We start from the raw sequence: 140,313 nt of genomic DNA, 5'->3' as shown, positions 1-140,313 counted from the left end.
AGTTGTGATTATTCAAATAAGTCCAGATTGCATACACGATACTTGGTTAGTAAAGGGTTAAAACGGGACGAATTATGTTGATTTTCAGTGCTCTGTAAGTGCTCGGGAAAAATACTGGCACATCGGATCTTGATGAATAAAATCATGAAGCTAAAAATCTTCAGTGATGCACGTTGTGCAATTCATTGGAAACAAAACAACATAACAACAGTTAGTGGGGGGAAAAAAAGTCAGTCCTTTGAAGACTGGATTCAAAGTCACACCAAAAGTCCATGTTAACAAACAGCACTGAAGTTACAGCAGCACAGAAGTGTGTGTCACTTTGTAACAGGAAATCGTATGCATTCAGCTGGTGCTGCAGAAAACATTTTAATGATTTTATTTTTGGTTGTATTCTGCTGCAGAGTCTGCTTTACACTGCTGGTGTGTGATCAGTTAAATTTGTAGACCATTTATCAGCAAGGATATTGATCAATCAGTATAAGTTGAATAATAAAGTGAAGGGACTTTCACGTCTCCTGGAATCAATAAATGATGTTTGCCCCAAAGGCAATCTTTACCTTAGCTTGAATATGTGAAAGGACAACCACATATTCAGGATAAACACATGGAAATCACAAAAAATGCTCATGTTTATATTTTGCATGGCTTTCTCTTTAAAGGTTTTCACTAATTAGCTGATGATTTTATTTTTGTTTTCAATTTGCATAAAAAAAATTACATTTCTCCACCTTTTATCAACGGGGGCTGACAGCAGTGGGTGGGAATCAACAGACTTATATAACATTATATTTTTCCTGCTGTGTCAGGCACTGTACCTGCCCCACGGTAGACACTTGTAGGTGGCTTCCACTCTGCAATTTTTCTGTCACTTCAGGTCCACCTGTGAAGCAGGGTGCAGCTCTTCTTCTCGGCCTGTCCATCACTATCGCCACCTGCCACATCCACACACTCCACTCCCTGGTGACCGTGATCGGAACATGGATTATTATCAAGAGCAGTTGGAGGTGAGGAATGAACATCCATGCATTTCAGACTTATTTTACTTTGTATCACACAAACTGTTGTCTGTGAATTCACCTGTAAATTTCTCAAATATAGCAGCTGATCTAGAGTGTAGAAATGGTTAAAAAAATAAATAGAAATAAAAACCTGTAAGCTTTAATTTCAGCCAGAAAGTGAAGATTACAGCATGCAACAGGACTCCACGTACATGTAGTCTCACTCCTAACTATATATGTCTGTTTACAAGGCACGCCCCAGCGCTGAGCCTCAGCTGGACCTTTCTCTACCTCCTCTTCTTCCGCCTGGTCACTAAGTTTGGTCTGCCATCACCAACACCTTTCGCCAACGCCGTCCAGCTACTTCTCACACTCAAGGTATGGAAAGTTAAAAACACTCAAGTGGAGAAATCAGTTTAAAATTATACTGCAGTGTATTTCAAATTCATGCATCCTTATCTTACTGTTAATGTAGATGGTGAGTCTGGCCAATGAGGTGCGCAGCTTCCACGTGGAGAAGAAGAAGGACGTGAGCTCCTTTGCAAAGTCCCCCGTCGTTGGCGGTCTGTCGCAGGAGCCTTCCATCTACGACATTTTGTCATATAGTTACTGTTATGTCGGTATAATGACGGGTAAATAACTTGTCTTAAATGTTCAGAAAAAAGGAAATTCTGATCTTACATGAACTGTTTTTAGCTGTAAATTGTAATTAAGTGTTGGTGTTCATTTGCTTTTGCATGAATTTTAACTGTTGTCTCTCTTTGTCTCGCTTTCTGCTACTTGTCCAATATTGTGAGTCCATGCTTTTTTTTTAGTATTATTTCTATTTCTAACAGTTTTCATAAATCTCTACTCTATTTTTGTTCTCTCACTTCCTTTTCCTACTCAACTGCACCCTGTTTTTTTTTTTTTTTGAACCACACTGCCCTCTAATGTTCCTCTCTATACCTTGCATCATCCTGATTGCCCAATTTTTGTCTGTCACTGTCTTCTCAATCCTGCATTTATCCCTCTGTCTCATCCCTTCATGTCCTTAAAGGCCCTTTCTTCCGCTTCCAAACATACATTGACTGGGTGAGGCAGCCGAGCCCGCTGGCCCTCCCCGGTTTGACGCCATGCCTGCAGCGCTTGAAGCTGGTTCCTGTCTATGGCGCTCTGTTCCTGGCTGTCAACTCTGTCTTTCCGCTGGCCTACGTTCGTACCGAGGACTTCTTGGATCAAAATGTTTTCTATAGGTATTGTGACAAAGAATCAGCACAACAGCAATACGCTTTTGGAAATTAATAGGAGTTAAAGATTAATTTTATTTTGTCATATTATCACTGGAGAGTTGTTTTAGTTTTTTTTTTTTATCAGTGATTAAATGTAGACTAAAGTAAGACAACTGTAAACAAAGCAATTTTTAAAATTCTATTAGAAGAATTCATTAGAATGATTTTACTCAAAAATAACATTTATACTCAGTAGCCACTTTATTAGGTACATCTACAGTGTATCGTGAAGTCGTCATGTTCAAGACACCAGTTTCAGTTGATTTTAGCTTTTTGACGTGGTGGAAGCAGCCATCAGAAAATGGGTACACTGTGGTCATGAAGGGATACACATGGTCAGGAACAATACTCTGGTAGACGGTGATTTTTAAATGATGCTCTGTTGGTACTAAAGGGCCCAAAGTGTGCCACACCATTACACCACCCCTGCCAGTCTGAAACCAGTGGCACCCAGTGTGGGCTTCCACTGCTGTAGCCCATCTGCTTTGAAGTTAAATGTGTTGTGTGTTTAGCGATGCCCTTGTGCATACCTTGTTTGTAACAATGGTTATTTGAGTTACTGTTGACTTCCTATCAGCTCAAATTGAATTGGCCATTTTCACACAGAGAACTGATGCTCGCTTGATATTTTCTCTTCTTCAGACCATTCTCTGTAAACTCTGGAGAAGGGTGTGTGGAGAAAATGCCAACAGATCAGAAGTTTGTGAAGTTTGTCCAAGAGTCACTTGGACCACTGTTCTTCCTCATTCTGATGCTCTGTTTAAACTTGAGCAGGTCGTCTTGATCATGTCTACGGGTTTAAATGCAATGAGATGCCACCGTGTGATTGTCTGATTTGATATTAACAAGCAGCTGAACAGGTGTACTTAATAAAGTAACTGTATATATATCAAAACGTAATTAACTCTTCAGTAAAGGGCACTGAATAGATTTGTCACATCTTATTTGTTTCTTAAGACAAAGGTGCATGATACACTTCGTCTTTGCTTTCACCCTCAGGATGTTCTACATGGTAGCAATATTCTTCGTATTTAGAATGCGTTTCTATTCAGCGTGGTGCGGCGCTGAGGCTGGCTGTATCAGTGCTGGCCTGGGCTGCTATCCAGAAAAGGCTCTTTCTAAACCTGGAGGAGGACCTACTGTCGACTACAGGTACATAATCACAGGAATAGCAAGCATATAAAAAGAGGATGCATCTGTGTACATAAACGAATATTCTAAAAGTGTAGGGGTTTCATATTTTTGGTGTTAAATGCTGGTTTCTTTTCCTTCTTCTCTCCAGTCCTGATCCCACCACGGAGGAGAAATATGACTTCAAAACCATCCAGAACATCGACTGTTACAACACTGACTTCTGTGTGAAGGTCCGACATGGCATGCGTTACTGGAACATGACAGTGCAGTGGTGGCTGCATCACTACATCTACCCCAACGCCCCCTTCAAAGCCTACACACTCAGGTATGTGAAGCAGGTTCTGCTTATTCTACAGTAAGAGATCCCTGTGTGGTGTATATGGGACCTGTGCAATAAGTTCTAATGTTAGGAGGTACATGTGAGAGGTGGCAGCAGCCTTCTTTAATATTCTGTTTATATTCAGCAGGGATGCCAGTGAAGCTTCATATCTTATACAGAAGTAATAAGTCCTAAATGCAGTGCTGTTGTTGGCTAATAAACATTACAAGGCAACAGTAAAATTCCAAACTCAGTACGTGGGGAAAAAAGTAACCACCTGGATTTAAATAAGCACATAAGTAACAGCCATGCACTGAATAACTGCTTCAGGGTATTGAAACCTAACTGACGACATGAGTAGCTTCTCTCTCTCTCTCTCTCTCTCTCTCTCTCTCTCTCTCTCTCTCTCTCTCTCTCTCTCTCTCTCTCTCTCTCTCTCTCTCTCTCTCTCTCTCTCTCTCTCTCTCTCTCTCTCTCTCTCTCTCTTTCTTTTTTTTTTTTTTTTTAAACAACCACATCAGAAGACATATCTCATGCTGTGTAAATGATATTATTCATTTACAGAGGTGTCAAATTATTGGCCGGCATCAAGCAAAGAAAACTACTAAGGAGATTACTGAAACTATTAAAAACTGTCCAACGCATTAGAGAAACCTGGAAGGAAAGTGGTGTCTCATCTTCCTCAAAGAGGAAATGTGGTCAGAAACCACTTAAACTTTTTACCCAAAAGCTTTACCCACTGAAAACTGACTAGGGGTAACCCTCAAAGCTCAACTGAGTCGTAGGTCATATTTCAGACATGCTTATATAAAAAATAGCTGGGTGTACAGATTAGTAAAATCCCAGAACCAGTTTTAACTGGTGCCAAAACACATGTTTATTTATATGTACTGAGGTGTCAAAACCTGTCAATAAGTGTGCTAGGGAGACTGTCAAATGTTGTCTTTATGGGGGAAAGAATAAAAAAAAAAAAAAAACTGTTTTTTTTTTCCTCTTTTCATTTATGAGTGAGGCTAATTGGGAAGGAAATGTTTAGTAAGGAGCATCCAAAATTGGATTCTGGGGCGATGGAAAAAGATCATGTGGTCCAAGTGCAGATTTAACCTGCTCCAGAGTGATGAAAGCATCGGGGTGAGGTGAATGAAGTGATGCACCTATCATGCCTATTATGTACTGTGCAACCCCGTGAGGGCAGTGTTATGATCTGGGGTTGCTTCAGTAAGCCAGATCTAGGCTCAGCAACGTTAGGTAGCCAGAAACAATGAGGTCAGGTGACCCGATCAGGCTCAAATGTGAAAGAGTGTTTAAGGGAGCATGAGGCTTCATTTCCACTCACAGGAGTGAGTCTGAGTCTCTTATCATCAAAACAAGATGTTGGTGAAAAGTTGATGCAACTTTGTCTGGAAATCATAAATGTTATGACGTTACGTACATGCATGAAAATATGAAAGCTAAACGTCGTCCAAAAGATGATTGTCTCCCCCCCCCCATTTTATTATTAATAACAAATGTCCCATCTTTTCTCTTACTATCTTCTTTCTTAACTGGCTTATGTTTCCAAGTGTCTCTGTCGCTGCCGCACGGGTCATTTGCACAATGATGAAACATAACAGAAAAGAAAAGCTTGACACTTCAGTTTGTAGCAAACATGACTCACTCAGTAGTGGATTTTTTATTTATTTATTTATTTTTTTAATAGCCTCTTTTCAGCAAAGCGTTCTGTTCTCCAGGAGTGTGTGTGTGTGTGTGTGTGTGTGTGTGTGTGTGTGGGATTGAATCAAAAATAAACTACACTGCCTGCTACAAAGAGAGTACACAGTGTTCATTGTTATAAAAGAACATATCAGCCAGTGCCACGACACAGCTCACATGTTTTTGTGGAAGTTTATAGCACACAGAAACATGAATATACTGATACATATTAATAATGTGGGTAAAAAAAAAAGCAGGTTTGTGTTTTGTTTTCTTACAAATACATTTACCACAGACTTTAAATATCCCATTTATGTAAATGTGCGGGTCAAACCTTTTACAATTCTTCTTTTTTTGCACTTAAACCACCCTTATCCCGCCTCACGATGTTAACACCTCTAACAACTAAGGACAGAAACTCATCTCGTGTTTGGTGTGCCTCTCTCCTGTGTCTGTACCTCTCAGGGCTGGCTGGACCATGTTCATCAGTGCTTACTGGCACGGACTGCACCCTGGCTACTACCTCTCTTTCCTCACCATCCCCCTGTGCATCGCAGCAGAGTCTGCCATGGAGGCTTCGGTCCGAGCTAAACTGGGTCCACGTGGGCAGAACATCTTCGACTGGGTTCACTGGTTCTTGAAAATGAGGGCCTACGACTACATGTGCATGGGCTTCGTGTTGCTGAATGCCACTGACACAATCAACTACTGGATGTCCATCTACTTCATCATGCATGTCATTGCTGTTTGCTGTATACTAGTGGGCAGGGTCTTAAAGGGAGGGAAGAAGGAAGGGAGGAGAGGGGACAAAGAAGAGAAAAGAGAGGGCGAGAAGATAGATAATGATAAAAACAAAAGTGGAGAAAAAATAGACTGAAAGGAGGTGCAAGGAAATAAAAACTGGTTAGATCATTTTTGGGAGAGGAGGAGGAGGAGGTTGCTGCAAGAGCAGAATTTCAAACGCTGGTTTCACCAACACTTATCTTCCTAACAAGAAAGCTCAGACAGGTCCAAGAGAAAAGTTCAAATTTTGTTTAGTTAAAAAACAAAAATAAAAGTGCATTTCATATAAACATATTCATACAAATGCTGTGAACAGTGGAAGAGGAATCCTTGAGCTCCGTGAAGGCTTTTAGAGTGTGAGTGGCAGCTGGTCTGTAAACGGTTACAGTGCAGCAGATATCTTAACATTACTGAGGAATCTTTCACACGTGGATACAAACGCCAAAACTTCACAAACTCTTTCTGTTTCTCTTTTGATAAAGCCTGTTAGCAGTTTCAACATTATTTTTTGACATGAAATCAAACCGCGAAACCCTTTTTGCTGGCGTAGAAGTCGACTTTGAAAGTGCAGGATCCCAGTAGTAGTAGTAGTATCATATAAGGAAAGCTACTTTTGGCTACTCCCTTATTCGTGAGAGGTCACCACAGCAGGTGTCTGATTGGCGTTTTTTTTTTATACCGGATTGCCTTTCTGATGCAACCAAACCACAATTTGTACCATACATCCTCTGTTTTTCTTGTTCTTCAAAAATATTGTACCAACAGGTGTATAGGATTGCAGTAGTAGTAGAGGTAGATTCTGGGTGGACTCCTTGCACTCCTCACTTACACAACCACCATCTATGAGTCCACGACCCTGGCTGGGCCAGGTGTAAAGTAGGTCGTCTAGTATTAGAAATGTCTGGAGACTCAATCTCCAGCTCCTCCAGTCCACACGTTGACAAGATACTGAGCACAGATGCATCCATCTACGATTCCAGATCTAAACGTGAAATACTTGCAAGGTTACCTTTACCTATTGCAGTTAAACCTATTACTATAAGAGCAACAAGTACCTCGGACACTAACGTAGGTAAATATTCATACTTACCAACTGTGTCTGTAAGACATGGAAGTGGTTTCAGTCCCCTTAGTATCCATATGTTGTTGTTATAAGTGTGTTACTGCAATTATCTTTCAAGTAAAATGTTGAAAATCCGTGGTTTTAAAAAGAAAAAGAAAAAAAGACAGCTGTTTCCTCACCTGGAAGTGATGGATAATTCCAGTGGTGCAGTACCAGTGGGGTTTTTAAGTTAAGGGCACCAAAAGAAGCAAACACCCAGATTTCAGTGCTTGTATCCACATCTGAAAGATTACCATTACCTGCTGCACTAGTAATCCACTCCTGTCACCTGTATGGTGGTCTTGATAGTATTTCATGACAAGTCCAGGTATAAGCAGTCTTGAGTTGTATTTCTAATCAAACGAGGTGCATGTCATGTTGGCTACAGCCTGTATTAGAATGATGAATGACTAGTTTTATGATAGAGATAACCTAATGAGTGTGTCATTAGTTCAGCTATTTTGGTCTGTTTGATAAGAATTGACCTTTGTATTCCTGCCTAATTAAATTAGGACCTCATTAACTGTTTTAGGTAATATGTTATATGTGTATATATATGTTATATACACACATGCACACACTGTATGTTCTGTTATTTTTTGTATGCCAAACATTACTGTGTCCTAAATTTTAATCCTCTGAATTCCTTTTTTTTTCTTTTTTCTTTTTTGCATTAGTTCCCCTCACTGTTCTGCTCATAGCTGTAAGCAGTTTAGATCATATCAGGAGCATCTCCACTGCATGCTGTTGTATCCAGTGAAAGGTGTGCCATGTAAATGATAGCAACAGTCCGTTCACTGCCAAAATGTCTGTACTGCCATCGTGTAACATTCTGGGTAGGGACCAAACATTTAATGTGAAGACTTACAATTTTCTATAAGCTGCCAGTGTTTGTCATTGAAAACAGCACAGCTAGGATTGGGGGATATTGTCAATAAAGCTCCTAAAATAAATTCAGGAGCCAATCTCAGCTGACTGCAAGAGGTGGGGAACACCCTGAGCATGTCTCAACTGTTAATTCTCTTTAAGGCAGCGATGATGTTTTAGAGAGGCCATATTTTCATTTTTTGTGATACAAACATTTCTGTAACATTGATGTAAAACTGTTTGATCTCCTCAGTGCACTTCAGCAGAAAGTTAATACATGATGTTATTGAGTTATCGCCATTCCCTCACTGTTAGTTCGCACTGTATGGTCTTGAGGTTATGAGAGTTACAAATTCATTTTTGTGTTGTGCTTGGCGTGTGCCAAACTTTACCATTAGAGAAATGTTTCTGTTGTCACACGTCGATGACTGCGAATACAAGTCCTGCTCACCGCTTTTCTCCGGAGTATTTATTTTACTTCTTAGTCTGTTTTGTGGTTTTTTTGTTTTTGCGCCGGCTGTAACGTTCCCTGGTTTGTAACAGTGTTGAAAGTGCAATACATCTCAGCATTTCCTCTGTGAAGATTTAGTTTGTTATAAAGGTCATATTAAAGCCTCTGCAAAGCATTGGGACGCGGTGCTTTCTCTAGGTAAATGTTTGTTAACGACATCCTGTTATTAAAAACCTTTTGTTGCTTTTGTTGTACACAGCAGCGTGTTGTATTTCATTTCCTGGCATCCCTGTCCGCTGTTAAAATGCATTAATTTCCTCCCCTTTCCTGTAAAGTCAAAGACATTTATGATTTTAGCACTTCAAGACAAAATATCTGACATCCTTGTTTTCAGTGTGCTTTTCCCTTCTGGCTGGGTAAAGCTAACTCATTAGGTTGAAGCCAATAAGGAAGTGCATGTGCAGTCATTTACAAAGGGAGTAAAGTCCACGAAACGGGACAACAAGGAAGCAGCTCATGGATACGCAGATTATCCTCACAAGGAAGTGTTTCACTTATTTGTTTGAGTCTGGATTTGTTGCCGGTCAGCTATTAGATGTGATCGTAGAGGAAAACTGTTAACATTCGTCAGAGAGATGGCTGGTGAAATACAGACACAAAACTCTCATATTTACGATTACATTGGAGGTGATCAGATTTACCTGCTCGTATTTGTTGTTTTGTTTTAAACTCTTAGACGATGTCTGAATGTCTTTCGCTCACAGGAAATGGTTATGACGGTGAGCAGCAGTCACTCAGGCGTCGGCGGGTTTCGTCTCCAGCTCCTGATCAGAGTTATCCTCACTTCAACTGGGACTCAACCCCCGAGGATGAAGATGAAGACAGCGATGGTGGACCCAAACGGGACATCAGGTGTATTCCCCTGCCCATGCACCTGAGAAGAACTATAAGGTATGAAACTTTCTACTGAATGTTTGGTGGTGACGTTTCAGTAATTCAGTGGAAAAACGGAGAAATAAAGAGAAAGCTAATGGAGAGCCCAGATTTGAGGTCATGGACTAAATTAATGCGAGTAAATTAATGACTAGAGTTTAAAGGTCAGGGAGTCAGCAGTGTATTGCTCGTAAATGATAGCATGTTCCCAAATTTAAACGCTGTCTTAAAGAATGAGTATGTGGCCGATATGAAGCAGAACATTCATCCTCTTACAAATGAAAAACATAATCACTCTTCATCATACACTGTTACTTATCTCACTGTGTTCTGTTACAATAGTCTATATTGGACTTTATAACTTCACTTGTGCTTGGGTTTTAACTTTTAGCAGTATATGATAAAAACTTAAGTCATCTAAATAACATGAGTCTTGTAATGGAGCTGGGATAATGTGGATCTGCAAAACACACACAACATAATTTCCAAGTAGATTTCTGGAAGAAAAATCATTCAATGCATAGCTTCATTTAAACCCAATCAATTTCGTTAGCTAGTTGTTATAGACAGCTGGTTGTTCATGTATATTAAACTGTACGTGTCTGCCTACAGTTACATCTATAAACCTAAGGACATGGACACAGTTTGTGTAGGTTTCATAGGTTTCTACACCCTCACAGTGATTTCAAATCAAACAATCAAGACATGATTGAAGTGCAGACTTCCAGCTTTAATTAAGTGGACTTAACAAAAGAGTTGCACTAACTGTTTAGTAATTACAGCCATTTGTATACACAATCACAGTAATTGCACAGCTGATTGATGAGCAGTTTCATGGCCAGGTGAGGCCTGTTCACTCACTGTTTGATTACAAATTAAGCAGATGAATGATAGTTAGAGTTAATTTCCAGTGTTCACCTTGTATTCAGTAGTCTTTTAATTGAATTCCTAATATAATGTTCTAAGAGATGTTGATACAGGCGAAGGAGGCAATAATCAGGCTGAAAATTCAAAATAACCTTTCAGAAAAATGAAATATACTTTAGAAGTCAGTAAACTGGTTCATTCCTAAAAAGAAGGATTGCATTGAGCAGCTCAGTAAAACCAAAAAGGCCTGAAAGAAAATAAAAGCCAGCTTTTATTAATGTGGTTAAGAAGAAAACACCTTTATAACATCAGCTCTAGTAAAGACAACTTTTGAGGAGGTGTATCATTGTCAAAGTCCACAATCATGAAACTCCTTCATGAATGTAAATGCACAGGGTTTACAACAGGGTTCAGACCACTGGTCACAAGGAAGAAGAAGGTGGTGGCCATCTATGGGAAAAAACTGTTTGGACAGATGAAACTGAGACGTACCAGAATGATGGGAAGAAAAAGGTTTGGAGAAGGAGAAAAATAGATCATGTTTGGACACAAACCACATTATCTGTCACACATGGTGGAGGAAATGTAGCATGCACAGGTATGGCTGCCAGTGGAACCAGTTCACTGGTGTTTATTTATGATGGGACCTCAGATAGAAAGTAGCAGGACCAACTGTGAAGTGTACAAGACTGTACTCTCTGCTCAAATTCAACAAAGTACTGCAAAACTGATCAGACTGTGTTTCACAGAACAAAAGGATAATCATCCAAAGCAAACTGTAAAAGTACCCAAAAGTTTTCTCAAGGCAGAGAAATTGGATATCCTTCAATGGGCAAGTCAGTCACCTGATCTCAACCCAACAGATCAGCTTTTCAGATACTAAAGACAAAGTGGATTGAGGAAAAACCCCTCAAACCAGCAGCAGCTGGAGGAGGCTGCAGTAAAAGCCTGGCAATCAGAATCAGAATCATAATATTTTATTGATCCCTTGGGGAAATTATGTTGGTTACAGTGCTCCAGTACAAACAATAACAAAATCAGACAATACAAAAAGTAAGAAATAGCACAATATGTACAATATATACATATATATAAGTCACTTACTAATAAATATCTGAATAAGAAAGAAGAGCAGAAGAGCAAAAAGGGTGTAGCTATTGCAGCATACAGTGTATTAGGTGGATGAGTTGTACAGGGAGATGGCAACAGGCAGGAATGATTTCATGTGTCGTTCAGTGGTGCTTTTTGGTAATCTCAGTCTTTCGCTGAACGTGCTCCTGTGGCTAGCTAGCATGGAGTGGGTGGGAGGAGTTATCCAACATTGTCTTTATCCTGGACAACATTCGCCTCTCCATCACCACCCTAAGAGAGCCCAGCTCCATCCCCACAACATTACTGGCCTTGCGGATCAGTTTATTATTATATAGCATCAGCAACCCTCAACCTACTGCCCCAGCATGCAACCGCGTAGAGGATTGCACTGGCCACAACAGACTCATAGAAAATTCGGAGCATTGTCCGACAGATGTTGAAGGACCTCAGCCGCCTCAGAAAATAGAGTCGGCTCTGGCCTTTCCTGTAACGTGCTGTGGTGTTTTTAGCCCAGTTCAGTTTATTGTCAATGTGTACTCCGAGGTATTTACAGTCCTCGGTCTTTGCCACGTTGAGCCTCAGATGATTCTGCTCATACCACGTGACAAATCAGTTAACCACAGCCCAGTACTCTGTCTCATCATCCCTGCTGGTGCATCCAACCACCGCAGAGTCATCAGAAAACTTCTGAAGATGGCAGGTCTCTGTGCAGTGGCTGAAGTCTGTGGTGTAGAGGGTGAAGAGGAAGAGGGAGAAGACAGTTCCTTGTGGTGCCCCTGTATTGCTGATTACCTTGTGGTCTTCCTGTTAGGTAATCAACAATCCAGGACACCAGAGAAGCGTTCTCCTGCATCGCTGTTAGCTTATCACCCAGGAGGGTCGGCCTGATGGTGTTGAAAGCACTGGAAAAGTCAAAAAACATGACCCTCACAGTGCTCGCCGACTGGTCCAGGTGGGTGTAGACATGATTGAGCAGAGAGATGATGGCGTCATCAGTTCTGAGACGGGGCTGGTAAGCAAATTGAAGGGGATCCTGATGTGACTCCTCAAGGGAAGAAACACAGCATTTGGTGATGTCCAAATACACTTCACGCAGTCGTTGACTGTAAAGGATTTAAAGGAGAATTAAAAAGCGATACTTACATTTAAAATTATGATTATGCAATACGTCTCTGAAAATACGTCTCTATTTATCAAAATGGCTTTAAATTCACAAACTGTCAATGAAAACATTTTTGATAAAGCCCCTAAACTAAAGCTGAAAGCCTGCACTTCAGTCACATGTTGATTGATTTAAAATCCTCTGTGGTGATGTGCAGAGGCAGAATGACAAAAACTGCTTGTTAATGTATGTATATACTGTGTAAGTGCTATCTAATTCATGTTTATTTAATAATTCTCCTATATATAGTTTATTTTAAATTACTTGGTAATTGTGAGGGAATTTTGAGTTGTTGTAATATAATTTCTTTATTATATGTCCTTCACAGGGAAGTGCAGCAAATGCGGTCGCCCGCATTTTCCAGAGATGTGTCCTGGAGAGGGAGACAGATGCTGCGTAAACTCAGAAACAAATGCAAAGAATTTCTTTACTTTTTCTCATTGTGGAGGAAGTCAGTGCAAATGATTGGAGGTACACATGCAGTAAATTAATATAAAAGGACAATAAAGGAAGCAGCTCAGTCCCACGCGTTAAGTTTACATTTGAAACAAACCATGTTTCTTTGCCCTCACAGGGAACTTTGGAGGTGGTGTCCAGTCTTACTTCGTGTTCCTTCGCTTCTTGGTGGTTCTGAATTTTGTGTCCTTCTTTCTGATTGCTGGGTTTGTCCTCATTCCCAGTGTTGTCTTCAGATCCACCAACCACCACCAACCAACCACCAACAGCACAGATAACATCACTGTTAGCAATAACTCGGGTGGAACAAATCGCACCGGTGCGTCCTGTTTCTTCATTTCCTCCTTTTTTCCTTGTTACTCATCTTTTATCACATTTCTTCGTAATTACAACAGGAAGCCTTCTTGCAGTTTGCTGCAACAGTTTCCAGGCAACAGCCCTGCGTTTGTAGGAGTAAGAGTAGAGAGAGTGGTACCCCTTCTGGTATTCCCTTCAGAAATAAAATGTGGGCTGCTCACCTGTGGATGAGCAGAATATTTATACAAAATTCCACATCTGTGACATTCAAATATATACAAAAATGAGTTTATCCCTAATATCATTTATCATCTTCAGACCTGAAATAGCTTTACAGGATGATGTATGACTTTTCCAAATCCTTTGATTATTTTAAAGCCACATGAGAAACAGATCTTATTTAGACATTAAATAGTTTCCACTGCAGCTGCATTGAATCTCCCTGTCTCCTTCTGTGTATTTAATTTATTTACAAATATCATAGATTCTTGAGGCAACAGCATAACCTTTATGTTCAGAGGAATCTTTTTGTTTACTGTGTTTTATTTTTTCAAATCCAGATGAATGCAAGGTGTATGAAGTTAAGAGCACAACGGAGATCTATCAGTACCTGCTCGACTTCCTTTCGGGAACGGTGAGACGTTGAGAGACTTGCAGAATGTATATAGACCTGCACTTTAGTTACAGGCACTTTAGACTTTCATAGAAGTGTCATTCCAGTTTCATTCTGCAAAAAGGTGACACCGAGAACACATATAAGGTACAGCTGGAGTAATAATGTCTTTTTGTGTGTGGTGGTTTGAAAATAGAAAGTCACGGGTGTTACTGACACTATGTTGGCATGAGTATGAAAGTAAGGCAGCACACGCAGAACCACAACACTGAAACTAAAGCAGCTAGTTTGAATGAGCTGTGACTCATTTCAGGCTTTACACCTGTGCTTTTCTGCTGCACCTTGTCAAAGTGTTTTATGTGAATGACACTGGTTCATTTATGCTTTTAGGCTTCACGTTGGAGCTGAAGCCTACAATATAGGCCTAAATAATAAATCTAGCCCTATATTGTAGTGAAGAAATTGCACAATTCTCCTCCTTTTATTCTCAGCCGGCAAAATTGAATTGCATCTTGAGCTGGATAGTCTTCTCTCCTTTACAGGGTTTTATGGAGTATTCATACCTGTTTTATGGCTACTACAACATCACAGAGATGCCGAACAGGGACTTCTTCTACAACATTCCTCTTGCCTACATCCTCACTGCTGTCTTCTACTTTGCCTTTTGTCTCATCTGCATGATAACACGGTCAGTCCCACGACTGTAACGGCCAGGTTATTGATTAGACAGCAAAATTGGGTTTGTTTTACTGAATTCCTGGGGTCTGGAGACACTATAGTTTGTGTTAAACGGATGCATTATGTAAATAAAGGCTGTGTGTTTGCATGTTTAGCTTAGAGTCCTGAGTTCAGTCAGCCTGACTTCTGTCTGTATCCTTTTCACTGGCTGTTCACACACAGGATGGGGACTGCAGCTCGAGTTGCTGTGGCAACGGGAAGCAGCACTGAAGTGAGCAGTTACAGCATGATCGTGTTCACCGGATGGGACTATAGTTGCCTGGGAGACAGAGCTACCAAACTGAAGCAGAAAAACATCCTCTACCAGCTACAGGTCAGAAGGGATCTATCCTACTTAACAGGATGAAGTGCTGGAAAAGAGAAATGTGACCCACACATGGCAGCTTTGCTCCACAGTTTCATGTACATGATGTGCCTTCAGGTGACCCCTCATTTCTCTTCTCTCCCTCGGCCAGGTGGATCTGGAGGAGGAGAGTCGAAAGAGACACGAGGCTGATCTGTCAACATCAAAAAAAGTGATTTTATACTCTCTGCGTGTTTTAATGACTTTTCTTTCACTTGGGTTCATTGGAGGAGCTTTCTACGGCATCTATGAGGCCACACAGTTCAGCCAGGTAAACAATGTAAAAATAATGATGCCCACATGATCTTCTTGAAGCTCTGAGTGACCATCTCCCATTTCTGCTAAACAGAATAGGGCTGATGAGCAAGGGATCCTTGGCTTTATTATTCAGTATCTCCCGTCCATGGTCATCACTGCTGGAAACTTTGTGGTGCCTCTGCTGTGTGACAAGATCGCCTTAGTAGAGCAATACTCCCCCAGCACTACTATCATATTGGCTCTCTTAAGGTTTGTGAGAAAGGGATTATGTCACATGCATTTAATTTGTTTGTGTTTGTAATGCTTGAAAAAAAAAATCTGATCAGTCGCTCCAAGCCCATATCTTCTTATCATAAATACACAATGAGATATGACAAACTCCAGCAAATGTGGAAATTTTTATTGTAAATACGAGAGTAAATGCAGAATTATAACACTATAACAACTATTGATAATGATGCTGCTGGACCTATTTTAAAAATTGACCAGAATATTAAACACAATAAATAATTTTACTCACTTTAATCATAGTACTATAACTAGGCCCGTAATTATCAAGACTGCCTAGCTTGCCAGGTTCATCCTTAACGACTGGCTCTAACAGAGCAGACAATAATGGGTCTAGTCACAAGCCATGGATCAAACAAACAGCAAAATGATAAATGCCTGATAATAAATATAATCTAACCCAGATGTTTTATTATCTGGCCACTATGGCTATACACAAGCTGCTATAATGCTTTTGCCATGATTCTCCAATATAGTGTGCAATACGAAGGAAATTATGCTGCAATCACCACCTTACCTGTTCTACAAATTTCAGTTTCAGCTCAGGTTACTTTGTGTGGCACGTCCTTCAGTTTTTTTAAAAAAAATACTAGCTCACCCTGGCTCCCACACAACTTACATCAGCTAAAAACCTTGTTCATGGGGCCCTCAAGGTAAAATAAACACAAAAAACAGCTTAAAACCTTCCCTGCTTTAAACCTGGTCATTAATTTTATGTAACAAATTTTTAAATATGGTAGTGTATCCTTATCTGTGTTGAGTTATCAAGTAAGATTAGTGTGAAATTAAAATTAGATGAATGAAAATGACCCATTTCTCTTCCACACCCAGGGCAGTGTTTCTGCGTCTGGTGAGTCTGGGCGTCCTCCTCTACACCCTGTGGAGTCAGATCACCTGCTACCCTGGCGAGCTCAAAGGAAACTGTACACGGTGCGGGTACAACTACAATGAATTCCAAGTAATTATATTACTGATCTTCATTTTCAGAGTGTAACAGCACGGAGGGGGTCCTATAAGACAGACCTTCTGTTGTTTGTGTTTAAGTTGTCTGTCATGAGAAAAAGCAGTGCTTTCAGTTTGTTTCTGGATCAAGACTTTGCTAGGTAAAATAAACAGGATCCCTTGAAGGCTTTGACATGCAAAAGAAAAACTGACAGAATAATTGAACTGGAAACTCATTTACACTCCGTTTGTATTTTAAAAAGTCATAAACAATAATGGTAAAGCATGTCAGGTTTTTCAGTAAATATTTTTTGATCTCTTGGGGAGAACAGTAGCAGCTCTGCGCCTGCCTCGTTCTGCTGACGGAGGCTTGAGTAAAATACAAAACGCGCTCTTTAACAGCTGCTATAACAGCTGCTATAACAGCCTGTGTGTGCAGACAAAGAGGTTAACACAACAGTAACATCAGCTTTGAATATATTCAGCATGTCCACACTGAAAGACAATCTTATCTTTTGTTATTGGTAGTGCTGGGAAACACGTGTGGGGCAGGAAATGTACAAGCTCACAATGTTTGACCTCCTCATCACCGTTGCTGTTTTTCTGCTGGTTGAATTTCCACGCAGGTACTTTTTATGCTACTTTTTATAGCATAAAGATACGAGTCGTATTAATGCACATCATGCAAATGCATGCTGTATATTTGAATACTGGTCAATCAGTCTTGTGTTCAGCTATGTAGTGTTTTTTTGTGTATGTGGTAGGCTTGTGGTGGATAACTGTTCCTGTAAGCCTGTTCAGTGGGTGGGGCGGCAGGAGTTTGTGGTTCCCTCCAATGTGCTTGGTCTGGTTTATGGTCAGACTGTGGTCTGGGTGGGAGCTCTTTTTTGCCCTCTGCTGCCCGCCATCAACACCTTGAAGTTTGTCATCCTGTTTTACTGCAAGAAGGTGAGGCTCTAGCTTTAACACCGCCAACACGTCACACTTTGCTTGGTGATTGTGTCCCTAATCCAGTATTAAATTGCCACTTTTCCCCCCGCAGATAACACTCTTCCAAAACTGTCGGCCAGCGCTGAGGACGTTTCGTTCTACCACCTCCACCTTCTTTTTCCTGGTGGTGCTCCTGTTTGGGTGGGGTTTGGCAACAGTTGTCTTGATTTACAGTCTCTCTGAGTGAGTGTTTCATACTTACCTGTAACAGTTGCAACACAACTGCTTTTTCTGCATCACTGTAAGAAAACTCGCTGGATGCTGTCACTGCTATAAACTTTGCATGAAAACATTTTTTATGTTATTTAACATTGTGTGTCCCTCTTCCTCAAACAGGATCCGTCCCTCTTACGGTTGTGGTCCTTTCCATTCATCCAGTACCATGTGGTCAACTGTTCCAGACTCATTCAACAATCTCTCTAACGTCACACAGGAGTTTCTCTTCTTCGTCGGCTCCCAGGCGTTCTCCATCCCTCTTTTTGCATTATCAATGTGCGTGAACTCTCAGTATGCTATTTGTGTAATGATGACCTGCATATTAAATAGTCCTTACTGTGCATTTCATGGAGTAATATTATGTCTCTCTTCTCCCTGGCAGTGTGGTGATGTGCTATGTCGTAGCTTTAGCAACTGTCTATGGGAGAAGCATTGCACTGCTAAAAGCTCAGCTTAAACTGGTAAACTGCTTTATTATTATTATTATTATTATTATTAGATAAAGTCATGTACTTAAGGAAAAAGCCAAAGAAGGAAAGTAAATACACCCTCTTTCAATTGTTCAGGACATAGTAACAAAAAAAATCATCTGGTCCTTATCAGACTCTAACATGATGTATTACACCATGTGATTACTTAACAAAAATTATCAACCATTCAGTTGTAGATTTGCTGCTGTTCTTGGGATCACTGTCCTGCTGCATGACCCAAATTCAGCCAAGCTTTAGCTGTCAGAGAGATGTTCTCATAGTTGACTCTAGAATACTTTGGTATACAGAGGAGTTTAAGGTTGACTCAATCACTGCAAAGTGCTCAGGTCCAGTGGGTGCAAATAACAAGCACAAATCATTACCCCTCCAGCACCGTGCTGGACAGTTGGTTTGAAATGTTTGTGCTGATATGCTGTGCCTGGTTTTCACCAAACATGATGCTACACATTATGGTCAAGGATCGCCACTTTGGTCTAAACTGAACAAAGGACATTGTTTCAGAAGTCTTAAGGTTTGTTTAGACTTAAGCTGTGTTGCCATGATTTACAGTAAATAGGCTTTCTCCTGGCAACCTTTCCAAACGAGCCAGTCTTTTTCAAACTGTACTGTCAGTTTTCTACAACTGCTTCTGCATCATGTTTCAGTATTTGTTACAAAATGAAACAGTCTAATATATAATAACTTTCTGCTTGTGTGTATTTGCATTAACTTCATTTTAAAACCTGCCGAGGTTTAATATCATGTGTTGATAGGTAAAATCTTGGAATTCAAAGAGGATGTATTCACAGGCACTTTACAACAACTACACACAGTCCAGTCCAAATATACAAACCTATTTGCATTAATTATTGTTTATAATGACCTTACCTTACAGTTTATAATGACCCTACAGTCCCGAAATTAAATGGTGATCTTTTATATACGTCATTAGGCTTCACTTTGAAACAGTAAGTTAAATGGTTTCCTGATTCTCACATGGACTTATGAGTTTTTGGTTTACAGGAGAGCCGTGACAAACAGTTCCTGATCAAGCAGATTGAGAGCCTGAGTCGGCAAGCTCATATACCGACACATCATGCAGGAGTACAAGATTGAACACGACATATGGGCAAGGATTTACCGTCTTGAAAACAACATAATAAGACTTTTTTTTATGTTTATAATTTAATGCAGGCTGTGTTTTACCACACACGTCTGCACGAAGATAACTGTATTAAAAGTTGTGATTTTTTTAAAGGAATACATAAAGAAGGAGAATTAAAACTTTATCGTTATTAGAGTATAACATTTCCACTATTTAAATAGATTAGTGCCTTTTCTGTCTGTCCTTCAAAGCAGATATTCTTTTCTTTGCATAATAAAATAAAATCAGAAACACAACAGCCCCCTCTGCTGTCGCCATTGTGTTATTGCTTCAACATGGAGCTACTGTTTACTTCCTGTTTGGGTCTGCCTGTTCCCGTGAGGTCCTGCTACCGGTCCAACAAGAGAAATTCTTCACTCAGCAATTTAAAATGTTAAAAATATTGCTAAATTGGCAAAAATGTGATATCTCTGCATGGTGCTGAGTCTTTAAGGTAAAGTAGAGGTGGAAAGTAGCAAAAATCGGCTAACGTTACCTCGTTAGCTCTGCCTCTCGGGAGGTCAAAGCTGCAAATATAAAGATTTTTTTCTGTTATTATTTGTTTTTGTATATTTATATATTTTTCTTCTATTTTTCCACTTTGGGGCATTGACGCACTTCCTTCCACAACTAGCAGCTTTAATTTGAGCTGGAGCTCTGTGCTCTGCTGGAGCGGGGCTGATCTGTAATGGCAACCTTATAGGTTGTTTGTCCAAGTTTCTTCTGGATCTCATATGGCCCTTGCCATTTTTGCTAACAGCTTACTTTCATCACTTGGAAGAAGCACCAGCACTTTCTGACCACGACTGAAGGATCTCTGCCGAGCTGACTGGTCGTACCAGGCCTTCTTGTGCTGCTGTGCTTCTGCTTTGTGGGGTTGGGCCAACTCTGTCATCTTCTCCAGCCGCTCCTGCATCTGGACAACATAAGAGACAACATTGACAGCCTGTGATCTTTCTTGGTCACCCTCCCAAGTCTCCCTCAGAAGAGATAAGGGGCCTCGTACCTCATGGCCATACAATAGTTCAAAAGATGAAAAACCTGTAGAGGCCTGGGGTACTTCTCTATATGCAAAGGGGAGCACATTCCAGGCCAATGAAAATATTTTCTAATGTGGGCCATGGTCTTGTGCTTTCCAAAGTGGCCAGCCCATGGAATGGAGAGCACCACCTTCTGGACTGCTCTAGGAACCACCAACTGTAATGCTGAACCTTGCTGATGATACAGAGTGCCATCTTTCAGAAGAAATCCCCCCCTGCTGTTCAAATCTTGCTCAGTTCCTTGGTTCCTCTCTGCAGCTTTCTGGAACAAAGATGGATCATCATATTACATTTCAATCATGTTAACAGGGATTTTAAAACCCAAAGGCAACTCAGGCCCAGTAATCTTAATCTGGAAAGAACTGCATTGATTTCTTTCACTGAAATGGGATGTATTAAATACTTTGAGAGTTGAGGAGTGAAGGTAATTCTAGAGAGCTAAGAAACACAGCAATATAATTCTCCTCAGCAGCATTAGGTTGTGAATACAGTTCCCTAAAGAAGGCCTCAAAGCATTTCTGAATGTTTTCTAATTTTGTTTCCAGAATATTAGTTTTGGGGTCCTTAATTTTGTATATCATACTTTCCTTTGGTTGTTTGCGTAATTTGTGTGTCAGGTATGTTGTGGATTTCCCTCCTATCTTATAGTATTTCTGCCTCAAAAAAGTTAAACTATTTTGGGCCTCCTGGGTGTAAATATCATTAATGTCATCCTGTATTTTCCTGATTTCCTGCTTTAAAGTTGGATTTGGGGTGTTTATATCTTCCTGTTGTTTCATCTTTAAATTTGCCTATAGATCTACTAACTTTTGCCCTTTCATTCTGTTTACGTGGGAGGCGATAGAAATTAATTTACTTCTCATTACCGCTTTAAGCCTATCCCAAAGAATAGTTGGAGATTCTTCGCCTGTTTCATTAATTTCTGGAAATTCTTTAATGTCTTCCTTTATTTGAGACTTTGGTAGGCTCATTGAGTAAGTGTGAATTAAATTTCCACAGAGTGTTACATTTTTTTCCTAGCCACCAATAAAGATAGAGAGATATGACTATGGTCAGATAAATCCCTCGTTAATATGTCACTTTCTCTGATCCTAAATCTATCCACATTAAACATAAAAAAGTAGTCCAGCCTGGCATAGACTTTAAATGAGCCCGAATAGTGAGTGAAATCTCTGATAGATGGGTAGCGATCTCTACCATAAAAGAATGAAGTTTTCTGGTAAGTGGTGTTATCTTATCTTATCTTGTCAGGTTGGAGGAGTCTAGTTTTGGACCAAGCCAAAAGTTAAAATCCCCCCCACAGATAACTATCCCCCAAGAGTCCACCATTAAATCAAAATTATTCCTATAGAATAGCCAATCGCTCGCAGGGGGAGCATAAACATTTAATATTGTGATTTCAGACTCCTATATCCTTCCTGTTATTCTAACAAATCTGCCTTCCTTGTCACAGACTTCTGATGTATGTTCATAGTTAAGTGTACCAGAGATAAGTGTAGCCACACCCCTCTTGTGTTTAGATTTGACGGAAGAAGAGAATACATATTAAAAACCCTTTCTTTTCAATCGCAAGTGATCTGCTTGGTTCATGTGTGTCTCCTTAAGTAATGCAATCTGGGCCTTCTCCTTCCTTACTTTAGACAGTATCTTACTCATCTTAATCACATTCAGAACTCCGTTTACATTAAAATAAATAATTTTCACTGACTCACTTCCTATGGAGATATATTAACTGACCACAGAGCAAACGCAATAGCAGCAGGCAACACCCTCTTAAAAGAGTAACAAGTGAAAAATGTTAAAAATAAACTGAAAATGTTTGAACATAACTGAAGCATGAAAGCTCCTGGCCTGACTTCTGACAGTGGATCGCTTTCACTGCCTCAGAACTTAAAGTTTCCCTTCAAGTTCTGAGGCATTTATTGGCAATATATGGCAGGAAGCTGAGGCTACAGTTCACATGGGCCACCAAAATTAGACAATATAAGATTGGAAAATTGTTTCCGGGTCTAATGAGTCTCGAGTTCTGCTGAGACATTTGGCTAGTTGGGTCAGAATTTGGCATAAGCAACATTAAAGCTTGGAAAGCATTGTGTAAACACTTCAAGCTAGAGGTGATGTAACAATAGGATTATTTCTTGGCGCTATTGTGCCTGTTAGTACCAACTGAGCATCATTTAAACACCACAGCCTGCCTGAGTGTTGTCCACTCTTTTATAACCACAGTGTACACATCTTCTGATGGCTGGTGGTCAGCAGATTAATGTAGATGTCTATCTGAGGCCTGACTGGTTGAACTCTGTCTTAGATTATGAAGATTTTCTTTCCACAAAAAAAGTTTTTTGTTTTTTTTTTAAATTTAATTTTATATAGTACCTCCCAAGATTAAATATGACAACTTGCTTCACAACCAGTGGGCTAAAAACATAAAGACATAAAGAAAATATAAGTTTTTAGCTGCTTTTTATAAACTACCAGCAATTCTACAGATCTCAAACTCAGAGTCTAGGAACCAGTCTTCCAAAAGCTCTGCCATCTTTAGATGTCAAACTGGTATGGTGCACAGCCATCAGGTGTTGATCACATGACCTTAGCCTCCTGCTGGAGGCTCACAAATAGCTCTAAAAGTCAAAACTAGAATCTAAAAATGGACCATATATGGGGCTCAGTCCATCACTTCACATTTAGAATATTAGGCCATATCAGAAAAATCTAAATAAGCTTTGAAACACACATACCAATGTAAAAGGCACTGATGGTGAGAGGAGCCGCAATCAGCTGATCCACCACCACCTTCCCAGTCATTGCCCTTACTCTGCCTCTTGGCAGCATCTCCAGCCCTCTGAGCCAGTGATAGTTGAAGCTGGTGTGGAAACAAAAACCAACGGTTGCCACCCGAGCCGTCTGATGCTATTCGACTCCTACTAAATCCTCTGATCTGAAACTTACCTTTCAGTGTTGCTCCTCTCACACTCTTCTGAGTCTCCCCAAAGCCAAAAAGACACAAACTACATTTCTCTGGACAAAGAGGATCATCAGCAGAGGCAAATCTACATGTGACGAGATCTCACAGGGTCAAAGTTCTGCTCCTGTTGCAGGGCATGTGTGATAAAGCCTTATCATCCCCCTGGAGAGGACTGTGAGAAAGCACAACATGCGAAGCGTGAGACTTGACTGAACACACACTAACAAACTCATGCTGTAAAGCTTAAACAGCTGAATGTATGTGCATGCAGATTTGATAACAACGGTTGAATGTACTCATTGCACTCGTCTTATAATGTCACTATGTAAGCAAATCCTGGTAAGAAAATCTCTCAGGCACTATGATTTACCATGTTATTCCTAGTAACCAAACCACAGCTGTGCAGTCCTCGGGCTGGAAACACATGTAGTGTCACTATAGATGCCACTCCTGCAGCAGTGGTTCCCTTCTCTGAGTGAACTGCTTGGCTTTGAAAAGGTGCCAAAATCAGATAGAAGTGATTTGTAAGATTTTATGGTTGTTTTGAAGTAAGTGAATGAGTTTACACCTCTCACCTGTGTGTTTTTGTCTTTCTTTTTTTTTTTACTGTGAACATTCTCACAAAATCATTGACAAGTAGTTACTCTGTGTCCCAACAGCCAAATGAAAGCATAAAGGAGACGATGCCATTGCATTAACTGCTCCTAAATTTTGCCTCTGCATATCAGGATCTCACCTGCATTGGGTGATTTTTGCTTTTACTTGTGCTGTATTAGTATATATCGAATGTTTTTGCTCGTTTAGCTCTGCAGGTCAATAGTTAAAATGTGTTTTGTTTAATACGCTTAAACACATTTTCTTGTTTTATTTAGTGAAAAGCCAAAAGATCTGCAAACTTGTCAGTACAGATTAGGATTTAGGCTGGATTGAGCAATATGCTCACTGGACAATTTATTAGGCACACCTTGCTAAAAGCAGGTTGGGCCCCTTTGACTTTTTTTTTTACTTTCATAACTGCTTTGTTTGTGTGGCAGAGATTCAACAAAGTGGTGGGAACAAAACTCACACTCAAAGCTTTTTAGTCCATATTCTGCTTTTGGTCCATATTGACACGACAGCGTCACACAGCTACTGCAGATTTGATCTGATTCCCCAATGTGAGCCTCCCGTTCTGTTTCACCCCAAAGGTGCTCTACTGGATTGAGATTTGGTGACTGTGGAGGTCATTTGAGTGCAGTGAACTATTTGTGATGTTCAAAAAAACCAGTTTGAGATAATTTGAAATTTGTGACAGTGTGTGTTATCCAGCAGAAGACAGGCACACTGTGGTTATAAAGGGATGGACATAGCCAGCAGCACTGATGCTTAATTGGTACTAACAGGCCTATAGCGTACCGAAGAAGTCCCTCACACCTTAACCCAACCACAACCATCCTAAACTGTTGATAAAAGGCTTGATGGGGCCATGTCTTCATTATCTTTACGCCAATTCTGACTCTACCATCTGAATATTGCTGCAGAAATTGAGACTCGTCAGGGTTTTGTCAGTCTTCTGTTATCCAGTTTTGGCAAGTCTGTGTAAACCGTAGCCTCAGTTGCCCATTCTCAGCTGACAGGAGTGGATGATTAGATGTTTCTGTTAATGAGCTGTGTAACAGGTATTTAGGAACTTCATTTCTGAGAATGAATGTGTCGGTTTTTGGCTTGAAGTGAAATAAGTCGACAACTTTTTACCATGTTACTTTTAGGTAAAAATTTCTGAAAATTTTCAATCTGGTTTTAAATCACTTCATAGCACTGAGACAGCACTTTTAAGGATTTAACGATATTCTTTTAACTCTGGACTGTGGCAGCCCTGCTGCCCTTTCATTGTTGGACCTGTCAGCAGCTTTTGACATGATCGACCATGACATCGTGTTATCATGGCTAGAATTTCATGCTGGCCTAAAAGGATCTGCCCTACAGTGGTTTCGGTCCTACTTGTCAGAAAGGTCTTTTTATGTTAATATGGGCCCCCATAACTCCAAAATAGCCGCTCTTAAATACGGTGTACCTCAAGGCTCTATTTTGGGTCCTGCCCTGTTCGCACTCTATCTGTTGCCATTGGGTTCCATCTTCTCATGGTACAGCATTTCATTTCACTGTTTTGCTGATGATTTGCAGATTGATTTAAAAGCAGGGTCAGACCATCGCCAGCTCTTATTACGCTGCCTTGAAGACATCAAAAAGTGGTTGTCATTCAATTTTTTAAAGCTAAATGAAAATAAAACTGAAGTTGTCATGTTTGGCAACTTTAATCACATCGATAGCACTCTGGGCACCCTTTCTCCTATTGTAAAACACATGTAAAAAACCTCAGTGTCTACATTGATGGTTCTTTTAAATTGAATAAGCAGGTGAGTGCAGTAGTTCAGTCATGCTTCTTTCAGTTAAGACAGCTAGCCAAGGTAAAGCCATACCTCCCAGCTAACATCTTTGAACGTGTTATTCACATTTTCCTTACTTGCAGATTGGACTACTGCAATTCATTGTATTATGGTCTAGACCAGGCCACCATCCATCGTTTTCAGATGGTCCAAAATGCAGCTGCTCGCCTGCTAACTGGTACCAAACGGAGAGCGCATATAACCCCAGTTTTAGCTTCTTCACACTGGCTTCCTGTCTCCTACAGGATCCAATTTAAACTTTTACTTTTTGTTCTTAAGTCCCTTAACGCCCTTTTTAATGCCATTTTTATATTGTTAATCACTTTGTGTAGCATCGGCTGTTTGAAATGTGCTATATAAATAAACTTGACCTTGACCTTAAGGTAAAAGATACCACAAAGTAACTTGACTGTCTACATATGGTCAAATGTAGACAGTCAAATACCTACTCCTTATTTGCCTTTTTTGTTGTGTGCTGTGTTGGATTTGCATGTTGCTCTCACATCTAAAAATCCAACAATAATGGTGAGCTGCAAAAAAAGAGAAAGGTTAATAATCTTAACCTTTAAATCTTTGTAAAGTTAACTGTATTTTCACATATTTAAAAAATGTATAAAAAAATAAAGCGTAGCTACACACCTGCTGCATAGATAGCACGCCTCCTCAGCCTTCAGTGCAGTTTGTAGAGAGATACACAGAAACCTGGAGACAAAACAGTAAGCAGGCTTTTGCAGTTATTTTTATATTAGAAGTTATGCAGATCTGCTGTTTCCATAGTACAACACATTAGCTGTAACAGCATTTTTATTGACATTTTGTTGTTATAATAAATATGAGTTACAGCCTTTACAAACAGGTTTATTTAAACACTTATTGCTTAATCTGTGATTTTTACCTGCAGTTTGTTTTTCTCATCATTTAATCATTTTATTTTTTAATAATCATTCATCCTGATCACTTCCTATTAGGGGTGCAACAATACTCGTATCGATATTGAACCGTTCGATACAGTGCTTTCGGTTCGGTGTGCATATGTATGAACAATACAAAAAATTTTATTTCTTTTATCAACTTTTCTTCTGACGATGCTGTGTGTTGAACGCTCAGTGGATCTGCGTTCGACTACTCCGCCTAGGCTGCACTGTCGAGTGCAGATCCACTGAGCGCAGCGCAAGCTAGCAAGACAGAAGCTAAGCTCGTTGCAACATGGCAAATTGAACCTCCCCCACCCTCATTCAGATCTGGCGTTTGGAACTATCTTGGTTTTCATGTGAAGCATGACCCTGATGGTAAGCGCGTCAAGGACAAAAGTAAAACAGTATGTTGGATGTGCCACGCAATGTTCAATTGGTGGGAACTAGTGCGTTAGCGCAGTTAGCTTGTTAACGTGTTGACGCCATCCAGCCCCACGCACAGGGCGATCCGCGGTAATTCGTTAACGGAGATTTGCCGCGTTATGGCGTTAATGTCATTTTAACGAGATTAACGCTGACAGTAGTGATGTGCCCTGTGTGTCGAAGCTTCGAAACCTGTGTCCGGTAATCTCGGGGGAGTTTTTGTGAAGCGCGTATCAAAGCTTGCTTTGATTACGTATGCAGTGACGTTCGAGGCCTCACGGACAGTCCGTACCATGTGACTGATTCAGGAACTGTCTCGCTGGTTCGCGCCAGATTTGAAATAAAGTGGGCAGCAAAACACAGCTGATTCCCCCATCACATTGTGTTGTGGAATACATAGTTACTTGAGCATTTCCTCTTTGATGGAACCAGCAAGGAAGAGATTTTTTTTAATCTCATCTCTTCTAATAAAGTATGTACACAGTAATAAATATCATAAATGATAAGCACCATAATATAAATAAACAACACTACACATGATATAATCTGATTACTATCTTTTAGTTTATTAAAAAGTGAAGCACCACAAACTAGTTTGTGTCATTATCCAGATGTACATAAGCATGATTAACTCAAATTTCAGATGTTTGAGGTTGTGCTGAAAAGAATGATACCAAACAAGCCAAGATAAACAGTTTTTAAAGGTGAAATATAGAGGTTAAATGAACAGTAGTCAAAAATGGCCAATTATACCCTGGACCTCAGAGGGTTAAAAGGAAAAAGCTGAAAATTTAAATAGTTAAAACTTAAAATGTAAATAGTTGTTTTTTGTATTATATGATTTATTTATTACATTTTATGTGGAGTGAATAAATAAAAGTATATTTACGGTGGCTGCTAGAGACAAAGCACGTACAAACCCCGACGCACGTACAAAACACGCAAAAACTCCAAAGCACGTACAAACTAGTGATGTGTCGGTCGCGAACGAAATGGCTCTTAGAGCTGGATCTTTGACGTGAACGACGCGAGCCGGCTCCTTATCGCGAGTCGTGGGGTTTTTTTTTCTTTCGCTCACCCTAGCAGAGTGAAGCTGACCCCCCACCCACTTGAAATGTAAAGGCAAATAGGCGGAGCGTTTAGTGCTACGTTTATGCAGATTTGTGCAGGTAAAATGAGCATTTGTGCTGCTACGGTTTTTGACATATTAAACTTTATTTTATAGGTCATTCAAAGGTCACCATCCCCCCAGACTGCTCCAAAACCGGCCAAAATGGTCTACTTTTTTAGTGCTACGTTTGTGCTGATTTGTGCAGGTAAAATGAGCATTTGTGCTGCTACGGTTTCCAAGATATTAAACTTTAATTTATAGGTCATTCAAAGGTCACCATCCCCCCAGACTGCTCCAAAACGGGCCAAAATGGTCTACTTTTTTAGTGCTACGTTTGTGCTGATTTGTGCAGGTAAAATTAGCATTTGTGCTGCTATGATATGAGATATTCTGTTATGGTGTTACTGCTGAAAAATGTCTTTTTCAAATGACCTTTCGCTTTGTGTGTTCACTTGTTCAATAAAGTTCTGTTAAAAAAAACCCTCTTATTGTATTTAATCAGCTAAATTTGTAATGAGTGTATTTTTTAGGAGATAAGGACCCCATTGCATCTCTGCAATTGTTAAAATATAGTGTTCCTTACAGTGGTAGCATCCGAGATATTGGACTGGACAGTTTTTTCTGTCACTACTGGAGTCAAACACAGATGCATGTTTACAAGACATTGTCAAAAAAAATCTCCCCCCAACTGTGTGTTTTGATGCAGCCGGTTCAGTTGTGAAAAAACTGCTGAGACCAAATGGCAAATCTCGCCATATCTTCCTTTATCAAGGTATTCTGAAAGAAAACAATTGCCCCAGTGTCCCAGTGGTGCAAATGCTGTCAGAGAAACATGATGTTAATGCCATCGTAAACTGGTTGACAGAATGGATTCGTGCAGGTGCACCTGTGCCAAAGGAAGCTGTGAGTGACTTTTCTCTGGCACTGGGAGCTCTGGTCAAGGCTTTCACTCCTCATCCTGATCTGAAGTCCTACCTTAATGAATGCTTTTATGTCCTTCTTGGAACCCAGTCTGCCAAACTCCCCCCTTGTTTTATCAGGGTTGATGTTGCGCACTGCATCAAGATGATATGCCAGTGGGACTGCCTGAAGAAGAAAACACATCGTGTTAAAGATTTCTTTGTCAGGTCATTAGCAAAACTTCTTCAGTCTCAATGCTTGGACCATGCAAAACAGCTCCTACATGCTATCACTGTTGTGGCCCTCAGTGAGGCAGAAGGTGGTGACAGTTCTGGAGCCCCTCTTCCTTCAGAAAGGTGCAAGAAATACCTGAAAGCCCAAATTGCTCAAGACTCCATCATCATTCCAGATGAACAGACAGAGGAAAGTGAGAGAGTGGATTCAGTTGATGAGATCCAGACTGACCTACGACACTGGGTAACAGAAACGTGAGGAGAGCAAGTCACCTGCTGCAGCAAACGGGGATAGAGATAACATTCACTTTCTCCCTGAGATTATTCCTCATATAATAAGACTGGCAAGTTACTTGCCACTCTGGACAGGAATAATGGTCCCTCTCTTCCAAAGCACCAGCATCACAGCAAGTTCAGCCACTGTTGAAGCTGAGTTCAAAAACATAAAACATGGCCTTTTCAAACATGAAAACTTGCCTGTTCGAGTCGATTGCTTCATTGCTCGTCATCTTTCCTTCATCGAGGGAAATATGCGGATTTGTTCTGCAAAAGAAAAGGTCAAAGATGAGGCAACAGTGGGATCACTGAAAGTCACAGATGCCAATTCTGGATCCATGACGACTCACAGTGCAGAAGACAAAATAAAAATGGATGCTCACCTGTTTGTGGTATCTGATGCTGCCACAAACATTATCCAGGCTGATGAAGATGCAGTTGAGAACTGGAGGAGCCTAGCTGTTCCACCCAAAAAAAGGAAGAGGACTTCCTACCTCTCTTCATGTACCGAATGGCTCCATGCAGATGAAACTTTTGGGGCCAAAAGAGTGAAAGTGGGATTATTAAAAATGGAAACCTTCATCAGCCTATTAGATTAGGGGAATCAACAATCTCTGTGCTCAATACCTGTGCATCTGATGCATTTTTTCAGTGCTTATGTTGTGCCTTCTGTGACAGCTCAACATTTCAAAATGCTGTTCTGAAGGACAGTGAAAACCCAGTCCTGCAGCTGGTGAAAGCCATTGCCACAGATGGTGTGCCCAACAAACCTACAGAAGGAGAGCAGAGCTGCAGTTCAAAAAAGCGCTCCTCCGACAGCCAAACCCATCTGTTCTCTGATTGGATTGTTACATTTGTGATTGACATGACATTGACCAATCAGATGAAAGGAAGAAAAATAGGGTCAAAATTCGTACTTGTAACTTGCAGGGTTTTTTTGGCTAAGTCCACACACAAATCTTTTTTACGCACACACAAATTCTTTTTACACATACAAATCTTTTTTACACACACACAAATCTTTTTTACAAGTACAAAATATTTATGACCACATTTTGAGCCCATAGAACAGTCATGTCAAATCTAGTCTTGACAACTGTGAGGGTGCTGGGGAGCATTGCCCTCACTATATGATGTACGCACTCACAGTGTCTAATAGGAAGTTTTGATTTTGTTATGCTTTTGTTTTGAAGTCCATTAACCTCTCTCTCTCTCTCTCTCCCTTGAAGTCAACTTCCTGAAGGCCTTAGTCATGGAGTGCACACGTGATTATGGCCTAATGATGTTCACCTGAAAGGAGTTTACCAATCACCCACTGATAGTGGGTTGAACCATCTGATGAGAGCTGAGGGGGGAGTGGGTTGAATTTTCAGTTTGATTTGATTTAGTTAGTTGGGATATTGTTTAGCTGGGGGTGTTTTGTAATCAGATATTTGTGAGGTGTGTCAAAATAACTGCAATGTTTCACTGTATAGGTTTTTGTAGTTGGGCTGTGTCGGGGTGGGAAGACCTTTTTACATTTTATTGGTGATGATATGACCAGCATCTATTTAAGGAGGGGTTTGTTGAGAGGCTCGGGGGATTTTTTTTTCTAGATGTGTTGCTGGTGAGCATGACAAAACCTCTGTACCACAAAAAAAGAGAAAATATATTCAAAGCTTTGAAAACAATTGAAGGCTCGTGTGGTTGTTTTTTCCATTTGGTCCCCTTCACATTGCTGTGCCACCGCTACAACAACAAAGGATAAAAAGACGGTCCTTCTTAAACTACACAAACAATTTGGACATGCATCAGTTGACAGACTGCAAAAACTTCTGTCTTGCTCAGGCAATAGTGATGATGAAAGCATTACAATCCTGAAGAATATTATAAAAAACTGTGAAACATGCATCCGATACGGTAAACCAAAACATAAGCCTGCAGTGGGTTTACCCATGGCTTCAACATACAATGAAACTGTTGCAGTGGACCTGCATGAGCTTGAGCCGGGACTGTGGTATCTACATGCCATTGACCATTTCACAAGATTCAGTGCAGGAAGTATCATCACCACAAAAAGACCCAGGGAGATAGTGAAGCACTTTATCCACTGCTGGATAAGCATTCACGGTCCACCGCGCAGACTATTCAGTGACAATGGCGGTGAATTTAATAATGAAGAAATAAGAGACATCTGAGAGAGATCTGCCTTCAGTCCTTACTGACAGACCCCCAGCTTTGGAAACTGAAATGAGTACATGGATAGCCCAGCACACTACAACGTTGCATGCCATGAGACAAGCTTTTACAGAGGCTGAAACCGCGGTTCCCTGCATCGCTCAGCAGAACCTAGAGGGCTACGTGGGCTTTGCCAGCCTCCCAAACCAAGTACACAGAAAATCTAGTGTGTCAAGAGAGGGTTTGAGTTCACATTAATGGTTGTAGGGAGGTAGGTGAGTCTGGTCTCGGGAAATCGACTCTCATCAACTCCCTGTTCCTGACTGACCTCTACTCTAAGGACTACCCTGTAAGTTCTTGTAAGTCACCTAAAAAAGACATTTTGAGGTTTGCAGATGGGATCGACAGTGCTGTTTTTCTGGCTGCACTCTATTCTGAGCTCACCACTGGTGATGGTACACACAACATCTTGCCAATCGTCTGTGTAACAGACAACCATTCCCTTCTTGATGCTGTCAAGTCCACAAAATCTGTAACTGAGAAGAGGCTTCGGCTCGACATCAGTAGCATCAAAGAACTTATGCACACAGGGACTATTCAGCACATCATATGGACATCTACCAAAGAGCAGCTTGCTAACTGCCTGACAAAAGTGGGAACATCAGCACTTGGACTGCTAAGAGCCCTGAGAGAAGGGGAATGGCAGCTAGAAAGCTGAAAGGACTAATGACAAAAAATAAAAAATTAACACTCATAAAAATGTTTCTTTTAAACACTAGTTTGGAGTGTTATATTATGTTTATGTTATATTGTTCAAAAAGAAAAAAAAAGAAATTGTTCTAATCTGTTTTCCTTTCCTTAAAAGAAAAAGGGGAGATTGTTAAGGTGTATCTGTCCCACTGCGCAAGTGTCCAGTGAAGGGGGGCATGGCTACGCACAGGCGGGAAGGGGAAGTAGGAGTTTTTTGGAAGGTTAGTTGTTTCTTGTGTGGAGGAACGAAAGAAGGGAACCGTTAAAGTTGGAGTTAACATACCAGTTGTGTGATTATTGGACTAACACTACGTGGGCTTTGCCAGCCTCCCAAACCAAGTACACAGAAAATATGTCAAGAGAGGGTTTGAGTTCACATTAATGGTTGTAGGGAGGTAGGTGAGTCTGGTCTCGGGAAATCGACTCTCATCAACTCACTGTTCCTGACTGACCTTATGGGGTCGAAATGTGGTCATAAATATTTTGTACTTGTAAAAAAGATTTGTGTGTGCGTAAAAAAGATTTGTGTGTGCGTAAAAAAGATTTGTGTGTGTAAAAAGAATTTGTGTGTGCGTAAAAAAGATTTGTATGTGTAAAAAAGATTTGTGTGTGCGTAAAAAAGATTTGTATGTGTAAAAAAGATTTGTGTGTGTGCGTAAAAAAGATTTGTGTGTGTGCGTAAAAAAGATTTGTATGTGTAAAAAGAATTTGTGTGTGTGTAAAAAAGATTTGTATGTGTAAAAAAGATTTGTATGTGTAAAAAAGATTTGTGTGTGGACTTAGCCCAAAAAAACCCCTGCAAGTTACAAGTATGAATTTTGACCCTATTTTTCTTCCTTTCATCTGATTGGTCGATGTCATGTCAATCACAAATGTAACAATCCAATCAGAGAACAGATGGGTTTGGCTGTCGGAGGGGCTCTTTTTTTGAACTGCAGGTCCTTGAAGGGTAATACAGTTTGAAGCTGGAGGATCTCTATATAAATATCTGATAGCAGCTAGGTCCCCTAACTTTCAGCAGCTGTTGAAAGGATAAAGTTGTGCTATATCAGTGGTTAGAAATACCATTATTACTTTAGGATTAGTTTAACACAAAGTCAGGGCTGACCCGGGACCATTGCTGTGAGTCACAGTGCGCAGCATAAAAGTCCTTTCACATCGGACGCAGGATGTGCTGCTAATGCTAACTGCTAACTAAAAGCAAAGGATCCAGAATTTGTTGCGCTGGCTGCTGGGCTCTGTGGGTTTTTGCAGCAGCTCTACCTGTACTAGATGCACCTGCTCCTTGTCTTTTCTATCTCTGACTTTATGTCCTCTACAAGAGTTTCTGGTTTTTTTGCTGGTTCTTCAAATGTTCAATAAAAACATCTATGCTAATTCATAACGAAGAAAGCTTTGTAATGAAGATTGTCATTTCCAAAACACTGCCCGCCCCCACCCCGTGGTCCGCAGCGCTGTTGAAAAGGCTGTGGAAGTCCCTATATTAAACACGTAGACCTGTGACACAAAAATCACCAAATTCGGACGACCACAGACTGTTTTCCTTCGTGGTGATGAAGGAAAATGCTGGGTTGGCATGTAAAAGGGCATTTATTCCCTTCAAAGACCTGCAGTTCAAAAAAAGCGCCCCTCCGACAGCCAAACCCATCTGTTCTCTGATTGGATTGTTACATTTGTGATTGACATGACATTGACCAATCAGATGAAAGGAAGAAAAATAGGGTCAAAATTCGTACTTGTAACTTGCAGGGGTTTTTTTGGGCTAAGTCCACACACAAATCTTTTTTACGCACACACAAATCTTTTTTACACATACAAAACTTTTTTACACACACACAAATTCTTTTTACACATACAAATCTTTTTTACGCACACACAAATCTTTTTTACACATACAAATCTTTTTTACAAGTACAAAATATTTATGACCACATTTTGAGCCCATATGACCTCTACTCTAAGGACTACCCTGTAAGTTCTTGTAAGTCACCTAAAAAAGACATTTTAAGGTCTGTATAGGAATTTCTTTTATTCATGTGTTATTGTTTAACAAGTGAATTAATAGGCTAACGTGTCGGTGTAAAAACAATGAAAATGGAAAAAACTGAGTAAACAAAGGAGAAAAAAAAGAGTGTAGAAATGTGCGTCAGAGGAATATTCTCCAACTAGTATAAAGTTTACCTTAAATAGTACTTACAGACTTATGTTCACTGTTTAATCCGTTTACTGTCACTTGGATTTGTTGCTGCCATGCTTTGCGTTAGTTCTCCATTTGGTGTGTTGATAGCAATTTTGAATATTCTTACACAGTAAAAAAAAAAGTTTTTAATGTAGAGTTCGAAAATGTTTTTTGAATTAGATTTTTTTAAAAAGCATTTTGAAAATGAGTTTCATTTTTAATCTGAAAAAGCACAAAGCAAAAAAAAGGTTAAAAAATCTCAGTTTTTGGGATTTTTACGTGTGGACGAAAGGCCCAAACCGACAGAAAAAGACACCAAAAACAAAAACAAAAAATACCTGTGTACATGTGTACGTAGCGTAAAGGAGTTAGTAGACTATTTTATTGTATTGCTTTCTGCTATTTATAGCAGTTTACTTTTATTTCTTTTATTGTTTACAAAAGATTTGTGGTGTGAAATTAACTGCAATGGAGTTTGAAAACAAAATTAGCTTTGGTCACCACTATGGTAATGTTTTTCTAAAATTAGGTTTTTAATGAATGATGAAGGTCAAGGAGAAGAAGCAGAAACTGAAGGACTCAGAGGCTGAGCTTCAGCGACGCCATGAGCAGATGAAGAAGAACCTGGAGGCGCAGTTCAAAGAGCTGGAGGAGAAGAGGCGAGTGTTCGAGGAGGAGAACAGTATTTTGTCTCTATCCACCAAATTTGAAAATGTTTTTTAAAATGAGGTTTTTAAAAAAACATTTTGATAATTAGGCTTATAACTCTCAGTGAAAGTGTGGTCATAAGTGACGAAAAAAAATTAAAGTGTGATATCTGCTATTAAAAATGTACCCTTGTCAGAGGTTCAAATATTCGTAGAGTTGAAGTTCTGGCTTCAGACAAGTTTGAAATGCTGGTGGATGACCTGAAGAAAACTGATGTAATGTCTATAGCAGAAGATGGGTTCCCACACAGAACTGATAATGCACAGTTGTGCATATATGTCCGTTTTTTGGATGGCAAATTGCTCGGCTTACTACTGTTAGAGGGACACACAGCTGACGAAATAATGTTTGAGAAGATTTCAGCTTTTTTTGAGGAAAATGGTCTGGAAATGAAGCGTGTCTGTATACTTGTGACGGATGGGGCTCCATCCATGGCAGGAAAAGTGTGTTGAGTGTGGTCAGCAAAATATTTATTTTAATTTTAAAGGGAATTATCAAAATGTTTTTTTGTTATTATTTGAAATGTGCAAAAAAAAAAAAAAAACAACGTTTGGTTATAGCTCCCCTTTTTTTAAAATGGATCTTTTGGTGTGCATTTGTGAGCGGTCACCAGATTTACAGGCGAAAAAAGAATAAAATATTACTTGTTTTTCAATACACTCTTGTGGGTTTGAAATTGATCATGATCTGCTGATTACTGGCTGCAAAAAAATATCTGGGCCAGATAAATTCCTCGGTTTGAAAATCTGGCCCAACTAACTTTTTAGTTGAATAGCCATGGTGTAGACTCACAACTTAGGAATGAACAAAATGCATACAGAAAACATGAATTGAATTTTTTTTTTTTTTTAAAGTAAATTAAGTATTCAAAACAAATATCGGGATTTGGGTTGTGACAGCGGCTGTGTTGAATGTGGACGCCACGTCCGAAGTTCCCATGACGCCTCTGTCTTTCTAAATGGACGGACAGTAACTAGGTGTGTATATGTGTGTAAAAACAGCAGATAGTCAGATTAATAACAACGGTATTTTGTCTCCACCATTGTAGAAGTAATCTCATGTAAACAATAACGTGGCGCACAGCATCACTCAAAAATGGCGCACACCTTTGGCGTTGCATGACTAAATCTCCGTTTTCCTTGTCCACACGTAAACTACGGAGTTTTTGAAAATCTTCACCCTGGCAGGAGTTTTTTAAAAATCACAGGTTTCAGTGATCGAAAATGCTGTTTACGTGTGGACAACAGGTGGAAATGCATAGAAAAACCTGGACAGGATGTGCGAGTTCAACTATGAACTCAAAAGTCAAATACCTAAACATAAAATCTTCTGTAACTCATTTAAACAAGTATCTATATGTCTTTCTCCCTCATTCAACCCATTTATTTGTCTAATAATTATTAGTAGATAACTGGGTTTTGCCATGATTTGGAAAGGACTTTGATTAAAATAGTATTTGTACAAACTAATGACTGACACAAAACAAGCTTGTTGATTAAGTCAAGTTTTTGTTTATTATTCTAATTTTTTCAAAATAAGAATAATAAGAATAAACAATAATCCTGGAGATACTTGCATCTGCACCGTTATTAATTCTGATGCAAATCCTAGATCTAAGCTGGATCCAAGTAATTATGCGAATCCTGTAAAGCAGCGGTCCCCAACCTTTTTTGCGCCACGGACCGGTTTATGGCCGACAATATTTTCACGGACCGGCCTTTAAGGTGTTGCGGATAAATACAACAAAATAAAACTAGTACCGGTACCGAAAAAAAGAAGATTTATTCATAACACACGGGAAAAGACCCAGGAAAACCGAGTTGACGATAAAAACGATAACAAAATAACGCTAAAAACCGATAAAAACCCTGAAAACCATACATTTCACACCCGAGCCTCAACTCTCGCGGCCCGGTACCAAACGACTTGGCCCGGGGGTTGGGGACCGCTGCTGTAAAGCATTCACACACCTCAACATTCTACTTGCTACTTTCTCAATGTTCACTTTTTACGTGCTTTGGAGTTTGTACATGCTATGGAGTTTTTTACGTGTTTTGGAATTTTTATGTGCTTAAGGGTTTGTACTAGTGATGGGATTTCCGGCTCTTTTTAGAGAACTGGCTCTTTTTAGAGAACCGGCTCTTTCGGCTCGGCTCACTAAAAAGACCCAGCTCTTTCAGCTCCCAACCGGCTCTTCAGGTTGTTTTGTTGCTTTAATTAATTTATTAATAACAACAATATAAAATTATGCACAAAAGGAATTACTAAATCGAGAGCCGGCTGGCCTGGGAATGCCTTGGTGTTCCCCCGGATCAGTTGGAGGAGGTAGCTGGGGAGAGGGAGTTCTGGGCTTCTCTGCTTAGGCTGCGTGTTTTACGTGTTTTGGAGTTTGCACGTGCTTCGGAGTTTGTACGTGCTATGGAGTTTTTACGTGTTTTGGAGATTTTACAAATCCCAAAAGGTTTTCACAGGTGCTTAAACTCCTAGGACCTGGCGTCCATATATGTGGACATCCCTTTTTGGGTTATTTAAACCAAAATGCTCAATTTTGCTCTGCAAGGGCCTGATATCCACTTACGAGGACATTATACTGCTACTGTTCTATCGAAATTTTAAATGAATATCCTCATATGCGGCTCTCATTTTTCTTAGAAACAAAAATCAGGTAAAAAGAAAAAGTCTGGTAATTCTTTATTTTCACATTCATCAGGTCCCAATCAGCCCAAATATCAAAGAGAAATAATAATAGCTTCGGAGTTTTTACATGTTTTAGAGTTTTTACGTGCTTTGGGGTTTGTACGTGCTTTGGAGTTTGTACATGCTATGGAGTTTTTTACGTGTTTTGGAGTTTTTATGTGCTTAAGGGTTTGTACTAGTGATGGGATTTCCGGCTCTTTTTAGAGAACTGGCTCTTTTAAGAGAGCCGGCTCTTTCGGCTCGGCTCACTAAAAAGAGCCGGCTCTTTCGGCTTTGAACCGGCTCTTCAGGTTGTTTTGTTGCTTTAATTAATTTATTATTAACAATAATATAAAATTATGCACAAAAGGAATTACTAATGTAAAAAAAAAAAAAGTTGTTTTATTTATATATGTTTATATATAAATATATGTGTTGGCCCCTAGAGACAAAACACGTACAAACTCCAAAACACTTTTTTAAGCTTTAACTGAACTTCCAAAACAGAGCTACCTAGATCACTTAAATTACACAATTGAAAGCATATGTGTATGGTTTGTGTATTTATACACAAGCACTCATATATATTCAAATAATTAAAAAAAAAAAAAAGTTCATTAACCTGTTACTACCACACACCAAATCCGGTCGTTGGTACTTGCTGGCTTGTGTAACCACTAGGTAACAAAAGCCTCAACAGTGCGCCCTAGCATCCTGGAGCACTTCTGTTGTGTTTTGTACGTGTTTTGGAGTTTTTACGTGATTGTACGTGCTTTGTCTCTAGGGGCCACCGTAAATATACTTTTATTTATTCACTCCACATAAAGTGTAATAAATAAATCATGTAATACAAAAACCAACTAGTCACAGTTCAACTTTTAACTATTTAAATTTTCAATTTTTTCCTTTTAAACAAATTTAAAAGGAAACAACACAAAACACTGCACACCACAACACAATTAAATATAAATTACAATATGAAAACAAAAAGAGCATGCATATTCTCTGTCATATGGGCCTGCATGAATAAACTTTCTGAATCCTTTATCATTTGCAACTGAAATTAGTTGTGGATGATTACTATAACTTTCTAATGTGACGTTGTTTTCCCTGGCTCTCTTTCTAAGTCTCTCCCTCCCGCTCTGTTCCTGTGCTACTGCCAGTGTAACTACCGCCCCTCCCCCCTCTGCCCAGCTCAAAGCACAAGGCCTGCAGGCGGAGTAAAGCGGGAAAAAAGTGCAAGAGAGAGGGTGAGAAGCAGAGTGAAGCTGACCCCCCACCCACTTGAAACGTAAAGGCAAATAGGCGGAGCGGTTACTGTATGGGCTCAAAATGTGGTCATTTTTCTTGCATGGCCTCCGCAACAATTCTGACCATACTTCTCCTGTCCTCTGGATAAGCTCTGTCTCCTCTTGTGATTGCATGCGACAGTCGGAGTGGAAATCTTTCCCAAGGAATCTGGAAGTGTGAGACCCAAGAGCTGGAGTAATGGTTGTACATAGTGGTGGACGTGGAGGAGGAGGGGTGAGGTGGATGGCTTGATGGTTCAGCTGATGCAGCAGGGCAAGGCTCCAGAGTAATGGTGTCATTAAGGTTCTCTGGTCTGTTGCCATCTAAAAATAAATAAAGATCATTGGATCTTTATTTATTTATTCTCACTTCAAAGCCCAGTTGCAGCAAGCCACCTATTCGTTCCCTCAATGGCAGATAATGCTTTTCATATCTGGCATAGAAAGGGCCTAAAATCCTTTGCAGACTTATATGAAGATGGACAATTTGCAAGTTTCTCTCGAATATCCACCAAATTTGCCATAGCTGCAGCTCAGTTTTTTCGTTTCTTACAGGCCAGACACTACGTGCAGAGTGTGACAGCAGAATTCCCCCAAATACCTCCTTACAATCCAGTAGATGATTGTTTTTTTTAATGGTCAACCCAACCTCAAGGGGCATAATATCAGCCTTGTACAGTTTCAGTTCCAATTTACAATGCTCTTCAATAGCTGCTACCAAATCTAAATGGGAAGAGGACCTTGCCTTTCATATTGCGGATGAACTGCGGGACTCTATCCTTGGCCAGGTTCACAATGTCAGAGTGTCAAGAACTTTGAACAGCAATCATCAAATGAAGTGGTGTTTGTTGTTTCACACAGTTATAACCTACATATATAAATAAAGATGAAGTGTTTGTAGAACAAGTGTCTCTGACTTTTCCCCTCTTCTTCTTTAGGACCCTGGAGAAAACAAAAAGAAAGGCAAGATCTTTTAAGGACAGTCGGCAGGACCACCCCAACTCAAGAAAGTTTTGTTTGCCAATGTTGCCAGTCAGGACACCAGTGTGTGGCTCTGGGAGGAGGTGGGGTAATATCAATCTTTCTCTATTCTCCCCTCTTCTCCTCCCCCTCTTCTTCTGTCCCTGCTCTGTCTGCCAGCACAGCTGTGCTCCTGCTCCCAGCTGCTAGAGGGCGCACTGGGGGCATTTGTGGGTGTGTGAGGGGGCCTGGGGGGGGTCTGCATGTAAGGCCAGAACAGCCTCTGCAGAGCCCCCTGGCTGCCTAAGAACTAGTCATCAATATCTTCTTCATCATCCTCAAGGAATGTTTACTTCCCATATTATTTTAATTGTTATTATTATTGTTGATGTTATTATTATTTTATTGTTACAAGTAAATACTGTTCTCCACCCCCAAATCTGCTGCTTTCTTTCTTCCCAAGGTTGCTTTTAAATGACTGGGGTGTGTAGATTTATCATTTACCTGCAGCCGCGCCAGTGTTTATCTTTTGCTTTAATTTTGTGCTGAATAAATCATTAGAGAGTGATATGAAATGCTGAATATGGAATATGTACCAATAATCTTTATAAATGGAGGCCAAATTTCCCCAGCTTTTAAACATCTGTGTTGGCACGCAGTTTCACAATCAGTTCATCCCTACAAATACCCACAAGTTAAGTCTGTACAATCAGTTTCTGTTGAAATACTTGTTTACAGGAAAAGTTAAAGTATATGAACATTTAACCTGACCTTCAAATGTGTATCAAAGTAAGAAAAGGACAAGGCATTAACGAATCCTTTCTGTTTTGTTTTGGTTTCGAGTGTACCTGTTAAACCTGTAACCCTCGTCCCATCAGCGCAGCAGGCTAGAACGAAACAAAAAATTAAGTAAAAAATATAAAATAATGTACTTATGGGGATTCAATTTGTTTGACTACCCAGTCTATGCAGGCAGAAAGTTTGTTAAATGTTTGAACTCTAGAGAGACAATCATTTTGCTGCTGTAAAATCAGCACTTTGTCATATTTGAAATATAAATCCATGTTTTTTAAAGTGTTTTTTCATAATATCATAATTATAATAATTCATAATTATGTGGATATGCATATATTTCACAAACAAATATCTAATAGGTCCTCCAGAAAGGCAGGAAAAGCCCTTGAACTTACTTTAAAACTAAATATGTTCCCTAAACGGTGGACAGACTAAGATCCCTGACACCCTTACCCAGCCAGCTAGCAGCTGTGACCAGCATTACTTGTGCAGTTAATAAAAGGACAGCTAATATTAGTTGCGCTGGTGCACACACAGCACGCCCATTTGTTTCAATTTGTCAGCTAAGCACCGCTCAGACGGCAAAAAAATGCGCGCGTTCTTTGCTCCTGGCTCGTAACCAGCGCGCTCTGCAGTCAAGGGCGGTCATTGGTTAATAGTAGTCATGTGACTGATGCAAGTCAGATCCTTTTATTTAGCTAAACTGTGATTAATAGTTAAATATTATTGTTGAGGGGCGCAGGCAAGACCCCACACGCACACACACATAAAATAAGTAAATAAAGATTAAAGAATTGCCTCAACAAAAGGGCAATTACGGCACCAATCAGGAAAGGGGCAGGTGCTTTAAACTTCCTCTCTTTCATCCTCACTTCTCTCGTGGCTTTAGTTAGAAAAACCCGAGCAAACGCTCAGTCGTTAAAGAACTAGTTGTTGCAAAGCTGACAAGATGAGAAACAGGCACATTTCAGTCAATCACATATTTTCCTTTCTCTCCCTCTCTGTCCTCCTCTCTCAGTCTCTTATACAAACCTTAAATGTTGTAGTGAATAAAAAAATAAACCAATTGAATACAGGCTGCTGTTGTGATTTGCTGTCATCGGGATCTGGAGCTTTACTGTTACAAACACTGAAGACAAATTCAAGCAGAATATGACTAGAATTTTTAACAAACTAAAATAATTAAGTAGATCAGCTCCTTGGCCGCAACTCCCGATATACCAGCAGAGTGATTCAGAAAGCTAAAATGAACCGCTTAAATCTCTAACGATTTAAGCTACAATAACTAACTTTAAAAAAAAAAAAAAAGATAATTGGAGAACACATTAAAATAAGCAGAATCTTTGTAATTAACGCCAACGCATTATCAGAACAGTCTGAGCTTTCGCTGTATTTCTGTTAAAGGGTGATTTAAGTCTGCGTCACTGATTTTTGTCATAAAATTGCCTCTTCATTTTCTATCGACCTAGGAAAATATAAAAAAATACTGAAATACGATATTATTACTACTATTAATACAGGGAGTGCAGAATTATTAGGCAAGTTGTATTTTTGAGGAATAATTTTATTATTGAACAACAACCATGTTCTCAATGAACCCAAAAAACTCATTAATATCAAAGCTGAATGTTTTTGGAAGTAGTTTTTAGTTTGTTTTTAGTTTTAGCTATTTTAGGGGGATATCTGTGTGTGCAGGTGACTATTACTGTGCATAATTATTAGGCAACTTAACAAAAAACAAATATATACCCATTTCAATTATTTATTTTTACCAGTGAAACCAATATAACATCTCCACATTCACAAATATACATTTCTGACATTCAAAAACAAAACAAAAACAAATCAGCGACCAACATAGCCACCTTTCTTTGCAAGGACACTCAAAAGCCTGCCATCCATGGATTCTGTCAGTGTTTTGATCTGTTCACCATCAACATTGCGTGCAGCAGCAACCACAGCCTCCCAGACACTGTTCAGAGAGGTGTACTGTTTTCCCTCCTTGTAAATCTCACATTTGATGATGGACCACAGGTTCTCAATGGGGTTCAGATCAGGTGAACAAGGAGGCCATGTCATTAGTTTTTCTTCTTTTATACCCTTTCTTGCCAGCCATGCTGTGGAGTACTTGGACGCGTGTGATGGAGCATTGTCCTGCATGAAAATCATGTTTTTCTTGAAGGATGCAGACTTCTTCCTGTACCACTGCTTGAAGAAGGTGTCTTCCAGAAACTGGCAGTAGGACTGGGAGTTGAGCTTGACTCCATCCTCAACCCGAAAAGGCCCCACAAGCTCATCTTTGATGATACCAGCCCAAACCAGTACTCCACCTCCACCTTGCTGGCGTCTGAGTCGGACTGGAGCTCTCTACCCTTTACCAATCCAGCCACGGGCCCATCCATCTGGCCCATCAAGACTCACTCTCATTTCATCAGTCCATAAAACCTTAGAAAAATCAGTCTTGAGATATTTCTTGGCCCAGTCTTGACGTTTCAGCTTGTGTGTCTTGTTCAGTGGTGGTCGTCTTTCAGCCTTTCTTACCTTGGCCATGTCTTTGAGTATTGCACACCTTGTGCTTTTGGGCACTCCAGTGATGTTGCAGCTCTGAAATATGGCCAAACTGGTGGCAAGTGGCATCTTGGCAGCTGCACGCTTGACTTTTCTCAGTTCATGGGCAGTTATTTTGCGCCTTGGTTTTTCCACACGCTTCTTGCGACCCTGTTGACTATTTTGAATGAAACGCTTGATTGTTCGATGATCACGCTTCAGAAGCTTTGCAATTTTGAGACTGCTGCATCCCTCTGCAAGATATCTCACTATTTTTGACTTTTCTGAGCCTGTCAAGTCCTTCTTTTGACCCATTTTGCCAAAGGAAAGGAAGTTGCCTAATAATTATGCACACCTGATATAGGGTGTTGATGTCATTAGACCACACCCCTTCTCATTACAGAGATGCACATCACCTAATATGCTTAATTGGTAGTAGGCTTTCGAGCCTATACAGCTTGGAGTAAGACAACATGCATGAAGAGGATGATGTGGAAAAAATACTCATTTGCCTAATAATTCTGCACTCCCTGTATAGCAGTAAAAGTATTTTAGAGGTGCTCTCATAACGCGACCTTATTTAAGGGCTATAGTTTTATTATTGACTGACACGCAGAAGAAAAAGTTCTTTGGAGCCCAGATGGTGTGAAGGATGAGACCAAAAACAGAAAATTTGTTAAGGAAAACCACAAATGTATTGAATATATTTGGGGAAAAGGGAAAGTGGAACAAAATTATAAATACAAAACTGTCGTTATTTATTTGTTTTTGAAGAGCAAAATAACTTGAGCCCTGTCAAAGGTCGTTGCCATGGACACGCGGTGGAAAACTGCTGAAAGCCTCGTTTAAACCTTTTCGTCAGCGTGTTTTCTTCCGTCAAAAACAAGCTCTTCAACTGCAAACAGCAAAAGTCTTTATTCAACGCTAAATTTGATGTGTGTGGAGGAAATGCTGGAACACCAGCAGGAGTGTAAACACATGAAAGAGGAGCCTAAAGATGAGGAGGAACAATTGGAGCAACTTAAGAAGAACTACGAAGTACTTCTGCAGAAATACACAAAGTTGATGGAGTTGCATGGGCAGACAAAATGTAGTGAGCAAGAGACAGACGCCACAAAAGACCAGAAAAAGCAAAAAAAGCAAGAACAAATGGAAGTGGAAGAGAAAGAGGAGCCAGAAAAGAAGGAAAGAGGTAAATGGTGATTGTTTAGGAAGTTTTTTGCAGAAATAATCCATTTCATGAAAAGCCGCTGATTTCTTGTTGTTTTACTCAGAGCTGTGTCATTTTGTGTTATTTTGCTTGCAGGGCTTCAGTTACTTGATGTTCTGCCAAAGCTGAGTGAGCAGGAGGATGAAGACTTGATTTAATTTTACACATTCAGCAGCCTCCTCCATTGAGGAGGAACTTTGAGATAGACAGAAGACCCTCTGCACTGAAAAAAATAATCAGTGGGATAAACATAAAAAAAATTATTGTAATCGGTTGCACGAAATTAAGTTATGTTTGGTTAACCTTAGTTTTTTATGTTATACCTGCACACATTTTTCTGGTAACATGAACATGACTTTTTTATGTTGTTGTTATGTTTTTCATTCCGGTCAAATATTTATAGAAACCACTTGTTTATCAGACATGAACTTTTTGTGTTAATTGTATTGGACTACTATGTGTTATATTGACAAGATTATTTTATGGTAAGCTTATTTTATTTTATAACAAATTTCTAATATATAATATATAATCTAATATATAATTGAGTGTTCAATAAATAAAACTAAATTAAGACTGATCTTACTGTATGTACTGTACACTTTCTCTTCAATCAAAGAAATAAGCAAAACATTTTTGAACAATGACCTGTATTTTTGAAAATACTACACAGTTGTAACAATGGACTTTCAATTCAGGCTTCCAAAATATACATGAGTCATATCTGTACAATGCATCTCTTGAAAAACATTCCACAACATTCCTCAAAGTTATCTGCCGTAACCTGAATTCAACATTGTGGGGCCTTATGACATCGCGCTTATGTAAAAAATAGTTTTTTAAATGTAAGAGCCATAAGGTAATATGGCAACAGGGGTGTAATTATTAAAATGACACAAAGAAGAGATTTAAAATAACATTATAACCCACAGACACAAAACCAAGAGACCTAAACTGATTAGTATTGGCTTGCTTCTATCACTAAACATCACAATCACTAATACTAGACGATGCAATCTGTTTGTAGTGGTGCACCTTGGGAAAAAAATTGCAAACTGGTGAAATTGGTGCAAGGCACCATTTCCATTGAGAAAAATGGACATTCAAAGTTAGAATTTTTTTTTTAAAAGAGCCATGGCTTGAAAAGTGAAAACTGCAGTAATAAAGGCCCCAAGTTGAAAAGTGCCAGAAAAATAAGTTTCACTATGTACTGCAACTTTACCAGTGCTGGCTTAAAAGAAAGGATGGTACATATTCGAAGAGGTAAACATGTTGTTCCCACATCATAACTGGAAAACTGTTCAATCGTACAGTCTGGTCCTGAAAACCTGGGCCTTCTTTGAAAGGCTGTTCCTTTTGAGCTCCATAACCAGTTTCTATAATACCTCGAAGGTATACTTTTCCAGTGGGTAGGTGAGGTTCAAAGTGTACATTAGTCCAAACAGCATTGCAGCTGCTAGGGTATAGTTATCCAAATCCTGCCAGACTCTCTGGCCTTCAAGGACTATCCCGATGTCCTCAGGGCTGCCATTGGCATCTCTTGACTTTATGATGTAAATTCCCATGGTTGTTTCCTTATTAGATCGTTGGATAATGGCTTCATCTTTGGCCTAGAAAATGCAGAATTCCAAAATTTAATTAAACAGAACACTGGTCAAAGAACATTATACCAAATCTTATTTTAATCTGTGTCACTATTCCAAAAAATTTTAACATTAACACATTAGGTGAACAAACATGGATTCATTACAGCATGTGATTTGAGTCCTCAGAATGTTTAAAAAGGTAATGCATTTCTGAAGTGAAATCTCCATGCAAAGAAGCAGAATACTGTCAGAGCATAGAGAGGTGTTCAACTATGAACTCCACACATAGAAAAATGCAGGTAAAAGAAAAAAAAAAAAAACCACACCCATGGTAAATTGTGAAAATCCCAGGTGATTTTCAACATACTCCTGGCATAGAGTGACAAGCAGCATTTTGTTAAAATTATTATTTTCCCTAAAGTGTATACACAAATTAATTTTTTTCTTACCTGGGCTGTGGGCTCCAGAATGTTCTGAAGTCTTCTTCCTATTTGTCCTCCTCGCCTTTTGAAGACCTTTATTAGTTTGTCAGATAGCACATCTATCTGCGAGAGTAATCTGGACTGCAGTGGCATGGTGGTTAGGGCTGCCACAAACGATTATTTTGATAGTCGACTAGTCACCGATTATTTTTGCGATTAGTCGACTAATCAGATCATCATCCATTGGACGTAAAACGTACAGCTTATTGCACCAGCAGCATCTGCTCTTATATAACTATCATTAGCTTACAGCTTGAAGTGTTTAAGGTGCTAACTAAAAATAAAGACAAGATGATAGTTTATTAATTTTTAATGAAATTTGCAGATTGTTTCGGTGAAGTTTAATAAACTCCTTGCTATCTAAAATATAACAGGACACCGGAGTATATTCTCCAGCATCTCACACTTCTGATAATCAGCTGTCTGCTTGACGTTTATTCAGCTGTGTAAAAACTATAACTTTAATCTCAGCCAAACCGATTTACTCAGGAACAAATAAAATACTAAAAAAAACCCAAACAATAACATTTAAGTTATCTAAGTGACTTATATATCATGTTTAACCTGAGTAGCGAAAGACGGCGGTGGGTTTGAAAACGATTTGCCGGGAGTCCGGTGTTCTCACGGCTCTAGTGAGCCTTGCCCCCGGCTAGCTATCGAGCTAGTGGGTAACAGACGTCTCCGAAAACGTCGGAGCGCTTTTGAAAATATGTGGTGTTTAGATAAACTGAGCAGATATTTGAGGTTTACACAGCTACATTCTCGCCTGAAAATATGTTAAACGTTTATTTTGTGACCCAGAAAGAATAATAAGAGTAATATTAAAACTAACTAGCTGCCGCCATTGTTGGAAACTGAGCAGGGCCGCGCTATGAATTCTGGGACACAGCTTCTTCTTCTTCGGCGTTTAACGGCAGCTGGCATCCTTGTACATGCAGTGCTGCCATCTTCTGTTTCAGTGCGTTATTACACTCTTAAATCCTACTACTTATTCCTGCGTCTTTTGGGATCTTACAAAGCTTCAAACGACGCGTCGACTATTAAATCAGTCGTCGACGATTTTGATAGTCGACGTAATCGTGACTAGTCGACTAATCGTGGCAGCCCTAATGGTGGTAATGCGCTTAAACTCTGCATTTATCTAAAAAGAGAAGTTGTCACATAAAAATGCTGTCAAAATCTCAAATCTCACAAGGTTACATCCACACAAAGTTGTTATTTTTTGTCATATTACTATTTATTAGCTATGGGTCCCATGTTGCTGAGCAGTTCCATAGTTGCCCTTACTTCCATACCACCCAAAGCCTGTTTGCAACCACAGCAGTTGCCTCCTTCTGGCCATTTTGCAGTTCTGCCAAATGACCCAGAAACTACATCTATTATTGTCATATACACATCAAGGTCTTTCATTAATACTTAGTTAAATTAGTTAATTTGACCTTTCCAGAAAATTTACCTTACAGAATGTGAGATAACATATGCAAATCTTCACTAGTAAATAAAATAATGTTATTAAAACCTTAACTGTAACACCTCTACGTAACAGCGCTAGAGAATTGTTCTGAAGCAACACCAATCTGCCCTTCAGCAGGGATAAGCACCATATATCGATACAGAAAAAATAAATTTAACATATTTCTATCGTCATTATTTTTATCTCTTTAAGCCCTCCTCTCAGTCTCTCTATAAATCAGTTAAAATAATTTGTTGGGTGTTTGTGTGTCTTTAACATGTTATCAGTACATTACATTCACTGCCCCAGAACATGAAATAAAGCCCCACGTCATGCACTTCCTCTCCTAATGAGTACTGCATAGGTGTCATGCCCTAAATTAACCGACTTTAGTGAAGACCCCGCCCCCCCCCCCCCCCCCCCCCCCGAACACACACACACACACACAGAGAGCCCACCCCATGGCAAACTAGCTTATTTAACTGTTTAACTAAAACATTTTAGGTACAACCAGTTAACTAAATGGACACAAGTTTGTTAGTCTGTATTCACTGAGAAAAAACAAGCGAATGTGACTGGGCACACACTGAAAAAAAGCTAATGCACATAATATTGTCCCGCAGCTTAAGCTAGCATTATCGTTAGTTAACTTAAGGAATGACTTGTTTTTTCCATTATGTTGCTCAACAGCAATTCATGAGAAAAACTTCCCCCATCTAATGGATGTTCTCTTCGTTTCCTCTCAAACATGTAGTTTTCAGTTTACCTCGACAAAGTAAAGCTCAGCACCAAACGTAAACTAAGCGAAGACAAAAAATGGCGGACCGCCACAGTGAATTTTCCCTCGCAGAACACACCCTGGGGGGGGTGGAGTTTCAACAGAAAACATAACTATTTTCTGTTATTTTGATATGACTGGTTTTAAAAGACTGAACATCCTTCTAAAACAAGTGAAAGGCGTGAGACTCAATTATGTTTAGACCAAAAATATAAATGATTCATGTTGGATATATTTACTGTATTTTTACTAATTTAACAACCTCATCATTGCATTAGTCGCTTTATGCTATAGCATTACGTTTACATTAGCTTGAAGCTCAAGGTCGTCATTTTATTTAATTTCTTTTTCTGGGCTTACAAACAGGACACACAACATTTAGATAACCGTTACACTGAATCGTGGGTCTGTGTTGAGTCTTCCAGCTGCTGACTACAGAAGCTAGATTGACCTTTCAGCATGTTTATAGCGGCTGTGGCTATGTGCTGGTAATGTTACCGTGTGTGAGCAGTCACATTGGCAGCAGACATGTTTCAACAAACTAGTCATATCCCGGCCCTACATTAGCTTGTTTAATGGTTAAGACACTGCAGGTACCACCACTTACTACAGACACCGATGCAAGTTTGTAATAGTCTGATAATTTAGACTGAAAGAATATACAAACAATATTAACTGACATTATATATGTTAATTACTAATTTGCTTATCGCATAATTTCGGTTACCATTAGCTAACTGGAGCCTAACATTAGCCTTTCATGGTTTTCGATAAACAGCCCACATACCTGTAAAATAACAACACCCCAGTAAAAGTCCACATATATAAAGGGTCTACACTCTTTCTCACTGGTGTGTTAGCTTTAAAATCTTATTTACCTTCAAGTGTAAAACTCCAGATGGTAGTAGATTTTCCAAAGCGAGAGACAAAAATGGCGGACAGTGCAGCCGATTTTTCCTTTCCAGGGGGCGGAGCTTGAGGATAAAACACGACTAACTTGTTTCTTTTCAACATGATTTGTTCTAAAAGAATGAATATTCTTAAAGAATATGTGAAAATTAAAAGACAAAAATATGTTTAGATGTGAAATTTAAATTAGTCATGCTGGATATATGAAGTAATTCTATGCAAATTCAACAACCACCCTATTGCATTTTTTTCAGTGTACTTTCTTGCTCTCCATATGACTCATTATTACTCTGTTTCAAGATTTAAATTATTTTCAAGATGACATTTTGGAGTGAATTTGTTTTATTTGTATCTAAAAAAGCAGGATAACTACAATGGCTGGATAAGGTTGTCATGATGGCTTCAAATTTTTTAAATCTGACAGTAAGTGTATGACACATTTCTTACAATGGAAGGAACATCATCTCCAAGTGTTGTCTCTGCAGTAGGAAAATCAGTCTGTAGCAAGGGACCCTCTACCCCTGATGTGGTCTGTAAAAATATTTGATTTTTGCATAATAATTTTTATTACAGGAAGTTCTACCAAAGAAATATCTGTTCTTTTTTAAAGTATTTTTTAAATGGACTAAATATAAATACTAAAAAAACATTGCTTACCTTTTCATACTGCAGGACTGCCTTGAGAATTTTTTTCCTATTAAGACATGTATTAGGCACTCCCAAATCTCTTGAGACATTTTCCCAAAAGCCATGCACTTTGTGAACACTGTAGGTCTTTAGACTGGTCCCGGGTTCAGCATACTTGTGAATGACCTCTAATATATTTTGCAGGGATTTTGAAATTGTCCGTGCCTTTTAATGTAAAAGAGAACAGTGACATTAACACATCATACCTTTATTGTGCTGTAAGTGATACAGATTGAACAATGTATATTATTATCACATTATTGTTTGTTAAATTACTTGCCTTTCCAAAAACTGAAAAAGTGCAGGTCCTGAAATTTTGAGACAAATTAAAATTAATACAAAGAAAAACAAACCATATGAACATATCTGTTATCCTGAGATCAACCTTGCAATACTGATCAACAATAACATATGAAATGTGAACTCTTCATTTAAGTTTAATAGACTTCAGTAAACATTTTGGGGCACTCCAAGTACCCACACTCTAGTGCATGATGCGAAAAAATCTTTTTGGTGACTTTTTCAATGCCAACAACATAACAGGTAGCATTTAGATTTTTGGACATACAAGCGCTAACTAACACAGCCCTTGTTAATGTTTATTTGCTAAGAAATTATCTCTAAGTTCTAAATTTTAAAATTCACAGTGCAAATTACTGTAATTAACACTATAGTTAAAAAACACAAGCACTAATTCACTGTGTGTAATACACATTCCCTAATTGATTTATTAATATTAATAATGTTATACTATGTTACATATACATTTTGAGTGTCTCCTAAACCACAAAAACAAGCTGTTAAAGATTGTTGCTCTGAACGGACTTTACAATCATTATCACAATCACCATGACTTGAAAGAGTCATTGTGTCAAGCCAATGAAAGATTAAATTCTGGTAATACCCAGTGCAAATCGTTGCTTAAAAGAGAATTTATGACCTTATGTGACAAAAACACTTTTGTAAGATGAGTTATTTATCATGGTGAACAGTGTTACTTATTATGGTTTTTTTTTTTACAAGTAATGCAACCAAACATTGATTTTGTTTTAACATATTTGTTCGTACTACAAAATGTTACGTATTTTTCAATTATCTCAATGTGTTATCACTTCTTTTTCTTAATGAATATATATATTTAAGAAAAGATACAACATCAAAAGTCAAAGGACTGAACAGTTTTCACTACGCTTAACTGGAGGGTGTTACTTTTAAATGTACGCCTAAGAGTACAAAATCTAATCTTAGGTACATGTTATATTTCTATATATGCTCTCTATTGGTTAGTATATCAATATTATTGAAGTTTTCAAATTCTAAAAATTATGATTTTAGACACATTTCTGGACGAAGACTATATACAAAGCGCAAACAATCTAAAACAATTTTCTCTAATTAGACTGAGGAAAATAACTGGCATTAAATGGCTAGAATGTTCTCGTTTCTTATTAATAGTCCCATTTTTAGTGTTAATTACTCACCTTTCCATTTTATTGTTGGTGGGTAAACCGAAAATTTTTGTCCACGTAGGCCTCGATGAAAAGTTCAGTGTACTAATAATAATTATATGTAATGACAGCGTAACCACATATAAACGTTTCCTGTCGCAATGAAAGCTACGTTATCTGTCCGTGCGACGCAACGACTCAATAAATACCGAAAGATCAAAAGTGGGTTGGCTCTATGTCATGTGACTCTTGTCCCACACATCAGTTTGCATTGAATTAACAAATAATACTAATTTAATTCTAATAATGAAGCAAAAACTAAAAAATGTTAAGGCAATGTGCGACCTTGTTATTTCATGTATAAAATATAATCAAAATAGTATTGGCAGAAATATTTCTACGAGTTACAGTATGAAAAAAAAATTATGAAACCTGTAATCAAAAGGCAAGATATTGTATAGGTAATTCAGAATATTAATGTTAAAGACAATGAGTGTCAGAGAAAAAGACAAAAGTATATTGCTTAAAATATATTGTAAAAGATGTGATTAAAGACTTTCATATAAATTATGAGAATTGAAAATTGTTTTTATACTTCTAAGACTACTATTACTTAGAGTAACTTGAAAATTAACGAACAAGAAGGAAAATATTATTTTCTACTGGACAAGTGAGTTGAATTAGATTTTCAATGTTTTTGCAGTTAACATATTTACTGAGACAATCAAAAATGAGCATGGAACAACATCTGTTACATGCCATGGTACCCAGCTCTTTGTTTTCTCTTACTCTTGTCTTTCAGGTGTCAAGCCTCATTCAATACTCAATACACTCAATACAAAGGTAATTGGCACGTCTCTATTGGCTGATCTGGGGAACAGTAGACCAATCGCTTGCCTGGGATAATTTCAAAAAACCAGCTCCCAGGCCAGCAGGTTGGCTTCAGACTGTCTTTGAACTTTTGTTAGTGTGTGTGTGTGAATAGAGTGTTTGGGTGTGAGGCTGGACAGATAAGATCGGGGTACCCCAAACACATTCAACTGAGCTTTAAGTGTTAAAAACACTAGGTTAGGCAGGTGATGACACTTTTGTATCCTGTGACTGACCTTATGTGTCAAGCAGGTACACAGGCCTTTTGTTTTGCATATTATTTTATTTCCACTTTAGGGAAGCTGTTGGCGTCTTTTTGTTTTAGTAATGTCTTTGATCTGGCTCAGCCGCCCGGTTCTCGTCCCCAACATTTTTCTTTTGTTAAGCTTACTGTTATCAGGGCATGGTAAATGAACAGTAAACCTTGCCTGATGACTAATCTTCCCGTTTCCCTATCATTGATTTATTTGGGTTGTCATGGAAGAAGTATTAAACAATGCCTTTTATTAGAACATAAGCATTTAAATGCAGTAATTGTATTTGAATTAGTTAAATATGAGTGGGCAACTCTGACCATAACAAGACTGCATTTGCTTTAAGAAATTAATAAAAAAAATTTAGACATATTGTTGTCATTATTTTTACTCTTCAATTTGATGTGTTTTTTCTTTAAGATAGTATCAGAAGTTGCTCCTCCACCATGAAAAAAAAAAACTGCATGTATTCTTTTACTACATCCATGATTCTCCTCTGTGGTCTTCCTCATTCATCCTGTTTGGAGCTTAATGTTCAACATCCTTTATCTATTAAAATTACAGAAGTAGAAGAAAGTAATCATCAGAGCAGGAATCATGATAAATGATAAATAGATTACCAGTACATAAAAACATAACATTTGCATAATTTCTCTGATAACCCTGCATTGGATGGGTTTATTAACGGTGGGCTGAAATTGTACGCTGATGAGGAACTTTTTTGAGTGTTGAATTAAATGTCCTCCACAATCTGTATATGAATTGTCATTAAAACCATAGAGATTCTTACTTATAAAGGAAAGAAAAGTGTGACAATGCCCATCAACATATAGTGTATATTTTTTGAAACATTACAAAGATACAAGTAATTCTGGGTTCACCTGAATTACAGATTAGACTGGTGGACAAACTGTTGTGTACAACTGGTGACAGCATCAGTGACAGGGATGCCAAAAGGAAGAACAAATTAATCAGCAAGGCTGGAAGCAGAATTAGGAGGCGTCATAGTCAGCGAGGGTCAGAGATCATTGAACAAATTGCCCACCTTCATGGATAATGCATCACCCTCAAAAGGATTCAAAAATTGGGCCATGAAGAACAGTTCAGGAAACCTATTTTATTGTTTCGTCTGTGAAACTGTATAAATGAAATGTAAATTATGTTAAAGGCAAACACATTGGTAAGCCATAAGAAACAAACATGCTTTGCATTATGCCTTTAAACATCTGTATAGACTTGATACAATATTTATTAAATGAATTTGCTAACATGTCTTACATAGAGAGAGTATTTCTTTTACTGATGATATTTCAATTATATGTATTTTCTATGACTAAATAATGCTCTATCTAACACATGGCAATAACAGCAGATGTGGCAATTTTGTAATTTGTTGTATAAATTTGATATTATTTTAGGCAGTATATTTTCTTAGCCTTTGTCATACTCTGTTAACACAGCAATCTCAGAAACCGTACAGTATATTTGGCTGTGGATGACAGGGTGAAGAGTGGCGACAGCCTAGAGTCAGAATCCGGTGAGATATCTGCGTCACCTCTTACAGTTTTCCTGTAATCTGAGCTCAAAGATGAGAATATATAGAGTAGAGTACAGTAAATTGTGTTAAGTTTACTATAAATCTTCTGGAAATCCATACAGTAATTTTGGCTGTGGATGACAGGGTGAAGAGTGGTGACAGCCTAGAGTCAGAATCCAGTGAAATATCTGTGTCACCTCTTACAGTTTTCCTGTAATCTGAGGTCAAATATGTCAATATGTAGAGTACAGTAAAGCAAAATGGGAAGATTTTACTATCAATTTTCTCAAAAACCGTACAGTAATTTTGGCTGTGGATGACAGGGTGCAGAGTGGGGGTCACCCAGAGTCAGAATCCGGTGAGATATCTGCGTCACCTCTTACAGTTTTCCTGTAATCTGAGGTCAAAGATGAGGACATTAAAAGTACAGCAGAGTAAATTGTGCAAAGTTTACTATCAATTTTCTGGAAATCCATACAGTAATTTTTGCTGTGGATGACAGGGTGAAGAGTGGGGGTCACCCAGAGTCATAATCCAGTGAAATATCTGCGTCACCTCTTATAGTTTTCCTGTAATCTGAGCTCAAAGATGAGGATATTAAAAGTACAGTAGAGTAAATTGGGTAAATTTTATTGTTAATTTTCTCAAAAACTGTACAGTAATTTTTGCTGTGGATGACAGGGTGCAGAGTGGGGGTCACCCAGAGTCAGAATCCGGTGAGATATCTGCGTCACCTCTTACAGTTTTCCTGTAATCTGAGGTCAAAGATGAGGACATTAAAAGTACAGCAGAGTAAATTGTGCAAAGTTTACTATCAATTTTCTCAAAAGCTGTACAGTAATTTTTGCTGTGGATGACAGGGTGAAGAGTGGGGGTCACCCAGAGTCAGAATCCAGTGAGATATCTGTGTCACCTCTTACAGTTTTCCTGTAATCTGAGCTCAAAGATGTCAATATGTAGAGTACAGTAAAGCAAAATGGGAAGATTTTACTATCAATCTTCTCAAAAACCGTACAGTAATTTTTGCTGTGGATGACAGGGTGCAGAGTGGAGATGGCCTAGATTCAGAATCCAGTGAAATATCTGCGTCACCTCTTACAGTTTTCCTGTAATCTGAGGTCAAAAATGAGAATATATAGAGTACAGTACAGTAAATTGTGCAAAGTTTACTATCAATTTTCTCAAAAACCGTACAGTAATTTTGGCTGTGGATGACAGGGTGAAGAGTGGAGATGGCCTGGATTCAGAATCCAGTGAGATATCTGTGTCACCTCTTATAGTTTTCCTGTAATCTGAGCTCAAAGATGAGGACATTAAAAGTACAGTAGAGTAAATTGTGCAAAGTTTACTATCAATTTTCTCAAAAACCGTACAGTAATATTGGCTGTGGATCACAGTGTGCAGAGTGGGGGTCACCCAGAGTCAGAATCCAGTGAGATATCTGTGTCACCTCTTACAGTTTTCCTGTAATCTGAGCTCAAAGATGTCAATATGTAGAGTACAGTAAAGCAAAATGGGAAGATTTTACTATCAATTTTCTCAAAAACTGTACAGTAATTTTGGCTGTGGATGACAGGGTGCAGAGTGGGGGTCACCCAGAGTCAGAATCCAGTGAAATATCTGTGTCACCTCTTACAGTTTTCCTGTAATCTGAGGTCAAAGATGAGAATATGTAGAGTACAGTAAAGCAAAATGGGAAGATTTTACTATGAATTTTCTGGAAATCCATACAGTAATTTTGGCTGTGGATCACAGGGTGAAGAGTGGGGGTCACCCAGAGTCAGAATCCGGTGAGATATCTGCGTCACCTCTTATAGTTTTCCTGTAATCTGAGCTCAAAGATGAGGATATTAAAAGTACAGTAGAGTAAATTGGGTAAATTTTATTGTTAATTTTCTCTGAATCATACAGTAATTTGGGCTGTGGATCACAGGGGGAAAAGTGGAGATAAACCAAAACTGGGAGTGGATTGTGAAGTAAAATAGTGTCAGGACAGAAAAGAATGCGTTTCTAAGCCAGTCGGCACCGATACCGTAATATGCGTAAGAGTAGTGCAACCACATTTTAGGTGCGGCTGGCGGTGCGGCTAGCTTGACTGTGACTTCGTAAGTGAGGGCTCACTTGACCGCAGTGATTTGTCACGTCTCCAAACATCTCATGCTGACGCTAAAGGTACCCCTCGATGGCTGTGTCCCAATTCAGCGGCCGCACGCTTCGGAGTACGCGCAGTACGCGTACTACGTACGGTGCGTACTATAAGTACGAGAAGTGCGGAAGTGAGAGGTTTGTGAAATGGGACGATGTAGTAGCCTTCGTCGCGCTGCTCAGGTTGCCTTGCAACCATGATACTAACCGCGAGAAACGTTTCATACAGCATTGTTTGACAGAAATGAAGGAGAAAAAATGTTTTGTTGTTCATTCATGTTGTATGACATCACTTTGATTAGTTATATATATATTCCTTTTTTTAAATTTTTACAGTTCATTAAGTTACTTTTTTTTAAAACGTTTAAGCAGGATTTTAAACATAAATCACCGTACTACCGTACACAAACTAGTCAGTTAATATAGTTCTCTAAACTCTGTGTCAAAGATTCAAGTTGCAGTTATTTATATTTCCTATCACCTTAAATCTTCACTAAAAGACAAGTATCTTCACCACTGTATATATAGATGTATTAAGGCGCGAAGGCGGTCGCACTTTTTCTCCTCTCCTCCTTCCCCTTATCTTCCCTGCTTAGCCTCTTGTGTCCTTGTCCTGTCTCGTATGTATTACTTTCCCTGGAACAGTCTCTCACTGTCGTTCTCTAAAACCTAAATGAGAATTCCAGATAACGACTGTGTGTTGACTATTCTTCCCATTCCATGCAAGGCCACCTGGGTTGGCTGGCAGACTGTTTACTTAGCCTGATAAGGCGGAGGACACTGTCTCAGCTGAACTCTGGACACGCACTCACATACACTTACACTGATAAGCACGAACTCATCCCCCTCCCTTTCCAAACGCCTTCGATGCTTGTTTCCTGCGGGGGAACACGGCGGGTCTGTGTGCCGCGCTGGAATGGTAGCGCTGTGCAGGGCGGCTGCTGTGTTCGCTTCGTATTACTCCTCACCCCCCACCCAATCCTGTGGCTTGTCATGTCTTTCACAAAGTTGTGCTGTGGGCATTTATGTGCTTTTTGTGCAGAGGAGGTTTTTTGTTTCCTGTTCTCATGCTGTCCTACCATGGAAGCACAGCACGAGTAGAGGTCTCTTTTTTTCCTCTTGTACTTTCCCATTGTTGTGTATATTTCAGTGTTTTTCTGTAACGCTACCGATCTCCGACTTGTATCCCCATGTAATGTCTGTGTTTTGTCTGTAAGGTGGTGGTGGTGGGGGGGTCCCATTTCACTGCAGGGCAACCTGCATGTGGCGAATAAAGCTTTGATTGATTGATTGATTGATTGAAATATTGTTCGTTTAATATGTTGGCATTATTACATTTGGCTTAATGCTTACATATATGTGTAAAAAGAAAATGTACGAGCTGTGATAACTGTTTCTGATAAAATGAAGAGTAGACTGATATATTAAATATTCCTTTATTGGGTGAGAATATCATACCATGTCATAACTGCTTTAAGTCACACAGAATAGATATCAGAGCCTTAAACAGGCTGACTTCTGCTAAATGGGTCAAACTGGGCAGAAAGTATACATCGGAGCAAAGGAACGTAATATGTCCTAGGACACTAGCTGCCAACTTCCACTGGAGAAAAAGGGAGTAAGCAAAGATCTCCCCTCGAAACATGTTCAATGCAGCTAGGAGGACTCCGTGGCGACAAACAGCTGTTTCCATGCCCTCTTCATCCAACTTCCCAGTGGACTTTTTGGACGACTCCTTTGCTGCAGTCCAAGATGCAGATCCGCACAACCCTTTCCCTGGGACCTATACACTCAAAGATTTTAACATAAAATACATGACATGCTTAAGCCCTATCAGGGACAAAAACATTTTTTAACACAAATGCATAAGAATTAGCTGAATTAGCCTTAACCCTTTTGTTTTCCTTAAAAAAAAACTTACACTCGTACCCCTTGAGACGCCAAATGGACCCGCCCTAAAAAGTGCTATAAAAATGTTATATATTAATATTTTTTTCCACTTTAAATGAGTCAGTCTTTAAAAACTACTTCTGCCTGAAATATTCATATCAAGTTTCAATTATATTTCGGGGTTTTTAACCCTTTAAATCCCAGTTTCTTTACATGAGCGCACCGTTTTTTTAGCCGAAAGTAGTTCACAAACACTTCTAATTGTGACGTATTACACCTGAAACTTTGGAGGACTTAATTCTTTATACAGAAAAGTTACAGGAGGATATAAATAATTATCAGGGAAAATGTCCTTCGTTTATTACAATGATCCCATCCGAAAGTGAGAACACTAAATATAAAATGCTCTTTTGTAACCCTCAAACTGAATGGTAATGGTAACAATACTATTTTCCATGAAACAAAAACCACTCCCCACTCCCTGCTAGGGATGGGTATTGATAAGATTTTCACGATTCCGATTCCATTTTCGATTCTGTTTAACGATTCGATTCTTTATCGATTCTCTTATCGATTCTCTTATCGATTCTTTTTAAAAAAGGAGAACACTAAGGTCGATTAGCTTAGAACTTTGTTTTATATCTTCTCTTCGAACAAGATAGAAATTTAGGAGTAACATGGCCTTAAAAAACCCAACAGTGAGATCTTAAGAGATCCACAGCCTATGGCTCTTCAATGGGGTGTCACAGGGTCCCCAGAGAAAAAAATTGTAAATGTAAAACAATAAAATAAATATTCTTCTGTAGCAATAACAAAGTATAACATAAATTATTCTGTAGCAATTACACAAGAATATCCAGTAATGTCCCTGCCTACAATTAAACACATTCACTTACCGAAAATCGGGGGCATCTGCTGTGGCAAATGGGTGCAAGCCTTTGACCACAAACTCAGTCACTGCTCGGTGATATTCGTCTATCCTGGCCTGAAAGGAGACGCTACCGGTAGACTGCAGCGAGAACTGCCAGCGAGTGCCAGCCAGACTCTGTCTCTCTCATCATGGTCACCTAAATGCAGCGCACAGTAATGGCAGGTTTTGTAATAAGGCAGATGCGCTAACATAATATGCACTGTTAGTTGATTATTTACCTGCCGCATTAACGGGAGAGGACACCCGTTAAGCACACCATTGTTTTTCTTGTGACATTACCAATAAGTTTGATGTGTCACATGGCCCTCTTCCTATTGAAAAAACAAAAGTTGTATCCAAGATGGCCGACTTCTAAATGGCCACCATGGTCACCACCCATCTTGAGGAGTTTGCCCCCTCACATATACTAATGTGCCACAAACAGGACTTTAATATCACCAACCATTCCCATTTTATTACGGTGTATATATATAAATGGCCCACCCTGTACTTACCATTGCCTTATTTGCCTCTTGTGATTGAAGAGCTGCCTCTGCATTGTTTAGCTCCTCAATGTTGTGCAAGGGCAAATCCAGAGGCAGTACCCCAGCATCTACCGATTCATTGCAGCAGGGATGGCGGATGGCTCTGACCTCCTCACGGAGTTCGTTAACTGCTCTGGTCAGGTCTGACAGCATAGTTAACATATTTTGTGAGGTCGTATCTGTTTCAAAGAACAATTCTAGAAAGATTAATGGCTTAAGCAGTGAGAGGCGAAAAACTAATATATCCATAAGTGATGGTGTAACATTCTGCATTCAAGTATAAGTTGTTCTAACTGCTAAAAGTGTTTGCTAGTTTTTGCCTGTCACATATATTTGATATTTGTATATGCAGCTTGCCATCACCAGTGTGTGAATTGTGTGTGAATGGGTGGATGACTGAATGTGTAAAGCGCTTTGGGGTCCTTAGGGACTAGTTAAAGCGCTGTACAAATATAGGCCATTTACCATTTATACCATGTAAAATCTGAAATTCCAAGATTTTCAAACTTGCCTTGTAATAGTGGCCTCACAGAGTCTCTGGAATCTACAGAAAAAAAATCACAACAAGATGACATTCAGGAGTATAAATTGGTGTTTTGAAGATAAGAGTACAATGACATTGTGATTCAGCTTTAAAACAATTTTAAAAGCATACCATCTATAGGGAAGGCCTCAACATCAGACTCTGCATGCTGGGGAGATCGCAAAGCTGTGTCGTTTTGTGTGTTGTGCCGGAGTGGCGAAAGGTGCCGGAAGCTGGGCGGGGCATTATGATGCCTGCACACACAGATATGTACACAGACACTAGACAGTATTTTATTACCTGGTATTTTCACTCGAGGGGCCTGGGGAAACCGTTTTTGTGTGGGCTGCTCATCCTCTGAGTCAGTATACGTGTACAGGGGATTTGGTCTAAAGAAAAGAAGTTAAAAACGGTCATAAGTAATTACAAATGTGCTTTTGGCATTTTTTTTCCTAAAGTTACAGTTTGATTTCTAACAACACACACAGGGAACAGAGACGTGCAAGAAGGTACAGTATACAAGGAATTTTTGAAGTGCACAAGTGTACACGGCTTTGCATTTTTAAAAAGTTTACAAACTTCCACTTTTTGGACTATATTATGTGGTGATATTGCAGTATGCAAGCACCACAGATATGTATAAAAGACAAGATTATAAATTCTTAACAATCAAAGATATGTTTGTGAATAAAAAAGTTTTACTTGTGCTTCCTTATATGACTGGTCTGTGTTTCTGCTTCGGACTGAAGGTCAGACGTATCACAGTGTTCATGTAGATATCTCTGGAGACTGCGTTCTGCTTCGTGAAATGTGTCTGGAAGTACAAACACAATGTATGGCCAGACATAAATTAGGACACGAAAAACTTGTTATTGTTACATTTATACAACACCAATCCAGATGATACCCACCATGGCTTATGAGAAGCCGGACTGGTGCATAGGTGAGCCATGTTGCACCAGGATGAACTCTCCTCTTTACTGCGGCGTGGATCCTGAATGTGTCTCGCAGAGGATATGGAGGCCATGACAATTTCTCCCCATTTATCCATGAACTAGGGACTATTTCTGTACCACCAGTGCTGAACTGCACAATGCACCAGTCTTTCATTTTTATCTTTTTTTTAATTTGGAGTCTTTTTTTTGCCCTGTCTAGGATAAACAGGAAACAGATAATTACAATATATTTCATAGTCACTACAAAACTTGATCTATTGACTGAACTAAATAATAAATAATAGCTTAAAATGTATATAGACAACAATTACAAGCAAACCCGATAAAACAAACTTTTTTTTTATTGACTATGCATGATTGGCGGCAAGCTCATATACCGACACATCATGCAGGAGTACAAGATTGAACATGACATATGACATAACAACATAATAAGACTTGTTTTTATGTTTATAATTTAATGCAGGCTAGGTTTTACCACACACGTCTGCACGAAGATAAATGTATTAAAAGTTGTGATTTTTTTTAAGGAATACATAAAGAAGGAGAATTAAAACTTTATCGTTATTAGAGTATAACATTTCCACTATGTAAATAGATTAGTGCCTTTTCTGTCTGTCCTTCAAAGCAGATATTCTTTTCTTTACATAATAAAATAAAATGAGAAACATAACAGCCCCCTCTGCTGTCGCCATTGTGTTATTGCTTCAACATGGAGCTACTGTTTACTTCCTGTTTGGGTCTGCCTGTTCCTGTGAGGTCCTGCTACCTGTCCAACAAGAGAAATTCTTCACTCAACAAGTTGGTGACAGTGCCTGGGCCCTGTTTTAGAGAGTAAAATGTTAAAAATATTGCTAAATTGGCGGAAATGTGATATCTATGCGTGGTGCTGAGTCCTTAAGGTAAAGTAGATGTGGAAAGTAGCAAACATCGGCTAACATTAGCTCGTTAGCTCTGCCTCCTGGGAGGTCAAAGCTGCAAATATAAAGTTTGTTTTTGTATATTTATATATTTTTATTCTATTTTCCCGCTTTGGGGCATTGACGCATTTCTTTCCACAACTAGAGGCTTTATTTGGGGGAACTTATTCACGTTTTCCTTCCACTTTTGCCGCTGCTAGCCGACTGCTAACCTATAGTAGTAACAGTCGCCAAGGGAACAATGAACATCCTTCCGAAGAAGAGCTGGCATGTCCGCAACAAAGACAACGTCGCTCGAGTGCGGAGGGACGAGGCCCAGGCAGCAGAGGAGGAGCGCGAGGCCAAGCGTCGCGTGGAGCGCGCGGAGCAAGAGGTGACTCCGGATGGATGACCGTGGCGTGCTGTTACTGTACCTACTTTTTTCTCTGTTTCCCATGTAGTTTGAGCAGGATACCTCAAATTCAAACCAGATATGATCAGAAGCAAGGTTACTAACTTGAACAATATAAAAAAAACGTACAATATATAATAATATAATAATAAAAGTGTACAGTAAATGTCCTTTTTCAGTAGAGCCTACCTGAGATGCTCTTAGTCCAACCCTAGTTACAAAAAAGTTAGAATACTGTGTAAAGTGTAGCTGAAAACAGTGAGGATTTTTAAATTAAGTAAACCTAAATATACCTTGAAGCACTGATGGTACCTTTCCAGATTTGCAAGCTGCCAGTTCCATAGGCACTAATGCACACGTTGTACCTTGAGAAACAGTTTTCTACTGTGCCTCAGTCCATTTTGAATAGGCTTTGGCCCAGAGAAGGCAGCGTTTTTGTATCATGTTCACATATGGCTACTTCGAAGTGTAACAGTAATTTCTGGAAGTGTTCCTGAACCCATGCAGTGACTCCATGACAGAATCCTGCCTATTTTTACTGCACTGTTGCCTGTGTTGCCAAAAATCACAGGCATCTAGTATTGATATTCAAAGTCTTTGTAACTTTACATTTAGGAGCTTTATGCTGAAATTGGTACACAACTTGTAGACACAGTTTTTGCATACCCAGTCATGTTACTGAGCGGTTGGCAGTTAACTTAGTTGCAAAATATTCCTCTAGCTGTTTCCTTTTAGTTAAGCTTACTTTTCCAGCCTTTTGTTACCACTGTCCCAACTTTTTGAGATCTGTTGCTGCCAACAAAATCATTTAAAACATTGGTTATGTTTTCAGTTGTGAATAAAAATTGCAAAATGCAAATTAATGCATTCTCTTTTTAATTTACATTTTGCACAATAAATAAATATCTAGAATATTAAAGCTTTTTATAATGGGATGCAAATCTAAAAAATAAATATATTAAAAAGGCAGAATTTTTTTGAAATCAAATGTATTACAGAAAAGTTATCCAAAAAAATTAATGTCAGTACTGTACATTAAAGTAAAGGACAGGAAACGTGAGATGACATTGAAGTAGCTCAGTATCACATGGGGTAAAATGTAGAGGGCCGTGGAGAGCCGGAATAAAATGTTATCATGCAAGAACAGATTGTTCTCTGCTACACTTATGTGTTGCATTGCAGAGATTATTTGGGTTTTACTGTATTTAAAGAAGCTTTGAGCCCATCAGTGAGGGGTTTTGTTTTTTGCCATCCACTGTCACTAAAAATATTTTTAACCATTTTATTTAACTTACTAAAGCTTAAAATACATTTTTGTTGATCAAATAGACAAAATGTATTGGAAAACATATAGACCTTTGATACGTTAAGTAACCCAGATGTCCAGAACCCCTTAAAAGGCCCACACTGAGACAGGAAACACCCTGTTTTTCTGAAACAGCAGAGTGAAAGCAGACTAAATATTAGCAACCACGTATGCATTATAATAGGTAGAGTGTATGAGCATCAGATACTGTCCTTGTTGACTGCTGATGAGCATTGTTTCTCTGATGTGTCAGCTAACTTTTGTGCTGACTAAATGTTCAAACGGTGTAGTGATCTTTTCTTTATTTCCCCTGCCAAAAAAGGGTGGATAGTTAATGGTAAAAATATGTAATATACTAATTAAAAAACAAACAAGTTGTTATTTTAAACATCAGTATTGGTCCAGAGTTTTGCAATCACTGCATCCCTAATAGATCTCTCACTAGTGCACGCCTATCCTTTACAATTGTAAAAAACAACACATTTACTGTTGTATGCTGTCATTTGTTAATATTTTTTAAAAAAACAACACCTGGAAATCAATGCTAACATTTCCTATGTGTTACTATTCAGATTGCTGTAAATGTACTGTACGTCTCTAAATTGGCACCAGTAGAAAACTTAAGTATTTATGATTTGAGCTTAGTTTTTTCTTATGAAGGTTAAATAAGCTTTGCCGTGCCCATGAATGTCCTTTAATTGTTGTTCATTGTTTACAGGCACGTACAGAGTATCTGAGAAGGAAAGCCCGAGCTGCTCTTCAGTCAACAAGAGGAAGCAGAGATGATGGTGATGAGGAACAGGGTGGAGGAAGTGGAGCTCTGGAGCATCTCAATCTTTTCCCCCTGGAGGAGTCCTCGGAGAAGAAGGGGAATGAGGAGTATCTCAGGGAAAAGAAAGAAGAAAAGGTGTCCGTGCTGCTGCTTCTGTCAGTCTTCTCTTTCATGCTTTTCTTTTGCTCTGACGTAGCAGCTGAATGATAGCAAAGCTTTTGCTAGTTTGGTACCACATCTGGGTTCAGTGTCCTGCATGGTCTGTGGTTGCAGGTCCAGTGCTGAATACCATTTACATTTTCATTTTTTCCATTAAAAACCTTTAGTAGTTAGGAGTGGATCTGCAAAATCTTGCTTTTCAGCTCAGTCACAGAAATGCTAAATGCTTTGTATGTTTTTGAAATGTTGCCAGAGAAAAGATGATTCTTATCTTATCTCATCATTAGTGGGTGTAGTTTTCTCAGATGTCATTTGAATGGTTTGTTATCACCAGACTTTAAAAAGCAATGCAATCAGTTTAAATTTTTGTCTTGTTGTCATCATACCTGCTGAATCTATTCTGCAGCCCAGTGCCAGTATGTATGCACGCAGCGTAAATAGATGCAGCATGAGATGGGGGGGAATTTAATTCAGACAGACAATATAAATACAAGTTAAAGCCCGTGGATGTGATCAAGGCTTTCCAATCACAGGTCAGAAAATGCCAAAATGCTGCTGATGGCAAAGCAGAGGCACTTTAGTACCATTTACATTTATTTAATGATTTGCTGAAGTATATTAGTTTATTGTGTGTCCTGTTTTAATGGCAGAGAATATCCATAACGGTTGTTGTGTTTTAGTTAATTTAAATTTTTTGCTTCAGTAAATTCAGAACTCAACAGGAAGTTGAATTTTTGAAGTGGTGTGGTGGGAAACACCTTGGTGCATAATGAGATACGCTACACTCAGGCTACGTCCACACTAATGCGTTGTCGTTTGAAAACGCATCGTTTTCTCTCCGTTTCGGCCTCCTGTCCACACTGAGACAGCGTTTTCACTGATGGAAAACGCAGCGTTTTGAAAACGCTCTCGAAAACGCTCTCGAAAACGTTTCTGGTTTCCTTGGTAACCTTTCATGTATATACATATGTGTATATGCACTACTTCCAAACACTTTGTATAAGCACTTTCTTTCTTTCAAGAACACCTACTAATTGTATGTCCCGTTGCTGTATTGTGTGTTTGGATTTCAAAAGGGATATTGTCAGCCACCATTTATCACCTAATGCTGATTTCCTGTTGCCACTAGCTGTCGCGCTGACTGTGTGTAGATGTCTCAGACTCGCTTCCAGGACGTCAAGCTCAGGACAGAGTGGACAGTGTACATTTGAGTTATAAGAGCTTTTTGTAGTTTGGCATTGCCAAGGTCTTTAGATTAAAGTTCTCTAAGAGGAGTTTGATAAAGTGTACTGCTTGAAAAAAAGCATTTTACATTTAAAACAGTGGACTTCCTGTTGGGTTTAGAGCATGTCTCCAAGAGGCTTTTTTTCTAAATATTGTGGGTTTAAGTCAGGCTACAAAATTTCATACATGTAAGTGAAACTTATTATTGTTTGTTTTTTTGTTTGTTTTTTTATATGTAGCACCAGAAACTATTTTTCCCACACCCACAGGCCAAACCTACAAAATACAAAAACTTTTACCAGTTTCATACCTTTCAAACTTTCCTACCCCATCAACAACTTCCTGTTTTAACAATATGAAGCTAAGATAGAGACAAATCAAAAAGCAATTTATCTGCTCTTCTAGACCTTTTCGACTTTAGCTTGGAATACAGTCGAGAGTATCTGGTCGCATTTTTTTCCACTGTTTTCCTTTATCACACAACAAGAAATAGTTTGCTTTTGACATCTTCCCACTGCTGGTTTTATGTAAGGGAGCTGCTCAAATAGCACACAGCATGCAGCACACATGATGCCTCAGCCAGCCTGCTATTTGCACTTAGAAACAAGTACTATGGAGCTCGTGGAAGGTTAAAGACAGGTTAATGTCCCATCTGGCTACTCAGATATTTACATTCTCCTATCTGTTGGGTATTGTCTAAAAAAAGTGTGCTACAGTAATGAAAAAATAACACAAAATATTTGTTTCCTGTTGTTGTTTTTGTGGGGGGGGGTTTCTAGGAGAAGCAGGAAAGAGCCATTGGCTTACTGGTGTCATTGGGACCCCAGCCGGGGTCTGAGGTCACGCCGTGGTATCTGAAAAGCAGCAAAGACAAAGAGGAGAGCAAAGAAAAAGAAAAGAGAAAAGGGATAAGTGAAGAGGAGAGAGAGAAGAAGGATCGTAGACTGAAGGATAGTTTGGATCCTTTGAAAGATATGAAGAAAGCTCTCGGAGAGAAAGACAGAAAGGAGCACAAGAGCAAGAAAAAGGAAAAAAGAGACAAAGGGGAAAAGAGGAGCAGCGGAGAGAGGTAAGAATACCAGTATTGATTGTCTGGAAGTTTTATCCCCCTTAGTATTTTACTGGGGCTCAAGTCAAATTAAAGCGATCTTGTGGTGAATATCAAAGCAGGTCGGTAACAAAATGTCTGTCTGGTCTCTTCCAGCTCGATAGAAAGGTTACGTGCTGAGCGTTTACAGAGGGAGGCTGAGGAAAGGAGGAGAGCCCAGGCACTTCTGGAGCAGAGGAGCGGCAAAGGAAAGGAGCCTGGGAGGGAAGTGAGCGAGAGGGAGAGGCCTTACAACAGCGCATACTTCCCAGAACTAGCCCGAAAGCGACAAAGGCGGGACCGGGAGAGCTGGAGAGATGAGATTTTAAAATCCTGAGCTCTCTTTGCTGTTTACAGACTCCAAATAAAGCTAAAGACGTTCACAGGACTGCGTCACTGTGAACTCACTATGATACAAACAGAAAGTCTGAGCCTTCAGCGTTGTGATCGTTTATTTTTATTTATTATTTGTTACTCGCATGAGGGGCAGAGGTCAAATTTATCTGCAGAGTTTTACCCATGAACGCATCAGCAGGGCAGATGGCCCATCACAGGGGGCTTGATGCTCAGCACGCCAGCAAAGACAGCGCTGTGTGAACAGCTGTTAGCAGGACATATACAGTAACAATCTAAAGAGTCTGTTAATCTAAAAACATTTACATTAAATCGTCTTCGCCGATGGTTTGAGTTACTAGTTTTAGGCCATTTCCATACATGCATGCATCCACCTCCTGCAGGTCTTCTGAGGGAGAGACCGAGACATTCCCAAGACAGAGAAAGAGGGATATAATGATTTAATTTCTCCAGCATACTCTGGGTCTAACCCAAGGTTTGCTCATGGTAGGACATGGCCAAAACATTTAACCTAGGAGGCATCATATTCAGATGACCGATCCACCTCAGCAGGCTCCTTTAGATGTGGAGGAGTAGCGGCTGTGCTCAGAGTACTTCCAGAATGACAGAGCTCCTCACCCTGACTCTGAAGAAGCGCTTCAGAGGAAGATCATCTCCACTGCTCGTATCTTCGACAACTCTTCTCTTCACCGATCCAAGTCCCTTATAATGTATGATTATCAAATATAAACAAAAATCATAATTAATATTTTCAGTATTCTGTGACACTGCTGGTTTAAAGAAACACTGTAAATGTCGATGGCAACAATAAAAGTATTATTATTTCCAGGAAAAAGCTCTCTCTCTACTCGTCTTTGAAGCGAACTGACCGTTTCTCTATTTTGTGTATGTGTTTAATGTATATCATGCATCACTCACAGAAAAAGAAAAAGCACAGGTAGAAATGTTGAAATTAATGACAACTGCTTCAGTTTCGGGGTCATGCCGCTGTGCTGACTCACACTCACAGTTTACAGGATGCTCGAATAGAGCAGAGCCATCGCTAACGTTCATAGTAACACTCGTGCTTTTCCTAATAGGAGAACACAGCTGTGAAAAAATGACCTTTTGTGTGTGTGACGGTGACCAGAACAAAGGATTTGAGATTTTACAGGCATATGCTGTGGAAATGTACCCACCCTGCAATGCAAAACTACTTTTATAGGTGATATAACTAGTTTGTGGTGGCATATGTGCTGGCTCTTTTTGATAAGTTTATTAGGCCTAGATTGGCTGTAATAACCTCTAAAAGGTGAATTTATGGCTTTGTTTCTGAGGTTATTTTATAGGATGCCAGAGCACAAATCACATCACACCCAAAGGTCATGATATGAATCCTTAAGTGATATTATGTGGATTTTAAAAATCCAATCCGAGATCGATATAAGCCACCTCCTTTGCTCCCCTGTGGGCGCATTATCACGGGTGTGTTTTGATACTATGAGGCTGTGGTGAATGATCAAGCCGGACCATGACAATGCGCGCCGTGCGAGGCTGACGTAGGCTGGCGGAGGAGAAAAACACAGACACCCTCCAACACCGTGAGATGGAGGAAGGAGGAGGAGGTAGAGGGGTAGGAAATATATAAATATAACGTCAGAAATAGAGGATGGTTGTTTTCAGCGGTGCTTGTGACCGAGGCAGAGCAGAAATGGATGCGCAGCGAGAGGCGGCCTGAGGATGCACAATAGAGCATCTCACACACCGTGTTTAATTGCGGATTAGAGCGGAGGGGAAGAGGAGGGGGAGGGTGAGAGCACAACAAGGAAGGCAAGGAGACGCTCTTTATTATTAGGAGAAAAGCGGAGAGGAGGAGGGGGAGACGGAGACAGCGTGAGCCCGGAGACGGCACAGACCGTGGCGGGGGGACGGGAGAGAGGAGGACACCGACGCTGACAGTCGGCAGCGGCGCTCGGATGCTGTTGTTGTTGTTGCTGCGGACGCGGCGACGATGCGGCCACACTGCTGGGTGATGGTAGCGTTGGCGGGGATCATGTCGTACTTCAGCCCGGAGAGAGCCCTCGGAGCACCGCAGAGGGAAGGTGAGCGGAGTCGGAGAAGGAGGAGGTTTGAAAAGCTGTCAGGGATGCTGGAAAAAGGAGAAGAGGATTTTGGGGGGTGGGGGGTGGTATAGTCATTTATGAAAAGGCCTCTGCACACTGAGGTGAATATTGCATTATCAGCCAGTTAGGCTGAGACATAATGCGAATTATTAGTGCTGGCTGACCTAATCACAACAGGAGCGAGGCCGACTGGGTGATGGGTTGGGTACCGTATTTGCATGCAATGATGAAAATATTTCGGGCCTCACATCGATGCCTTTTTAAAAACAACATGTACTGTATGCACAGCAGGGCTAAAATCTTCGGTCAGTGCTGGATATTTAGTCTAAAAATAGCCTCCACTTGGCTCTTGAGACTATTTAGCCCAATAACCACTGCTGGCATCTTTACTTTTTGCCGTAAATTTGAATATGCCTTGTTCCCTGAGAGCTGGCAGACTGTTGTGTTTGTGTGATGTGTGCAGTCATTGTATTGTGGTGTATTGTTTTGATAGAAGCTGTTGGCACCGAGGCTGGTGGAAAAGGCCCTGTGCTGGGTTCCTATTTATATGCAGTGTCTGTCTGGACATCTGTCTAGGGAAAGATGAAAGAATAGCACTGCTCAGGAATTGTGCATCAGGATTTGTGCCACTACTTGTGCTGCTGGTGCATGTTTTTAGGGGGGGGGGGGGGGGGGGCGAGAGGGTCATTCAGACTCTACAATGCTCCACTGCTCTGCAGATGTGATTTGAGGTTTATATGACCAATAATTAGCTATCTTTCCCTTTTCTTGGATTATCAGTTTGGTGCAATCCAGAGTGACAGTTTTCTTTTATTAGCCACAGATTGGGCCACAGCAGCTTTCACTTCAGTACAGAGCTGGTTTTATATGCTGAGCACATCTTCACTTACCTTTTCTCTGGCTGCTTCTGCACTATGTTGCAACTTTATGTTGAGCACAAAAATAAAATAAAATAAAAGTTGATAAAAGTCTACATTAGGTGCTGTGTAGAAGTCACAGAAACAAAATATTATTTCATTTCCTAGATTTAAAAAAAAAAAAGTTTTAGTTTTTTTGTCGAGTGTTGATCCTGTTCTTACAATATTTATCAAGCTGTTCAATTATTAAATGTACTTTAACATTTATGCATGCAGTGTTTACAATATCATGACCATGTTGAGGAATGTACTTTGGGATTTTTATGAGGGACACAGACAATCACACTGTGATATCTTCAGACTGCACATATTAAAAAAACAGCAATTTATCTGCCAGTTATAGTTACAGTATCAAGGTTTATATGTGCCTCCTTTCCCCTATTATATTTTGTATTATATCTCTTAATTTTTTCTTATGATCATAGTTGTATATCTGCTTTTGACTGCCTTATTTACACAGAAAAGATGTAATTTAATTATTCATGGTTACATTTCATGTACAGTTTAAGCGTGAGTTTGACACCTCGTGACTGTTTCAAGGTGTCATTGTTCCTCTTTTTTGGTCATCTGTCAATGGTAATAAAATGTTTTGGCTGCAGAAGTGAAATGAAACCTATAAACAATACCTGAAGGGTATTTAACCACGCTGCCCTGCCCCTTTTCTTTTCTACAGATGGTTCACTTCCCACACTCGACTACATTGAGGTACAAAAATCAAATGTCCCGACCCCTCCCTCTCTCACCTGAGTAGTAAACCTTCCTGATTTGAGTAATTCTTCTCCAATTTCTGATCCCTTCCCGAGTTAGCGCTCCTTTTTTTTACCTAAATGACAACTCCAGCCACCCACCTCCCCTGCTTCTTAACTGTGTTTCCTGAGTGGAATGCCATTTCTGATATTTCCCCCCTTCCCCCCAAGCTTTTCTCCTTACTGGAATGGTATACTCTCCCAAACTTTAATTCCAGTCTCTATTTTCTTTTTACTGACTCAGACAATGTGTTCTTTAATCTTCAACTTAGTTTGTTTTCCTGCTTATTTCTCCCCAACTCCCTGATGCAAACCGTCCATTGGGGTTCTCCACTGTGTCTCAGGCCTGCTTCTAAGAAAACGCTCCAATGGTTTTTCTGCTAAACACAACACCTATGTAACAAGATTTCACACCTTTCTGCTTCAGTGAAGTCTCTCTTTTTTTTCTTTTTTCACTGACTCAGACCTAGCATTGCTCCCCTTGTAGAAGCACAAATCCCCTGAATTTCTACATTAAACCTGTCCTCTGTTGTATTTTTCTTCCTGTCGTCCTCTCAGTTTCTCAGTCCAGGGCTGCATCCCTCTCTCCTCCACCCTACGTCGTCATCCTCATCTCTTGCTCGGGGCTTGTCTCTTTTGTTCTGCTGCTCCTCACCTGCCTGTGCTGTAAGAGGGGAGGAGTGGGGTTCAATGTAAGTCTTCAACATGTAAGAGATCTATTCACCTCTCTCTGCTTTCTTTTGCTTCTTTTGTTTGTTTTTTAATGTGTTTTGTGCTCGTCTGCATGCTTTTATATGTGTCTGACTTGGTAAACTGCACAAGTATTTGTTTTGGAAGTGTGAACAGTCAGTAACTCCAACTTAATGAAGCAGAAGGGGTCAATAATCATCTCTCGGTCTAATTTTGACTTAGTGTTTTTGTTCAGCTGGCAGACAGAGTACCATTTGTTCAGAATGAATGATTTTTCATTGTCTGTCCTTGGTGGTTACTGCTAAACTCAGCTTTATTATTAAGTGGAATAATACGTTTTATTTTATATTCATAGCTATTACAGCTTAGTGATTTTTTTTAATGTGCTGCTGTGGTTCAACCAGGAGTTCGATAACGCAGATGGGGAGGAGTGCTCTGGAGGCTCCAGTCCCATCCAGGAGGACAGCCTGTCGTCATGTCCCTCCCTCCCTGAGGTCTACACCTTGCCAGTCAGAGACCGCCCCAGCTGCCCCTCCCTGCAGGATGGAGCAGGTAAAAACCTAAAGTGCCTCTCACTTTGCTCAAACTCTTATTGAGCTTCCTACCTCTCAAAATAAAGATGAAGTCCTGCACTAAACTCCCTCAGGATCTGTTGCCTGAATCACTGATGCGGATCCACTAAAGGTCTCAAACTGAGTGCACAACCAGAAGGATTGGACTCCCTACTGAACCTCAGTGAAGTGGAAACTATGATTTGTGACAATTTTGCATCAGGGCTGTAATCAGGACACAGGCAGGGATGTGTGGAGTTTATGTATTTGGTTCAATTCAGTTTTATTTATATAGCACTGCAATATAACCTGCAAACGTATTCAAACTATACAGTAAAGTGTCATGAGTTTTGCTATTTAGTGGTCTCACTGACCGCTCACAGCACTTAACACTGCAGGCTACACTTATAGTGCACACAGTTCTATTCTATGCACATAAGAGCTTTATCTACCTTACACTCACACCTTTGGACTTTTAAAAAAATCATCAATTAACCTAATTGTAGACTGTGGAAGGATGCCAGAGTAGCTGGAGAAAACCCTCGCAGGCACAGGGAGACCATGCAAACTCAACATTATAATGAGAGACTCTGACTTCCTTTGCGCAAGCTTTCTTGAGTTGTATGTTTGAACTCTGATGGTACAGATTCTGATGATGAAAGTTTTCAAAAAGTAGAGAAATATTTCTCTGTGCTTAATTCAGGTTAAAAAGCTGAATGTATGAGCATGAACAATAATCAAGTTTATTGTGGAAACATTGAACTCTCTCTGCACGATGGCATGAGCTGATGATTGTTTTCATTATTGATTAAGTTTCTATAAAATCACAAGAAAAAAAGGAACAAAAATCTGTTAAAGTTTCTTAAGGTGATGTCGTGAAATTTGTGATTTTGCTTTATCAACACTCCAAAACATGAAATTATTAATTTTTGCTGTAAAATGAGAAAGAACAAATCCTTACATTTGAGAAGCTGGAATGAGAGATGTTTTGACCTGGAATAACAGCTTAAGCAGTCAACTGATTATCAAAGTGGCGGAAGATTATGTTCATTGATCATCGCAGTTCAGATTGCACATGCACAGCAGGAAAACACAACATGGAAAACCAGGGAAAAATACAGCGAGAGTAGATTTCTCAGTGAGTTAAAATTTTGTCCATGACTCTGAATTTTCCAGCTAGATACATTTTTATATGATTTCGTATATGTTTAAAACATGGTTGGGGTGGATATGTCATATTTATGTGTTGCTACAGGGCAGAATCTGAGTGTTTTTTGTTCTGTTAATAAATTGTACATCTGAAAGAACATCAACTACTGACGTCTGTGTGACCCTAATCTTTTTTTATTTCTGTTTTTTTTTTTTTTTTGTAGATCCCAAATCTCAGTGCTTCAAAAGGCACGCTTTAAACTATCTCCAGGAGATAGGAAATGGCTGGTTTGGAAAGGTAAGGAAATCTGAAATATAACCATCCCAAGTCATTGATTGTCTTTAAAACAGCATCCCCTGCTTTAATTCTGTCTAACAAACAGATTACAGATGCTAACTCAAAGTAGTTATTTTAGTACCCGTCTCTTCCTGTGGGAATTTTCCATGTTATTGTCCATCGATCTCTTCTAGGTGATTCTGGCTGAAGTGCTGTGTGACTGCAGCTCCTCGCAGGCTGTGGTGAAGGAGCTGCGTGTCAGTGCCAGCCCTCTGGAGCAGAGGAAGTTCTTGGCTGAGTCTGAGCCATACAGGTGGGAGAAACTGCTTAAATTTTGGTAGCCATATTGTAGCCTTAGAGTGAGATTCTGTAAAATTTGCATAACAGTAACCACTGGAGCCACAAGAGGCAGGTATGGAGAAATAATAAATGTAGGATATCGAATCAGGTGTGACTCTCTTATACTTGCCAGGACTGCACAGACTCCTGTGAAAACTTAAGCGTAACACTACTGTTTCCATTCGACTTAAGAAGCAGCCAGGTACTGCTTGACTAACTGATCATCAGCAAGTGTGAGGAACTGTATAAAATCAAAGGTTTTGGTGGTTTGCTGGTTTAGAGCATTCAGTTGTGTGTTAACGCAATGCTACATTCTGAAAGGTCTGACCTTGGTTAGACCTTGGTCTGACAAGGTTACATCTCAGTCTCTATAGGCCTCAGTTAGCATTTTCATGACAGTTGAAGTTAAAGGTCATGCCAGTACAATTAGAAAAAGGCTTAAAAACTATGGCTTGTTTGGAAGGATTGCCAGAAGAAAGCACCTTCTCTCTAAAAAGTTGCAAATTGCATCTGAAAAACCACAAGATCTCTGGAAAGATGTCCTTTAGGTAGTCAAGACCAAAGTAAAGATGCTTGGAATAATGTACAATGCCACATTTCAAGAAAACTAAACGCAGCATATCAGCACAAACACTTCATACCAACTGTCAAACACGGTGGTGGATTGGTAATAATTTGGGCACCTTGCACACATTGAGTCAACTATGAACTCTGTATACTAAAGCACTGTAGAGTCAAATGTGAGGCCATCTGTCAGCTAAAACTTGGCCCAAATTGTGCATCGATGCCAAGCACAGGAGCAAATCTGAGAAAGAAAAGAGTCAGTGTTGCAATCAAAGTCAAATCTGAAATGCAACTCAGTGAGCTGAAGCAGTGTTGCAAAGAAGCGTGGGTCATAATTCCTCAACAACAATGTGAGAGATGGATAAAGTCATACAGAAAGTTAAACTGCTTCAAGTCGATGCTCCTAAAGGTGGTTCTACAGCCTGCAGAATCATGTGGTGTGTTTAGGTGAAAGTCATGTCTTTTGTTACGTGACTTTATGTTCGGTTTCAGTGTGTTTGTGCAGTTTTGTGATATTTTGGCTTGAATGATTGAGGATTCATTGGTTTGTATGTGAGTGTCTGGTCCTGTGGATCGGTTTGTGCTGTGATTGGTGTGTTACTACTGAGTTTTTAAGGGTGCACTTACAGCTATAGCATATATACTCAGATTCACTAAGGCTTGTCTGCTAGCTCTGCATGGTTTGCATTTGTGATGTGAATCATTTATAATTCATGTGATGAAAAGAACAAAATATTTATTTTACTAATAGAACTATTCGTATAATTAATGTGAAGATTTTTAGTCACTTAAAGAAATGTAAGTAGATAATGGTGACAGCCCTGATTAGCCTGTGTGGTCTGAGATGGAACTGAATTCCAGTGTTCAGGATCATCTAGCTAAGTTTTGCTCACTTTAAGTCTCACTGTTAAGCATTTAAAGGCAGCGTATAAACATTTATCTATCTTCTGTCTGTTCCTGCGTCCCTCTTATGTTTCCATTCAGGAGCCTTAAACATCCCAACATCCTTCAGTGTTTGGGGCAGTGCAGTGAGAGCATCCCCTTCCTCCTGGTTATGGAGTTCTGTCAGCTGGTAAGTAACTGAACATAAAAGGAGGCGGATGAACTAATAATAGGAATCACACAAATGAAAGGTGCATATTTTTAGTTTAGTATAGCGTGCAATGTTTTTGTTGTGCTATGCTTGGGGTTTTTTAGATAATTTGTGCACAAATTGGTTATGGTATATCGGTGATGTCAGTGAGAAACACATGAGAAATCACAGTCGAGCTGCATCGATAAGATCTTTACATCTTATTTTAATTTCATATAATTTGAGGCAAAATAGTTTTTTACAGTTATCGATGCTCCGCTGTCACTAAAATCTGTTTTGCGTCGATACAATCAATTTGTTTTCCTTCTCTCGGGCGGTTTAATCACCAGCTGATTAAGAAAACCATATGAGCAGACTTCCAGGCCAAACAAAGATACAAGCAGATCAATTACAGCAACACAGTGAGAGGAGCCAAACAGCACTGGAGTCCTCACTGACTGCAGTTACCCTCTTTGATAAAGTCTCCTATTGTCCTTTCCTTGCAGATATTTTTCATCCCTTTATGTTGTCCTCATTTTATTTCCTTGCTCTTCCAGGAGCACAAATGACTAACACAAAGGCTGCCAGCTCATTACTAATTCCCCTGCTGCTTTTGAGGTGCTGTGATGTAAAACACCTAAAAAAAAGGGGGGGGGTATTTGCTGCAGAAGTAAAATATATCTTCTTTGCCTACATGATGGTCCTGCAGGTTTTATCTCTGTTTCAGGAGAAGGAAGAACACTCTGTATGCACTTCACTCAGCCATAATTTTCAATCCACTGTTTATATTTTTGTTGTGATGTACAACGTAGGGTGACTTGAAGCGGTATCTGCGAGCCCAGCGTAAGTCAGATGGGATGACTCCAGACCTGCTGTCCCGGGACCTCTTAACCCTTCAGAGAATGGCTTTTGAGATCACCTCGGGTCTGCTCCATCTTCACGAAAACAACTACATCCACAGGTCAGTTGTCGCTTTCACTTCCACTGTTGCCACGCCTCCAAACGTGAGGATCTCTGCTGAGGGTAGCTGCTTGTTTTCTCCCTGCAGTGATCTGGCTTTAAGAAACTGCCTTCTGACCTCAGACCTCACTGTCAGGATAGGGGACTATGGCCTCTCACATAACCATTATAAGGTTAGGATTTTTTTTTCCTCTGAAAAATGAAATCCAAAGTCAATTCAGTCAAATCCATAATAATTTCTGTGGCGTGTCTTTATGAAGGAGGACTATTACCTAACTCCAGACAAACTATGGATCCCTCTGCGCTGGATTGCTCCTGAGCTGCTGGAGGAGTACAGAGGATCTCTCATTGTTACGGACCAAACCAAGACCAGCAATGTGTGGTATGTTTTAAAGCTGCTCTGTGTTAACACCACTGGGAACAGATCTGAATTAACGAGTTAAGCCGATAAGGCTGGTGATAAAATATTGATGAAAACACAAAGGTTTTTTTATCTGGGGTCCAATTTTAAGCTACTCTTAAATCTTTTCCTACCACCATTCATTCCTTTAATCAGCGTTGCTCAGGTTAAATCCTGACAGCACAGATTAAAAGCAACTTAAACGATGCTCTCTGGATGGACAACAAAGAAAATCTAATTTCTCCTAACAGCTGTGCAGAGATTAAATGAGGATTGAGTGCGTGGACAGTCGGCTATGTGAACATAATCTGAAATGCTCTTTCTACAGTCTCAGTTATATTACAATATGATACAAATGCAGCTTGTTGTAGATCCATAAAAGAAAATAGTTCCTACATAAAACTGCTGTTTGTGTTATGATTTGTGGGAACACCAAACTAAAGAGCAGTATGATCTCACATTTGCTGGAGTAGAGTCCAGCTCAGTTTGTCAGCAGTCTTAAAGCTGTAGCCAAGCCCGGTGATGCCAGATGGAGTGCTGAAGAAATGAGAGCAAATCCTTTAAGCTCTAATATTACAACCTTCCCTTTCATGTGCTTTTTTTTTTTTTAAACGAACCAACAAGAAAACAACCTCCTAACAAAACACACGAGTGGAGCAAAAATACCTAAGAGTATTTATTCTTCTTTATTCTTCTGAAAAAACATAGTTTTCCTTAAAAAATGGAACAAAACAACTCACATAACAGTTTTTATTCTCCTCAGTTAGAAAGTCAAACCTCTGTGGGTGTTGGAGTAAATGCTTTTACTCCAACACCCACAGCAATGGTGGTGTTGGAGTAAAAGTGTTATATAACAACAAACCTCAGAGATTTTTTTTTGAAGATTCACCCCTTTTCACTTCTCCAACTCATTTTTTCCTCTCAGGTCTTTGGGGGTGGTGATATGGGAGCTGTTTGAGTTTGGCTCTCAGCCCCACAGACACCTGAGTGATGAAGAGGTGCTGACCTTTGTCATTAGGGAGCGACAGATCACGCTTGCCCAGCCTAGACTGAAGCTCTCCCATGCAGACTACTGGTCAGTACTTATCCACTAATTAGACTGCATTGATCCGAGCACAAACTGTGTCTCTCCAAACTTAGATCCTCTTGTTTTTCACCCTTGTCTGCAGGTATGAGATCATGCAGTCCTGCTGGCTACCTCCGTCGCAGCGCCCTTCAGTGGCTGAGATATTCCTCCTTCTCTCCTCCCTCTTGGCTGCTGAGCGAGGAATAGCGAGGGGCAGTGTTGGGGAAGAGGATGAAGAGGACGAGGAGTATGAGGAGGGAAGAGGAAGGAGAGGGGAGAGTGAGGAGTCATTTGAAAGACGCTGGGACTTACTCCGTCCACCTGCCTTTCAGACTGCAGCAAACGAGCGCCAAAGGGAGAGGGATTACGCCAGGGAAGACAGAGACAACTCCTACCCTCTACTGGACCCTGTGGGGAACTGTATTACCCCATCCACCTCTGAACTGGATGACATCCTGACAGTCACCGAAACTAGCAAAGGCTTGAACTTTGAGTATTTCTGGGAGAAGGCTCATGCCAGACGAGGCTACAAACCTCTTCCTCCTCCTCAGCCAATCCCTACTGTGAACAATAACCATAGACAGTCTTTGGACACTCCTACTGTCGTCCCAGTGATAAGCGCCCGTAGCCCATCCCTCGCCAGCGAGTACTATATCAGACTAGAGGAGCACACTCCCCAAGACAAGTCGCCGTCTCTCAAAGGGAAGGTACATTCCTCTTTCCGCTCAGATTGCTCTGGAGACATGGAGCTCATGGAGATCCGCAGCGGGATGCTGGGCAAAGAGCGAGTCCCTTATTGTTCATCTGACAAGTGCGGAAAGGGCCTCCAGACCGTCCGATCGAGCGAGGTTCAAGTCCAGTTGCCTAACATAGGCGTGGCTGAATTCAGAGACACTTCGAGCAGAGTGACTGACTTTTCCATAGTTGATTTAGGCGATGATGATGAAGTGGAGAAGAAAAAGAGCAGTAAGGCAGATAAAAAATCCACAAGTTCTCAAGCTCCCATCCTCCCTCCCAAGCCTCGTTCTATGTCCATGTCATCAGTCAATCCTCTTCACTCGCGCCCTCTTCCCGCCCCTCCACTCAGATATAGAGGACTGCCCCACTACACTATCAGTGGAAAAATTGAGACAGACCCCCATCACATAAGCACCTGCCCACCATCTACCTTTGATCACCTCGGGCTTCACCGAGCCCGACAGACTCTTCCCCCCTCCCCGTCCCTATCGCCCTCGCTTCCCCCATCGAGCCATCCAATTTACCCTCAACCTCCTCAAATGTGTCCTCCTCCTCTTCCTCCCCACTCCAAACCACAAAGGAATTGCCCCCTCTACAACACAGGGGACATTCACTTGAGATATAATAAGCCCCAGATGCAGAGATCCAACAGAGACCCGCTAACCTGTGATTTGTCCGATAGAGAGAGCATGCTGCACACTTATAAGGAGACTTCTCACTCGCGTGCAAAAGACTTTGACTCTCCCGTACGTCGAGAAAACCCTTTGCGCCCTATTTATCGAAATTTACCCCGCCCTGAGCTCACAAAACCCCAAATTGACAGACAGTCTTCATCGAGTCCGACTTACTCAGATGAGGATGACTCTCCTTTCATGTCCCCCGAGAGACCTGGCTGTGGGACGACTGTCACTCATTCCAGTCTATCTGAAGATGCAGACCCCGCCACTACAGAGCTCTTCTCCAGGGGAATGAAGAGGACTCAGTCACGCCTTGACACCATCCTGCCTGCAATTTGGAAGGAAGATGCTGAGCAGCAGGCAGAACGTGTCGCTGCAGCCAAGAAATCCCCCATGCATCTGTTTCTGACGGAGATATCTAGTGTGACAGAGTTGAGTGAGTCCAGGTCGGAGGGCTCATATGCAGCGGAGAAGGAGGAGAAAAGAGAAGGAGAGAGATGGGGGAACTTTCTGCTGCCCAACAGAGGCATGCGCCGCTCCCAGTCGCTGATCACAGAGCTGGGATCAGCAGGACAGTCATGGGGACCAGAGAAACATGTCAGCAGTGCAGAAGCTGAGGAGGAGGATGCTGTCACTAAAGAGTCATTCCAGAGGGATCTTTTTCTCACAGAGATTGACACAGGAAATATGGAGGCGGACATAGAAGGCCTACCAGAAATCGATCCAGTAAAATACCTCTATCCTGCAGGATCCAGACTGAGGCCCTATGTCTGCGCCCCAGGCCTCCCCTCATACACTGAGGCAGAGGAAGCCTACTCCAAAGGCATACGGAGATCCCGCTCTCTCCTGTCTGAGATCACAACGGAAAAGCACGATTCTGAAATACATTTTACCGAGAAGGAGCCGCGGAGAACTGAAATCACCAGAGAGGAGTTCCTGAAAGAGATCCAATCAGCAGAAACCTTTCTGACCGAAATCATATCGAGACAAAATGCAGCCGCACATAGGAAGGAAGCAGATTCATCTTACTCCCCTACTCCAGTGTCCCCTGAATATGAGTCCATCTGCATTGACCCAAACTCAGCTCAGACCATCAGATTCCAGTCAGAAAGCTCCATACGAGCAGCCAACAAGGGCAAAGATGATACACAGACTGAAGCCATCTATGCCCAGGTGACCAAGCGTGCTAAGAAGAGTGAGATCAAAGTTTCCTTGAAACCTGACATCCCTATTCTTCACATTGGTTCAAACAAACCGGACAGCCAAGTAAATAATGCTGACCACTGCCAGTCCGGTGTGTTTGTGTTTTCTGAAATCATGCCTAAAAATGGTTTACTACATAACCAAACACCCGTGTCTCAGAGAGAAGAGGAGGAGTGTTCGGACGGCCCTGCCTTACCTGCCAGAGGAGAGCAAACAGATCTGCCAGAGCACTTTCCCCCTGAATCCACAGAGAACCTTCAGGAAGTCAACACTGTGAACCTGCGTGAGAGCCAATCACTCACTACAAATGAAGCTGTTATAAGCAATGGCGAGATAACAGAAGATGACCTACAGACGCACAGTCCTTTGAGGGGGGATCAAACAGACGTGATTTCTCATGATCCTGAGAAAACAGCTGATTTGGAGAACTCTAAAAACTTAGATTCTCTTGTTAATGAAAGTTTTGCAGAAGCGGAAATGGAAAATTCACTTCAGCACAAAGACGAGCGTCACACTGCCCAGAAGGTGTCCACTCCCGCAGCCACTCCTACCACGCCAGACTGGGACCCTTCCTCCGATTTTTCACTCGTCACCCCCACCGACTCAGTCCTATCACCTTTGACTTCCAGCTCGGCCGACTGCCTCACGCCTAGTGACTCATGGACGGGAGGTGGCGGAGGAGGAGTGGGAAGCGGCGGATGGCGGGCTCTGGGAAATGAAACACCACATCGAGACTCTGCATATTTCTCAGACAGCGACTGGGAGGGTGACGGGATGAACAGGAGGAGCAGCAGCGATGGACTTGTTGCCTCCAGGCCTGGCAGCGGGAGAGGAGGTGATCGGGGAATACTGACAGGGATAGAGGAGAAAACCGAAGAGGAGGGTGAGACTGGAGAAAAGAGTCCATTAAGAAATAGTACCCACATGTCAGATAGGACAACGGAAACTGGAGAAGGGAGGACTATTGAGAGTTGTGAAGAGAAGGGTGTACTGTATCCTGAAAATTACCCGATCCCTAATTTAGGAAATGACAAAGATATTCTAAACAAAGCACTGGGATCTGCTCAGAGAGACGATTCTGGCATTTTCCATAACGAGAGCAAAAAGTCAGCCCTGCTGTGCGATGATCCACAGAACAAGGACTGTGTGGACTTAATTGATAAGTTGTTTTCAAAATTAGATGATGAGCCACTTAAAGGGCTTTCACACAGCAGTGGGTACATGATAGACAGCCATTACACAGATGGCATAATTTCTCAGATAGCAGACTGCAAATACCAGGACTTTGAAGAGAGTGACTTAAATCTATATTCCAAGAGTCCCACTGAAACAGATAGCTTGATCGAGTATAAATCTGGCAGCAACTCAAAGAGTTGCATGTTTGGACCAAACAACAAAGATTATAAAAATGTTACAGAGACAGATAACGATCTCAGTCAGCTCAGTTCTCCCACGTCTGGGAATGAAGCTGTGGACTCTGCAGCACCATCCCAAGTTGACAGCACCATCGAGTCCAGATTACCTAAACTTTGTGATATTCAAACGAACAGCGTTATACTTGGAGATGAAAACCTGCCAAATGACGATGGGAAGGCTGCTGATGCAAAAGCGAGCGGTCCGACGTGTCTTTGGGCTGAAGAGCCTGAGAAATGTGGAGAGAGGCCCTGTGTGGACCACAATGAGCTGGGCTTGAGAAACCTTCGCTACTCAGATGGCGAGGAGGAGAGCGGGATCACAGCAGAGACAGAGGAACAGAAGGCTGCTGCAGAGCTGAGTATCGCTGTGAAGGAGAAGCCGCCCCTCAGGGGAGCAGCAAGTGGCATGAACTCTGCTAACGATGTGGATAACAACTCCTGCGAGGGTCTAAATGCGACAGCTAAAGAGTTATGGAGTGCTCTGGAGGAGGATGAAGACAGACCAGGATCTGGGGCGCTTAGGGACGAGTTTGACTGCTACCGCTTTTCACAACTAAGGGACTTGCGCTTGTGGCCAGATGAGAATGACCAGTGGGCCTCCCCGGAGAAGAGGTCTCAGGGAGTTGATTTGAGATCTGAATTTTTCTCCGGGTTCGGGAATAAGGCGTGGGAGGTGGGTGAGAGGCTTGTTGTAGGTCAGGAATATTGGGAGACCGAAGAAAATGATGAACTGGCAGGAAGTGAACCTCACCCTGCTGTCTTGGAGGGCTGTGAGGAAACCTGGAACAATGAAACCCAAGGGCTAAGCGGCAATCTTTGCATTAAGGAAATGTGGGACACAAAAGACAGAGAAAGCCAACAGACGATAGCAGACATACAGCAAGAGGAAAACATTGAGAACCTGGGGGAAATTGACAGCATTAAGAAAGACATAAAAAGTGACATTTTGCATGTGGAAGTAGAGAATATAGAAATACCAGAGGAAGAGACCTTGGAGGAAGGACAGAGGCAGAATGCATCATGCACAGAGGCAGCCAGGGACGGGGAGGGTCGGCTAGACTCCACAGAGACGGCACAAAATCAAGATTTTAACACATGGCCACAGAATCAACTCTGTAACAGAGTGGAGGAGGCGATGTCGGCTGTGCACGCTGACAGAGAGGCAGGCTCCAATTTAGAAAACTGTTTCAGCCACACTTTGGAAACCAAAAGCTCAGATATAACCATCTGCATCACCGAAGCTCCTCATGTGATGTTTTCAGAACTGGAAAATTTTAAATCGGGCTTCAATTTGGAAGCAGAAACGAGACCGTGTTTTGCCAGGCAATACATAGAAGAAGGAATAAACACTATAAAAGTGGAAGACGATTACAGAGATGTGCCCCTGCCAGCTAATACCAGTGATCTTGATGCAAAGGAGGAGATAGATCAGTCATATCCACAAGAGATCGACAATTTCAGCTCAGTAGATTTTCCGAGTCCTCCACCGAGCATAGACCTTGATATGCAAGATGATAAACTGGAGAGTTTAGACGACTCTTTTCCTAGTCCACCGCCATCCGTCATAGAGGGAGAGGACTTTATTAGTCACATTAATCTAGAAGACTTTATTACCAGTACTGCGACAGAGCAGCTTATTTCCGCAGCACACAACACAGATGTTTCAGAGACACCTCTGCAAGAATCGCCACCTGCTACAACTCAAAGTAAAGGGATCTCTGCCAATCTCAGCCTCCCCTCTGTGCATATAACACTGAGCGATGAGAGCAACCTGACATCCAGCATAGAAAGCAAGGATGGTCATAATAACCTGCCCCAGAAATCATCCCCCATAATGCCTTCTGCACCTCATGGTCCCCTGAACAACCTCCCACAGCTGTTGATTTCTGAGTGGAAGGACTTGGATGAGGAACCTCTGGAGGACTTTGAAAAATTAGAACAACTGTGCTACATATCTGGCGATGAAGAGGAAACTCTGGGGGACCTTTTCTTGGGCAACCTGGAGCTTCTGGAGTCTTTAAAGAAAGCACCTGATCACAAAGTTAGCAGTGGTGACGGTCATACAGTCAGCGAGACATGCGACTCCTCTATACCCGAGGGTAGCAGGGTGGATTTAAAGGAGGACGAGATGTCTGATGACTCTGACAAATTGGAATCTGTACAACCGACGATCCTGGATTCCCAGAACAGTCTGCTGCCTCAGGACGAGAGGAGCGACGGACAGAGATCACCGGGTCAAATTTCTGATGTCAAGGACCAGCGGCCTCTGAACAAGATGACAACCAAGAACGGCCTCATGATGCAGGTCAGCATGATTTCTTGTGGTTTGCTGTGCGTGTGAGCGGTGCTCCTTGAGTTTGCTCGTGCTCTTTACTGCTTTTCTTTGTTGCTCCAGGTGTGTGAGGAGAGGCTGCAGTTCTCACTCAGTGAAAATGTGAAGACAAATGTGCTTTGGGGGACGACTGTTAAAGACACCGTCATGCTCCGGACATGGGGGGAGGAAGTCACAGGGAGCAGCGGTGATCTGGTCACTGTGAAAGAACAAAGAGAGGATGAGAGGTATGGATGCTGCAGAATTAAAACACTGGCTTCAGATTATTCTGTTTGATGCATCCTGTATTTCTGGAGGAAATAGATCCAATAAAATATATTCACACAGAGTTCAAATTATTTGTTTTGTATTTTTACTGTTTTCAGTTCAAGTAAACTCAAAGGCAAGATTTAATTCAACTAGATGGACGTGACAAGATGAACTGTTGTTTTATTATTAATATTCTGGTGAAATATTCCTCTTTCTTTCGTTCTTCCTTCCTTCCTTCAGTCAAGAGGAGCAGGAAGCTGTCCCTGCCATTGAGCCCCCCATCGAGTCTGATGAACCTAAAGCTGAGCCGCTCACTGTGATCGAACAACCTGAGGTCCCATTACCTCAGCTTACTGCAAACCAAGCGATGAAAGGTATCAGCGTCTTCCACGTTTTACAAGTACTTATCAATTATCCCTGATTATACTGGGATATCGCTGATAAACATTTAGCATACAAGTAATTTTTGACTGTCTTAGCTAAGTACACCTCTCTAAGCCTTTTTATTTGTTTTCTTCTCCTTTGATTTGGGCTTCCACTTCTTTTAACCCCACAGATCCAAACCTTCTCCCAGATAAAAATTGTGGGCATTTTCTGACTAATAGGTTAACAGATTAAATAAATCTAGATGTGATACGTCAGTCTTATTTTACAGAATTTAATTTTCTCTACTTCAAATAGAATATTTGTGCTATTTACTTCATTGCTTTTGTAATCAAATTTGTGAGTAGGTTTGCTTCTAACATTTCTTTTCTGCTCTCGCTTTCATAGCAAAGCTAGCTCGCCTCTCGCTCACCCTCCCACCTCTCGCTCTGAGTCTTCCCCTCACCACTACTGGAAAAGGAGGATTTGGAGACGGGGCCATCGGAAACCGGATTGGAAGACGAAGAGGTCTTTCGTCTGGGAGCGACCCCGATGAGGAGGAGGAGGATGAGCAGGAGGACGAAAGCTCCCGGAGGGTGATTGTAGTCACAGAAACGGACGTGGACAAACGTGTCGGGCTCCGCAGTCTGCTGAAATCACCCAAGGAGCCAATGGACAGAGAGAAGGACAGAGGAAGAAATGTGTCCTTTTTTGATGATGTCACAATCTATCTTTTTGATCAGGTGCGTCTCCTTTATTCGTTCACTTTTTTTATGACGGGTTCTTTTGGAATAAACCTGACTATTTCTTTCATCCCAACAGGAAACTCCAACTAATGAGTTGAGCAATTCAACTCCCACAACTCCAACTGCGGTGTCCATCAAAAGCACCAAGTTGGATTTGCATGGTAAGTTAATCATTTTCTTTCAGTCATGACGAGATGCAGAATAAAGAAGGTCAATTTTAAGTTGTGTCAGTAGCAGTGTTGTCCTGTAGGTCAACATGTCTCAGGTCTAATTGTGAGAAGACGATTAAAGCAGAGGAGCAACACTTGAAGCCTAATCGGAGCTCATGTGTACATCCAGAGATATTATTCAGAGCAAATGGTACTTAAATAAATCTGAAGTTTATTGGGGATTTACATGACAGTAAAAGGGGTTATAGGACATTCATGGCTAAAAGATGATCCTAGTATTAAAATGAAGTATCAAAAAATAAGTAATTTTTTATGCTATAGCTTGTTTTGACCAGCCACTGATCCCAAATGCTAAAATGAGTTTTCCTTACATTAAGTTTTCCCACATAATTTAACAAAATGTGTATGCTATTGTTGCTCAAAGATATAAAAGCAAATTTTTGGATGGACTGCACATACTGACGATAATTTTGGTTGCACTGCAGTTTGCAACTGCTGTTGTCCTTAGTGTCAGCAGCACTAAGCAGTGCTTTCTGATCTAGCTGGCTGGCAGCATCTAGCCAATCAGTAAAAAACATAAAATATGTTCAACACAGAGCCAACTTATAATATGAGCTTGTCAGTTCCTTCAGAGGTGAATCAATCACCTCCCAAACACACCCAGGTCTATTATGACCACTTATCCTAGGAAAGTGTACTGGAACACTGGAAGAAGTAATAGTTTTTTGAATGTTAGTTTAAATGTGAGCCTCTGTTCATACTGACGTTTGTGTTCCCAGAAAATGTTTATTTCTTTTAATGAATGAATGAATTAATTAATTGATGACTAAATAATTATAAAAAAAGCCTCAGCTGTTCTGTAGGGTGTTTGTTGCTTATGCTGGTCAAGTTTATTATAGCTAACTAAACATAAAGATAAAAACTGGAACTAGATATGAAAAAACCCAATTAACTCAAACAATTTTGTGAACTTGGAAAATGAACTAAATTTAAAAAAAAATTATAGAAGAAATAGTCTTAATTTTGCCATTTGTCAATTTGGCAAAGTTTGTTATTACACACTGCCTGGTGAGGCTTTTTTGTAAGCTGCTTTCAAAAAATATTTATATTGTATTATCTGTACTGACTTTCCTAAATCTTGCCTCTGGAATTTGGTACAAATACAATAATAATAATAATAATAAGAAGAAGAAAGACTAAAACTAATGCTGGAACTAATAAAAACTAAACTTAAACAAGCAAACTCACTCTGGCAAATAAAAACAAAAACTCTAAACAACATAAAATGAAAGCTAAAGAGAAAATACAAAACTAATAATTACTGATGCTGATGTTAGCTTTCAGTGCAGCGCTGCACCACACAGCTGTTACCATAAGTGCTGGCTTGTTGGACTCTACGTGCATCAATGTCTGCTGCTTCTTACACAGGGATTCAGTCTCCTCCTTGAGCTGCCTAATGATGTAACAAAATGTGACAGCTACTAGCACATTCCCAGCTAAAATGGAAAACCTCAGTTCAGCCCTCTCCTCTGCAAATATGGAGCCAGAGTTAATCTTCTATAATTATGTCCCGGGATGCTGTGACATGTTGAACTGAGCAGGGATGTTAATCCCGCGCTCAACAATGCAAGCCCGAGTCATGTTTCCCTGCACGTTTTCAGCTGCTCTCGCTACTTTCCACTCTCCATCTCATGCACTCAACACCCTTTTTCACAGACTAATGAAAGTTGGGGCTCAGAGTTTCCTTTCGAGTTGTGTCACATACAGAAAAGGCAAAATTAGATTCCTTAATGATCTTTCAAGCCTTTCAAGACTTCAAAGTTTTGAAAGAGGTCCGTGTTACTTTTGAGTTATTTTAAACTAAGACTGTGTCGCCTCAGTGTGGTTGTTGACTGATAATCTATATCTATTAAGATTATAGATTATCAGCTGATTTTCTCCCCTGTGCTTGGTACTGTTTTTTTTCTTGTGCATCTTATAAGTGAGTAAACATGTGTCCCAGTCACAGATGGATCATCATTCTTCTCCTCAAGGTCACACTGGTAATTTTACAGGTACTTTTTCTCAGCACAACCTTCAAGCAGGTAAAGCTCGCCCTGATGTACTGAATGATATTGATAATATCAGATTCTCAAAGTTGATGCACAAAACGACAAAGACAGAACTTGGTGGTAAATCGATCGGTACTTCGGGCACCTTCTACTCAAGTTTGAGCACTCAAAGCAAGTCTCATTCAAACAGCCTGTTTATACCTTATACATTCACACACTGACATCAATGCACTGGGGGCAACTCAGGGTTCAGTGTCTTGTCCAAGGATGCTTTGACACATGGCACAAGAGGAGCCAGGGATTGATCCTTGATTGGTAGACGACCAGCACCACCTCTTAAGAATAAACGAAGTGGTAGCTTGAAACATCGCTTTGTCAGACATGCTTCATATCGCTTGTATCCTGTTAGATGATGATGATGATAATGATGATCTTATTAGTTGTGATGATGGAGGGAGTGGTCCTGTTGGAAGGGCCGGGCCTGCCTATTAACCATCATGCTGATATAACATGCTCAGTGCTATGACACACTGATCCTTTTATATATTTTCATTGCTTTTTACGGCAGAATTAGGTAGTTCTAGTCCTCCAAGTTTGACAGTTTGCAAACTTCTTTGACTTCTTAGTGGATTCTGATTTGTTGTGCAATGCAGCTAACAAACGATCAGAAAACGTAATTGTTTCAGTTGTGATTGTGAACCGGGTTAATGTTTTGGTTTAATTCCAATAAAAAGACTTTCCTTTAACTTTCCCTTACAGTCAAACACATGCTTATTGCCTGGGAACACCCTGTCCCTTTGGGCTTCCGTACATATGCCTGGTGCACTTGTTCTGGTTTTAATACCAGCACAGTCGTGATGCTAATGTTGTTTTTTGTCTCTTTTAGGGCCAAAAAGCAAAGAATCGAAAAGGAAAGAGGATTTATCAGTCAAACCAAGGTCGCCTGTCGGGGTAAATTCAGTGACTTCATCGCGCTTCACTGTCAGCCCGGCTGACGACCCACACCTGGTGTGATGTTGCACATCATCCTGGAAACACTTTAGAGCTCAACCCTCTCGGACTGGCCCGTGAATTAACCCAACAACCAGCCATTCGCCCAGAGGATATTTTTTTATTGAAGAGGCAACTGAAAGAAGAGACTTCGATTCTAAAAGCTGGAAACATTCCAGGTTTTACTAGTGACGGGATTTTGTACGACTGGGGGTTGCTGAGCTCCGGCCTGCCACTGTTTACAGAGATTATACATAGCCTTTGGCTGCAGAAATCTTTGGAAAAGGCAGCATATGCTAGGCGAAGAGGAGCCGGGAGCTTTGTAAAATCTGAAACAGATTCGACAGCTATGCAGTGGGAGTCTTGCTGTGTACCAGCTTACCTTCTCTTTTTCTGCTTTGTTTTGTTTTGCCCTGTGAGTGCGGGGAATGCACTTTCTTTAGTCATTCGTCTGTCTATGTAAACGCTTGGATCCCGGTCCTCTCTTTATTAAGGACATTTTTCATTGCAGTCAGTCAGTTGTTCTTGTAGGCAGCAGTTTGAAACAGAAATTGCTTGACTCCTGTATTTGACAATACTCCTCAGCATTTGTACAAACATCATAATACAAGTGTATACAGTATCATTTTAGAGCTGTTTACTTTTAGATGTATTCTTAGACTGCACGAAAAATGAAACAAGCAGTTTATTTTTACTTTTATTTCTGAAAAGCTTTAATTTCTATATTTATTTCTATGTTATTTTACTTATTTATGTAAAGTCAGTTTCCATGCAATATCTTAATTATTTATTTAATCTATTAAGTTATGTATTTATTTGCTTTGGTGCAATTGCATATATAAGCTTAGCTATAATTTGTTTGGGACAGAAATGCATCTAGGTCTATAACTTCTCCAAGATCTTCATAACAAATAAATCAAAATATTTTCCCAAACGTCTTAATTGCTAAACAAAAAAAAGTATTTTGTATAATTTTACTTGTTAATATATGCCAATATGTATGGAACAACGTCCTGTAATGTTTCATTATTTTCCGATGTCTATGAATTTTTAGCTGTCTCGTCATTCTTTTATCTTAATTACTGACAGTTAATGTAGCTTAGCATGAAAAATTGAAGCCTTTCATTAGTAAATAACTCCCATTTGTTTGTGTATCTGTTAATTTATTCCATTTTCTACTAATAACAGTCCATCATGCAGTCGAGATCCAACTAGTCAATTTGTTTAGTCTGTTTAAATGTTGGTTTAAACTTGTATTGTTTAAAGAATGGTTTTCAGGGGGCAATGTATAAACAAGGGGGAAATAAAAACTATGAAATGTGAACCTCTCATTTGAACTGTGTCGTATAAATAAGCTCGATTGTTGCTTTTATTTCATTCATGACCAAGAAAAGATGCACTCATATCCAGATACACTCATATCCAGGCATGTATCTGTAACATCACAGATACAGTTAGTGAAAATTAGATGGATTGCTCCAGCTGTCTGTGCTGGGAAAACATGTCAGCCAGCACAGCCATCACCCCAACTCCATAATCTAGGTAGATACAATATAAAAATGTCACCTCTCAGCAAAGGTGAAGCTGGGAAACATGGAAGTTTTTTTCTGCTACAGATTATCATTATTATTATTTTATTTATGTATATTTTTGATGTCCTTAAATCAGCATTTTGGGTTAGGTATCTTGAAATTTTGACTTAGTAACTCCACATTAAGGTTAGTGTTGTTGTGAGAATAACTCAATATGCTAACATTTTTTTCCTAGCTTCCACTAAATTATCCCTAGGTTGTAAAAGCGGAGGTAGGTGTGTGTGAGGATACGTTAATTAAAATTATACTTATGAAAAACATGAAAAAAAAAACAACTTTAAGTGGTTAATTTTACATTTGCAGTTACACCCAAAATCATATTGTAATAAATAAATATAACTCATCATTAGTATTCACCAGTACCTATATTTGCTAATTACACATATACATTCAGATCAACTTAGACCATCGTATTTAGCATTCAAACAGATCTTAATCCATATTTTCACTGTACTGTACACCGAGTTTATGTGTGTATTGTATATATTTCACAGATAGATAGATAGATAATCAAACCTGTGGCAAAAGGCAAAATAAAAAAACACCCTCTGTGATTGTGAAGTGTACTGACACAGTTTCCCAGAAAGCTTTGCGAATGTACGTATTTAATCTGCGACCAGCGGTACATCTGCGCCGCACAACCGGATTGCAAACAGTCAAGAAAACAGAGGGACAAATCATTTTGTATTTCTATTCAAAGCGACTGAAACCTGCATTGGACGTCTTTAATTTTTTCTTAAACCAGTAGGACTCTCTGAAACTCTGAGGTATGTCAAAGTTACTGAGAAATCGCTCAGTAACGTCGGACCAACGTTCGATAACGCTAGCTAGCTAACATTGGTTAACTCCAAACACAGCCAGTGAAAACCCAAAGATGGAAGCAGACTTAATACTTCGCAGTTTTTGTGAGGCGGTGATAATGTGTGAGGAACTGAACACGGCCTCGATAGTATCTCAAACGAGTCTGAGAAGAGCTTGTCAGAAACACAAAAATATGTCTACAGATGGATTTCTCTTTCAGGCTTGATAACGCAGTGAGGTCCATAAGTTTTTGTGTTGACACACTTTTTGTATTTGATTTGTATTTGTATTGTTTGATAAATGAGTAAAACTAGTATTAAGTATCTAGTGCTCAAATAATATTATTAAGGAGGGGGATATTAGAGACGTGCTTTTTTTTTTTTTTTTTAATAAGAATTTAAGAATAAGAATATTGTTTTAGTTGCTGGTCGTGCGTCTGCAGTGATTGCTTTATAAGCCTTTAGAAAACAGTCAAAATGGGATCCTCAAGTTATGTAACCAGATCATTAATAAAAAAAATCAATTCAGATTTACATCAACAGCAGCAAATAAAGAACATATACCCCACCAAACTCAGTGACAACCTCATGTACCCTGTGGCAAACTGATCCCCGTTGGCTTTGCCTGTCCTCACAGTTTTTCCATCGATTGCAGATGTCTCTGGCAGATGAGCTCCTGGCTGATCTGGAGGAGGCCGGAGATGAGGGAGAGGATGGGCTGTACCCAGAAGAAGAGAGGGACAGCGATGGAGAGCCGAACCAGGGAAGTGCAGACGGAGGGCTGGAAGACATCCCAGAAGAGATGGAGGTGGACTACAGTAAAGCTGAGAGCGTTGCGTCTATTGCAAAGCTTCGCAATAGCAAACAGGTGAGTTGTAACATACAAGAGCTTTACACATGTTGAGATTAGCAGTAAAATGTCTGCTCTGTTCTTCCCAGAGTGACTCTCGTGTGTTTTACAGTTTTCAGAGATAATGGACAAAATTTCTGAATATATTGGGAAGCAGCGTAAGAACTCAGAGGGTGAGTGTTGTTATTATTATTTAAGGCTCTTCTCACTATCAGTTTCCATTCATTGCTCTGTTTTACTCTGTAAACACATTTAATTTGAACTTTATGGTAACCCAGAGTCATCATGGAGTTGTTATTATTTTTTTTGTGTTTGCTTTTAGTCTCAGGCCCAGTCGAGGCTGACCCAGAATACAGACTGATAGTCGCAGCTAATAACCTCACAGTGGAGATCGACAACGAGCTCAGTGAGTTGGCTTCTTCTCTCTGGTGATCCATAATGCTATGTTTTAAGATTTAGCTCTCTTCCTTATAACCTGAGATGTCCTCTGTGTTTCTGATCTGTTTCCAGATATCATCCACAAGTTTACCAGGGACAAATACTCCAAGAGGTTTCCAGAGCTGGAGTCTCTGGTGCCGGATTCTTTGGATTACATCCGTACTGTCAAGGTGAGCTAAACTATGTATTCATTCAAAAAAAGAAGCAGCTCCGAGTTGACTGTTTCTATTTTTTAGTTAGATTTAGGATTTCTATTTTTAACAAAACTGACGTGATTAAAGACTTTAAAACTGCACAGATTGAAAATTATGTTGCAGTTAAAATTTTTCAAATTTGGCTTTCAAATTTCTCTGTTTAACTGCAAGCAAACCTGTTAAAAACATTGTTTCCTGTAGTTTGTTTGAACATGATGTTTTCTCCCCTAATTTTTCTTTTTTTTGTGGTTTGTGTCTAGGAGCTGGGAAACAATCTGGAGAAATGCAAAAACAATGAGACGCTGCAGCAAATCCTTACCAACGCCACCATTATGGTTGTCAGTGTCACAGCCTCAACCACACAGGGGTAAGTTTATAAGATTTAAAGGCCCCGTCTCACCAGAAGAGTTTCATGTAGTTCACTGTGAACACTTCCTGCTAGAATCACCTTAAATCACTTACTGGAAATGAAAAACTATGGGGTTGCTAACGCTGGGGGGCTGGAGCCTAACCAGCTTAATGGGGAGAGGCAGGGTACACCCAGCACAGGTCACAGGGCTAACACACAGATGGGCAACCGTTCACATTCCTGGTCATGTTCACACTCATATTCCTACCTATGGTCAATTTAAAATCACAACCATGAATGCATGTTTTTGGACTGTGGGGGGAAGCCTAAAGAGAACCCACACAGACCCAGACAGCATGAAAGACGCAGAACCTTCTTGCTGTGTTGACCACAGTTTTATTCCAGTTTTCTTCACTTAAAGAAAACTGGAATAGGCCAAGGAAATTGTAATCAGTGCATCTCAAAACTGAAGTGTTAAGCAGTTATTTTATAATAATCAGTGACAGTAGCTCATAGGAAAGGGATGGGGAAACTAAGTTAAGTTACAAAGCATCAATAAGACGTTCATTTTTTTTTTTTCTATTAGAATAAAAATCATTAACAGGTTATTTTTAAATAATAACTAAATGCACTCAGTATCATTCTTACTATTACATATCGAGAAGAAGTGGGAAGAAGTGCATCTTACCCCTTCTCCATAAGTTATCAGTTTATATTTATCCAGCTTCCCTATTGATATAAACCTCAGTAATAAGAATACACATTTCTAATAACAGAATATATGTGCTACATAAAATTAAAATTATTATCATCATATCTTATTTTTACAACTGGATAAAAGCCAAGTACTTCCAATTTTGGAATATTAATTGTAAAATCTGAATAGGTCTGAAACACAAACTAAACACAGTCTTCTTCTTTGAGTCTCATAAATGCCATAACTTTTATACCTCATTTTGAAGTGATTTATATTTGAACAGTTGCAAAATTAAAACTTCCTTCAGTCTTAAAAAAAGTTACTTTGAATACTTCCTGTTTTCAAAGTAACCTTTCCTTTTTTGCTCTGAACTACATTTCTGCTCTTTTGAATTTCACTAGGTCTGCAAATTTCAGTGTTTCAAGCTATAAGAATAATGAATTTGTGTGATTGCTATAACCTGTGTTATAGCAATCATACAAAGAGTAGCCCGAGTAAGCTGTATAGGCAGAGATCACCCTCACTGATTTCTGATGCACACCTTGTCTTGCCGAAGTTGACAAGAGAAACAAGGGTTATCGATAGTAGAGCTTCAAGGAGGAAAGAGTTTGTTGTTATGTATTTTTGGTTATTACTGTAACTGAACGGCGACTGTGCCACTTGTGCCTTCAGGTCGTTGCTGAGTGAGGATGAACTGAAGCAGCTGGAGGAGGCGTGCGACATGGCCCTGGAGCTGAACCAGTCTAAACACAGGATTTATGAATATGTAGAATCCAGAATGTCCTTCATTGCACCAAACCTGTCCATCATTGTTGGAGCATCAACAGCAGCAAAGATCATGGGTGAGAGAAATCTACTGACTGAACAGTGTTTACAAATGTACATCGTCTTCACTGAGGATTGTTTCGGTGACTGTCCGGTCTCTCCTGTGGATGCAGGTATCGCCGGAGGCCTCACTAACCTGTCAAAGATGCCAGCCTGTAACCTGATGCTGCTGGGAGCGCAGAGGAGAACCCTCTCTGGCTTCAGCAGCACCTCTCTGCTCCCTCACACCGGCTTCATCTATCACTGCGATGTTGTGCAGTCATTGCCACCTGTCAGTGAATATATGAGCATAAACTGCATGAATGCATTCTGTTCAGCGTGACGGTTAACAGTGTCCTTTCCTCCTTCAGGATCTCAGGAGGAAGGCAGCTCGTCTGGTGGCTTCAAAATGCACTCTGGCCGCAAGAGTGGACAGCTTCCACGAGAGTTCAGATGGCAAAGTGAGTCTCTTAAAGGAACACCTAAGTTTTATAAATGCCTTGTGTATTAGAGCAAGAATAAATGTACCAGCAGATACAGAGATTATGATTTCTCTTGTCTGTTGATGTATATTTGGTTGGATTTTTCATATTTACATGCAAAATTATTTGCAACTGAGGAAATAATCAAGTTGATTTGTGTTTCATTTGGCTTAAAAATATTTGTCACTGTTTGCAGGTTGGCTATGATCTAAAAGAAGAAATAGAAAGGAAGTTTGATAAATGGCAGGAGCCTCCACCCGTGAAGCAAGTCAAACCACTGCCAGCCCCGCTGGATGGACAGAGGAAGAAGAGAGGAGGAAGGAGGTAAACAATCTGTCAGCTACCTGAAACAGGCCTGCCAGAATAGACTGCTAAAGAGGATTGCAGTCTGGAGATGGAAATTGATGATTATTGGAATCTTTTAAGAGGGAGAAGGTTACTGAGATTAAACTGATCTAACATTTATTTGAAAAAGTTAAAAAATTCAGCAGAAACAGAACAAGGCATGACACAGATCAGCATCCTGGAAGACTGCAAGAAGCTTACGTAACTTTCATAGCCAAGTTTAGACTACCACCAACGACTATAAATATTCAGTGAATGGCATAACCAAGCTCCGCTGCTCTTTTCCTGCAGGTACCGAAAGATGAAAGAGCGTCTCGGGCTGACTGAGATCAGAAAACATGCCAACAGGATGACCTTTGCAGAGGTCAGTACATATTTTCTCCGCTCCCGTTTTTAAGATTTGTTTTTAATCCAGTGATATTTCATGTTTCATTATTGATGTCTGACTATGATCCATAATTCATTTAGCATTCTTTTCTTTTATTCAAAGAAGATGCTTTTAATGAAGACAGAAGGAAAACCGTACAAATAGTTAACACAAAAAATAATAATATAGTAATATAGACATGTTACTAAATATGAAGACATGCAGGAGGAATCTCTTCCTCTGGTTAGTAGTAATGTAGGGGTTTACACATTTTCCTAATAAGCAAAAGAGGAGACTGCTGCTATGGGCGATCCCTAATGAATAAGAAAGCAACTGAAAGCTTTTAGTAATTTCAGACCTGGGATGAATGACGACTCAAAGCAGCCTCACTTTTGGCTCGCACCAGCTTTGTGCAGCAGAGCCAGTGTAACAGGATGAGGTGTTTGCGTAGGTTCTCAGTTATCCAGGTCATGGTAGTCCCGAGTGCTTGAAAAGAAGGTCGCTGTACTTCATAGGAGAAACCAAACAACAAACAGATGACACGATGTACACAACAGTGGCTGTACAGGTTACATGTTTTATGACTGTTTACATTCACTGCTGCCATCTTGGATTGTGCAGTTGTGACTGGTGGGGCTGCTCTGAATTTCTGAGTTGGAAGTCCGACGAGACGGGGGTGTTCCAGTTGAAAGTTCCAACTCAAATAGAAGCCACCATAAAAACCTGAGACTCTGTCAGCTGTTCTGTTTTAGAGCTGAAGAAGTCTCTTGGATGAGAACATCTTCACAAACTTAAGGAGGTCCAGTTCCTTTCTTTTCAAGCACCCAACAAGATGAGCTATTTTTATTTTATTTTGTACTCACCGAGACTTCCCCCAACACTCTGAAGGAGCTTCAGCAAGATGATTTTACTGCAGTACAAACAGTTTCTACTCTGGTCTGTTGATAAATGTGCAGTTTCTGAGCTGCTTATTGCTCTCTGTGGATGGAGACTTGGCTGTTATGAATGTGTCTTCGTTACCTTAAACCACTGTTTAAAAACGGTCCTAACAAGTATGAAATCCAGTCCTTTAAAAAGAACTTCACATTTGAAAAAGTCTAAAACGTACTGAATATTTTGCTAATAAAGAAAGTAAAGTCCTTTGATTCATAATGGATATAAATTTGAGAAAACTCTTGCAGTAAAGCAAATTAAATTGGTTCATTGTTATATTAACCCCTGTTGAGGAGTGTTCTGTAATCCAGGCATGGACTTCATTGATATTTCGATGGTTAATTATATTACAAGGTGATCCTGTTCCAGTTAATAGTTTCTCCTGTGTTGTGTTGCAGATTGAAGATGATGCGTATCAGGAGGATTTGGGCTTCAGTCTGGGTCAGCTGGGGAAGAGCGGCAGCGGCAGAGTCAGGCAGGCTCAGGTCAACGAGGCCACCAAAGCCAGGATCTCCAAATCCCTCCAGGTAAATGTGCTCTTCTCTCCTGCTGGTGTTTGTATCTACATCATCTCTAACATTTTGGCTTTTGTCCACAGAGGACGTTGCAGAAGCAGAGCATGACATATGGAGGAAAGTCCACAGTCAGAGATCGTTCTTCAGGAACCAGCTCCAGCGTAGCATTCACACCTCTCCAGGTAAAAAGAAGCGGACTCATTAACTAAAGACCTGCAAGAGAGTTTGAGGTTTTGTTTTGTTTTTTTTGTTTGTTTTTAAATCTGTTATTGTTTCCTTCTGCAGGGGCTGGAGATCGTGAACCCGCAGGCTGCAGAGAAGAAGGTGGCTGAAGCTAACCAGAAATATTTCTCTAACATGGCAGAGTTCCTCAAAGTCAAGAAGGAAGCTAAGATGTAAAGACATACGGACGCCCTGCACATGGACAGTTGCACAGTTGTGAAAGTATATTTTAAAATTTGGCTCACCTCGTGTTATTTTTTTTTTTTTTTGAAACTTGTTTCGACTTAAGGCTTTTTTTCCCATCTAAATAAAATATAGAGTTCACTTTGTAGGTATGTGTTTTTTCTAAAAACAAGAAACAGGAGCTTCCTCTGTGACATTTGAATTTATACCTGCTTGTTTTGATCTTCTATTTTGAGTGAAACTGAACTAATTATGTTGAATTTAGAGTTAATACAGTTTTATTTTTACTGAAAGTAAAACTGCTATGAATAAGATAAAATCCCCACGGTCACTTTATTAGGAACTTGCTAGTACTGGGTTGGACTCTTTTGTCATCAGAACTAGTTTAAATTTTTATGGATCTGATTCAACAAGGTGATGAAACGATCACACAGGTGCTGTAGTTATCAGCTAATGATCTAAATCTCATGTTTCACCACATTTCAAAGGTGACTGTGAAGATCTGAGCTTTGTCAAATGTCATCGTAACCTACTGGAAGCAGGTTAACATGCCATGACCACAGTGTACCCATCACTGTGTCATAAAGGGACACGGTCAGCAACAGAACAGGCTTTGCTTTGTGAGGAAAGCAGATGCAACAAGGTTGCATCATTTTACAGGTTAATTTAGGTTTTTGCTTTGTGTAGCTACCAAACAGCACCCTGACAGTTATTTAAATCTGCAAGTAATGTGTAGTTACTTTGATGGGCAGGTGCATGTCAGGTGTGCTTACTGTAAATGAAGCTAAACGCAGCAGATCTTAATATTATTTTCCTTATGTCATCTGGTATTTCTGGGGACACCAAAAAACAAAACAAATTAAAGGTGATGGAAAATATGTGGATCCATATTCCATGTAGGAATGACAGGACTTTACGCCACACACTGATGGATAATTTCTTAAAAGTATTTATTGAAATTTTACAATCCTGTTATAACCCCATTTATGACATCTCCCATGCAGAACTGTGATGAGAAAAATTGTAAATATGTGTTGAAATTCACATTTTAGCAGTTTCACTGACCTTTCTGTAAACCTTAAAAGCCCAAAAAATAGAATCTATAAAAGGCAAATCTCTCAGAACGTTGCTGCATTTTCCTTGTTTTTTTTTCCCTCCCACATCATCATCCCCCTCTTTTCCCTCCCACAAAAAAAAGCCTGAAAACGAATCACACACAACATAACCTGTGGTACAGAACTCTTCATGGTTGCTTAAATGGAAAACTGATTCGGTTTTAACACTCTCCCTCATTCAAACTGCCAGGAAAAGGTAGGATGCATCCCATCCCAGATTAAATCTTACTGTTCTTCGGGCTAACACAATGGAACAACCACGGCAGACGAGACACTTTCTACTCAACCCACGAGTTAAATTTACCACCTGAATTTTAGGATTTCTGTTTCAACTCTACATGTAAAAAGTTTAGTCAGTGCACATTCACTGTATAGGGCTCTCACTGAAATATCAGGTGGTAAACTGAACTCAGTGAAGTCTGGGATAAAGTAACAACAGAATAAAACCTTGGCTAAAGCTGGGAAGTTGACCCAACCAAACCCAGATTTATTATCTAATGCTGTGTGTACTTTTGAGGAAATAAGAGGTGACCTGGGTGTAGGTACATTTCCCTCTGCTCAACATGGCCTTTTCACACTGAGGGAGAATTAAACATCAAGTAGATTAATGTCTCAAATCCTATCTTTAAGAGTTGTTTACAAGTTTATTAATTTGTCACAAACATGAAGGCGCAATAATAATGCATTTTCCTTGACACGTTAACTTAAAAACATTTTATTTGTAAAGAGAGGGAGTCAGAGACCAGTTCAATTGCATAGCAATTTAATCCATGTCCAATAAGGACTCTTTCCCTGTCACAGGGAGAGGCCCTGTGGTCACTCTCAATCAGCGTTTTAAATCGACCAAGACAATATCAATAAAACTATTGATAACCGCTCACTATCTTCAATAGTGACCATATTTAACAGGCATTGTAGGATCTTAAAAGAAGCCATTCCTACACACCATGACTAAATGTCCACTGTACGCCCCCATTCTAAACCACCAAATTACAGTAAATACGAGATGGGCAGTTTACTTAATCAAATCCAAAAGTCTGTTTTGTGTCAAGTCAAAAGGCTTCCAGGCTGATGTCGGGTAGGTGGTACAGAGAATCGTGTTGAAACGGGAAAAAAAAAAGACAACTAAACATGAGAAACATGCATGGGGTAGGCTTTCCTAATGCCACATACTGAGTGTGCACACAGACAGGCACAAACGCAGATCTCCAACGAGAACCCTCCCAGCTTGTGCAGCGCGATGCATTTGATCAGACCCACGGGGCATTTTCTTTGGTCAAAAGCAAAGCACTACATGAGGAGCAAGGGCTTCACATTTGAGATGCAGCCTATACAGACACCAGTCTCCAATCTCAGGAGAGGGTTTCTACTACACATCACAATCTCTATCCACAGTTTGGAGTTCAGTCTCGGAATGTCAACAGCAGCACATTTTGTCTTTTCTGTCCTTTTGTGTCCCTCCGTCCGTCCGTCACTGCAGGTCTCGGTCTTCCAGGTACCTGTACTCGAAGGTGAACCCCTCCTTCTTTCTCTGGCCCCATTTCTCGTAGTCAAAGTAAATGTAAGTGCCCTAAGGGAACAGCAGAGTGGTAAGAATAAAAAAACCTTAATCAACACCACAATGACAATAAATCGGTGTGCGAAGATGAACCCGCACCTGTTCAAACTCATCGGTGATGGTCTTGGGCTCCTCGTGCCTCTGGAACCACATCATGTACTTGGTGTGAAACCTCCAGGACTGTTTCTTCAGAGCCTTGGCAGACAGATACTGAGCCTTGGTACCCTGAGAGAGAAGTCAATAAAACCATTATGCTCACAAACTTTAACAGATCACAGAAAAAAGACATTCAGGGTGTTTAGTCCGTTTAATTCAACTCTGTCCTTCTCATTAGCCACGTGCACTTTTTGTGTGATGCGGCAGTGCACCATAGATGTCCAGATCACAAAAACGGTCAGTACGGGCAACCAACTATAGCTGTAAAATTATTGTAAATTTTCCACCTTATATAGCAAATCATTCTGCTCCCGTCCCACATCTAACCAATAAGCTGACTAAAAGTTTTCACATGGTTTGTCGCGATGCATTTTGGTTCGCGCTGAGGTTTCTTTGAGTTTTTTTGTGTGAAAAGGAACCAAATCATAGGAAAAAGCTCCAAGTTTACAAACTCAAACAATCAAACCGATTCGTGTGAGTTTACATGGAGAGTGTTTACCTCCAGGTAATAGAAGATGAAGAAGAGAGTTTCTGTGGACAGTCTCTGGTAGAACTCTATGGAGTCAGAGTGATGAGGTGGGACCTGATGATGGAAGGGCAAGGTGGGACATGGATTCCTCATCAGGTATTGCCTTTAAGACAGAAACAGAAAACTCTTTAATGAATGCCACTGATCAAAGCATACTTCAGCTGTGCTAATTTCTGCTCTAACAAAGTACTCCATCCACACTACTCAAAACCACACGTGAATATTCAGAACTTTCTATTGGTGTCAACAGATGTCACAAACACTTTAAGGTACAACAGGTTCATCTTTTTGGTTATTGAGGTTCCGTTGCGAAGCCTCCAGTTGCTCCCCGAAACTGGTCATGCCGAGCAAGTGTGTGACCCTTCATTACCGAATGAGCATGCCCTGGATAAATTCTCCTTTCTGACTCTAATAATAGTAAAAATTTTAAAAATGAACTTCATAAATTATTCATTACAACCGAAAACTAGCAACTGAGCCCATGAAGTCACCAGAAAAGTGTTTACTTTTAAGCCACAGAGCAACGCAAAGGGCTCTTTGCCCCAAAATTTGTGCAACCACGGATATACAGTACTGTACCAAAGTTTTAGGCAGGTGTGAAAAAATGCTTTCAGACATATAAATGATCGTTTATTGGCCCCAAATGTATTCTGCAGCAGGATGACCCCAACATACAGCCAAAGTCATTAAGAACTATCTTCAACGTAAAGAAGAACAAGAAGTACTGGGAGTGATGGTATGGCCCCCACAGAGCCCTGATCTCAACATTATCGAATGCGTCTAGGATTACATGAAGAGACAGAAGGATGTGAGGAAGCCTACATCAAGTTCTCCAAGATGTTTGGAACAACGTACAAGCCAAGTTCCTTCAAAAAAACCCTACAAGAATCGATTCTGTTTTGAAGTCAAAGGGTGGTCACACCAAATATTTGATTTCTCTTTTGTTCATTCACTGCATTTTGTTGATTGATGAAAATAAACGAGTAACACTTCCATTTTTGAAAGCATTCTTTGTTTACAGCATGTTTTCTCACCTGCCTAAAACCTTTGCACAGTATTTTTTGAAACTGCAGAACACTGCACATTTATATGATAGTGACTTAAACATAAGGTATGCTTGCCCTAAAGCACAAACTTATTTATTGCCCTTCTGGAGACTAATGGGGACAATATTATTTCTTAATTTAATAAAACTAGTGATTAAGAACAAATTTGCTTAAAAAAAAAATTCAGGTTTTATGACAAATTTTAAGCTATCCTACATGTTTTTTTAGCAGAGCAATATGCATATACAATGCAAATTTTTCATATAATCAAAGTAAATTTGCAAAATTACTGTGAAAAAAAAGTGCATCTTTTCCCCCCCCCCTGACGCTAAAGGAAATTGTGATGGGCTCACCTGATCCTCTCAGAGTCAGAGGGGTGGGGCATGTGCGTCCATGCCGACTCCTGCATCGCCTGCTGGTAGAGCTGGTCTTTGGGGAGAGGGGTTGGACCCAGCGGACAAACACCGAGCGATGGGGGGATGTTGACCTCTGTCACGGACGGCTGAGGCGCGGCAGGTGTGCCAGGTGCTGCAGATGAACCAGAGAAGATATCTGCAGGATGCAGAAAAAGCAAAGGCTATCTTCAATTACACAAGAAGCCATAGCACCGCCTCACTTCCCATCATCTGTGTGGGGTATGGTTAGATGTGACTCTTAATGACAGGGCAAGCAACTGAAGGTAAAGTTTTAAGGTTATTCCTTTAATTGTACTAACTCTGTTTTTATAAGAGTAAGAACAATACAACAGTAAACTAATTACAGACATAATCTAGCCTCATGGTTGTAGCTTGAATCAAAAAAGGCCTTGACCTTAAGTTTGGACCTTTCTACACTCTCTTTCCAGGTACTCTGGCTTCTTCCCACAGTCCACAGACTTGCATGTTATGTTAGTGGGTGATTTTTGACTGGCCATGACTGTGAGTGTGAGCATGAATGTTGGTCAGTTGACCCTGGGGATAGGCTCCACCCCCCCGACACTCTAAACTGGATAACAAATGAACGAAAATGTGTGTGTGTGTTTTAAGATAAGCAATCCCTATGTGCCAATAACTCAGGCTCCAGACTGCTCTAAACTGTCTGATTTTTTTCTACTTCTGGCTGCCTCCTCTGTGAATCGAAGCATAAAAATGCCGAGCTGGAAAGGAGCAAAACAGGAACTTTCCTTCCTACACTTTGGCAGCAAAACTCATAATTATGTTCACGAAGCAGTAACAATCTGGCATTAAAAGGAAAACTAAATGTTACCAGAACAAAGGGAAATGTCTTAAATATGTCACACATAAAAACCTCCTGCCTCACAAAAACACCTGGCAGCAACAAGCTAATGTTTGTTATTTTCATAAAAGTCATAATAAATTAATTTGTAAAAAAAATACATTGTTTTTTTACACTTTAGGCTTAACTCTTTACGTTACCATGAGCAGTGTGTAAGAATGTTTTACTGTACTATTATTTAAAAAAAAAAAAAAAAAAAACAGGAAGCAGCATAAAAGCGTGATCTGCTTATTCATCATAAAGAGCTGAAAAAAGGTAAAAAAGGTCTGACCGTTTCGACCTCTATCCGTTATATGCAGGTTGGAAATCTCGCCATCCAGGCCTGATCCCAGCGCTGCTCTCTCCGCCATCGCCTTCAGAGAGCTGAGAGGTTCAGGTGCCTGAGGAGGGAACAAGGCCCCATTAATGTGAACACACAGAGGCTAACAAAGTCACATTAAACTGGGAACAGCCTACAGTTACTGGAGCTTAAAAGTAGAAGCACGATGAATGGGAGCATTAGAAGAAAGTAATACTAGAAGAGCAAACAACATATTAAATAAAGATCAGCTACTAATAAAACTTTTAAGAACAAGATGTTTTTCTGTCAGGTGCACTGCTCAAAGACAGGAGGGCCTGTCTAAATGTATGCATTCATCCCCTTAACACCTAGTCTATCATATTTAATACACACAGTTTTTTGTGAGTTTTTGAGACTTTAGAGCATCGGTGTGATTTTATTTTATTTTTTTTTTACACCTGAAAAAAAGATTAAATTGCAGAATAAATTTTTAAAAAAATTTAAGAAACAAATTTAAAAATGTAAAATCTAATACATTTTTAAACAAATTTGTCAGATTGTTCAATAAACTCCATTTTAAAAAATGCTTGGAATTTAATTTTCTGGCAATTATTTCATATATCAGGCTTATAGGGGTTATTACCTGTAGCAGAAAGGCTCCAAACAGACAAAAGTCAGGATCTGTGTGTTTTCTGGCAGTAACATGAGTAAGTACACAGTAAGTGTGTGTTTGTTATAAATGTGATAAGCAGAGGTTTGTGGGCACTCAGGGATAATTTAATAATTTTATACTCAGCAGCAAAAACTATGGATTCCAGCACAGACAGGAATGTCTCAATTCAAAAACAATTCAGTTAGCTGGTTATCTGCTGACCTCAGGAGCTCCTACATCAATCATATCATTCATATTCTCCATTTCTGATTTTGATTATGAGCCACTATGTTGTAATCATCCAAAGCAGACTTGCTGTGTGCTCCTATACAAACAATAAATCTGTTTGAAATCAACTGTGTGTTAAAAACGTTACATGATAATGATTCACCTCGTAGCTGATTGGATTGGTTCACAGATTAAACGTTTTTTCATATAAGATTTTTCTGGAAATTCACTTCCAGAAACAGAGCCTTTAAAAAGTGGGCGGTCACTGTTGAGCTGAACTGACAGACCTGATCAGAAAATGTTGATGGAAGTGCTCCTAGTAATGCTCCTGCTAACACTATGGCCTAATATTCTTGGTGTGATACGGCTGATTCAACAGTGTGTGGGTCATTTTTTTCAATATTTTACTGTAAATTTTCACTTATAATCACTGAAATGTTTCAGAGTAAAATGAATAACTGACCCATTATACTGCTTACTGCTGCACAACCCTTGAAGCTCAAAGTGACAATGAAAACAACTTAACTAACAGATAAGTTGGGTTCATTTAAAATGAAAAAGAAAGAAAAGACAACTTATCAGACCTGATAACTATTTACATTAACACAGTTTAAAATATCTCGCAGATAAAGGAAATCATTTATGTATGGTAAACAAAAGTAGAGCCATTAAATAAGGTATTCCTGTATAAAATATATTGTGTGCATGACCCCAGTCACTAATTTTAGCCTCTGAAGTTTTTTCTTCCACAAATGGAGCCTGTTTTAGCTGATTCAAGTCTGCAAGTTCATCCATGCTCCAAGCTAAAGATGCCAATGTTACACGCTCAAACTTAACCTCGTTGGTATGACTCACCTTTAGCCCCTCAGAGGCCTGTGAAAAGGAGTGGGGCCCGTTGAGAAGACTCCCTCCACCCGGTGTGCTGTCTGAGAACGAGGGGGACGGAGAACTGGGAGGCAGGGTGATGGAGCTGATTAAACTGGGACCATTGTCCATCCTGCAGAAGGTGGGGTGGGAACAATGGCGAGAAAGTTAAGAACCAGCATGACAAGAACAAGAAGAAACGTGTCAAGTTTCAGGAGAAATAACTTACGGCTGACTGGTTGAAGAACTGAGAGATGAGGGTTGGCTGCTTTGTGACTGGTTCGGTGTGCTTAGAGCCGATTCTGTGGAACTCTCCGCCACCACAGCACTGTAACCTGCAGGCAGGCGAAGGACACGTTAGAGCAAAAAAAACTTTTATAGAAATCTCACAATGAACTCAAGGACCGCAAAACTTCCACCTACTTGTGCTTCCATTTTGCTTCAGTCCACTTGGTGGTCTAGCAGGAGCAGAATTCACTCCTACTCCTCCAACCACACCAACGTTTCCTCCGTTGCCTCCCATCATGCCAACTACTCCTGGAGTAGAGCTGACAGAACTTGGGGGAACCTGAGAGGTACCAGGGGCCACACTTTGCCCAGGAACCAGACCCAAAATATTCCCACTCAGAGAGTTGTGGGCTGGACTGGAACCCAGCAAACCAAGCCCTGTTCCTGCCCCGTTGGTGGTGACTCCACTGGAGCCAGAGGTGGGTATGGAAGTGCTGCTCTCTGCTGAAATGCTTGACTGAGTGGTGCTGCTCAAACCCAAGCCTCCGGATGCTGCTGCCTGAGCATAAGGGGCAGGTGTTGAACCCGAAATGAGCCCTGCCATTGTGTTTAAAGGAGTGGGGTGGCCACCCATCCCTAGCCCTGGCATTTGATTGGCACTGCTTGTCCCAGTCATGCCAACTTTGCTCAATCCCAGGCCCAGCCCAAGTCCCAAACTGGATGCCGATGTGGGTCCAGATGTGGACTGTGACTGAGAATTGGGAGCTGATGAAGTGGATGTGTTGGGTGTAGGAAGAGAGGGGGCAGTAGACGTTGGGAGAAGTGGGTTGCTGGGTGGGCTGGGGGTGTTGTTTGAAGGGACTGAGGGTTTCGTCTGAGGTGGCTGCTGCTGCTGCTGCGACTGGTTTGGCGGCTGAGAATTCTGCTGCTGCTGTTGTGCAGGTTGATGCTGATGTTGCTGCACCGCACTGCTGAAGCTTCCTATAAGACTGCTGCTCGTGGGCACTGCAGGAATCCCTCCGACAACACTCGCCATGGACACAAGGGAGGAGGATGAGGAGGACCCAGAGGTGGTGGAAGAAGAGAAAGATGATAACAAGGATGGGGTGCCGTTCTTCACAGGTGACTGGAAATAAACATCAGAGGAAGGCATCTCAAGTAAAACTGACCAGAGGGCATGAACAGAGGTCTAAAATGCATAAGGAGCAAAGTTTACTGTGATCTATGGAGGCCCATATATGAAGGAAATGGAAAAAACTAAATCAGAAGTCTCCAACCATGGTCCCACAGAGAAACTCCATTTTAGTGCCTGAGAGGCCAAAACCCTTCAGCCACCATGGCTCACCAGGACCAAGGATGAAGAGCGCTGCACTAAACTGTTCATCTACTGACACAGCACAGATGCGAACCTCTCACCTGACTAACTTCACTGTCTGTCGACCGTCCCCTTTTCTTATCGTCCTCTGAATTCTCCTATAGGAGGAGATACTTTGATATGACAATCCACTTTTGAAATGTAGATTCAACATACTAGCCAGTGGATTATAATACAATGGGGAATGTGAGTGGGTTAACCAAGTGCAAACTTAAAGAGACAGGCATATATGCACAATTGTGTCAGAATGTTCTTTAACTATCCAACATCCCTTTAACACCAGGACCAAAACTTTAATGATAAAAAAAAAGACACAAACTCACAGCAGTGCAAGTGGCTGGGGATGGAGGGATGGGTGAAGAAGAGGTGGTGGAAGTGGGAGTGCTACTAGAGTGGAGATACACCTCATCTTCCACGTTGCCCTGGCCCGATGGAGAAGTTGCAACTAACGCTGCAGCTACAAGAGAAGAGTAGGACATAAAGATAAGCATCAGATATCATCATGACATCAACGATAATATTAGTGATGTAGTAAACAACTATTTTACTAAGTCATTGAAACAAGAAGAAAGAACAGACTAGTTGCCCAAAAGGAAGGAAACAATATGAAAACATTCAAAACACTGCAGGAACTGATGGATTTAGTGAAACCATGGCTGTGCCATGTAACACTGTTTACTAATCAAAACGTGGTTTAAATGCCACTGAACTGTGTGGCACTTTGTGTTGTGTACAACATGCACGCATGCAGATTAGTTTGCTGAGTGGGACCAACCAAGTATTACCAGCAGGTTAACGTCCATTTTCTCATCACTTCATTCGAGTCAGAGTGTATCAGTTTACTCTGACACAGCTAACATATAATCACTTTCTACATCCAATTACAATGGAGCTGTGCTGGTTCATCTATCTTACTTTGTACAAAACTTCCCAGTGCAGAGAGAGAGGGGCTAATCTACCAGAGCTGCACCCCAGGTAAGTGGAAGGTGGCATCATAACATCTTTGAACCAACAGGTAACTGCTGGTTTACATTAATGAAGTGAGAATAATTTCTTAACTGACTAGAATTTCTGGTATCGTAAAGCAAGAGCAGCAAAACTTAACCGAACACTCGCACACTAGACAGTACTCTACTTACGGATGTCCTCCAGGTCTAAGTCATCGTACAGGAACTCATTTTCCTCAAAGTCTGGATCTTGAGAGGAGTCAATGTAATATTCAACATCATCCTTGATCTTTTGGATTGCATCCACTGGCACGGAGTCATTGTCCAGCATTCGTAAAATGGTCTCCAACATTCGAATGTGGAATCGATGTCTCTCAATCAACCGCTTGAGCTCATCAATACGATCTTGCTTCTACAAGACAAAAAAAAACAAGTGTGTGTGTATGTTAGGATATATTAACCAAAAATTTAACAGACAGTTAAAATTTAACCAGACAGTTTAGAAACAGACATCCTTTCAGAGAGTGACATGGGATGACTCACCTCTTTATCACCCTTCTTCTTTCTTGTTTGAACTGAAAGAGATTCCACTTCACTTTCAAACTGATCCACCTGCATATTTAGAGTGTCTATTGTATTCTGCAGATGAGAAAAAAAAGAGTGTTAATTTTTTCAGATCTTATTAATTTAACCATGTTTTGGGAATATCTGTGGTTGATTTGATACAATTGTTAAGTTGTTAAGTTTTTTGTCTATGCCTTTTCCAAAGAAATGGTTAAAAAAAAAAATCACGCACAGAAGCATAGATAAACATAAATGTATTTACTGTTAGCCACTGTCCCGTTTCCTCCTTTTCCCTCTGAGCTGGATCCACTTTCTGAGCAAGCCCCAAGCCTTCTTTAGAGTAGGCTTTTGTTTTTGTTTCACGTTCCACCACCTTGAACCGCTCCATTTGCTAAAGAAAAAAAAAAGATCCAACTAGCTGTTAATTACTTCAGGTCTGATGTAACAATGTACTTTAGTTATACATAATATAAATGCAACACTTTTTTTTTTTTTTTTTTAAAGTACACTTGTGAAGATCCATACCGTTTCTATAAGTTTGCGGTTCTCAACTAGCTGCCTTTTGTCCTTGATCTCGTTTGAGGCCACCCATGTTTTTATTTGATCTCTCAATCGCTGAAAGAGCACAGATGGTGAGCATTTTAAAAATCACACAGCTAATTTTGAATACTTACATGGTCATTGTTAAACTTTCTTACCTGAAGTTTTTTAATCTCTTTCTTGAGGTCAGCCTCATATTTTTCCTTCTGATTTGCATTGGCTGCATTGTGGAGCTAAAATGTAAACAAATAATTTAAATACTGTGTGTCTTTTCCTCATTAGTTACTAAATAGACAAATAAATACAGAATGGAAGAATCTCTTACCTTCTGCCATATATCTTCAAACTGTTCTACACCTTCAGCTACTTTTTTCAAACATCTATCGATTTCACCTGCACAAATTCAAAAAATATGATGCATTACCAAAAGACCTTATAAACTCTTTCAAAACAGTAAGAGCATGCAAGAGGAAATAAGTTTCCTGTACACCAGCAGACCCTACAACGTGATTCATATTGTGCAACATAACTGAAGACAGTTTCTTTTACCTTGAAGTTTTCTCTTGTCAGCCATGGCTCTGACTACGACAATGTCCACATTCCGTCTGTCACGAAGTTATCTGGGTGAAGAAATCGAAGCGTGTGTCAATACAAACAAAAATCCCTCCAAAAGAGGAATCGTTACATCGCTTTCCACAGTGAACCTGACATTAACTCCATCTAGCTACCCGGCTGACGTTAGCAGCTAAATAACACCACAGCTTCAGAATTTAAGCACGCTCGATGAAAATAAAGTTTTCTATGGCCACTTCTCCATCCTAGTATTGTCATATATCACCTTGCTAATATTTCGAACACAAGTGACATGGTTGTCAGCTAAATTTAGCCACCTAGCACGCTAACGCTACTCAGCTAACGTTAACACTAGCCAGTAGCTTAGCCTCTCCACCTCGCTCGGTTCCTAACCGACCCGTTTCCTGGAGCTGCCCCGGTGCATGCTGACAGAACAACTTCATATTCATGCATTATTAATTTGGGGTCCAGCACAGTCTTTATATTGTGGTTTTGCGTTGTGAAAGGCACAATAATAACAGAATCCGTTCCAATCTCTAACATGCTAGCTAATGCATAAAATGCTAGTTAGCAGCTTAGCTTGCCAGCTAGTCAGATTTAGGAAAAAGGGATACTGGGTCAAGCCGACAATCTAGATTTATACTTGTGTACGACATTTACCTAGGGTATGGGATTTCGTTTGTCTTTTTTCAAATAGAGCCAAAACTAATTCCAGAAAGTCTTCTTTACTTCCAAATTGTGTTTTCTTTTCGACAAGCTCGCTCACTGTAATGTAGCTGAAGATGGACGGTAGCTAAAATCCCACCTCCTTGCTGGGATCCCGCCCTAAATCCAATCTATAAACTCTGATTGGATATATCTCACGCCTGTCATTGCGAAACATCCGCTGGAACGAGAACCAGCCATTGGCTCAGCGAAGTGACGATCGATGATCGACACAAAGCCACCGCTCCGCCTGAGGTTCACAAAAATGCAAATTTCTACATTTAAATAGTTATTTTTTTATTTTATTTATTTATTTTTTACCAACTTATAACTTCATTGTGTGGAAATTGTATACCTCGTTTCGTTATTTGAAAATGTATTTTTTAATTTAATTTCTTAACACTAGTTAGAATGTTGCAATGTAAAGGATTGAACAATATTTAATATAAACAAACAACCAAAACTTAAAAGATATGCTGAAATAAAACAGAAATATTCTAAATGTTTTGTGACAAATATCATGTTGATATTTGTCACAAAATCAAATCCATAGATTGGCATGCCGTTATTTAGCCACACCTAAAAATATTAACAATTGTTAGCCAATTATGACACACATATACTGTGTCACTCCATAACATATTTTCTCCTGTATGAAACAGAAAAATAACTAGTATAAAGTAATAATAATAATAACAACAATAATAATAATAATAATAATAATAATAAAGACAACATTTCTATCTCTGAAAATATAGTGCCACTTCATTTTCTTTGTGGCAGTTTTCTCCAAAATCTGATATGTCTGGGTATCTTTTACTGATTAGTATAGAATTAGACAGGCTAGTCTTTCTTTAACTACAATTCACATGCATTGGGCAAAAGCCAGACTTTAGAAAAGTGCATGTCCTGCAGAGCAAGTCACAGTGTTGGACTTAGTCTCAGGATAGGGGACGGGGACAAGGAATAACAATGTTGTGCAGTTCCTTTTAAAGACTGACATCAGGCCACCCTGATATATGCAGAAGAGCATATATAAATACAAAGAATGTCAAACATTGAAGCAGATGGGCTACAGCAACAGAACACCAGGTTAACCAAAAATGGATTACAGACAATTGGAAAAACACTATCCGGTCTGATGTTTCAATATTTGGATCATAGAATCAGAATTTGGCATAAACAACATCAAAACACAAATCCACCCTGCCTTTTATCAATGGTTCAGGCTGCTGCTGGTGTAAAGGTGTGGAAGATGTTTTCGTGGCACATTTTGGGCCATCATTTAAACATCATTTAAACGCCACAGCCTACCTGAGGATTGTTGCTGACCACGTCCATCCCTTTATGCCCACAGTGTACCCATCTTCTGATGGCTGCTTCCAGCAGGATAGTGCACCATGTCACATAGCTCAGATCATCTGAAACTAGTTTCTTGAACATGACAATGTTCACTGTATTCAAATGTCCTCCGCAGAGATTTGCATCATGGATGCGCAGCCTACAAATTTGCAGCAACTGTGTAATGCTATCTTGTCAACAAAGACCAGAATCTGTGAAGAATGTTCTTAGTGCCTTGCTGAATCTATGCCACAAAGAATTAAGACAGATCTAATGTCAAATGATCTGTCTCAAATGAAGGGGTAAGTAAGTGTATTGTGTAATGTTTATTTTAAATGTAGGTTTTTTATGTCATATTTAACACCTCTCTCACTCTCATATCTATATCTATATTTGGGGGGGGTGGTTAACAGTATTAAAAAGATGAATAAATGTCAAATTGACTGCTCTAGCATTTTTTTTTTTTTTATTTTAACACAGAAACAAACTGTAACCGAAACTTGTTATTCAGGCATAATATTTGTGTAAAAGCTTTCCATATAGGTACCATTTAAAACAATTAAATACGGTATGGGGTTGATTTTCAGGAACTGGCCTTGGCTCCTTAGTTCCAGTGAAGGGAACTCTTAATACTTCAGCATACCAAGACATTTTGGACAGTTTCATGCTTTAAACTTTGTGGGAACAATTTAGGGACGGCCCCTTGCTATTCCAACATGACTGTGCACCAGTGCACAAAGCGAGGTCCATAAAGACATGGATGAGCGAGCTTGGTGTGGAAGAACTTGACTGACCTGACTGACCTCATGGCATTCATCTTTGGGATGAATCAGAGCAGAGACTGCGAGCCAGGCCTTCTCGTCCAACATCAGTGTCCGACTTCGCAAATGTGCTTCAGGAAAAACGGTCAAAAATTTGGATAAACACGTTCCTAAACCTTGTGGAAAGCCTTCCCAGAATAGCGGAAGCAGTTATAGCTTCACAAGGTGGGGTGAAATCATGTCAAACCCTATCGATTAAGAATGAGATGCCACATTAGGTCCATGAGCATGTGAAGGCAGATGAGTGAATACAAAAGAGGGAAAAAACAAAATCACAGAAAAGGAAACCCAAACAGCACAGCGTAAAAGTTTAATATGACGACGAGTCCATCTGCTTACTCGGATAAAATCCTAACTCAAGTAATGATAGTAATACCCTGTCGTACTTATCTAATATGTCAGATATTTATCAAATCATGTTTTCAACATCATGTACTTGTCATAAATATGTTGCCATCAACTGTCAACTATAAAAACATAACCTCGTATATACAAAACAAATATACACATATATAAGGTGAATAACATCTCGTGTTACATGAACTCAATCTGTTCACAATATTCAAGTGAAACCACAACATTACAAAGATTGACTCAAGTAAGGCAGTGTTTTAAACAGTCCTGGAAACTGGGTGCTCTTATTCTAGTCACCATCGTCGTGATATCCAGGACAGCGGTTTGATCAATGAGACAGCGAGGTCGGGCTGGACATTTCTCCAAACTGTGACTCTGCCAACGCCGACATCTCCGGGTCGATCTGAGAAAAGAAGGTCCGTGATTTGGACTACCAGCATTTTAACATACCCACAGTTAAACGTCCACGGGCAGCATCTGATCAGGAAAGAGCTTTACTCACCTGTGGCTCTTTATCCTTTTCTTGACGAGGAATTCGATGCCTCTTTTTCTTTGTCCCAGCCACATGATGTGATGCTGCAGATGGAGTGGAACCGGAAACACCGTTGAGCTTTTCATCCTCTGCTGCAGCAGCCGGCTCCAAATGGGCTCCAGATTCATCCTGAAACAAAGGCAAGGGGAAAAACAAAATAGTATTCATAACTATCTCTGTAGGACCTTTCACAGTTTAGCAAGCAAAAGCAGAAGAATTAATACAAACAGAAAGCTGAAGGAAAACCCTGCCTACTGCCCTGGCCTGAAACTACCAACATCAGGAAAGGTTTCACAGAATGAGGGAGCCACAGGTTATTTTCCCATACATTTCTATATAGTAAGTCTTTTTGGACCCAGAGAAGTTGCGCTTTGGTATCCATTAAAAAGAAGGTTTAAGGCACTAACGCAGGGGTAGGGAACTCCAGGCCTCGGGAGCCAGTGTCCTGCAGGTTTTAGATCTCACCCTGGGTCAACACACCTGAATCAAAAGATTAGTTCATTACCAGGCCTGTGGAGAACTTCGGCTGTATCCCAATTCAGGGTCTGCAGCCTTAAAGGCTGCATTTTAAGGCCAATTACGTCACAGCGACGCGACGAAGACTGTCCCAATTCAAAGGCTGCTCGAAATGCGGCCCTCAAATGCGTCCTTCATTTCACTGAATTTTAAGGATGTGGTGGTGTAGACTTCGTGGCCCAACATATCCCAGAATCAGAATGCATAGCGCGGCGGTGGGTGTGGATAATTTTGCCGGAAAAAAAAACGGCGGAAGAGGAGCGGCTGAAGAGTAAACTTTTAAAAGTAAGTACTGAATATGATGTCACTTATTTATGTGCGAATGTTTAATAACAAAGAACATTAAAACATTACTGTTGGCCACATGTCGGGAAAGTTATGTGACATTAGTGACGTTTGTACTAACTTGGTTTTAAAGCCTTTACTTTAAAATATACGCCGTTCAATAGCTGAGCTTAATCTTACAGAGAATGTGATGATTTTATGGATATTTAAATTAAGCACTGAGACAAATTTAGTAATGCCAACATATTAAAAGAACAATATTTGTCTCTCATATATATAACACAGTTATATATACAGTGTCAAAGAAACCTGTCTTTGAGTGAAGATTTAAGGTGACAGGAAATATAAATAATATAAATAAATGCAGCTTGAATCTTTACTGAAGGTCAGTATTTGAAACAGAGTTCATTCACTGCTGTAATAACTAATAATGATTGAAATTATAACTTTAATATTGGCCATATTATATTTACATTACCAAAGTGAGATGACTTTAGTCTCATGAACAACATGAGCTAATTGTTATTTACTAGCTAATCTTAAATGACTGTTCAGTACAGAAGTTAAGCCCAATAATCAAGATTTCACAGTCAGCCTCAGATACTTATCAAATCAAAGCTCATGTAGAAACAAACAAACAAATGAACAAAACATTTTGTCCTTCATTTCTGTCAAATAATGCTGTATGAAACGTTTCCAGCTGTTAGTGTCATGGTTGCTAGGCAACCTGGGCAGCGCGACGGAGGGTAGACGTCCCATTTCACAAGCCTCTTACTTCGGCCTTAGCGGTCTTTGAGTACGCGGCCCTTGTGGACCGTTAAGGCTGCGTACTTTAAGGCTGTAGACCCTGAATTGGGATACAGCCTTCAAGATATTTTGAGGAGGTAATTTAGCCATTTAAATCAGCTGTGTTGGATCAAGGACACATCTAAAACGTGCAGGACACCAGCTCTCGAGGCCTGGAGTTCCCTAACCCTGCACTAATGCGTTGGCTTCACTTTTCATACGCAGAAGCTACTTCCATCTTTTATATTGTCTTTGATATCCACCCATGTTTGGTAATCCTTACCTCAAGCAGTATAGTGAGCTGAGCGTTTCTGTAGTCATCCCCGTGAGCATCTAAGGTCTTCATGAGGAATCTGTGAGAGTTAACACAACCCACAGATGAGCCATAAAGTGAGCAACTTCTCAGAAAACACACAAAATCTTCAGTTATTATAATGACAGTTTATACCTCCTTTCTTTCTTCAGACGTCGAGTAATTCTTTGCACTTGGTGAAGGCGACCCAGGATCTTCTGATTTACCTGAACAAAATGCATGTGTTGGATCAATGATGAACTGATATATCAGAATATTAAAGCAGCAGGAGAATATTCAGAAACCTTATTGAAATAATTACAGTTGAATCAGAAGTCAGGCCTGTGCGATGTAAGGTCGCACAAACCATTTACTAGATACTAGAATTTTAAACTTGATACAGATACTCAGGAAAACACTGAATACTCAATACTATGTTCGAAGCTACTACTATTACTAGTAAAAAAAGAAGAAGAAATAATTAAAAAAAAGAAAAAAAAGAAGAGGCATTATTTCTGAAGATTAAAACAATAAAAAAACAACAACAATAACATCAATGAGAGCAGTTTTTTTATATTATATAAAAATAAACAACCAAACAAACAATATTTTAGGTTGTGTGAGTCACTGCTGTGCTTCTCATGACTTTCACTGCTGATCAAATAGATTCATTAATGTTTCTGTCAGCTGTTTTGGTCTAGCTGCTGATACACTTCCCTCTGACTCAATCTGGCACTTAACAACACAATGTAACACTTTTTAGATAAAAGTAATGTGTTACTTTTAAATGAACACCCTCCATTAACATCACATGTTATGGGCAGGACTGGTACGGTTTGCTGCCTAGCCCTAACAAAGTTTTATTATTAGCCATAGTCACTACCTTAATAATAACTTAACAGATAGACAGATAATGTGGCTATTAGATAATAATATAACAGTAATGTGCCAGCCAGGTTAATGTTTATCATAACATTTTAATACTTCAGTGTTGTTGAAACTGGAGTTCTACTGACACCTCAAAGTGTTGTTTAGCTGCTAGTGAGGGGAGAGCTGTGTACCTGCCTGTTTGCAGCACTGCTGTGTGAAGCTTTGTTTCAGTGGTGTTGATCTGGTCATTTTTATTATTCACGTATCATTTTTTTTGACCATAACACACACCTGTTCAATTTCTTTACATTTCCTGCTCAGAGCCACATATTTCCTTTTGTCAAGAGCTCTTTTTTCTTCATCTTCTTGTGTTGTGCTCTCAAGCAACTCGGTGCCTCCTGGACCCAGCTCCACCTAAAGAAATACAAAAGCAGGATTCTGTTTTGTGTCTGGCATCACATTGTTTGTTCTCACAAGAAAACACTTTTACCTGTTCAATGTTTCAAAGCAAAACCCAAGTAAAGCAGAAAGTCATCTTATTATAGCCACATTATTCAGCAAGAGTTAGGAAATAAAAACTGCTATGCAGTGTATAATGAATTAGAAAGATTAATCTCCAATACATGTAAATGTGGGTAGCACATGGGAGTGTAACCATGTGCTTTGAGCCAAACTCCCCATATTCTAAAAATTCTAATGGGAAAGGAGAGGGGTCAATGATGTGTAAAGTAGCAGCTATTCAGTGACATTTTCATGCATGAGATCTGTGTCACAGAGGATCGAAGTTCATAGGGAGAAGGTCAGCTTTCTGAGTACTAATGTAGTCTCATTTCTAAGGGAAAAGACGGAGAAAACTAAAAAAGCTAAACTACTGAACCAAAAAAGAAGACAGAAAAAAATGGAGTAAATGTCTGTGAAGGATGAGTGTCTTGTTTAAACAAATATAATGACTGGTGTTTCTTCATTTAAAGGTTTTTAAGACCAGCATTACTATTATATTATATAAATTCTGCGTCAGTGTACTGATTCATATCTGCTGGCAACATCGGAGACCTGGTTAAATGAGCTGTGAATTTGTATTAATTGGCAAACTAACTAAGTGTTACCACGTGTGCTAACATGACAAGCAGCTTTATAAAGATCAATAAAATTACCTCTCCCGGTCCCAGCTCCACACCACCAGGCTCCAGTTCTGCTTCCAGGATGTGACCTCCAAATAAAGGAGGCAGAGCCAAGCCAGAAAAATCCTCCATCATCTGGAGGGAAAGAAGTTTCTCTGTTAATGTAAACAGCCTGTGCAGCGGTTATGAGTCATTCATCAAGAAGAAATACTAGCAAATACACTGGGCAAATAGGATTCAACGGCCTCACTGCCTAGGGCCAGCAATGATGTTTTAACCACTCAGTTTGTCTGTGAAGCAAAGTGGCTGAAATTGACCCACGTGGACAGCAGCTGTCCTCTGACTTTATAGCGGAAATACCTGCAGCAAAAGAGGTGCTCAGGATTTACTCCGCTACACTTATCTTAAAGATTTAGTTGCACATTATTTGCCGATATAAACTTATAACACAAAATTTAAATCTACTATTTTACTGCGCGATGCTGAGATCTGGATAGTAATTACAGTAACTCAACAGCTGTTTGTGAGTCAGTAAAAGCCTGATATAGTGGCCGGGGTTCCCAGTGGAGTAAAAACGGCTGAAAATTTCAAATCAAGAATTTCCCGTGTTTTAGACTTCTGATGTCACCAAGCCTGATTATTGTTTAGTACTAAAACAATCCATTAGTCTAATAGTACTTACATTTGTTAGCCCCGAAACGATGTTTTTAACGTGTGTTTAAAGCGACACTTCGACCAGTGTCATCATCAACCTGAGCACAAGCTGCGTACAGTGTCGTTTTCTCTGTTTAGCTTTAGCTAAGGCCGTTTAATAGCATGATAGCTGACTTAAATCAATCCCGAAGCTTCCAGGGATCCTCTGTTTCCCTCTCTCTGTTTTCGTGCGGCGGGCGCAGGAATTATACGTCATTTTTAGCAGTCACTACATTTCCCATGAGAACTCGCTCGGTGGAAACTACACCAGACAATATGGCGGGTATGTGTATATTTTGTCATCTTTTTGACTTCTAATCAGTGAAATTCGGTTTACTTGGACCCTCGGGTAGTACAGATAAATGCCTTATATATTTAAAATTACTCTAACCGGATCTTAGAAGTACTTTAGTACTGATGTATTCGTTCGAAATAAAACGAAAAATGTGACCTTGGATGTGTTGCTAACGTTAGCTAGCATTGGTTAACCGTACGTAGCCTGTCACTCGGTGCGGTTTTTAACCTGCCCGTGGGTTTCTGTCTGCAGGAATCGGAGCTTTCCTGAGGAATGCGTGGAACAAGGAGCCGGTTATCGTGGCTTCTTGTGGAATTGGACTGGTTGGTAAGTAGCCAACCTGTTAGAAATCTGTGAGAGAGTGGTGCAGCGAGAGAGAGAGAGAGAGCATAGCTTTAAATAACATACAATGGCAGTTCTGCAACGCCGATGAATGACATTGTGGCAACATGAAATATTAATCAGAAGATTGCTAGCTATACGTCTCACAATAATCCGCTGTCTTAGGCTTACATCAGCGTAGCTGTCTTGTTTTTCAGTTTAATTTAACTGAGTATACGATTTATATGTCCAGCATGGAAAGACCGAATAAAGAAAATAAGCACGTTATAGTCTTTGTGTGTCAAGTCCTTTTATTTCTATTGCACGTGTTAAAACAACAGAAGTTGACCAAAGTGCTTTAAAGGCACAGTCACTTGTAATCCAGGTCTCAAGAACCCAATTAAAATCACCTCATATTTGACAAAAAGCAATTTAAAGTAGATAGAGCTTCGATCTTTTAGAGCTGATTTAAAACAGTTTATTGTTGAACAGCTTCTTATGTGGGGTAGCAGACTATTCCAGAGCCAGGGGGCAAACACAGCAAAAACCCAATCACTTTTACTTTTTATGAGAGAAGTTGTTGTGATGATGACCTTAGTGACCTGGAGTTAAAAGATCTGTAATATATTGTGGAGGTAATCTATGGCTTAAAACAGGACTGATATTCTGCCTTTTCTTTGTACAAGAGTCGAGCGGCTGCATTTTGAACCACCTGCAAACGAGAGAGAGAGTGGCATCGGGCGATCCTACATTGCTTGTATAGAGGTGGCACGATGGTGTACTTCACCAGCGAGCCTTGCTGTGTTCCAGCGTCCTCTCACAGTTGAAACTTTTATGCATGTTGGTGGTTTGAAACTGGCCGTGGATGTGGGGCAGATATATGCTTAAAGTTTATGGAATACAGTGCTATTTGGATAACATGTAACTTGTAGATTGAAGTGCTTTGTGTGGTAAGTAGGTGTAGAAAAGTTCGATATAAATACATTATTTAACAACACAATACAGAATTTACTGAATTTTTACTGAATGTACTGCAGACAGTTGGCTTTGGTTACTCGTGTTATTCAACGACCAGCGATTTGAAGCGTCTTTGCTGATTACACAGTAGTAGATATTTGGATATTTTAGTCATGGAGGAATTTGTTGTGAAAACTAACATGAAATCACTTCTTCTGCATTATTATTTCGTTTCAAACTGGAGAAAATTAGTAAGCTAAAGAACCTAAACAAAGCAATTCAATGAGGGAGGAGTGTGTATACAGTTTCTTAATGAAACTTGTCCAAAATGCCGGACAAGTTAACATCAAATGGTTTTTGGTCAGAGGGCTCCAAAATCTTTTGGTCTGAATTTTCATAAATCAGCAAAATAGCAGCTATGTGGATGAGTTTGACGAAGTCAGATAAAAAGTAGATGTTAACTTCGAAGTGCATATGGTTACCAGTTGTTGCCTCGCCTCCAGTACCCCTTTTTACTTTACATTATTTGAATAATTGTGCAAGATTACTCGCTCTGATGTCTGTGTCCAACAATAAAGATCCTGGCACATTTTAAATGAGTAACTTTATATTGACACTTAAAGCCATGCCAGTCAGATTAGTTGCTATCTGTGTTTATTATGTTTCTGTATGAGTGTGCACCTTGTGCAATGATTCAATTATTCTCAATTGACCTATAGAGGCACAGTGAACTGTGAGTGTAATGCCATATGTGTTCAAATGTCTTTTCTCAGGTGCCATTCTTCCGTTCATCAGCCCACTTACAAAATATACAGCAATGTTGAATGCAGCTGTGCCGTACAACTACCCAGGTAAACACTGGCGATCTTTATGTCACAGCAGGTTCGAGTGTAATTGAAAGCTGACGTTTCAGCATCCAAAACTCCTACCTTATTTTCTCTTCACAGTTCCCGTGCGAGATGATGGAAACATGCCCGACATTCCGGCTCATCCACGTGAACCAAAAGGAAGAAACTTGGATTGGATAAAAAATCTATAACTTCAGATTTTCTCATGTTAATATCTGTCTAAATAGTTGCCTCCAATGTCTGTGTCCAACAATAAAGATTCTATTTAATTCTACTTTTGTTTCATCTGTATTATTTCAGTGCATTTAGGTTAATGATGTGCAAACTATAGCAACAGTGTCTAATTGGTTCTGTTGAATTAATTAATAACCAAGCCTGTAATCAGTAACAGCATTAATACGTATTTTGCTGTGAAATCGAAGCAGAGTTGATCAGACACAGTTTAAGTTGCTTTAAGTTTGATCTACACCTTTACCTCTCAAACATACATACATGTGAAACTGTTTTTTTCTCAGTTAAAAGTCACTCAGGGTTAAGATTTTTGTTTTGAAACTAAGCTTCAACACAGTTCTGATCCTTCAGAGGTGGCTTAGTTTAAAAATAAGAAGCTGTAATCAGATTAAAGCTGGTATAAAAAATTCTTTTCATACCAGCTTTAATTCTGCTCGCACCCCTCATGGATGGATACCCCCTGTTTTTGTTTTTTTTTGGTTTGTTTTTTTTAAGTGAAAACATGAGGAAGTAGGTTGTAAAATATCTTTCAATATCTCTTATTTCTTCTCACCTGTACAAAGTTTGAATATACTAAATAACAATATAACATTATGCTGTGTGTTCTGCGCAGAAATCTCAGTTTTACAAATCATGCAAAAGCTTGTTTCATAGACCTTTTATTTCACACGTAAGCATTAGTAGTCCAGATAAAGTCTGTTCCTCTGAAATATTCATAGTATACTATGAATATTTCAATGCATCTATTCAGACACTACTGAATATAACACTATAGTGTTATATTCAGTAGTGTCTGAATAGATGCATTGTTTTCTGCAGATAAAGTGTATAAATAAATGTGTCTAATGTCGAACAACATTTCAATTCTAACAGAAGTGTTCTGAACTTGTGTTTGAGTTGTGACGGGACAGCTCTCGCCTATGTTGTTCAGCTTTGATTTAAAGTGCAGGGGAACTACTAACCACTTCATTAGGTACACTGTGCTTGTACCAGGTTGGATCCCCTTTTGCTTTCTTTCAGAGCTTTTGTGGCATATTTTCAACAAGTTGCTGGAAATATTCCTCAGAAAACCTCACAGTTTCTATCATGGCCAGATAATATTCTTCAAATACCATATTGTCTAACTTGTGGTGGGCCTGTGCATACTGTAACCTTATTTTCCTCACAGGAATGGTACCCAGTGTGGTCTTCTGCTGCTGTAGCTTCTAGGTTTGATGTCTTGTGGGTACAGAGATGCTCTTCTACATACCTCAGTTGTAGTGGTTATTTGAGTTATTGTTGCCTGACTATCAGCTTAAAGGAGTCTGGCCATTTTCACGCAGAGAACTGATGCTCACTGGATATTTTCAGACCATGCTCTGTAAACCCCACAGATGGTTCCCAACAGATCAGCAGTTTGTGAAATGTACAGAGCACTGTGGTACCAACAGTCATGCCACGTTCAAAGTCCCTTAAATCATCTTTCTTCCCCATTCGGATGTTCGGTTTGAACTTCAGGAGGTCCTTTTGATCATGTCTGCGTTCCTAAATGTACTTAGTTGCTGACATGTGATTGGCTGATGAGATATTTGCACTAACAAGCACCTGAACAGGTGTACCATAAGTGGCAATGAGTGTAGGTTTGAAACTTAAATAACGTTATCTGTTCATTTTACATTATTGTTGTAACGCTCACATTTTTTAATGAGTTTAATCTCACATGAAATTCTTTCAGAACTCTCCTCCTTACTTTAAATGTATTTGTGACTAAATAATTTGCTTTGTAAAGGTTAAATTCAACTTGAATTAGTGACATTGTGTATCTAAACTCTGTACCAATTGTATCTCATTCTGTGTAAGTCACTCTGAGCTGAAGACTGAATTTCTCTACCAGCGGCTGTGCACTTTCCAGATGTTTGCTCTGTATTACCACAAAGCCCAAATGTTCTACCAAAGTGAAATTTTTACAAAGAAATCATAAATTCACACAATTTCTGGCACTATTTACATGCATTAAAAGCATTTTGCTGTCATCTTTATTAATGAAGCAACGCTACACAAAGTGATTACAATATATGCTGATAGATATTTTTTTCTACAAGCTTTTCAGGTGATATTATGAATCTAAAAGGTGCTAAAACATGAAAGTAACTTGAGGCAGTTAAACCAGGAACATAAACTGCTTCAGTTTGCACAGATTTCACTTTGTTAGAGGCAACAAAGAGGACAGAGCTACAAAAAAATTACTTTGGATGTCTGTAGATTACCATGAACACTTGCTCAGACGTTGGTCAACTTCCTGTATACTTTCTTCATCACTTTCACGGATACAGTTTCTCAGTAAAAACCTAATCATCATCTGTCTTAGCATCCATACATCACTTTAAGATTCTGCTTAGTCTGACTGATGGACGTACAACTACAATTAAGCAGCCTAGCTGGTGAATAGCTTTGGGACTGAAAAGAAATCAAGAAGACATCAAATCCAAAGACTAAGCATGCAAATCTCTCATTCTTAAGACTTTGAACCCTCCATGACATCCTACTTTCAAACAAAACACTTCTTTCGGTGATACCACTATCCAAACATTCAACTACCAACTTTTACAGTTTGTGTCTGTGAAGTTTACGAGTTTTCTTTGTGTTGTCAGAGTTGCTCTGTATTTAAAAAGAGGACAATTTTGATGATTTCACTCAGCGAGTGGATAGATCAACTCTGGATAATCAAATTTCAAGCAGAAAGCAATTTTTTAAGTCATCTACTCACAAATGCTAACATGTAACTTTACAGCAGCAGAATGAATGGTGTTAAGTGGCACAACAGGATGTATCTGACAGACTTGTGCCTTCAAACAACATCGCTCATGTTCAGAAACTAAAACATGACATAAACATAAGTCATTGTGCCAGTTTCATTAATGTCAAGTAGTTCATCCAGACAATCACTGTGTTAAAATAAAATGAAAAAACAAAAAAACACACACACACTTTTAATACTTTTAAATGCTCACCTTCACCAGCACCAAGAAAATGCACCAGATCTGGCAGCTTTTCTAAAAAATATAATACTGTAATAGAGAAGGAGCCTGTCCTCTTCCCATAACACTTCATCATAGTCAATGTGCACAACCTGCTATTAGGATCCAGTCCCTAAATCAGCTGAACACAGAAAACATCTCTGAATATGGCACAAAAATAACCAAAAAGGAAGAAAAAAACTCTTTAAAACAGTAAAAGAAACAACTGTATCTGTCATAATTCAAACTAAAGCATGTTAGTTATTCAGGACAAGCAGGACACAGTGTGACAAACATGAAGCTAAACATCTAAACATCTAGTTTTCAACAAAGCAGTTTCTCACATGTTACAATTGTCTCTTCTCCCCCAGCAACCTACAAATCCAGTCGGCTGTACTCATATTTATAACAGCCTTTATACATGAAACACACAGAATATTACATTTAAAAGTAGAACATTAACATTAGCCAGTGTGCTTCTTTCCAGGATTCAACCTGAGGTGCGATGTACTGATGAACCACAGAGGAACACTGCTGCTGCTGCTTCTGCTGCGGTGGGAATAAAAAGCTCACTCGATGATGGGAGCTGAGCGATCGTTGGTGACGGTTTTTCGGAGTCGGACATGTGAAAATGGATTGGGCCTGAAAGAAGGAAGCGATAAATATGTAACTTAAACTGGTGATTACACGGGCATGTGAAGAATTTAGGATTATACTTTTCTAAGTTAGACATGCTGTGATAGCAGCTCTACGGAGACATTGTCACTTCTGACTTGTTCATGCCTGCTATGGTTATTATTATATTTTGGGCAGCTGATACTATTTTTTTATGTGTCCACCATCAGATTGGACTCGTCACAGTCTTGCACTGATGCAAGTGCAAAAACAAACACAATATGAAAAAAATTTGATGTGCCAACCAAACATAAACAACCAGAATTAGGTGCACAAGTCTGAATTTATTCAGAGGTAGTTTATAGACTGTGTAGTATTTTCAGTGAATAGGCGAAGACAAGTAAAAGTGCTCAATTTCCTTTGATTAGCACCTGTAAGTTACCTGGTCGGTGAGGAAGGTGGGGAGGCCAACTCTGAGGTGATCTGTAAGTCAGTAGAGATGTGCGTCGGTATTTGTACTGAATTATTAGAAAGCAGAAGTATCTGCTACTTTAATAGTCAGGGTCAACTGTGAGGACACCCTCACTCTAACCCTTGAGCTCCTCCCACAGGTTTCGTGTTTCTGACCTTGTTGCTGTCGGCCATGCTGTAGGGGCGCGGGCGGAAGGTGCTGACCCTCTGGGGAGGAAGGGAGCGTTCCTCCTCCGACTCAGGGGTGAGGGCTGGGAGACCCGGAGACCCTAGTTTGTCAAGTTGCCCGGTACTGGTGCTGTTAGCTCTAGATAAGAAGAGCGAGCTACAGGGAAGGTCACAGACAGAGAGGAATGAATACACAGTGGAAAAAAGATAAAGGAGACACAATGAGAGTAGGCAAATGTTGGTTTGCCTACAACTTTGTTGCTGTTGGAAAAAAAGAGTAAGTTGAGAGAGGGTGGTGGGGATACTGAAGGCAGACAGAATGATTATGATGGCATGAAATGTGTATTTAGTGACTGAGAATACATGGATGGGAAAGTGGAGAGAGTCATAAAGGATTCAGCCTGAAAATGACTCCATCAAGTGTGAATCACCCAAAAAAACTATGGAAGCATCATCACTAATGTCAGAGCTGTTAGCCTTCAGACCAACAGATTTCAGCAGCTGTTATTTGTTCGCTTACCTCTCGAGAAGATCCATCTTGGTATGATGTGGCTGAGTGTAAGAGAAAGGAAACCAGCCTTTCCTGTGAAAAAACATTTCACCGGTTGAATCAATAAAGTTGAAATTTAAAGAAGCAAGAAATGTCAGAGACTGTGTGAAGAAAACTTAGTAAAGTAAGGGTATAATTTGGTACCAGAGAGAAGTTTTCTTTAATGTAGTATCGAGAAAGGAGCACGACGTTAGTGGGAGCGATGTTGTAGAAAAGGCCACAGAAAACAGGACTGTTCATTTGCTCCGTTATTGACTGTCCTTTTAGTCACACTTACAATGTAGGCATGTGTAAAAATATTACTGTATAAGTATTCTATAAGAAAAAAAGCAACGTTGTTTTCATTTGCTTTTTTATTCAAGTTAACTACAAAGCGAGATTAACATTTTCGTGAGCTATGTTGAGCGTAAAGTGAGAGTTTTCTGTGTCTTCAAAGGGGCTCTCATTTCACCTGATGAAATCACCATGGTAACTTATTACTACAGTAAAGTTATAGCAGTGCAAATGGGAGTATGCATGCATTCATTTGGTGATGCAGAAATGTTGCTGTACTTTATTCTAATCTACTGCCAAGTCTCCTTTATACTGCTGTAATTGCAGCTAATAGAACACAGAACCCAAAGTAAGGACACCCATTTAAATTATTTGCACTTTAATCTCAATGGGATCTTCCTGGCTAAGTAAAGGTTTATATATATCATAAGTTACCATTACATAAAGGAGACATGTAAATCGCTTTAGTTTGTCAGAGATCAAAAACCTCTTTTAATGAGTATAAACGTATCCATATTAAAGTGTTAACTCATGTTAGAAATGAAGAACAGCAATGAGACCGCACTGTGTAGTAAAATAATTAACTTGAATTAAAATGTTTATTTTACCGACTGTGCAATAAATCCCAGGATTAACATTTTTTTGCAACATTAATTTCTTGTCCTATTTGCAACAGTGTTGCATTAAACTCTTATATTTTTTCGTTTTTTTATAGATTATATCACCATTTTATCATCATCAGCTGAGACCGACTGGAGTAGGGGGCGCTCATAGGGATCATTTTGTGAGAATGTGAGCACACTCAGAGCCTGAAGCAGAAGGCCTAACTCAAGATAAAAGACTGATAACCACCTGTTATCTGCATCTGGTAAATTAGGTTTTGTCAAGCCAGCTAACCTATAACACTTTCCTCTTTGATTTTATTGCTCCCGTAAAACTCTTTTCATTATATTTCTCGTTCTACATGAAATTGATTCTTTGTTTTAAATGCTAAATATACATTTTTAACGTCAAAGAATCCAATGGTGCCAGCACTTGCATGCAACGATGGGCGCTAGGGCTGGCAGAGCCTGTGTGGTCATTGGTTGCTTAATTAACCCATTTAGTTTTTTTCAACCACCGAAAGGTTTGGTCATTTCCAAATTTAGCAGCTCTAATTCTGATTGGGAGACTAAATGAACAAAGTAAACATGGTGTGCTTGCTTTGTTTTATTTACAGAAACACAAGCTACCAGCTGGAGACAGTTTATAAATCCTTGTCTGACCTTATTTAATGCAGTCTTTTTTTTTTTTATTTTGAGCACAATAGTGACATTAAATGTTTTAAGGCCCCCTCAAAATATGAATCAGGATGAAAATATGAATAAACCATACCGTCCCGTTCGTTCATTTTGACCATAGTGCCACCCATCTCTGGGCTCAGAGATGAGCAGAGTGATATTGTCACCAGGCAGGAAGTGCAGTAAGCATGCTCCTCCCACTGTGGTTCCTCCACTGCCATCTGATGTTCCAGGTGTGTGAGAAAACATGGCTTCCACACGTGTAGGTCCAGATAAAGGCATCATCCTGGGAAGACTTGAGCCTAGGTGGAGGAATAAAATAAGAAATGAGGAGTAAGTGTCGGGGAAGAAGACATCCAAAAAAACAGCAGGTGAGCCAGATCATATCTCACCCTGAAAGCCTCCCAGCCTCATTTCACTGACAGGTCTCCTCGGCAGTGGAAGTGTTGCAGTGGCGCTCATCTCTGAGGTCTTCAGCAGCCACGGATTATGTGACGTAGATAAAGTGCTGCTCCCTCCTGGTTCCACCTGCTGGTGCAGCAGTTGCACTGGAGTCATGGCCCTAGAGAGCGGAGCGCTGTGGGGCAGAGGAGGGCTGTGAGGTGCACTGTGGGGGATGGGGAGGGTCATGCCCTGCGAGGAGCTGCTGGCCGGGGAGATCTGGCTGAGCGACATCACGGTGGAGGGGATGAGGCTCGGGGACAGGTTAGATGTGTTTGCGGCGAGGAGAAGCGAGGTCTGCTGGGCTGAGCTACTGGATGTGGTGGTGGGAGTAGATGGAGCCGGGCTGGCGCTGCCACTGGTGCTGCTGTCAGGGAGCGGGCTGGCTGAAGCACTGACAGGTGTGCTGCTGTGCTGAGGAGATGCTCCCTGCGATGAACCTCCAGCAGCTCCTCCGGTGGAGGGAGCAGATAGGAATGTCTGGGTAGAGCCCTGAGGAGGACAGGTGTCACTCTGGGTGGAGGAGGGGAGCGAGCGCTGTTGCTGGGAGCGACTAGAGTCTCCGTTTAATAGAGGAGGGACTTCTTGAACAGAGAGCCTCTGAAAATCAAGAGCAGATCACAGTAACTACCAGACAATACGGGCCATTGTTAAAATTCTGATGTCCTGAATGACTTATTAAACTGTGAGCTGCCAAATATCCTAAGCTCTTCAACTTAGTTTGTAAGTGATGACAAACAAAACCCGATGCGGCACCATGCAGGATGTTTTAATCCCTCTCAGTGACTTCTTTTAATTTGTCTTTTTCAAAATTAGCTTAAAAAAAGTTAGGACCAGAATCCCTTGAGTTAAGTTGAGAGGAATGATCACATGATTGTCGTGCAGACCCCCACAGATTCACAGAGAAACTTTTTACATTACAAGTGAAAAACTGGATTTTTCTGGGTCCAAAAGGAGGAGGTAAATCTGCTCTTTGTAATGTTCAGAGAAAAAGAGGATGAGGACAGAAGCCTCTACATACGCAGAGGTGCTGATAACAGTTTCTCTGTAGCTGATACCGCTGCTGTTTGATGATGTCTGAGGCAACTCTAAAAACCTTCTGGGTGTTCAGAAGCAGAATGAGTCCATCGTCCCATCATCAGTAGTCACATCATCACAAACACCAGTGACACAGTTTAACAGTGTAACCAGTGGTTTGCAGCGTGTTATAAACCCTCTGGACTTCCATTTGTGAAGGCTCGATTGCTGACAATGATGGGCCCATCTCCTTGAGAGTGTTATTGACTTAGCTAAAGTTGTAAAAGGCTTTTTCCTATTGTCCAGAAACTTACAGACCTAAGTGTAGTGAGCTAAAAAAGAAGATCCTCACAACATTATAAGGGCAGAGGATGATTTTTAGCCACAGTAAGGTCTGTATAAACTGGGTTGTTGGGCGTGACTTTGGATTTAACACACACTTGTACTAAAACATGATCTGACCTGCTCGGGCTGAGCGGTGCCAAGCTTGGTGTGACGAAGGACCTCAGCTATCCCAGCAGCCCCTGGGCTTTGAGGCGCAGTGTGGCGCAGCAGGTTCAGAGCACGCTCCGGGAGCTTTGTTGGCTGAGAGCACGACTGCTGCCAAGATGACAGTTTCTGGGATAGAAGCTCTCTCACCTGGATTACATTCAACAGCAGAAAAACAAAGGATAAGACATTTATAACACTAATCTTACTGCATTTATTTTTTACTGCAAACTAATCTCTTTATCAACTCTTGCCTTTCAGCTTCTTCAGAAACGAGATATACAGTTTCATCATTAAATCATTTCTGGAACAACACGCATGCTCAGTTAACAAGACTGAGCATCAGTACATGTTCTTGGATCTGGTGAATATTTGCAGCATGATTTGTTGTTTATTTCAATGACAGAAATTATCTGCTGACTTAAGATGTATAACAGCGAGAAAGAAGCTCTATCACACTGATCAAACACACACATGGCTGTCAGGAGTAAATTGTTAGTTTTCACTGGATTCGATGAAAGGAAACATTCACAAACTTAACACGTGTGAGCTTATCACCTTGGAGTGGTAGTTAATGAGCAGTTTGGTGACACAGCACTGTCTGTCCACCAGGAAGCAGTAGCGTCTCCTCTCCTCGGTGAGAGCGGACTTGTAACCTGAGGCCACCAGCGTGTCCAGCTCGCCTTGGCGACGGCTCATCAGCTCCACGAACTGAAGGAAAAGCCCAAAATTTCAAACCTGCAAAGCTGAACATTCGTTAATGCACGCGCACACCTGCATTTATCGTTGCTCACACGGCGCTCAAAGATAATGTGACCTTTAATACACTGTGTAAAGATGGGAATAACAAAGAGCCCGAAGGAGTACCTTACATCACATCCTGTCTGTTGCCCAGTGATAACAAAATGTAAGTGATAAAACAGCCTCCTTGGCTCAGTGACCTTTCCTTCTTATGTATTTTTGGTCTTTCATTTTTGTAATTCTCCAAATCTGCTGACCCTCTTATATCACTGATATTTTCTTTCCTTCCTGCTTGTTTTTCTGACAAATCAGCTGAACCAGATTGTTCTTTAATCTTATTCACGCTGGCCTAGTTGTCACACAAATGCACACACAGCTCTCCTTTTTAATCTGCTGTAATGCTGACTGAGATGTTTAGAAGAAGGATTTCTGAAATGAAAGAGGCCAAAGTGTTTTTCGTGCTCTTTTTTAACATTACTGAAGATGATGAGATGTTAAACCTCTGTTACCTGCATCTCTCGGTCACCGTATTTGTTGGGGTGACGGCTGCCTTGGCTCTTCCTGCGGAGTTTCTTCAGCTGGGACTGACAGCGCTCGATTGACTCGGTTTTAGACCGTCGCTCGCTCTGATACTTTTTGAGGGTGGCCTGAGAGGAAAGTCAATGATTTGATCAAAATTGCATTTTATATTTAAGTAGAGATTTAACAAAACCCATTCATTCATTTTACTTTATTTTATCAAGATTTCTGGCATCTTTGTTGCAACATGTAACGTTTTCTTTCTTTACTTTCTATGTCAATCAAAGGCAAATACAGAATAAAATCCCACATATCTTAAAAGTAGAATAAATGCACTTTAGTTAATTACCTAAGTTAGTCACTTTTAATATAATATACTGTATACTGTAGTCGGTGTGTGGACTTACCGTGAGGTATTTGATGTCCAGCTCCAGCTTCTGCTCCAACTGGGCGAGCAGCTCGGAGTGAAACAGCTTTAACTGTTAGTGACATAAGAGTCTTGTCAAACATTTAAAGTTCACTGATATATCAGAATGTGTGTCACATTTCCCTGCAGTGGAGAGCTCGCGACTGATACCCTCTGAATCAGAGAGCAACTTTAATATATTTAATAAAGCCACAGAACAAGTTTAATCTTCATCATTAATTTACAGACCCTCAAAGTATATGGGTTTCTAATTTTTTTATTCATGTTATTTTTACCTGCATTTTTCATCCCTTATAACTCCATATGTTCATGAAAGGGACACTTTTTAAAAACCACCAACACCCATGACAAAAGCCAAAATCTTGGTTTTAGACATTGAGTTTTTATATCTTTTATATCTAACTTATCCTAGTTTCCTGTAGAGCAGGTATCCCAAACTCCTTTAATATTGTGGGCCGGACCAGTGCAACTCCCCTTTCTGTCAGTGTAAAAGAAGTTTGATTACACACTTAATCCCTGAAATATATTAAGCTAAGAAAAAGAAGTACGATTTCAACAGAGAGTCTAAGATTAATTTCTATATGATAAAGAAATGCTGCTGTAGTAACAAAAAAAGGTCAGCATGACTCTTTAAGAGCAAAATGTGCAGAATAAAAAAAATGTGTAATTAGAAAATGTGCACTTTTTTTTTTTAAAACTGCTGACTTTTCTGTTATTTAAATGTTTATTTACTACTTATTTTCTTCTGGGTAGCATGAATGGCCATGAGGGAGGTCTTTATCAGTACAAAAAGCTGTAACAAAATACAATTAAAAGTCTAAAATCTGTGTCTGATCCTTCTGATTTTTCAAAGCTGTCCAAAGCCGTTGAAGTGTTTGCCGGGCTGACTTTGTTCCCCAGACCTTATGTTTGACACCCCTGTGTATAGCAACAAGCACTCATGCCATGGATGTTTTCATCTGCTTTTAAAAAAAATCTTTTTTAGACCTTTTACTATAGAAAGGTTTCATGGGTCATATAGAATATGAGTGAGGTGACTGGTCAAAAAACACATTTATTTACCTACATTTTAATACCAGGCTCGTCTTTTTTTCGTCTGTGTACACATTTAGTAATATAGTCATGGTTTAATATTTTCCAATAGCTCACACCTTTGACATGGAGAAACAAAACCGTTGTTCACATATTTTATGTGATACCTTGGACCAGGGGTGGGCAAATACTTTTCCCCAGGGGCCACATGAGGAAATTTGACTGTTGTGGAGGGCTGCACCAATTAGCTGAACTCAAGCTCAATATTAGCTTTATCTCTTTATAAGCTTACTGCACACACCAGGGCCTGGATCACATATGGCTCTTGCATGGCTTCATTAAGTATAATAAAGCTCTTTTACATTAAAAAAATCAGCTGATTCTCAGAGGATCTTTCTCAGATATGATTCTGTTCCTACGGACAAACCTGGCAGCAGATTTATTAAAGCAAAGCCTGCCAAGAATGAGATTTTAGACAAGCTGTTTTTTCACTTTCTGGACCCTTATTTATGTTTGATTCACTTCAAACACACAATTTTTAAAAGCTTGTTATAAATGAAACACTTGCCTATCAAGGCATCATTATTTGAGCATGCTGATGGCCTCTTACCACATCTTCCAGCTGCACCTGAATCTGTCTGTGGACCTCGGCCATCTGAAACAGGGTGTCTCCTGTGAGGAACAGCACAGCAGTGAAGGCAACATGTTACTTAAACAGAAAAACACTTTACTGGATTTATTTGTGTCACCTTTACCCTCTGCAGCAGTATCCATGCGCTTATAATAGCCCCTCACAGTATAAACATGTATAAATATGCACAACAACCCCAACAAAGCAGAGAAATGTGCTGAAAGTCGCTGCTTCTGATTCACAGTGGCGGTCAGCTGTGAGTGCTTCCGTCGGTCACACAGTGCTGTAGTATGTGGTGGCTGGCATCTCGCCCTCCGACACTCCTGCCTGCCTCCCCCGCTGCTTTCAGCATTACAATGAGATCATGTGGTGTTGTTAATCTCCCAACAATGGCTCTACTCTCTCCCCGTCCCTCTGTTCTCTGCCTTTCTCTCTCTTTACATTTCCTCATCCCCTCTTGTCTTCATCTCCTCTCTGACCAGCACATGTGGTCGACTCACAGACTATTTCCCACTTCTCACCAGCTGCCACATTAACTCTATGAATTCTATTAGCTCTAAAGCCAATTCAATGAAAAACCCTTGCCTCTCTGCCACTCTACGCCCACTCACCGAGCTCCTTGGAGCCTTGGCTGTCGCTCGCCAGCTCTCCGAGTTTCACAAGAGCATCGAAGTATCCTTTGGCAGCTATGGTCACTCCTGAGGAAGTGAAAAAATGATTACATATGGAGCTGTGAGGATAAATCAAAGTTCAGCAGGACCTGAGTCACTGTGTCCTCACCAACCTGTCAGAGCTTTCTCATAGTGTTTCCCCATGGTCACAAAGTTCTTCAGACTGGGGTTGAAATGGTCCAGAATCCCCTGTTGGCAACAGTGCATGTAAATTCATAAAGTGCTTCCACATTTCTGATTATCACACAGTGTGTGTGGAGTCACTATTAGGATGAGCCGGACAGACATGGGATTTTTACCTTGTAGACATTTTCAGTCATCTTGTTGACCTCTTCGGTTCGAGACATTTTTTTCTTCTCTTGTGTGTCCGCTTTCGCCGTGTGTGATCGTGGTGTGATTTTGACCCGCTGCTCACGTCTCTAAGCTTCACACAAGATCCCGATATCCTAAAAAAAAAAAAAAGGCAGATAAAGATAAATACACTTATATTTCATCACAATCGCAAACAAAACCAGGAGCTTTTACCTTTTACCTTTACCTGCAAAGGGGAGACGTTAAAGACTTTTAATGTCTGATTATGCCAAACCAGTATTTACTTCTTTTCTTTGTCCTAATTGATACTAAGCTGAAGATATTTGGGTTTGGGGGCTGATAATTAGAGAAAAATGTTAATTTAAATCCACACTAGCTCATCTTCACATAGAAATCAGTGGTTAGCTTCAGATGCATTCACACTACTGGAAACACTGTGCTTGGTTTTTGGTGGATGAGCAGCCTGTGAGGGTGCAGGACGCTGCACTCCTGCTGTTCAGACCCCCTTTGCAGTTAAAGTCTGGCAGGTTAAAGACCATAAAAGTTCAGGCCTGAAGTGCAAATCCAGGTCAGCTCGTTTTCCTTACACAGATTTTAATGCCTCCATAAAATCTTGAATTCCTGTGTCATGTTTAGTTAAGCTCACATTCTTCATTCTGATTTTTCAGTTAAAAGACATAAAGTTAAAGAACTTTTACCTTTAAAAAGGCTTGAAAATGAACAACAACAAATCCACATTGTGTTCTCCATGTTTACTAGAATATTCAGGCTTTTTCATAACTGAGCAGCCCGACTTTATAGGCAAACCACTCAGAGATGGACCCGTACCGATGTTTGGCCTGTACCTACATTTAACAGACAAAGAATACAGCAGTAACTTTTTAAGTCTTTAAGTTCTTCATCACACTAAATTAGAGCATCTGGCCAGTGCAAAATTGATGTGACACAAAAGATAAACTTCAGCCACTGACATCAGTAAAGGTCAACTTATTTCCAGATAGGCTGATTGTATTCTAAAAAGCTGATATAAGCCGATACCCATCGAATTAAATGGTGAATTCACTGAAGCCAATAAGTGTTATTATACGAGATTTGGAGAAGCTCCAGAACATGAAGCATAAAATCCCAAAACTTCACAGTAAAAGGAAGTCTTGTATTTAAGCGTTTGGTGCTATTTGGACTAAAAGTGTGTGATTTAAGTGAGCAAGCAGACTTTTAAGGCCACTGCACCACGGCAACAAGCGTGGAGGATCATCTTGGGTTTCGTCTGAGGGAAGCGGTGTTATTTCCACATGGATCCCGCCTGTGCTCCAGCTGCCAGTTTCTACATTATCGCTTCACAGCATTACAGCCCAAATATTTCTCCTAGATTTGCACTCAGGACCAGTTACAGCAGTTCAGATAAGAACAATGGGCTCCTCCAGTCTGAGTCACAGGTGTCAGAGCTCTGAACAAACACGCGGCAACAGTGTTTCCTTGGCAGAGAGGAGCACTAACGGAGGGGGGATTTCTCAGGGGGCTCAAAAGATTTCCAGTCTGGATTTGGTGGCAAAAGACTCACTCCACTTCTTTTTTCCTATGCAGCCCCTCTTTGTTATCACGATGTGATTACAGAGAAAACGTTGACCCAGATCAACTAATAGTGTATGACACAAAGAAAACATATCCAGGCTCTTGCTCATTAGGGCCACCCGGGTATAGTCTGTAATTTCTCAGGCTAGTTGGGGGGTGGTGGTGATAGTGTGTTGTTGTGCAAGAGAAAGACAGAGAGATGGGAACTTGCTTTCTTTTTTTTTTGCCTTTTCTAATTTAGTTTGCACATTCTTCTTCAGAAGCATTTCATGTGCATGTTGTAGCATGGTGAGTTTTAGTTCTAACAAATAAAGTGCTGTTTGTCTCAGGATGCAACAGGAAAAGTCTGCAGGTGGTTGGGGAACTGATACAGAAGGTGCATTCATGTGGTTTAGCCTCTTTAAATTCCTTTGGACGCAAACACTTAAAGCAGCAAGTAAATAAATAAAGCAGTGTAGTCAATCACCATCAGTTTCTCTGAAGTCATTAATAAAAATAAACAACTTATTTTAAAATTTGGTGGGTTTAGGACAAAATTGAGCATTAAGAAGTTTTTTATAACATTTTATAGTTGCAAATCTCATGTCATCACCAAAACTTCAGGAATGAACTCAGTTTTGTTTGTTTTTAGGGTGAAACGCTGGAAGACGGTCATGAATTTATGCCCCGAGATTTCTCTTAACAGCAGTTAATGCCGCAGCTTAAGCGGCACTCCATACTCCAGTGCCACATTAACCTTTTTCTTCCACACCATCTCCTCTCATTTCAACAGCCACATCAAAGGCAGGAGCCTTTTGAATCAGTAAAGCACAGGCAGATTCCTATAACTGCAAAGAGAAATTTATGCAAACTGTGTTTAAACTACAAATATGAACAAATCGGTTGCACAGTGGAGTTTCACCCTCCCTCCCAAAGTTTAACAAAAGCACTTTGTTGCCAGTACCAGTAACAGTAACAGCTACCTGTTGATCTCTCAGCTTCATCTGTGTAACAGTAACAAATAATTCAGCTACTTAAATTAAAAAAAGTTACATACCTTTTCTGGGCTCATTGTTGGAAACGATAAAGGCTTCCTCCGCGTCTTTGAGTGTTTAATGAACAGTTTTACACCCCCTCTTTTCTTCCTATTAGGCTACTTTCCCTCTCCGTTAGTTAGTGGGGGGTTGTTTCATCCAGCAGAGCACTAAATCTCAGCTCCCCTCCACCCCTTTTCACATGCCCCTCTCTCTTTTTGCCTCCCTCTCTCTCTCTCTCTCTCTCTCTCTCTCACACACACACAGTTTCCCACTCTCCCCTCTCTGCCTCCCTTTACTCCCAGGAATCGGGGTCAGATATTCAGTGCCGTTCAGTACCTTTCCTCATTACTGAGCCGATTACAGACATGCCTTCACGCACGCAAAAACCGTCCAGAAAACCACCGCCAACACCAGTACACCCAGCTCCCTGCCGTTGGAAACCAGAGTCAGCCTCCCATTCTGTATCAGCCTCTCTCTGTCTCACTCTCTCACTGGGGAAGAATAACAATGAGCTAACGGGACCTCGGCTGAATAGCAGCAGGAGGAGAATAATGACTTGAACTTTTTGAGCCAAAGACAGAGCAGCACAGGCAGGCCCTATCACCGGCCTGCATGCACCCGGCCCATCACACATTCCTGCTCCCCATTCTCAGAGGGAGGAAGAGAAGAGGAGGAGGAGGCCCGGCATGGACACAGCAGGCCTTTCATTTACTGCAACAAACTGAACAAAAGCTTAGGGGTTAATATAAGAAGTGAAAGTGCTGCATAGCATTTAAAAAATGGTGTAAGAGAGTTTAAGGTGAGTGACTTCTGCAGAGAAGTAAAATCTTAAAGTACAGCACTTACAGAAGGACTTTAAAAATAATGGGCCCCCACTAAAACCCATCAGACACCGCTAAAAGAAATCTGACGTGTTTTTAATGTGATGCTTTTCATGCATTTTTACAAATTCTTCTCATTTAATTATACTTAGTGTAAATGTTATTATCTGACATAATTGTGATAAATTAATACGCTGTTCAAATAAACAAAGGGAACACAAAATCAGAAACTACGGTGAATCCGTTTCACCTGCTTTGGTTCAAATCCAACTGATAACAGTTGAACTGGAGAAGTGACAACAAGACAACAAAAACTGTCGCTGGTGTCCATGTCACTGCTGGTAGGGTGAGACAGTACCTGCAGACTGTTCAGGTTGGACAGGTAAGCCAGCTCCTGCAGCATTGCGCATCCGTAGGTTTTCCCGTGTCCCTCTGCACAGTCTCAAGAATAAGGATGAGATACAAGAAGATGTTGCTTGAGGAGAGCTGGGCAGGGCTGTAGAAGGGCGTTAAACCAGCAGCAGGAGTGAGTGGAGGAACAGAGCCCTACAAAGTGACCTCCAGCTACATACTTTCACAGGGTTCTGTTAAAAACAGACTCCATGATGGGACCTGTGCTCACAGCTCACTCAAAGCTTGATTGGCATTTGCCAGAAAACACCAGAACTGGCAGGAACTCACACTGTGCTCTCTAAACAGAGAAAGCAGGTTCATACTGAGCACATGCGACAGATAGCACAGGGACTCTAGGCTTAACCTAACTGGGCAGATTGATTCCCTGAAGTCTGACAAACTTTGTGTTATTTACCTATGATCAAATATTCCCTTAATTTTTTTGAGCAGCATATAAAATTTCGGCGGCCAATACTGGAACAGCTTTTAAAACACACAACAAATTGAATCAAATTGTGTAATTTGATTCCCAAACTTCCAAACTCACCATCTGATAAATTTGCCTAAATAACAAAGACATGAAAAACATGCTTTAGTTCCACACTTTGACATCAAATGAAAATATTGTAGCACTCCTGTTTATCTGATAGATAACATTATACTTACTGACAAGTGTCAGCACAACAATAATTGTGATGTTTAAAAAAGAAACACACATGATAATACCATGTGATTTTTCTTTTTGTTTCCATTTATGGTTACAAACTCTCTATCCACCTCTCTACTCTCATACTGCCAGATTAATGGTTTTGCCAGCCAATAAATGATGTACAAAAAAGTATGAAATTAACTTAAGTACTTTCACTTTTGATTAAATAAACTTTTATTAACTGTTTGAACGTTTTTTCTTGAGTTAAGCTGTGAATGTTTTATAAAGTCGTGCTGGTGTAATGATAAAAATGATACCCACCCCAGATCAGTTTGCACTGAACCATTTCCCTTTTATATGGAAGTATCAGACAGAGTGTAATGAATGTTAATCCACACCAGTTTTAATCACTTTTTGATTATGCTTTAAATTTTATACACATTTTTCTGAAACAACTGAAAACGTTTCTTCATGCAACAAGCTGCTTGTCTTTTGAAAACAAGCAGGGAGAAAAAAAAAAGCTTTTTATTTGGAATGATTATTGGAAAAGTTTACGTTCACAAGCATTTAAAATTGACTTTGTATGTGTATCTGTCAGTGTGATTTGTGGTTAAAAGAAATTACAGTGCACCATCAACGGTAGCGGACTTCAAGCAGACTTCAAACTTCAGGAATGACTTCTTGGCCATCGGAGCTCCAGCTTTTCATTTTCATGAGTATAATTAAGCCCCAAGAAACGAGCAACACTTCATGCTCATGGAGCAGACACTTGTCAATCAAAAAAGAGTGATCTATTTATTGTTCTTCTAATTCTAATCAGGTCCCTAATTTACAAAATAAACATCTTATTTAGTAATTCCTGAAGTTAACGACTGAGACCATACACTCACCGGGAAAGTGTTTACTGAAGTCATTTCTTTCCAAAATTTCTTTATATTCTGACTTTTCTTTATTACCAGAAAAGTCGAACCCTGCTGGCCATTAGAAAGAATGCAGGTGTTTCACCTTGGCTTCAGTTTCCAGGCCCAGTTCACAAAAATTTTCAGAAGCAGTTCATGCATACGTTCATGCAGAAGCTGCTTTAATACCTGTTGACCACTAGAGGGCAGACGAGCTCCTGACATGTAGCTATCAATGAGCTAAACAGTTAACATTTAAGCAAAGTACAGCACTTACATCTCCAACTGGCAACCAGCACCATGTTGATGAGTGTAGGTAAACTACACATTCTGCTCTTGGCTGTTTAGTATGAAAAACACTGTTAATGTCACCTGAAGCAGTGAGACTTCTTTACTTTCTTTAACGTTCACTTAAAACCCCTTTAACATAACACATACTGTGTTTTGTTTTTAACTGATATAAAGAAATTAAATATAAAGGAAGTTCGGGTGTCTAATGTAAAGCATCTTGAGTTGCAGTTGCAGGATTTCCCCGGGAGGTGGCGATGCTTCCTCTGCATGCATGCAGGCAGTGCACGCTGCACACAGGTATACTCACTACGATGGAAAAACAGACTTTAGCAGGCAGGTAGGAAATCAAAAACACCCGTTTATACATCTGTTTAGTTTAGTAGATTTTTAAAGATTTTCTTTAGCAATATAATTCAGTCAGTGTTGAAT

General features: G+C 40.1%; 10 protein-coding genes and 1 long non-coding RNA gene across 19 annotated transcripts in view; 6 read left to right on the top strand and 5 right to left on the bottom strand.

Annotated features, from left to right (window-relative positions):
• mboat7 (membrane bound O-acyltransferase domain containing 7) overlaps positions 1-8,874 on the top strand; it is a 10,524-nt gene extending 1,650 nt beyond the window's left edge. For all 3 annotated transcript variants that reach the window (XM_084943724.1, XM_084943723.1, XM_084943722.1), the window contains exons 3-9: positions 878-1,007; positions 1,253-1,379; positions 1,477-1,633; positions 2,041-2,236; positions 3,272-3,424; positions 3,555-3,731; positions 5,883-8,874. In XM_084943724.1, coding sequence (XP_084799850.1) covers positions 878-1,007; positions 1,253-1,379; positions 1,477-1,633; positions 2,041-2,236; positions 3,272-3,424; positions 3,555-3,731; positions 5,883-6,294 — 1,352 coding nt within the window. In that variant the 3' untranslated portion in view covers positions 6,295-8,874. The remainder of the gene's footprint in view (positions 1-877; positions 1,008-1,252; positions 1,380-1,476; positions 1,634-2,040; positions 2,237-3,271; positions 3,425-3,554; positions 3,732-5,882) is intronic.
• tmc4 (transmembrane channel-like 4) lies at positions 7,983-22,035 on the top strand. 4 transcript variants are annotated; one of them, XR_014801642.1, is made up of 17 exons: positions 7,983-8,065; positions 9,385-9,571; positions 13,003-13,145; positions 13,249-13,449; positions 13,988-14,061; positions 14,583-14,728; positions 14,941-15,091; positions 15,234-15,392; positions 15,471-15,628; positions 16,499-16,625; positions 17,138-17,235; positions 17,374-17,557; positions 17,652-17,782; positions 17,936-18,091; positions 18,198-18,276; positions 19,309-19,883; positions 20,067-22,035. XR_014801642.1 is itself a non-coding variant. In XM_084943719.1 (16 exons), the coding sequence occupies exons 1-16, from the start codon at positions 8,044-8,046 to the stop codon at positions 19,399-19,401; spliced, it is 2,109 nt and encodes a 702-aa protein (XP_084799845.1). In that variant the 5' UTR covers positions 7,983-8,043; the 3' UTR covers positions 19,402-22,035. The 4 variants fall into 4 exon arrangements, 2 of the variants coding, with proteins under 2 accessions (XP_084799845.1, XP_084799847.1); XR_014801641.1 differs by having other exon boundaries at positions 20,064-22,035; XM_084943719.1 differs by having other exon boundaries at positions 19,309-22,035.
• Positions 22,036-45,793: 23,758 nt separating this feature from the next.
• Positions 45,794-48,162, bottom strand: LOC146377811 (uncharacterized). The gene is made up of 2 exons (XM_084943278.1): positions 47,024-48,162; positions 45,794-46,598 (listed from the first exon to the last, which is right to left on the bottom strand). The coding sequence occupies exons 1-2, from the start codon at positions 47,147-47,149 to the stop codon at positions 46,365-46,367; spliced, it is 360 nt and encodes a 119-aa protein (XP_084799404.1). The 5' UTR covers positions 47,150-48,162; the 3' UTR covers positions 45,794-46,364.
• A 10,397-nt stretch (positions 48,163-58,559) lies between these two features.
• Positions 58,560-62,583, bottom strand: LOC146377810 (uncharacterized). The gene is made up of 5 exons (XR_014801612.1): positions 61,917-62,583; positions 61,708-61,819; positions 61,138-61,394; positions 59,924-61,026; positions 58,560-58,920 (listed from the first exon to the last, which is right to left on the bottom strand). It is a non-coding gene; the product is annotated as an uncharacterized LOC146377810 (long non-coding RNA).
• Positions 62,584-62,672: 89 nt separating this feature from the next.
• leng1 (leukocyte receptor cluster (LRC) member 1) lies at positions 62,673-69,012 on the top strand. 2 transcript variants are annotated; one of them, XM_084943272.1, is made up of 5 exons: positions 62,673-62,762; positions 63,082-63,254; positions 65,297-65,485; positions 67,513-67,802; positions 67,938-69,012. In XM_084943272.1, the coding sequence occupies exons 2-5, from the start codon at positions 63,123-63,125 to the stop codon at positions 68,155-68,157; spliced, it is 831 nt and encodes a 276-aa protein (XP_084799398.1). In that variant the 5' UTR covers positions 62,673-62,762; positions 63,082-63,122; the 3' UTR covers positions 68,158-69,012. The 2 variants fall into 2 exon arrangements, with proteins under 2 accessions (XP_084799398.1, XP_084799397.1); XM_084943271.1 differs by having other exon boundaries at positions 62,689-62,863.
• Positions 69,013-69,664: 652 nt separating this feature from the next.
• On the top strand, positions 69,665-91,265 carry lmtk3 (lemur tyrosine kinase 3). 2 transcript variants are annotated; one of them, XM_084943270.1, is made up of 16 exons: positions 69,665-70,255; positions 72,498-72,631; positions 73,034-73,181; positions 74,554-74,627; positions 74,801-74,919; positions 76,494-76,581; positions 77,394-77,542; positions 77,630-77,714; positions 77,802-77,923; positions 78,867-79,016; positions 79,111-85,345; positions 85,436-85,599; positions 85,862-85,995; positions 86,393-86,727; positions 86,807-86,891; positions 89,838-91,265. In XM_084943270.1, exons 1-16 carry the CDS (start codon positions 70,165-70,167, stop codon positions 89,963-89,965), a joined length of 8,241 nt encoding a protein of 2,746 aa, XP_084799396.1. In that variant the 5' UTR covers positions 69,665-70,164; the 3' UTR covers positions 89,966-91,265. The 2 variants fall into 2 exon arrangements, with proteins under 2 accessions (XP_084799396.1, XP_084799395.1); XM_084943269.1 differs by having other exon boundaries at positions 72,498-72,646.
• An 861-nt stretch (positions 91,266-92,126) lies between these two features.
• Positions 92,127-98,853, top strand: prpf31 (PRP31 pre-mRNA processing factor 31 homolog (yeast)). Its single transcript, XM_084943633.1, has 14 exons — positions 92,127-92,300; positions 92,989-93,201; positions 93,296-93,356; positions 93,506-93,589; positions 93,694-93,791; positions 94,076-94,182; positions 95,534-95,703; positions 95,800-95,957; positions 96,037-96,126; positions 96,344-96,471; positions 96,784-96,856; positions 98,191-98,319; positions 98,391-98,489; positions 98,593-98,853. The coding sequence occupies exons 2-14, from the start codon at positions 92,989-92,991 to the stop codon at positions 98,704-98,706; spliced, it is 1,524 nt and encodes a 507-aa protein (XP_084799759.1). The 5' UTR covers positions 92,127-92,300; the 3' UTR covers positions 98,707-98,853.
• A 1,673-nt stretch (positions 98,854-100,526) lies between these two features.
• Positions 100,527-111,460, bottom strand: cnot3a (CCR4-NOT transcription complex, subunit 3a). 2 transcript variants are annotated; one of them, XM_084943631.1, is made up of 18 exons: positions 111,303-111,460; positions 110,619-110,689; positions 110,395-110,462; positions 110,228-110,302; positions 110,055-110,144; positions 109,792-109,920; positions 109,509-109,604; positions 109,158-109,377; positions 108,342-108,475; positions 108,060-108,116; positions 106,839-107,769; positions 106,645-106,750; positions 106,407-106,548; positions 104,663-104,771; positions 103,470-103,668; positions 102,041-102,173; positions 101,485-101,610; positions 100,527-101,397 (listed from the first exon to the last, which is right to left on the bottom strand). In XM_084943631.1, the coding sequence occupies exons 2-18, from the start codon at positions 110,641-110,643 to the stop codon at positions 101,299-101,301; spliced, it is 2,739 nt and encodes a 912-aa protein (XP_084799757.1). In that variant the 5' UTR covers positions 110,644-110,689; positions 111,303-111,460; the 3' UTR covers positions 100,527-101,298. The 2 variants fall into 2 exon arrangements, with proteins under 2 accessions (XP_084799757.1, XP_084799758.1); XM_084943632.1 differs by lacking the exon at positions 108,060-108,116.
• Positions 111,461-113,805: 2,345 nt separating this feature from the next.
• Positions 113,806-119,168, bottom strand: tfpt (TCF3 (E2A) fusion partner). The gene is made up of 7 exons (XM_084944758.1): positions 118,948-119,168; positions 118,299-118,400; positions 117,436-117,558; positions 116,431-116,501; positions 116,266-116,335; positions 114,366-114,524; positions 113,806-114,266 (listed from the first exon to the last, which is right to left on the bottom strand). The coding sequence occupies exons 2-7, from the start codon at positions 118,398-118,400 to the stop codon at positions 114,192-114,194; spliced, it is 600 nt and encodes a 199-aa protein (XP_084800884.1). The 5' UTR covers positions 118,948-119,168; the 3' UTR covers positions 113,806-114,191.
• A 15-nt stretch (positions 119,169-119,183) lies between these two features.
• Positions 119,184-121,653, top strand: ndufa3 (NADH:ubiquinone oxidoreductase subunit A3). Its single transcript, XM_084944759.1, has 4 exons — positions 119,184-119,241; positions 119,506-119,580; positions 121,305-121,382; positions 121,479-121,653. The coding sequence occupies exons 1-4, from the start codon at positions 119,199-119,201 to the stop codon at positions 121,568-121,570; spliced, it is 288 nt and encodes a 95-aa protein (XP_084800885.1). The 5' UTR covers positions 119,184-119,198; the 3' UTR covers positions 121,571-121,653.
• Positions 121,654-123,592: 1,939 nt separating this feature from the next.
• LOC146377803 (BAR/IMD domain-containing adapter protein 2) lies at positions 123,593-137,335 on the bottom strand. The gene is made up of 15 exons (XM_084944207.1): positions 136,852-137,335; positions 134,231-134,377; positions 134,045-134,120; positions 133,872-133,958; positions 133,240-133,301; positions 131,578-131,649; positions 131,161-131,298; positions 130,469-130,621; positions 129,884-130,060; positions 128,356-129,004; positions 128,058-128,265; positions 126,381-126,443; positions 125,849-126,017; positions 125,664-125,704; positions 123,593-125,248 (listed from the first exon to the last, which is right to left on the bottom strand). Exons 2-15 carry the CDS (start codon positions 134,276-134,278, stop codon positions 125,176-125,178), a joined length of 2,016 nt encoding a protein of 671 aa, XP_084800333.1. The 5' UTR covers positions 134,279-134,377; positions 136,852-137,335; the 3' UTR covers positions 123,593-125,175.
• Positions 137,336-140,313: the final 2,978 nt, after the last annotated feature.

Source organism: Perissodus microlepis, chromosome 11 (genome assembly GCF_051167445.1).
Source record: "Perissodus microlepis isolate ML-2025 ecotype Zambia chromosome 11, ASM5116744v1, whole genome shotgun sequence".
NCBI classification, from domain to species: Eukaryota; Metazoa; Chordata; class Actinopteri; order Cichliformes; family Cichlidae; genus Perissodus; species Perissodus microlepis.
Note: the sequence above shows the minus strand (reverse complement) of the source record. Positions and strands in the feature narration are given on the sequence as shown.

Excerpts from the sequence above, each read along its gene's own strand:
- ndufa3 (XM_084944759.1), top strand. The coding sequence starts at position 119,199 with ATGAGAACTCGCTCGGTGGAAACTACACCAGACAATATGGCGG. Across the intron at positions 119,581-121,304 it reads TTGTGGAATTGGACTGGTTG|GTGCCATTCTTCCGTTCATC; the intron begins GTAAGTAGCCAA and ends GTCTTTTCTCAG. Across the intron at positions 121,383-121,478 it reads TGTGCCGTACAACTACCCAG|TTCCCGTGCGAGATGATGGA; the intron begins GTAAACACTGGC and ends TTCTCTTCACAG.
- leng1 (XM_084943272.1), top strand. The coding sequence starts at position 63,123 with ATGAACATCCTTCCGAAGAAGAGCTGGCATGTCCGCAACAAAGACAAC. Across the intron at positions 65,486-67,512 it reads GGGAAAAGAAAGAAGAAAAG|GAGAAGCAGGAAAGAGCCAT; the intron begins GTGTCCGTGCTG and ends GGGGGTTTCTAG. Across the intron at positions 67,803-67,937 it reads AAGAGGAGCAGCGGAGAGAG|CTCGATAGAAAGGTTACGTG; the intron begins GTAAGAATACCA and ends GGTCTCTTCCAG.
- lmtk3 (XM_084943269.1), top strand. The coding sequence starts at position 70,165 with ATGCGGCCACACTGCTGGGTGATGGTAGCGTTGGCGGGGATCATGTCG. Across the intron at positions 77,715-77,801 it reads TCTCACATAACCATTATAAG|GAGGACTATTACCTAACTCC; the intron begins GTTAGGATTTTT and ends GTCTTTATGAAG. Across the intron at positions 85,600-85,861 it reads GAACAAAGAGAGGATGAGAG|TCAAGAGGAGCAGGAAGCTG; the intron begins GTATGGATGCTG and ends TCCTTCCTTCAG.
- LOC146377803 (XM_084944207.1), bottom strand. The coding sequence starts at position 134,278 with ATGTCTCGAACCGAAGAGGTCAACAAGATGACTGAAAATGTCTACAAG. Across the intron at positions 134,121-134,230 it reads TGACTGAAAATGTCTACAAG|GGGATTCTGGACCATTTCAA; the intron begins GTAAAAATCCCA and ends TGTTGCCAACAG. Across the intron at positions 128,266-128,355 it reads GAGGCTGGGAGGCTTTCAGG|GCTCAAGTCTTCCCAGGATG; the intron begins GTGAGATATGAT and ends TCCTCCACCTAG.
- LOC146377811 (XM_084943278.1), bottom strand. The coding sequence starts at position 47,149 with ATGCCACTGCAGTCCAGATTACTCTCGCAGATAGATGTGCTATCTGAC. Across the intron at positions 46,599-47,023 it reads TTCTGGAGCCCACAGCCCAG|GCCAAAGATGAAGCCATTAT; the intron begins GTAAGAAAAAAA and ends TGCATTTTCTAG.
- tmc4 (XM_084943721.1), top strand. The coding sequence starts at position 9,256 with ATGGCTGGTGAAATACAGACACAAAACTCTCATATTTACGATTACATT. Across the intron at positions 13,146-13,248 it reads GTCAGTGCAAATGATTGGAG|GGAACTTTGGAGGTGGTGTC; the intron begins GTACACATGCAG and ends TTGCCCTCACAG. Across the intron at positions 15,629-16,498 it reads ATCATATTGGCTCTCTTAAG|GGCAGTGTTTCTGCGTCTGG; the intron begins GTTTGTGAGAAA and ends TTCCACACCCAG.
- prpf31 (XM_084943633.1), top strand. The coding sequence starts at position 92,989 with ATGTCTCTGGCAGATGAGCTCCTGGCTGATCTGGAGGAGGCCGGAGAT. Across the intron at positions 93,590-93,693 it reads GGAGATCGACAACGAGCTCA|ATATCATCCACAAGTTTACC; the intron begins GTGAGTTGGCTT and ends ATCTGTTTCCAG. Across the intron at positions 95,958-96,036 it reads TTGTGCAGTCATTGCCACCT|GATCTCAGGAGGAAGGCAGC; the intron begins GTCAGTGAATAT and ends TTCCTCCTTCAG.
- cnot3a (XM_084943631.1), bottom strand. The coding sequence starts at position 110,643 with ATGGCTGACAAGAGAAAACTTCAAG. Across the intron at positions 108,117-108,341 it reads CCCCAGCCACTTGCACTGCT|GAGAATTCAGAGGACGATAA; the intron begins GTGAGTTTGTGT and ends CTCCTCCTATAG. Across the intron at positions 101,611-102,040 it reads TCATCTTCTATTACCTGGAG|GGTACCAAGGCTCAGTATCT; the intron begins GTAAACACTCTC and ends CTTCTCTCTCAG.
- tfpt (XM_084944758.1), bottom strand. The coding sequence starts at position 118,400 with ATGATGGAGGATTTTTCTGGCTTGGCTCTGCCTCCTTTATTTGGAGGT. Across the intron at positions 116,502-117,435 it reads AATGTAAAGAAATTGAACAG|GTAAATCAGAAGATCCTGGG; the intron begins GTGTGTGTTATG and ends CATTTTGTTCAG. Across the intron at positions 114,267-114,365 it reads AAAAGGATAAAGAGCCACAG|ATCGACCCGGAGATGTCGGC; the intron begins GTGAGTAAAGCT and ends TTCTTTTCTCAG.